This window comes from Crinia signifera, chromosome 6, assembly GCF_055691185.1.
Source record: "Crinia signifera chromosome 6, ASM5569118v1, whole genome shotgun sequence".
Lineage (NCBI taxonomy): Eukaryota > Metazoa > Chordata > Amphibia > Anura > Myobatrachidae > Crinia > Crinia signifera.
The window spans coordinates 117,284,265-117,428,443 of NC_139222.1; the positions used below are offsets into that span (position 1 = coordinate 117,284,265).

General features: G+C 44.8%; 1 protein-coding gene across 2 annotated transcripts; it reads right to left on the reverse strand.

Annotated features, from left to right (window-relative positions):
* Nucleotides 1-1,076: 1,076 nt before the first annotated feature.
* Nucleotides 1,077-105,833, reverse strand: STAT3 (signal transducer and activator of transcription 3). Of its 2 annotated transcripts, none has more exons than XM_083146911.1 (24): nt 105,629-105,833; nt 70,239-70,382; nt 64,891-65,035; nt 54,869-54,967; nt 47,442-47,537; nt 47,277-47,358; nt 43,842-43,936; nt 43,095-43,246; nt 41,051-41,209; nt 38,590-38,682; nt 35,785-35,844; nt 35,420-35,449; nt 35,070-35,163; nt 29,616-29,663; nt 28,187-28,270; nt 26,067-26,165; nt 8,540-8,668; nt 7,251-7,310; nt 7,056-7,150; nt 5,114-5,253; nt 4,812-5,024; nt 2,318-2,360; nt 2,069-2,175; nt 1,077-1,897 (listed from the first exon to the last, which is right to left on the reverse strand). In XM_083146911.1, the coding sequence occupies exons 2-24, from the start codon at nt 70,364-70,366 to the stop codon at nt 1,842-1,844; spliced, it is 2,307 nt and encodes a 768-aa protein (XP_083003037.1). In that variant the 5' UTR covers nt 70,367-70,382; nt 105,629-105,833; the 3' UTR covers nt 1,077-1,841. The 2 variants fall into 2 exon arrangements, with proteins under 2 accessions (XP_083003037.1, XP_083003036.1); XM_083146910.1 differs by having other exon boundaries at nt 4,809-5,024; nt 105,629-105,828.
* Nucleotides 105,834-144,179: the final 38,346 nt, after the last annotated feature.

Below are 144,179 nucleotides of genomic sequence, written 5' to 3' on the forward strand. Positions count from 1 at the left end.
TATTTCATTGCTGCGGATTCTGTGGTATACGCAGATAACCCTACCCCCTAATGCTGGCTGCCTTTTTCATATGCAAGTTTCAGAAGCCAAAGGACCCGGGTGTGACCTTGCTGCCTGCCATGTGCCCCCCCCCCCCCCCATGGACATCTGCATTTAGAGGGAGCCAGGAAGTGGCACCAGCAGTGGCTGCTGGGTGGAACAGGAGAAGCCAAGTACTGGAGGGGGGCAAAGCTTAGATCACTGACAGGCTAGAGAAGTCATAATTCTGACTGTCAGCAAGAGTTGCAGAGATGGTCAGGACCGACAGTTTAAGTACCATGGTTGAAGGTGACCACAGTACAATTTGCTGGATGTAATGAAATTAGCACTCCCGTGCACATCCCATCACACAGCTTAAAAATTATGTGATGCACATTTTTTGTACTAGATTGCATCTCATTGCATTGCAAAACATATGCGATGCAATCTAATCCAACTTGCATACTATAATTGTACTGTATATGGGCACCTTGAGTGTGTATCAGTAAGTATATTTGGAGTCCTACTGTCCTTAGTAGGTTATGGCAGTGAGTGGTGTGTATGAGTGAACAGTATTGAGGGTAATTCAAGCAAATCTTTAACGTGTGGTAGGTAAAATAGTTTCTTGATTTTCTCTTGAAGACGTGCGTCCTTCCTAAACCAAATAAATACTTTGTGCCCTCTAAGATTATTAGGACATAAATCTGAAAAAAAAAAAAGTGGCCTCATATTACCAATGCACCGAATAACTAGTCCTATTTTGTACTTACCAAGTCCTTATATTTTCCAACACATTCTACTGGATGGATGAAACCTCCATGCCACACCCACAATGCTCAGCAAATCAGCATTTACAAGTATATCAGCATTGGTCACGTCACAAATGCATTACTTTAATATTTGTTACGGAACATTAGCAGCAAATATTTAAAAACGTCCACATGTTCTCTTCAGTCGAATTTGAAATGAAGTACCCAAATACACTAGTACAAAGATTACATTGAAATAGTATTCATTCTTTATACCCAACTACAAAAATTGGTCTCTAACAAAACGGCTTGTTTTTAGCAATTTATTTATATATCTTTAAAAATTCAAAAATTGACAAGCATTATACAAGACATGCGTACAAAGATTAACATGACCATAAAAACTTGTTTAAAAACAAAAAACCCCACTGGATTGCACTATTACTAATTCATAAATATTTCTGGTTTGAAAAGAATATACAGATACTATGTGGTCATAGTGAGCATGTGCGATTATGGTAATAACGTACTAGAAGGCTATACTTACAGGTGAAAGAAAGTCTTTTTCTAAAAAAGAAATATTGTAGTTTCATTCAGAAAAGGATTACTACCAATTTGCTCTCCTGAATAATTGTTACTGAAATTCAGCAATAAAATTGTGCACTAGGCCTAAGAAATAAGAACCAATTGCTTTGTATTAGATAATTTTAGCTGTGCATAGCTTGGGAAACACAAGGTAATTAGGAGGTGATGGTGGGTTTCGTGGGTTCTGTGTGTTGAGATGACCCAATATGCAATCAATTCTATTCCATCTATATCGATCACCATTAAAAACTCCTTTGGCAAAATAACAGGGCAGAGTGCACAAGCAAATGAATGACTGTTTGTCAAGTTGTTTCTTAATACTGGTTACACTCATCTCGAGTGTCTGGACTCCAATAGTCAGATCAGACCCCAATAGTGGGCACTTACAGAAAGTAAGAGAGAAGGCCAGAATGGACAAAGTGTGTATATGACAGCTCTGTGTCATATTTATTTGGGCGAAAGCTTGTGGGCACTGGTGATAAAGGTGGGTCACATGGGGGAAGATGCGCATTCAGATGCCAGCTCCATGTCAAACGTTACACTCTCTGTGGATCAAAAGTGAAGATAAATTTAGCAAACATGATAAAATTTAGCAAACATGATAAAAGTTATGCATTCTACCTGTAGTTTCCAAAATTGCTCAAGCCCAATTGTTGAAAATAAGCATGTATTTATATTTACGCTGTTCATGAAACTCTATATAATTTAGCACTTACCAAACGGGTTTCCAGAGCCGGATTCCGCTCCTTCTCCTGGAAATTGCATCAAGGAGTCCAAGGTCCGTGGAGACATGGGCAGATCTATTGTGTTACTACAGGTTGTGCTGTTAACAATGAAGATAAAAAAGGATCACTAAATAATATTGTTGAGACCACTGATCTTCATTTACAGAACTTAATTTTTGTTCTGTGTCTGGAAAGCACCAGAGTCCGATTAGGATGAATAAAGGAAAAAGCAATACTTACGGTGTAACACAAATGAACTTTGTTTTCAGATATGGGGCAGTGCCTGTAAATAAAAAAACGTTTATATATTATGGCTGTAAAAATTAAGTGGGTCTCATTCGCAAAAAGGTTAGCACTTTGTTTACACTATACATAAAGCAGTGCTGTATATAGTCAATGAGATTATATATATGCTTGAATATGGCATCCCTGCGGTTTCCTGTATTCTTTTTTCTGAATGTGGATGATGATCTCCAGCATTGGTAACAACCTGTGAACTGTTTCTGTACTGAAAGTTGGATTTATGCCTTTACCATCATAAAGACTTTTTTTTGCATTTGCTTCAAACTGGTGTGCTTGCCTCTAATTGTCCAGAATATATATATATATATATATATATATATATATATATATATATATATATATATATATATATATATATATATATATCACTACCGTTCAAAAGTTTGGGGTCACCCAGGCAATTTTATGACTTATTTTTAGAACATATAGAGGGGTATTCAATCGTTTTGCTTGACCGCATATCACCAGACAGGATTAAATGTCCCGCTTGGCGATTGGTGAAAAGGGGGCGTGTCCATGTAAACGCCCGTGGATTGTCAATATTCGCCTGTGATCGCAACAATTCACAGCTGTTATTGACAAAACGTGACCGACAGCTTTTAAAGTCGGGCCCGTTCTGTCGATCTGCCTCTTCAATGCGGTCAGGCAAGCATTTAATAGGCGCCCGCCACTATTTCCCCCATCGGAAATAGTGGCGGGGATTGAATATCCCCCTAGTCAAGACTTTGGCAAGGTTCTAAATGATTGTTATTTGAAATAATAATTTTGTCCTTCAAACTTTGCTTTCGTCAAAGAATGCTCCGTTGGCAGCACTTACAGCATTGCAGACCTTTTGCATTGTAGCTGTTAATTTGTTGAGGTAATCTGAAGAAATTTCACCCCACACTTCTGAAGCACTGATGTACTTGGGTACCATACCGCAAGCTGCTACCACAAAAGCTCAATGGGGTTGAGATCTGGTGACTGTGCTGTCCACTCCATTACAGACAGAATACCAGCTGCCTGCTTCTTCCCTTTGTTTGCATAATTTGGAGATGTGCTTTGGGTCATTATCCTGTTGGAGGAAATTGGCTCCAATCAAGCGCTGTCTACAGGGTCTGGCATGGCATTGCAAAATGAAGTGATAACCTTCCTTATTCAAAATCCCTTAAGCAGCCCATACACGTCCCGATGCGGGCGTGCGTTGTGGGCTGCAATAGCAGGGATCACATTGCATTGCATGTGCATGCGTTGTGCATGCAATGCGATGCAATTTGATGAAACCTAAGTACAAAAAGTATGTGCAAGCACATACTTTTTGTACTGTGCGATGAGGTGCGCGAGAGCGTGCACCTCAAAGCACACATCGGCTCAGCACGCTTAGCAGCGTGTATGGGCAGCATTATACAAATCTCTCACTTTACCAGCACCAAAGCAGCCCCAGACCATCACATTACCTCCACCATGCTTGACAGATGGCGTCAGGCACCCTCACAGCATCTTTTCACTTGTTCTGCATCCAACAAATGTTCTTCCAAGTGATTCAAACACCTCAAACTTCCATTCATCTGTCCATAACACTCCCCCCCCCCCCCCCCGTCTTCGGCTGTCCAATGTCTGTTCTTTTGCCCATATTAATATTTTCCTTTTCATGGCCAGTCTTAAATGTGGCTTGTTCTTTGCCACTCTGCCTAGAAGGTCAGTATCCCAGAGTCACCACTACACTGTAGACGCTGTCACTAGCGTTTTGCGGGTTCCATTTAATGAAGCTGCCAGTTGAGGACCTGTGAGGAGTCTATTTCTCAAACTAGAGACTCTAATGTACTTGTCTCCTTGCTCAGTTGCTACTCTGGTTAAAGCCTGTTTGTGCTGTTCTATGAAGAAAGTAGTACACACTGTTATAGGAAAGTTTCAGTTTTTGGGCAATTTCTCTCACATGGAATAGCCTTCATTTCAAAGAACAAGAATAGACTTGAGTTGTACATGTAAGTTCTCTTTTTCTGACCATTTTGGAGAGTAATCAAACCCAAAAATTTGAAGGTCCAGACATTCAACTAGATCAAAGGAAGGCCAGTTTTACAGCTTCTCTTTTCAGCTGTGCTAAAATAATTGCACAATGGTTTTCTAATCATCCACTAGTCTTCTAATGCAATTAGCAAACACAATGTACCATTAGAACACTGGAGTGATGGTTGCTGGAAATGGGCCTCTATACACCTATGCAGATATTCCTTTAAAAACCAGACATTTGCAGCTAGTGTAGTCATTTACCACATTAACAATATATAGAGTGTAATTCTGATTAATTTAATGTTATCTTCATTGAAAAAAAAAGTGCTTTTCTTTAAAAAATAAGGACATTTCTAGGTGAACCCAAACCTTTGAACCTGTATGTAAAGAAGCCAAGGTTCTGGACCGAGATGGAACTTGAGAGCAGAAAATCTACTACTACCTGGGTCAGTGGGTTCAGGATGTTCCTGGCTCTCTGGGCGGCAGTACTTGCTAAAGGCCTCTTCTTTAGGGATGTCAGGATAGAGATAAACAAGAGGAGACACCAAGATGTTTGTTGCATCCATGATTTTATATCCCATGATGATTTCAGCAAAGGACATGTTGTTGAGTTGCTGTTTAGTATACGGCTCTACAGACTGAATCTGTGTCTTACCTGTGTTGGAAACACAGTATGTAAAAACATAATAGACAATTTAAGTATAACAAAATAAAACCCACACAGTTTGAATAAAGCTTCATTACCACTGATGTCTTTCTCCACCCAGGTAAATGTTATGCCACCTTCCTTGCTGCTCTCACTGAATCTCAGCAGGAATGTCCCAGGAGGTTTGGTGCTCAAAATTGCTCGTTCACGCTCTTTACTGATGAAGCCCATAATATACCTATGGAGAACACAGACTATCCAGTACACAAATAGTGTATGATGCTCAGAAGACCTATATACAGATATTGTTTAACGAACAATCAGTTAAATCTGACAGACGTCAACTTATTGATTCTGTGTGAACAAGAGTATTGCTACAGTCGTATAAATCTACTGTATTGGGAATTTCCATATAAACTATAAAAATGATTACACAATAATTAGTCTCACTGCATGCAAAACTGTAATACGTCAAATGGATTAATGTAGAATACACACACATTCATTTAGTTTTACTGCTTTACTTACTAAAATGTACCTGTACAGTATACACATGTGAATTTACAAGGCACTCCGAGCTATGACACCTGTAGACAATGTGCTGCATGCAGTACTAGACTGTGCAGACAGGAATCACACCTTGGTTATGGGTATGAAGATCAGAATTTACAATTCCTGTGACACCCTGCATACATGTGTGGTGTAAACTTGGTTAGAATAAAAAGGGCCTAATTCAGTAAGCTGCACTAAGCAGCGAAGATTCGCAAGCCGGTTAAAGACGCCCGCTGGGCGAGCAAATTTCCCGCCTTCTGTCGCGTGTACATTCCCACTGCAATGCGAATTGATGTTTTGCATACACATCCATTCGCACGGGAGCATATGGGCCAAATATCATTCAATGGTCGCCAAACATTGAATGATTTTTGGCTCATCCGTAAACAGAAGTCAGTCTAGGCTGACTTATTTATAAGAACATGGTGGAGAATGGGGCAGGTGCTGAGATCATGTGATGTCAGGCGTTCGCCCTGTGCAGGCTTCAGCATGCCTGCGTTCGGAAGGTGATGTCCAGCGTTTTGCAGGGCATACCCACTATTTTTAGGGGAAGAACCAGAAAACAATGGGCAACCCCATGCGCCATCCTCCTTACCACCTCCACCCAGAACACCCCCCCCGCCACCCTGTGCGAACGCCTCAGCGACTGTACAAGTTGCTGGAGGGTCCGCACAACGGCCCTGCACATGCATATATTAGCATATACACATGCACAAAGCCAAAACATTGGGCCCCAGAGCGACTACACTGGGAACCGATGAATTAGACCCACAGTATGAATTGCAGGAAGGCTAGGAAATCAAAAATATGCACCAAAGATTTGGGTGTACAATATTTTGGCCATGTGCTAAATAAAACCTTGTGCCATTCAACGGTCAGTGGTCAAAAAAAAAAAAAAAAAAGCATGTCTTAACATCATCTCTCCAGACGTGGACACCTCATTATGTAATATCTGATGACTTCGCACAGCCCCCCTCATCTTGCTGGCTACAGAAGGGTGATCATAGAAGTATAGTGCACCCGCAGATGAAGGAAGACAATCTTCCTGCAGCCTGAGCTTAGGGCAGCCGCAGATTCAATGGTTCCTAAAAACAGTCCTCAAAAGCACATTTAATGATTTGGGCTTTAAGAAGGTCTATAATTGAGCACAGGTAAATCAATTAGCACCTCGGTCATTATTATCTAAGCAAATGTGCTCAGCAAAGGATAGCCTTTAAACATGGACAATAGGGGTGCCTTGAGGAGTGCATTTGGTAACCACTGCTATTATCAGAAATCCTAATGGGATGACTCCTACCCTGAATTCTGCTAAAGCCACTCCCTCATAGTGCTTTTTTATTTAAATTTATATTACAAATGTGACGCTGGCATTTTTAGTGAATATCTCTCTCAGAGAGGTTGGCACTCAAAGTGTGAAGAGAAAAAAAACTAGTGGCACATGAGCAAGACTAGAACTCTCCACTCTTGCTCATCATTACATAACCTCACCCTTCATTCCAAAGTGCAAGAATGTATTTTTTCACAAGGTCAATTATATTGTCCAGCCAGACCCAGAAGGAAAATCCTTTCCCAGCCATATTTTCCTGTTGAAAAACAAACAAAACAAAAAAACGGTTTCTGATTAGGCAGTTCCTCAGTATACAATGTTAGATAAACTAAACTAAGTAAGAAAATAAACATTACTTTGCAGAACTTGGCCCAGGTGATTTGACAGCCTGAGTAGTTGACTCCTGGACCTAAAAGGTAAATAGAGGTATAAACAAAATTAAAAATAATTACGCAATTACTTTCATATTGTGTTAGAGTTTAAAGTAAACTTGCAAAAAAAGGGTGATTAGAGGTCACTGCGCTGCTTATCTTCTCGTATCAGGAAGGTCAAATAATGCTGTCTCTGTCATATAGATCTTGACCAACAAGATGTCACTTTCTTGATTGTGAACTTATACTCCGACATAGGAAACAAGAAAAAGAAACAGCAAAAAAAGGCCCATCAGATACAATTCTTCATGTAAGAAGTGAATGGAATATTATTTCCAAGGGAGGGATCCCCAAAAAAAACCAAAGGATGGATGGCTTACACGTGCTTACAGACCTTGAGAAAGACGCCTGGAGCGTCGAAACATGTTGGAGGAGTGTTTCTAGGAGGCCATCCACGATACCAGGGTCAAGGTTGAGACTACAGCAGGAGCTACCCGGGTTCCATTACATCTCCCTGTTGTTATACCATTGATCCTACGGTACGAGGCTTGGCCTGCCATTTTTTATCCTATTTTATCTCTGTTATTGTCAATAAATAGCTTCTTGTTGTATCTGATCTGCACCATGAGGAGATCTCTTTTTTTGCATATGGTACTTCACCTGTTATGAGCAAAGATAAAGAAAAGATACCTTTACATGATTGGCTCCACTTTCCATCACGTAAGATAGTGTGAGCATTGTGTTTGTTTCTGGAGATAGCAAAGATACCTTTTCATGTGTTTCCACAGTGTCCTACATGTAAGCACATGTAAGATAATATTGTCATAAGCACGAGTTGGTGGTCCCTATAAAAAGATACCCAGATAGGATTTCCACACACTATACAATCTGTAAGCACGTGTAAGCCATCCATCCTTTGGTTTTTTTTGGGGATCCCTCCCTTGGAAATAATATTCCATTCACTTCTTACATGAAGAATTGTATCTGATGGGCCTTTTTTGCGGTTTCTTTTTCTTGTTTCCTATGTCGGAGTATAAGTTCACAATCAAGAAAGTGACATCTTGTTGGTCAAGATCTATATGACAGAGACAGCATTATTTGACCTTCCTGATACGAGAAGATAAGCAGCGCAGTGACCTCTAATCACCCTTTTTTTGCATATGTACTTGTTGTTTTGGCATTTGTAGTTGCTAATTCTAGAGGTTCGTGCAGCAGCTTTGAAGTGAAGCGCCGGTTGTTTTATCATTTTCATTTAAAGTAAACTTGCCTAGAAGTTTTTCAGCCAATGTGGTTAGCTGCTCAATGCTTAAGCCACGTTTTGTTGTAGAGGAGAACTGCCAGCTTAGAACCTCAGCCACCTGATCCCACGTGCCAATGGGAGGCTTGGTGAAAAAGTTGACATTCTGTAGGTAAAACAAAATGAACATTCCTTGTCAATACTACAAAGCAAATGCTACAGCGATACCCCTTTCACACTGGATCCTCAACCCAGGTTATTGCTGGGTTGATGACGTATCAACCTGGGTCAAGGTGCGGTGTGAAAGCACAATAAAAAAAATATATATATAATATCTGGGTCCTGTAACCATCCTACTGCCCACAACAGCCACCTTTGCACTCTGCACTTTAATTGGATCCTACCAGCCGCCACAATCTTGGAGGACTTTCTACCCTTTTGCCCCAAGTTACCTAACTGGACACTTTGTTGTTTTTCATCACCACAAAAAGGAGGATATTGCTGCAATGCATTCCACAATCGGATAAAATCACCATGTGAACTTCATCAGTAAATATACAATTCTGAACTCTGTTGGAAATCGTGTCAAAAGTGACACAAAATGCTTTTTCCTCCATCCTGCATTATTTCAACGGCTGTATACTGCATATAGGAGCGGATCCATAGTTCTTCATTAATGCATATGGAAACCTACTGGACATTATTTATGCTGTTTTATTATATGTTATATATGTGCACTATTAAATATGAATTTTTAAATCATATATTCCTACTCCTCATTGGTTAGCGCTACTTTCTTTCTTCCCCCTTTTTGTTGATCAGGGATCCACTCAATCCATAAAAGTAGCTGCTTGGCAAGCCACCCCCTGTCAGCGCCAATTTGGCTACCCAGGTAGCACCTGTTCTTTCAACCCAGGTTACTGCCGGGTTGAGGACGTATCAACCCGGGTCAAGGTGCGGTGTGAAAGCACCATTTAAAAAAATTTCGGGGTCCAGCGAACCGGCATTCAGACCCTGGGTCAATCCCAGGGCGGACCCGGGTTGCTATGCAGTGTGTACAGGTACCCCAGGTCAAATGACCGGGTTGTTCACACTATGGAGGAGGCAGCGCTTAGAGACCATGTCAGCCCCAAGCACTACCTCTGCCCAGCCCGATGTCAGCGACACAGCCGATTGCCAGGTCGCTCCCGGGACGGACACATGTCCAAAACATTACACCCACCTTGGGAAGGTGGTTTAAAGGTGGAGAAGTTCAGAAACCTTTTAAGAAGGCCCTTTAACCACTTCAGTGGTACTCACATAAAATATTCGGGGCGGATCTGAAATGCTGAACTCGGCAATACTGGAAGTTCTCTGGGATGTACTTTGCACTCATTAACGGACTGAGTTTATTGTCAGGAGACCTCAAATGAGCATATTGTGCCATCTTATGGCTTTTCCACAGTATTGCTTGCACCATTATTTTTGAACATTAAATTTTTATTGCAAGAAATTTCGTCTGAAAGACATTTTGTATGGGGGGGGGGGGGGTACAGAAAGGAAAAAGGGAGGGAAGGGAACATGTACAGGAGAGAGATACAGAGAGCACTTGCATCGAATTGCTTATCTAATAGCAGTCATATTTGTACAAATAGGTTTCTCTGATCTAGGAGAAGGAAAAGGAAGGCATACCAGTATTTCAATCAGTTGATGTACCGTCTGACTCTAGAGGTATATAGGGTAACAATATATAACATAGGTCAAAGGTTAAGACCCAACAGAGGAAGAGGTTAGAGTTGAGGCCTCAGAAGGATCGCTTAAGAGGTTTGTGGCGCCCACCTTATCACAGTAGAGGGACCATCCAAACCATTTCATCAGGATTGAATTTGATGCAGAGGAGTATTTCGCTCCGGTGGTTTCAAAGGTGTAATGTTTGTGGATTTTTTTACGAATGGAGTCTACTGTCGGAATGACCTCTGATTTCCACTGTTTGGCGATCATGGCTTTGGTGGCTATAAGCACATGTCCAACTAAATATCTGTCCGCAGCAGAGAGATAGGGTGGAAAAATGTGAAGCAGTGCAAATGCTGGGTCTGGGGCTATGGGGCGGGTAAGTATAATGCCTATCAGGAGAAATACTTCCGCCCAGAGAGGCCGCAAAGCCGGGCACTCCCAGAAGACATGGATAAGGTCTCCAACCAATCCACATCCCCTCCAACAGAGGTTCGTAGTGGATGGCCAGATCCTATGCAACCTCTCCGGGGTGAAGTAGGCCCTGTGGATGAGTTTAAAAAACATTTCAGAGTGGTGTAGGCAAGGTGAGATCTTGAAGCACGACTTGAAGATATCATCCCAATCCTCCTCAGAGAGGGACATTTTTAGGTCTCTTTCCCACTGTGTTTGGGAAGGTGATTTATGCCCATCCGAGGCTGGGGTGAGCTGGGTATACCATCTAGAGATTCCTCCCTTGTGGGAAGGGGCACTCGCTAAATTTTTTAAATATGTGGGAAGGAAGGGGGACCGGCTTGATGTTGGTAGGTGTGCTTGGAGCCAGCTTCTTAATTGTAAATATATAAAGAAGTCCTGCTTTGGAATATTAAAATTATTCTGTATATCCGTGAACGACCGGAGGTGTCCTATGTAGAGATCGCCCACTGAGGATATGCCCTGAGCAATCCATCTATTCAGCTGAGGTATAGGGATTAGAGACTTAAGGGTCTTAAGTGACAAAGGAGGGGCTGGTAGGGTTGCCCTATCTGTAGATCCTACCACTTTATGCCAAGCGTCAAGTGTCACTTGGATAGATTTACACTGTGCTGCGAGTTTGAGCGATATCGTAGGGGGTAGCCACAACAAGTCTACCAATGGGATGGGGTGGGAGTAGGAGCTTTCCAGGACTACCCAGGGTTTTTGATCAAGAGGTGACATCCAGTCCCTAATTTGATTAAGGATACAGGAAGCAAGGTAACGCTCTAAATCAGGGAATGCCACACCTCCACTTGTTTTGGGTTTTATTAGGGTTTTCTTTGCTATCTTCGGTCTCGCCCCCTTCCAGACATATTTAGTTACTAGTTGGTTGAATCTTTGAATAACGGGCTTAGAGGGAAGTCTAGGGATAGACCTGAAAAGGTACATTAATTTTGGAAGGAGAACCATTTTGGCAGCCGCAATTCTCCCCAGCCATGAAACATCGTGCAGCATCCAATCTCTAGTTAATTCTGAGAATACCTTTAATAGGGGGTTGTAATTACACTCAATGATATGTTTTCCGGGAGCCAATTGAATTCCTAAGTATTTTAAAGAACAGGACTGCCAGGAGTAGTTGTAGCTTTCTTTCAACTGGGTGACCAGGTCTGGCGGGAGGCCTAACGGTAGGGCCTCTGTCTTACTAGTATTGAGTTTATAGTATGAAACTTCGGAATATTCTCGCAATACCTTATGTAGGGCAGGAAGGGAGTTTATGGGATCTAGGATGCATAATAGAACATCGTCGGCGAATAAACTGATCTTATGGGAAAGATTGCCGATCGTCGGACCTAGAATAGAGTCTTCGCATCTAATGCGTTCAGCTAGTGGCTCAATTGCGAGAGCGAATATTAAGGGGGATAGGGGACACCCTTGGCGAGTGCCATTGGTGATTTGGAAGCTTCGTGATGTACAGCCATTGGTGAATACTTTAGCTGAGGGTTGAGAGTAAAGGGCCAATATAGAATCTAATATACGTCCCTGGAAGCCAAACCTCTCTAGAGCTGATTGCATAAAGCCCCAGTGGAGCCTATCAAATGCCTTCTCGGCGTCCAACGACAGGACCAATAGGGGGATCTTTCCTGCCGAGCAGTGTTCAATAACGTCTATTACTCTGCGCGTGTTATCTGGGGCCTGTCTATTTAAGACAAATCCTACCTGGTCATTTTTAATGAGGGAGGGGAGGAGAGGGCTTATTCTATTTGCAACAAGTTTAGCATAGAGCTTCAGGTCCGAATTGAGAAGCGCAATGGGTCTATAATTTTGGACCGATGTAGGAGGTTTACCTGGTTTGGGTATCGTGACTATGCGGGATTCAAGCATTTCTGAGGGGAAACGCTTAGTTTCAGAGGCCTCATTGAAAACTTTGACAAGTAAGGGGGATAGTTGGGATTTAAATGTTTTATAAAAATTTGATGGAAAGCCATCTGGTCCCGGGGCCTTGTCATTTGGAAGGGAGTCAATGGCGCACTGGACCTCCTCCGAAGTCCAGGGGGCATTAAGGGATAAACGGGCCTCCGGGGACAGAGTAGGTAGGGAGATTTTGTCAAAGAAACTCTCCATTCCCCCAGCGTCAGGCTGGGGGGTGGTGGGATCCCCCCGCAGATTATAGAGTTTAGAATAGTATGTCGAGAAAACATTGGCTATCTCGTTTGGATCATATACTTTCGCTCCATGTTCTGAGTATATCAGGTGGATCTTTTCTTTGGCTCTCTTGCCCCTCAACTTCCTAGCCAGCATCCTTCCCGCCCTGTCGCCGAGGAGGTAGTATTTTTGGTTCAGCCTAGCAATATTGCGGTGTATCGTGGCTAGATAGTGACCATTAACCTTGTCTCTGGTTTCGTTTAGGCGCTTAAAGAGGGATTTGTCAGTCGGGTCGGCCTTATGGGCCGCCTCCAGGGAGGCAAGGGCAGCTTCTTCTTGTTCTAAGGCTTTCCTATATTCTTTTTTAAGCTTTGCCGCTATCTGAATCGCGGATCCTCTTACCACCGCCTTAAGGGCACACCAGTGAGTGAATATGGAGGTGTCCCCTGGGGAATTTTCTGAGAGATAGTGCTCTACGGATTCCTGAATCACTTTGTGGGACACTGGCTGGGTGAGGCTTTGAGAGCCTAGCCTCCAAGGACCCGGGGTGATTTTCCTATTGGCTATGTCCCACTTCAGAAACAGCGGAGAGTGGTCCGACCACGTTCTAGGGAGTATTTTGACCTGGTGGAAAGAATTAATAGACCACTTATCCGAGAGAGCAAGATCAATTCTTGAATAAGTACTGTGGGGGTGTGAAAAGAAAGTGTAGTCCTTCACCGTTGGATTTTTAACCCGCCATAAGTCATATAGATCATATTCAATGAGTAGCTGCTTGATGCTCTTCGAGGGGGGGAGGGGATGTCTACGTGGTGAGGAATGGTTACGAGAGCTATCTATTGATGGGTCTGGTACTAAATTAAAGTCTCCTAGTAGTAGTAGGGCTCCTTTAGCTAACTGCTGGATCTTGGTGAAGAGTTTCCTGCAGAATATAATTTGCTTAGTGTTGGGGGCATAGCAAGATGCTATAGTAACTTCCTTATTGTCTAAGAGGCCCGTTAAAATCAAAAATCTGCCTTCAGGGTCAGAGAATTGGGAAGTGAGGGAGAAGGGGCATTGTTGGGAGATCAAAATTGCAACTCCAGCTTTCTTGGCTGGGCCATTGGCTGTATAACAGTGAGGGAAGTGTCTATCATGAAACATCGGAGGGGCGGAGGCCATAAAATGCGTTTCTTGTACAGCCACAACATTGGCTCTCTGTTTGTGGAAGTATTCTAGTGCTAACCTCCTCTTATTTGGTGAATTAAGGCCCTTGGCATTGATAGAGAGACAGTTAACCATAGTCTAAATATGGGTACATAATATACAATACCATAGTCAGATATAGTGGCGAAAATAGCTGGTATGTGGAGAGAATGACAGGGGAGCAAGGTTGAGGGGAAGGAGAGCAAAGGGGTTGGGTGGGATAGAAACCCCCTGCAGGGGGGATGGTAGGATGCCAAACCATGGCAACTCGGCACATCGGTGGGGGGGTAGTGGATGAGCAGGCGGGGAACCACCACACCTGGACATTTTTCAGGGTTTAGAAGATGGATAGAGAAGAAGAGAGAGAGGACATGGAAGAGAAAAAGAAACAAATACAATAACCTGTCTGAATTAAAGACACTTTCAACATTGAAAAAATATGGTAAATAAAGAATCTCTGGGCCACCCAGGTTTCAGCACTAAGTACTGCGAGGTATCGACAGACTGTATATCTGGCGGCGGTGTCTTGTCCTCCAGGGGGGTCAAATCAACATTTTTAATTAAATAGACTAATTAAACTAACTTTACTAGATAAATTCAAGTTTTATAACTAGCGGTAGCATGCCCATGAGGACCTTAGGGGAAAATATAACAAAAAGTACCGCTTCTAGTGATCCGTGCTCGGGGCAGACCAGTCCAGCTGAAGTCCACTCCCAGACGGAAGGCCTGGCGATGATCCAGCAGAGTTCAAGGTTGATAAAAAATGCTTCCCTTCTTCAATAGTTGAGAGGACTACTGTAGATCCGCCTCTATTTATCAGCAATTTGGTAGGGTAGCCCCATCTGTAGAGGATATTTTCCTTTCTGAGAGCAGCAGTGATGGGATAGAAGGAACGTCTTTTGGCCAGCGTTTCTCGGGAGAGATCCCCGAAGATTTGAAGGGGACCTAGGGCTTTGGCTGATTCCTCCGATGGTCTTGCTGCTTTGAGAATTGCCTCCTTAATGTGAAAGAAGTGGATCCTCATGAGGACGTCGCGAGGGGCTTCAGACGGGGCACCCTTGTTTTTGGGCAGTCTATGGATCCGATCAATCAGTAGATCTGAGGATGAGGTATTTGGAAGGAGTTTCCAGAAAATATCCGTGGCGAAATCGCTCAGGCTGCTGTTGGAAATTGTTTCCGGAACCCCTCGGAGTTTGATATTGTTTCGACGAGACCTGTCCTCCAGATCTGAGAGCTTGTCTCGCAGGGAAGCGACCTCGGCCTGCAATGCTTCGTGGGACGAGATCAGAGCATTGTGTGAAGAGGCAAACTCACCCATTTTGGATTCCATATGATCCGTACGGTCCCCCAAGTCATCAATCGATTTCTGGCATTCTTGTAAGGTGATCTTAAATTCCTCCGACACGTCTTTCTTAAATTGAGATTAAAGAAGCTTCATGGTGCCTACTGTAAGGGCTTGGTTGTCATCCAAGGCCTTTGCATCTGAAGGAGGGGGATCCATCGATGACGAGGTGGACTGCGTAGAGGAGGAGGAGTGAGGATCAGGTGAATGTGACCTCGTCTCGCTTCCCTTCTTAGAGCCCAGGGAGGGGGACTTAAAGAAGTCCACCTGTGATACCGGTTTGGGAGTCTTGCTGCGTTTGCCAGGCATTCTTGGGGCCGACAGCGCTTCCCCGGCTGGGTTGGGGGGAGATCAGGATCTAGTAAATAGAGGCGGGTAGATTGGTCGTAACAGGTGTTGGATCACATAGAGGGCTTGTCCAGGTGTGCAGGTATCCGCCTAGGGCATAGCTTCTAGAAAAGCATTCAGATTATAGGATGCAGTTATGACCGGCTCCCCTAGGTGGCGCCCCAGTCCTAGGGATCCCTGGGTCAGTGATATAGTATTAGTAACAGTGCGGGCAGTATGGAGGTTTGCTGAATATAAGAATATTCAATGGGGGTGAGGGACACTGGCCTTGTAGGAGGTAAATACCTCACTAAGTCCAAATGTGTTCTGAATGAAATGAGCCAGCATAAGATACTGGGTTGCTGCAGGGATCAATGGAGAGCCCCAGGGGGGCTGTGAACACAGTCTGGATAGAGGTACCTGAATGCTTGCAGGGTTTTTGGTGGGCTGAGGTCCTGTGTGTCTCCTCAGGGCTTGCGGGGAGCACTTGAGGAGGGTGCTGTACCGGCGCGAGCGGCCGGGTCTAAGATGGCTGCCGCGACTTGGTCTGAGGGAGGGCGCCCCCGCACCTCCCGTCTACGGAGCCCTCACTCTGCGCGGCAGCAAGGACCCTGGGACAGTGTGGCAGCCAGTGTCCAGTAAATGGGATGCTCTATATGAGCTCAGGAGATGTGCTGTATGTGGTCTCTGTTGCCTCAACCAAGATGGCCGTCGCTAGTTCAGAGATGTATGCTGGGCCTGGTGGGGGAATCAGTGCAGGGATACAGCACTTACCGGGGAGCTCCCTGAGCAGAAGGTACCTGGGGGGTGCTTGGGGAAGGCTGGGTGTGTCAGGTGTGCCGCTGGGTGAGTTTTTAGAAGCTCCGGCTGCGTTTTCGCGCTGCGGAGCTCGATTCCCGGCCACAGCTCCAAATTTAGGTCCCGGCTTCGGAGCTGCGGGTAGGCCGCAATCCGCGGAGGCCTATAAATAGGTCTCCCGACTCCGCCGCCGCCCGCAACCCACCACCGGAGGATGTACAGGCTCAGAGGGTCCCACAGCAGATGGCTGTGCAGGATGTGGGCACCAGAAATCCCGTTTTTGTGACGGATTTTGTTGGAGCTCTTGTATAGTGCGACTTCTCTAGATAGCCGCCAGGCCACGCCCCCTGCTTGCACCATTATTATAGCTGAAAGTATCTTTATGAAGTAGCTAAATGTATCATTGCCACAGCCAGCAGTGTGTGCACACTACAAAGTATCCAGCTGAATAATGGCCAGAAAAGCAAATAAAATTTCTTCTGAGGAGATCCGGTCGTATTGTCGACACCACTTAGGTCGACAATCATTAGGTCAACACCGTTGGGTCGACAGGGGACAAGGTCGACAAAAAAAATAAAAATAAAATATCCTTGCAAGTTGTGGCCTTCACTCCACCCAAAGCCACGACCTTGAATTCCACATTGCGTTTGGCCGCCAAGATCTGTGGGCTGGATTGCAGCAGTACGCAGAGACCAGGAAATAGCCCGCCATTTGGAGCTAAACAGTAAGTCGCTCAGCGGTTCGTGCTACCTGATCAGAATGAAAGCTACCTAAATGTGATCCTGGCCTAGCCGTGATGGGGACAGTGACCTTTGACACCTTATCCAGTATGCATATGTTCTTCACCTACACTCGCTAAGTGGCAACGTGTTTGCTATCTGCCTTATGACGAAACGCCGCTCACATAAAACACAGAAGGATACCCTGTAAAAACCTCTTCAACTGCTGCCTTTCATACTCTTTGGAGCCTCCTCCTTGACTCAAGTATCCCACCTAGATCCAGCATCCTCTCCAATGGCCTCCAAGCACTCCAGAGCCACGTTCTCCTTCCCTGCCCTCCCAATCTCAAGCTGGGAACTCCGAAATTACAGAGATCTTGAATTATCTGCGCTCACTTCCCACTAGAGAGGAAATACACCAAGACTTTCAAAGTTTAGAAAAGAAAATACAGGATGCAGTTCAAACTTGAGTGTAAACAATCCCATCTGACCTTAAGCAAGTGGGTGAATGTGTGGTTGCCCTAGAACAGGGGTCCTCAAACTATTTCGCTCTGGGACCCCATAAGACAATAAAAATAATGACCGGACCCCAGCAAGTTACTGCAGAAGGTCATCACATCACATGTGTGGTCAGCAGACAGCACATACATGGCAGCATTGTGGAGGCACAACATGATGGGAGGAGTCTGAAGTAACAGACAATTCAACAGATTGTATACAGTTTTTTGAAAGGTTCCCGCACAGGATTCTCCGCCGTGACTTTCAGAGACAGTCTCAGTCACGATAAGGGGTGGATGCAGATTTCAGAATAATCCAAATCCCAATTAAACAACCTGATATTTCAATCAGTGTCATAAACTTATATAGGGTTGGAGGTGCTCCCCTGAGTCAGAGATAATATAGACAAAACAGGTAGAAAAAGAAGACTCTTTTTTGGGGGCACACTTAAGATAAATGCTGTATGTGTCAAAATTATACTGTGAGAAAGAGGAGTAGTTGGTAAATTTAAAACTTAGCTTTTATTAGGTTTACTTTCTTAAGATAAGTTGATCTCCAGACAAGAGAAGGACACACGAAAAACATAAACACTGGTTAAAAAGCAATCCTCCCGCCACTTGCAGGGATTTTTGCTCACACCCCTGATTACAGTTACTCAATTGTGACCAAGCTGTCGGAAAACACATGTATATGTAAATCAACTTCAATTAATAAGGTACAATACTCAGTTACATACAAACGTCTGTTCAATGATGCGCTTTAAATTGACACAAAATAGAAAAAAGACCAGTTTACACGAACCAATAATTGCTCACAATTATCAAAAGGGATTCTATTCTCCTATTAGTATGAGACATAAATGTTCGAGCTGGTTTAATTGCATGCTAGAGAGTTGAAATGTTCAAAGAAGAAAAACTCTTGCAATACTGTTCAGACTATGTAACATAGTTAAGTACTTTTGTATCAGATTTGAAGCGTATATGAGTACCCTAGTGAACTGTAACAATTTTAGGCCTTAGTATATATGCAGAAAAGAGAAACAAAGAGCGGATACAATATCTGGTTTCTCACCCTGTTTCTGCTGTCTCATCATCTTATATGGATATATAGTGGATGATCGATGAGAGAACAGGGGAGAGATAATGTATTGCCTGAAAATTGGCCAGAGAAAAAGATCTTTCTGCTGTTCCTGTGAACAGTGTCTAGTTTGGGCTGTTGCGTGCTAATAGCAGAGCAGCCGACCACCAAAACTGTACCAGCGAATGAGAGAAGATTAAAGGAGATTTGTAGTTCAGAGAGTATGGAGAAGTAAAGTAAACACACAGAATTTTGTCAGAAAAAACTTCTGGTTTTTAGGGCTACATAGAAAGGTGTCTGGGTAGCCTTCAAATGCTTCTTACACAATACCTAAGCAATCATCCTCTGACTTATGATGATTGCGGTTGTGAGAGCATGCGGGGCATACGAGACAGAGAAATAGTATGGCCACTAGAATCCTTCTGCTGCTCATGTATAACCAGCCTCAAAATCACTGGTGCTTATTTGGCAGTGCAATGAAATCTATAGTTGGCCCCATGAGTGAGAGAGGATTAAAAGGGAAGAAAAGGTTTTAGCTTTAAAGAGTATAAGCAATAAGTATAAATTATAAGTTTCAGATTTCAATAAGGTTTGTTGGCTTTATCTTATCTGTTTTGTAGTCACAGTCAGCGTCAGTTTATGGAAACGTCTGGGCCTGATGAGGTTTCAGATACTCCCGCAGAGAGGTATTGTGGCAGCCGGGCAGCGTGTAGTGGGTAAATTCAATTAGTACTCCCAGCCGGCGTATATTCACGGATCGCCTGGGCTTTGTTTAAATGTCCCAATTTTCTTGCAGTAAGACGCAGCAGCAGCCGGGCAGCGTGTAGCGGGTCTCAGCAGCCGTGGAGCTCACCAGTCATCCAGCAGTCAGGCGGCAGGCGCCGGGTACTCGTAGCGGCTTCTATGTGCTTTAATTAGTCATAAAGCCGGTGTTCAGCTTGGCGCATCGGGGGTGTAGTATAGATTGCCGGGTGGCATGGAAGACGCGTTTCGCCCCTCCCAGGGGCTTGATCACATCAATTCAACAGATTTGTTAGACGCCTTGAATCACTGACTGAAATTAGAAAAGTCATCAGCCTTACGGTCAGCAACATGGAGTCGCGACTCCATGCTGAGAAGGCAGGGACCCACTTTGGGGTCAGGACCCACAGTTTAAGAACCGCTGCCCTAGAAGATCATAAAAATTTGAATGACAACAAGCTCTGGGATATTGAGACAACCCTCCTTCGACAGACCAGACTGATGGCAGATATGCAGCGGAGGCTTGATTATCTGGACAATAGGGGGCGTCGTAATAACCGAAGGATCAGGGGTATCCCAGAAGATGTCCTGCAAGATGGTATAATTGATGCACTCACAAAAATCTTCAATGAACTTTTGGCCTCAGATCCAAACGACCTGATACAATTTGACCAAGCTCATAGGGCTCTAAGGCCCAAAAAGTCTCCCCTCAGAATGTCCTAGAGACATCATATGTCGCCTCCATTATTATACGGTCAAAGAGAAGATTCTACAATGGGAACGACAGGCCTCGGAGATTGAATTCAATGGTGCCCCATGCTAATTCTTCAGGATCTATCGTGGCACGCTCTACACCAATGACATATGTTATGACCACTTACTGAAGAACATCACAAGAAATGCATTAACTTCCATTGGGGATTTCCCTTCAGTATTCAAGTCATTCATGAGGGTCTATCCCTTATGGTCAACAGTTTGGAAGATGTCCCGACCTTTTGTGCCGCATTAAAGTGGTCATCAATTTCCCTTCCCGACTGGCTTGATCCTCTGACCTCCCCACCTACATCAGCTACCCCACTACCTGGATTGGAATATTGGCTGAAATCTCGCATGACCAGATAGAGAAGACGCAACGCTCCTTCTGTAGAAGACAACACAATCACTTGATTCAGGACTGAACGCTGATTGTCCTTTTATCTTGCTATGCTCGCCTTGACCAGACTCTGTAGGTAATATAGATGTTATTGTTTTCATAATATATTTCAGTTTCTTATTTCACTTTTTTAGTTAGTGGAAGATTGTAACACTGGCAATGTTGTGGCGGTAGATAGCTGCCCATAGTTATCGACCAATTTTTCTGAGTCTGTCTATTTTAAGAGTTCTAGTTACTTAACTGTATTCTTTAATGACACAATCGCTTAGTACTGTTATATTTTTATATATCTTTATCCCATGTCTTTAATTACCAATGCTTAGCCACCCTACTTTACAGGGACACTCTATTACTATATTTTGTTAGCTATACTAGTAATTAAGTTAGTCCCCATATTAGCAGGAATTATGCACTGGGTGTCACGGTTTACCTGTACCCCATACAGTACATCCCCCTTCGTTCTGCTGTACATATGTTGACCATGGCCCTTTTCGGGAACCCATGGCTTCTTGAGCAGAATATACTTTATATGTATATGTTTATCAGTTTAAGTATGTTATGTGCTTTTTTCCCCTCTTTTTCCCAGATGTTCTCCCTGATACCTACTTTCTCCCTTTCTTTCTTGTCCTTTTATCCTCTTTCTCTTTTCCTAGGGGTGGATCCGCGGTGTCCTTTTGAGTTTGGTACATATGATTATATTTTTAAAGGGCTAACCTGAGATTATTTTCAAATAACATTAGGGGTCTCAATGTGCCTGAAAAAAAATCTCGCCTGCTTCATTCTTTGCATGTTGACAAGATAGATATAGCCTTCCTACAAGAAACCCATTTTAAACAAGGTGCTTCACCACGACTATCCTCAAGATATTACTCTGTAGGATACTTTAACAACTGTTCAAATACCAAAGCTAGGGGGGTTGCTATATTGTTTTCCAACCGTCTACAACTCACCGACGTGCAGGAGACCCTAATAGGAGACGGTAGAGGTTTACTTGTGAAAGTGACTATAGCCTATCAATGGTACACTTTAGTCAACTTATATTTACCCAACCAGGGTCAATCCTGATTCCTTCGCTCAGCTCTAGAAGTTGTGTAACCGCTTGTTGAAAGGATACTAGTGGTGGGAGGTGATGTCAATTGGGCTTTGGAACCGATTATAGATACATCTACAGGAGCCCCTTGTTCTGCTCTTAAGGAGGCACGCCATTATAGATCAATTCTTCATGACTTTCAGTTAATAGACTCATGGAGACAGCTTCACCCAGCAGAGAGGTACTATACATTTTATTCTCCCCACACAATACGTACTCTCGAATTGATTATTTCTGTTTACATAACTCTCACCTTGAGCTTATGAAGGCGGCCTCTATTGGCCAGATCACCAGCTCAGATCAAGCCCCCATTACATTAACCGTTCGTATTAGCCACCCCCACCTCGGGCATGGCATTGGAGGCTCAACGAACAACTGCTTACGGATTCCAACTGTAAATCTCAGCTTTTGGGATTTATAGATGAATACACTGCCTCCAATGTGACTCCTGAGGTCTCTCCCCTCTCAATTTGGGAAGCCCATAAAGGTGTGATTAGAGGTCGATTTATTCAGTTGGGGTCATTCCTTAAAAAACATAAAACATAATGCAGAGATACTTTGATCTCCAAGATTAGACTCTTGGAAGTGGAACATAAAGCAACCTGGAATTCCGACACCTTAGTACAGCTTCAGGCTGCTAGAACTTCCCTTAACACCCTGCTCGACGACGGCGTTAAAAGAGCATATAGATGTTGTAGACACGCTTATTACCGATGTGGAAATAAACCTGGTAGGATTTTAGCTGGGCTCTTAGAGCCCAGAGATCTCTGACATATATTGAAAAAATTAAAGATCCCTCTAGAATTCTTCACTGCAGAAATCTTCTCTAGATATTATTCAGACTATAAACTCACCCAGACGCGTACGGAATTGGACCGATTAGACAACACTTCAGCAATACACCAATATTTAGAGTCTATCGACTTCCCAGTTCTTCCAGAGGCAGTGACATCGGCATTGCAAAACTCCCTTTACAGAAACTGAATTAGTGGATGCTATCAAGTCATCCCCCAATGGGAAAAGCCCAGGACCTGATGGTCTGCCAAGCTCGTATTATTAAACTTTTCAAGACCGTTTGCTCCCATTACTACTGCGAGCATGCAATGCAGTATCGTCTACGACTCAGTTCTCAAACCAATCCCTTACAGCACATATTACAGTCATCCTTAAAGAGGGGAAAGACCCATGTATGCCAGCTAGTTATAGACCTCTCTACTTAATGTTGACGCTAAACTCATAGCTAACCAGCTTAAACCGCTACTTCCGACTCTGATCCACTCAGATCAGGTGGGTTTTGTCCCGGGCAGGGAAGCCAGAGTCAATACGATAAAGATAGTCGATTTGATCTCTCATGCAGCCTCCACAGGAACCCCCATGGTCCTCCTCTCAACAGAAAAAGCCTCGGGATGGTGGTCATCTTGGTCGTCGGCAGGGGTTACAAGAATATACCATCTGATCTCCTCTGGTACATATATACCCTTTGGAGACACTGGTTGACAGGACAGGCCAGGCCTGGCCAAATCAGACTATTGGTTTACCTACAAATTAGGCACTTTATCAGGTCACTAGGTGGTATGCAGATATCAGGGAGTGTGCATACTCCATTTGAAAAGATGTGCTCCCAACCACAACCACCTACACATGTGATATCTAGTGTATATCAATTACTCTTATCCGCACTTATGCCACCTAAACTGTCATTTCAAGAAGCCTGGGAGAAAGAATTTACTTCCAAACAGATTGAAATTTCTTGGAGGAGATGGCTGGAATTTAAAACTACTCCCTCATATATATCCCTAATACCTACCAGCCCATGGTATTATCACCCCATTGCAGGAACACTAGTCGAGACAGACACCCATAATATTATGAGGTGCCGAGACCTACACTTATGCCATTGTGTTACCTAGACTACGTCTCTACAGCCTTGAACCCCCTCCCCCCACCCCCCTCCACCTTTCTTTCTTTCTTTCCTCCACTTTGTTATTTTATATTACAATTTTCTGCTAAGATTATGGCCCTCGGATATTATGACATTATAGATACTATTATTTGCGATGCAAATATCTCCACCAGTGTTTTGGAATTACTAGCATTCCTCTAATTATGTAACCATGCTTTATCATGATGTTTCCTTGGACTTCGTGTTGTGTGCCGTTTTTGATACTGATTGACAAAAAAACTCTGAAAATAAATAATTTATAAAAAAAAACCCCTGGTAATAAAAACCCACCACTGAAGAAGTTAATCATCTGGTTAAGGGGGACCCATTTTGCAAGGACAGATACAATCTTAAGACTTATTTAAGTGATATTAATGTTCACGCTTCCATTTTCTTTTTGTATAGATTACATATAAAGGCATCTACTTACACAGTAGTAACAGCAGCCTGTTTATCTTTTAGAATAGACTGCTTTTTCACTCTGTTATGTTAGTAATTACAATCAAATATATTCAACCTAAAACCATAACAGCCAAATATGCTTTGCTTAACCCTGGAGAACATTTCTGATATTTATAAAAAAAAAAAAATTAAACAAAAAGCAACCACTTCAAAAGCATAAAAATTAACAGTGGTTCATAAAACTTTAATACCACCCTAGAGTACCAGCATTTGTTTTATGGCACCCCTATGATAAGTTTTTCATTTCTAAATAAAAAAAATAATAATAATAATTAAATAAATTGTGCTTACCAATCATACTCAGGCTTAATTATGCGGTGGTGTACTGTTCTGCTTCTGACTGTCTACAGGTTTTAAAGGTTTTATTATTAGCATGCACCAGCATCCCATGGTACCTAGGCATGCATGCTCTGATGTACTAAGCCGAGTAAAGTAGAAAAATGGAAGGTGATAATGCACCAACCAATAAGCTCGTAACAATAATTTTTAAGACTGATGGGTAGATTTATGAAGCAGTGATAAGGGAGGAGTAGTGATAAAGTGTCCGGTACTTTAACACCGGCCAATCAGCTCCTGACTGTCTCTTTGTAAACCCAGCCTGTAACTTAACAGTCAGGAGCTGATTGGCCGGTGTTAAAGTACCCGACACTTTATCACTTCTCCTCCCTTATCACTGCTTCATAAATCTACCCCTCAGCCTGTAACTTGACAGTTGGGAGCTGATTGCTACATTATCACTTCCACTTTATCACTTCTCTAGGCTAAGGGGGATATTCAATCCAGGGTCACAACTGTTGGGCTGGCCTGACAGCCCTGACCCTGTCCCGTTCTCGGCCGGCTCGATGTGAAATCAGCAGGCGGGATTCAATGTCCCACATGCTGAACTCTGAAAAGGGAGCGCGGTTGTGAGATACGGCCATGGATAGTCAAGCTGCGGCCAGGAGCTCAATAATGCCCGTCCCGAATGCTTCTAAAGTCGTGTCCGTTCTGCCGAGATCCCTGTTCAATGCTGTCTGGGAAGACAGCATTAAATAGGGCCCAGCCGCTATTTCCCCCGTTGGGAATAGCAGTGGGAAATTGAATACCCCCCTTTACACATCAGCGCCACAGCTTGAGAACCACTGCAATACAAATTCTTTAATGCATGCAAGAGGGATATTCCATACAATAATTATCCCATGGAAAGTTAAACTGATAGGCATAGTAGCAGGGGAGTAATATAAGCAACATATATTTATGCAGAAAAGAACAGAGCATAGAGTTGTAATCAGGGGCAGCAACAGGTCGGCTGGGCCATGCCCATTTCAATGGAAAAAAAAAAACCACCACTTTGTTTAGACGGGCACCAGTGGGAGAGCAGGCAGTATTGCACACCCCCGCAAAGAGAGGACATGCTACCGCTGCCTCTCTCCACAGCTTATGATCATTTTAATAGGCAAAACCAATGCTGGTGGCTGCCGATCAATCTACAGGGTATGTGGATGAACAGAAGTGAATTCGGTCTCACTACATAACTGAAACTAAGGATGACAAACACAATTTACCTACTCTAAGATTTTCTAAATTTTTATCCTAGGGGTGCTATGAAAAAAAATTCTGATACTTCAGGGTGCTGAGATTCATAAAGGTTGGAAACACTGAGTTAGATACTTCTTTAATTATACGGGGCACCAAACGGTATCCATACCCTGTACAAGGTAGCCGTACAGTGTAAAAGCAATACAAATTCCATAAGTAAAACAATATTAGGAAAATATAAGCATGAGTTTACAGAATATGTTTGTGTTCAAGTTATGTATGTATGTATGTATGTATGTATGTATGTATGTATGTATGTATGTATGTGTATGTATGTGTATGTATGTATGTTCTTAACTGTAAGAACATTAGAGACGATCAGAAATATGAAAAACTGACTTTACCTTTGGGTTGTTGGTAAGCATGTTATACCACAGTATAGATGCCCAAGCATTTGGCATCTGGCAGATGTTGGATATTACAACAACTGGTAATGAATGAGTCTGTAGGTGAAAGGAAAAAAATAAAAAGATGTTTAGCGACTACAACATAATGTTCTTCTCACCACCCTGCTGGTTGGACATTGGGTTACAGGTAGCCCACTCTCATCCAGGAAACCATTATATTTTAAGTCAGTGTTGCAAAGTCATTACAATTACAATTCATAATAATTACGTACAATGGACCCAAGTATAGAGTTTATACCCAAAAAGAGTTTTGTAGATATTTTATAGCATTGAACACATCCAGATGCTTGGCTATTACATTTCCATTCACATGCTGACACACTTTAAAGGACAGAAGTTTAAATTGAAGTCTTAATAGTGAGAATAGTGGCATATTACTTTAAATACAGAATAATTCGATACATGTACTGTAGTTTCAAGTGCATATTAGATACCCAATATCTAGCCAATCGTCTGCTGACTAACAACTAAAAAAAGATAGAATTACAATCTCTACCCATAATACATGGAATATGCTTGTTCCCTAGTGTGATTTACAGCAGAAATATTGGCAATTATCTAAGGTTGATGTGGCCATTTTAGTCTCCGATTCTAGTGTAATGGTAGGCATGTACAACCTCTGAATGAAAAAGTAGGGAAATGCAACCAAATGAATACAAAAAAAGCCAAGTAATCAGTGTCCACTCGCCACGCTTCGGGCTCGGTGGCTCGCTGCGCTCGCCACACTATATAATAATCAACTCCATGCCGTAGTGGATAGTGGGGGTATGAACAGGTACTAAATCGCATGCGATATCGGGTGGCGCGGTGAAACTACACAAGTACCAAGTCTAATAATGTGGTCACCAGCCAGATCGCACTTGTTACAAAAAATGGGTAAAGAAAATGTTTGACTATGAATTGAAATAAAATGTACCAAGGTGTAACTGGAGGTAGTAGCTACGAGCTGTATTAGCAAGTCAGATGCCTTAGTGAGGGAATGAAAACTCCTCCCACTGGTGACCCTTTCATAACTCCTCCCACTGGTGACCCTTTCATAGCCTATCAGCCTAGAGCATTCTAGTGTGTCGCACCAGCAGCAGGCACCACTGGACATGCGCAAGATCTCCTGTGAAGCCTGGAACTGGTCAGCCGCTACTATAGTATAGTCAACGACACATGCTACTATAGTATAGTCAACGACACACGCAATTTGTAAAGATTAATCATACATCTACACCCGAGTTCTGTCACTTTACCAGTGAAGAATAATATACAATCTGGAAGTTACAATGTGGTGTAGCCGAATGTTTGGAGTAACCATCTAAACTGATCCTACAGAAAAACATCAAACCCTAAGCCAGGCCTGTCCAAACAGTGACTCTTCAGCTTTGCAATTAGGGCAGTGGTTCCCAAACTTTCTTGTGATAAGGCGCCTTAGCGTATCAGTACCCTTTTCACAGGACCCTAGACCAAAAGTTTCTTATTGATAAAATTAAGTAAACTGTGCTTAGGCTCAGTTATGTTGTGGTTGTCCAGATATTTTATATTTGACAGCCACCAGCTGTTTTTTTTAATTCTTTTTTTCCATGAGACATCAAGTCAAGCCAGGGTGCCACGTCACACAGTTTGGAAACCACTGTATTTGGTAATGCTACAACTGTCAGGGCATGTTGGGATGTGTAGTTTCACAACAGCCATAGAGCCACAGATAGGACAGGCCTGCACTAAGATAAGTATATTATTGTACACATTTATCAATAACTTAAGCTGAGCACAAATCAAAATGCGTAAATTTCCTACAAGTTAACTTGTTGACTGTTGGAATAAAAAAAAAAAAAACAAGGACTGGGCTGCGCTAGTCCATAAAATGTCCAATAATGAGTGTCCACTTTATATGGTGCATCCGATTGTGTAGGATAATGATTACAAAAGTAATATTACTCCCTGTCAGTCAGTGATAAAAACCCCCATTTTAGACATGTAGAGGAACTTCCTGCTTGATTGTATAAACCGTGATTTGCCTACAGATTTTCCCTGTATACATAAGTTTTATAATAAATTAGTGAATTTCATACCTCCAGATCAATTTTCAAGCCTTGGTGATAAACTTCAGTTTCAAACGTGATTAGGTGAAGTTCTTCAGTAACGATAAGCGATGCCTAGGGAAAACATTTTTGTTTGAGGTTAACATGCAAGTTCCAACATTTCTTTGCTTAATAGTACCTAGCTCAGGCAATTGTGTTTGTCAGATAACGTGTTCTCTGCATAGAGTAATATCTGCTCAAAAGTCGCTGTATACGATTCATAAATATTTTAGTGAATCCAATAAGCTGCCCAAGATAAGAACAGCAAGTTCCTATCACTTGTTTAGATAAGCATAAATTGGGATAATCAGATCTCTTCTGATGTAACTTTGAAAAGGTTGAAGGTGGCGTTGGGCAAGGAGGATGGCATAGTGCTGACAGATCGGATCTCTTCTGATGTAACTGAAAAAGTTGATGGTGGTGGTGAGCAAGGAGGAAGGCATAGTGTTGACAGATCAGGAAATTATGAAATTAGAGGAGCTGCCCCCATGCATCTATGCTGTAGTCACACCAAAAACCTCCTCATGGTATGAGAGGTTGCGTAAAAATCTTATAGCATTGGGCATCTATTTTGTGTGACCGAGTCTCTGTACCTGTATACAAAGTGTCACAATGTAGCAGCCACAGATTTGGGCCGTTATTCAGGTTGACTCTCAAGGCTGCGGATTCGCAGCCTTGAGTCCCAAAGAACTGGGCGGGCAGCTGACATCCCTTGATGTCAGCTGCCCACCCCCGGCACCCAAGTCACAGGGCGATAACCATGGGAACGACTATCCGCCGCCCAACGCCCCCAGCCTCGGGTGTGTGCGCATGGAGAACAGTCTGTTCGCCATGGCCTTATGAACATGGCATATGCACATGTGCAGAAATGTGCATACGCACAACAGTCCCCCATGCGAACGAACAAGAATGACCCCATTTATCCAGTAACATTTCTGTTTTACACTGTATACAGACTCAGGCCAATATCCAATTACTTGCAATCCTTTCCGGCAGTGACATTTTTGACTGTTGGTCATTATCACACTACAGGTCATTTTTATCTTCTGAAAAAGGATCCAAGATTGTGCAATAATATATGGAATCCAGAATAAGTATCCGATCCTGTGTGTTATAGCTGCGTGGCTTTTTAAGGATAGATTATGGAGGACACATTTGTATTTCCAATTTAAAAAAAATTCTCTAATGCTCTATGAACCTTTTATGGTCGAAGGCTTAAAATCTCAGTCTCATTAATTTGATTTCAAACAAGGAGTATTTGTTAATAAAAACAATATATGTACTCTGTAATAATCTAAATATTAGGATATTGGTATTCAATCGCAAAGTAAATGCAGTGATATCTGCAATTCTGTGAAGTGCACCTGACCAGTACAAAGATTTTTACAGAAAGTGAACACACTCAAGTAGTTCAACTCACATCACAGTTAGCTCTTCCACCATTGCCACAGCGCTGCTCCCTGAGAGTCTGGAAAAACACAAACGTTGAGTTAGAGGTTAAAAAAGGTGCATTTTTTCTTTACTAATAGTTTCTTTAAAAATGGAGGACCCATTTTAAATAAATGGGTTCTCCATTTTAAAGAAACGATTAAAGTGGAGGACACAGTGGTGAAAATGTTTTAAAACACATTAAAGTATGAGAAATATATTTGGCATTGATTTTACACATTATTAGAACGGTATGTGACTCACTAAATTCACTGTATGCCCAGAGAAAGGAATGCAAAAAATAACGTAGCAAGTTAAAAAGGGAATGCATGGTAAATTATGGGTTAGTTAGGAGTGACCACTGGGGAACACTGGAAGCCTGTGGGTATAGATGGGCTCAGCTGGAGTCTAGGCACTTTCAATTTAGCACTGAAAGTCAAAACAACCAATTTCCCCCTCTATTACTTGGAGAACACTAGCATACTAGTTCTAGTCTTAACAGGCTCTAAAGCTCAAGGAGGAACCAAATTATGGGTTAGTTAGGAGTGACCACTGGGGAACACTGGAAGCCTGTGGGTATAGATGGGCTCAGCTGGAGTCTAGGCACTTTCAATTTAGCACTGAAAGTCAAAACAACCAATTTCCCCCTCTATTACTTGGAGAACACTAGCATACTAGTTCTAGTCTTAACAGGCTCTAAAGCTCAAGGAGGAACCAAAAGATCAATCTGGCAAGGGTATCAAATTCTATGATCACCCACATAACCTAAAAGAGCAATTCTACAAATTACATCTCCCCTACACAGTCCATACATAACTTCTGTTCACTTTTCTACATAACACTCACTGATCAATATTGTTATGCGACTAGATTATATACAGTATGTTTGCAACCTGGCTGTACCCTTTTAAAATATATGGCACTTCATAAATGGATTTCTATTACCCTATAGAAGGTAAATTTGCAAACAGGGTTCTCTTACTTCTGAGTGTTCTAACAGCTTTGATCCCAAATGTAAAGCACAACTAAATTTGCTTCCACTATTTAAGTAAAGGTTAATAATAAAAGAACACAGCAATTGGGGACATAACTGAAGTTTCGTAGAAGTTCGGGTTTAACTCTTCCAGAGAGCCAAGTATCTATTGCAAAAACAGTACAAGACTGACAAACTGGGATTAGGAATACTTTTTCTTTCATACCAGAAGAACCGTAATCCAAGTTAGGAATTTGAAGTTTAATTCTTTCATTGGCTCAAACAGGGAATATTGTAGGAACGTTAGAATCAGGTTGCAGTCTTACGGTGGGACATACGGAGGCTTTATCCTGAGGTCTGAATTTCTGGGAACACGGTCACACTGCAATGAAAAACCACTGACTACGCCGACACCTGCATCTTTAGAGATCAGAGGTGTAAAGTTGGCCATACATCAACAAAATCGATTGTCGGATTGGGCTGGTTGGAACAAAATCCTGGTAATGGATGAGAGCAAAATAACAGTTGACCATTTGCTTTGAAATGCTGGAAAACTGCCCAAAACTGTCATTCAGATATTACCAGGTTTTTGTTCTAACCAGCCCAATCTAACAATCGATCTGTAGATGTATGGCCACCTTAACTCTGTCCAGTCTGAATGAAAAAGGAGCAAATGCCTTAACAGCCATGGTAAGTATAGGTAAACAAACAGACCTTTTTGCAAAAGTCAAAGAGGCAGTGACCAAGGAGCAGTTGAAGATCCCAGAACCAGGCCCTGCGTGACAAGCCTGGAGCCACTAGGATCACTGTGGCTACTTAGTGCTTAAGAACTCATGAAAGTATAGAGAAAAGATGGAAACAGGTGCAAGAGATCGCACCTCCATCGAGTTTACCACCTCTACGTCCAGGTCCCACATTCTGCAACAGTACTGGGGCAACGGTTGGTTGTGGTCATAGTTACATAGTAGGTAAGGCTGAAAAAAGACTTGCGTCCATCTAGTTCAACCTGGTATAGATATCCATTGCTGATTTGGTAGGTTCTGGTATTTTACAGTCAAATTATATTTCTTATTTGTACCCATGGATGTCTTTCTCCAGTAAATGTTTGTCCAACTTTGCCTTGAACACATTTAATGGGCCAGCCGTTACCACCTCTCTGGGAAGAGAGTTCCAGAGTTTGACTGTTCTGACCGTAAAGAAATTCTTTCTACTAGCTGAATGAAATCTTTTTTTCTTCTAATCTATACTCATGCCCTCGTGTCCTAGATTCCTTTCTAGTAGAAAAGAAGGTGTGTGACAGTTCCTTATATTGGCCCTTGATATACTTGTACAGGTTGAGCATGTCCCCCCTTAAACGTCTCTTTTCTAATGTAAATAGTCCCAAATTGCTTAATCTCTCCCCGTAACTTAAATTCTCCATTCCCCTAATAAGCTTTGTTGCTCGCCTTTGGACTTTTTCTAATTCTATGATGTCCTTTTTATAGTGTGGGGCCCAGAACTGCACTCCGTACTCGAGGTGAGGTCTCACCAATGCTTTATACAGTGGCATAATTACCCTTGAGTCCCTAGTTTCCATTCCCCTCTTAATACATGCCAGAATTTTGTTGGCCTTTTTTGTAGCTACATTACAGTGGGCACTACATCCCAGTTTGCTGTCTATTTGGACTCCTAGGGCAAAATGTAATAGGGTGCGATTTTTTTCGTAAGAAAAAAATCACACCAAATCGCACCTTTAAAAATCGCATTTTTTGCTGCGAATTCGCATATGTAATGAGATGCGAATTTGCGGCAAAAAAGTGCGATATGGTGCGATTTCGGGCGCTTTTTTAGTCCTGAAAATGTGCGATTTTCAGTCATGAAAATCGGCACATTTTCAGTACAGTGCGCTGTGCCCGGGGTTCCGGGGCTCCTGGGCTGAAGAATCCGGGGTCCAGGATCCGAAGTAGTCCACAGGGGTACCTGAGGAAGGAAATCCTACTCACCTGGTCCCCGGCGACGACCCCGGCATCTTCAGCTCCAGGCGCGCTGCTCCCGGCTGCTGTGGTACCCGCTCTCGGACTGAAGAGGCGCAGAGATGTTTCATCTTCCGCGCCTCTCCTCAGAATGATTTCATTGGCCGCCTAGCGGCCAATCAGGAGCCGAGAAAGTGTCCCCCGGCTGTGGCATTACCCTGCTGGCTGGTTGGGTCTGGTGCTGGTTCTTAAAATACGGGGGACCCCTAGTCATTTTGTCCCCCGTATTTTGGGAACCAGCGCCGGACCTTGAGCCTGGTGCTGGTTTTATAAAATCCAGGGAACCCCAACTTGATTGTTCCTCTGATTTTATGACACCAGCCCCGGCTTTTTGAGCCCGGGGCTGGTTATGCTTAGGAGGGGGACCGCACGCCGTTTTTTCTTTTTATTTTTTGTTTTAACTATTTTTTTTTACAACAGAAGCATGCACAGATCTCAATGATCTGTGCATGTTTCTGTAAAAATCGCCAGCAAGAAGCTGGTCTATTTTTTTTGCGCTTTTTGGTAATGTCCATATGCGACTATAGAACTCGCATCCTATTACATATGCGAGTTCTGTAGTTTCCTATGGGAAAACATCTGGATGCGATTTTCAGTGTGACTGAAAATCCCATCTTTTAAATGTGCGAATTCACGGGAAAAAATGCGATTTTTCCCGCGAATCGCACCCTATTACATGTGCGATTTTTAGAAAAATTGCGATTTTGGCCGATTTTGACCAAAAATCGCAAAATCACCCCTAGATCCTTTTCAAGTATGGAAATACCCAGTTCCTCTCCGCTAAAGTTGTAACTTGCACACTGGTTGTGTCTCCCAAGGTGCATAACCTTACATTTATCTACATTGAACCTCATCTTCTATTTTTTTGCCCACTCATCTAGAATTGCAAGATCATTTTGAAGCATGGTGACATCTTCTGATGATTTGATGACTTTGCTAAGTTTTGTATCGTCCGCAAAGATGGATAAATTGCTGAGTAACCCTATCCCAATATCGTTAATAAAAATGTTAAACAAAATGGGCCCCAAAACCGAACCCTGGGGCACTCCACTTTCACAAACACTCTTTGTTCTCTATTACATAGCCAATTCCCTACCCATCTGCAGATATTTTCACCCAATCCTAGGTTCTCCATTTTATTAATCAATCTCTTGTGTGGGAATATTGGCACTACCTCTGCTATTCTCCAATCTTTTGGTACTATACCTGACGATAGTGACTTGCTAAAGATATAATGTAGGGGGGTAGCTTCATCCCTTAATTCCATTAATACCCTCGGATGAATCTCATCTGGCCCTGGTGATTTATTTGTTTTGAGTTTGCTTAGCCCCAGTATTATTTCCTTCGGCGTGAAATCCACAATGAGATATGGCTTATTTGTCCCGTTTGTGGTAAATGTTCGTTCCACAGTCTGCTCTCCCTTAGTAAATACCGATGAGAAGAACTAATTTAACAGTTTTGCTTTTCCCTTGTCCTCAGTAACACTTTTTCCACTAGTATCAGTTAGTGGGCCTATGTTTTCCTTAATTAAACCTTTACTATTTATGTATTTAAAAAACTTCTTTGGGTTGGTTTTGCTTTCAGTGGCTATGCACTCTTCATATAATATTTTAGCTGCTTTGATTACCCCTTTACAAGTTTTGTTTGATTCTTTGTATTTTGCGAACGCCTCCTCATTCAAGTTCCTCCTCATGGTCGGAGGTCATAAGATCCTTCGGACTAACTCGTGGAAAAAAAATACTGCTGAAAAGCCCATTCTCTGGGCTGAATATCCTTACAACTGTGATAGTAGGCCTTTATTTCAGTTCTTCACATCTGTTATGAACCATAAACCATAGTATGAGAGAGTTATTTGTCATTGGGTCGACCACTGAAGGTCGACATAGGATTTTTCACTTTTTTGACCCAAATGTCTACACAATGTGGCGCCAAGGTTCCAGACACAAGCTCTTCTTTAGCAGGAGGCATCCATGTAGCAGGCTGACAAGCATCAGCTCTCTGCAGCCTTTGCTCAGTGCTTGTAAGAAAATGAGATCAATAATGAGAGAGAGCTGGAGCTTGAACCTTAGTGACCAGCTCCCTCGCACACATTACTAAAATTGGGCCTTTCAGTGGATAGAGGGAGAGGAGTCTATCACACTTTCTAAGTTTCATCTCCTCTCCACCAGTCTATACTGGAAAAACCAAGAGAAAAGCCCAAGGGGCTAAATAGAAGTGCTGGTTCTATGTACTTAAAGATCCCACACTGTGCACTGTTGCTGCCCCTTGTCAGAGTTTATGTACCTCAAGGCAAGACATGGAAGGGAAAAGGACATGCAGTTTACACTGACATTATTGGACTGTGCATCACTGCCCCCTTGAAAATACATACAGTGTAAACTGCATGTCCTTTTCCCTTCCTATACTGGAAAACACTGAAAAAAATACAGTTATGCCATTAAAATAGTCATCACAATCTTACCAAGTGTTTGAATTCAGCAGATAAGCTGCCATTATTTGATTCCTCCATATTCATCACCTTTGTGTTTGTACCAAGGATATTGAACTTGCGTGACCTGGAAGTATAGGATATTATTTGAGAACCAAAGCAATCTCAAACTGCTGTGAAAATGCTTTTTGTGGGCATGGGAAGTTATTATTTATGGAACATGTACAATCTTTACACAATTTGCATATGGTGACTGTGGCAAAAAGGTCGGTGTGGTGCGTGAAATTGAACTTTTTAGCATGAAATGAGGATAGGTGTAAATTACACACACTTTTTCTAGTTGCTATTTATAGGAAACTACAAATAATCCAGACGTTTCTTACCCCCTGAGTGCCGCAACATCACCCGAATCTCTGCAAAATATAAAAGAAAACTATTTAGAAATAGTACTTTATTTCTAGTACTGAAAAAGGACATAAAGCCTACTTGTTTTATATTCTAATCATGTGCCCTATATCAAGATTACCTTGGGCACCTACTGACCAGTCTGATACGAATAAAGTCTACTCCTTACCCAAAGTTAGGAGGGAAGAGCATATTTTTGTGTAGTAAAAATTATTGGTTGGAGATGACCATTTGGATTAATTTGATGGAAGTTGTAGTCCACCTGAAACCTACCCGATATGCACAGAACAATACACATTACATATTTAACCAATTTCCAAGAGTAGTAACTTTTCCCACTTACTTATCAATGCAGACTTTGATTTTCAGCTGGTAGTTCAGTTCAGGAAACTTGACAAGCAGTCTGTTAAGGAAAATGTAATAAATGGGAACGGAGCGATCAGTTAAGCTACGTGAACAAAATAAAAACAAAAGACCTTAACGGTCTCTATACAGTTCCTCATCAGGCAGATATTTTCTGCAAAATATTTCATGTTTTATTTAATTAAGTATGAAGCGGTAATAGGCCCCAAAGGCCTTAACATTGACAATTAAATCAAATCCATAATAACAGGCTAGCAGCAGCAGTCTCAAATATAGATAATTAATACAACAATATATCTAGAACCCATGTTGACTCCCCTCAAACCGTGAACCATAAATGGTTAACCCCATACTACCATTACAGTGTCAATTTCTGCCACTCCTCTGAAAGCTGTATTTGTCCACCCATTGGTTTTACCTCTGCAATTCTCTGTGTATATCTAATCTATATACCCAAATACCAAGAATAGGTGCCAGTTAACACTATGGCACCCTTTAATAAACACGACACTCTGTATCCCCCTGTACCCACAACCAAGATGGTAACTATTGCCCCAGTCCTTATCAACACTACATCGCTTTCCCATAACAAAGATGGCATCCCAACCAGGGCATCTGACTGCCATTTCCCACAACCAAGATGGCGACTACTGCCTCAAACCACCAGTATCACAATCTCAATAAAAAGCCCTGTAACTAGAGGCCCAGCACTCCCTGAAGAAGGCTAGGAAGCCGACACGCGTAGGAGAACTACATTCCACCACAAACTTTTCCTGATCACCACCGCCCCATCCCCCTAAGTCTCCTCGCGGCCGGGAGTAGCGCGCACATGAGCCAGGTAGGACTCTGACGCGGGGTGACTGTATTCTCGCGCTGCCGCAACCAGGAAGTCACGTCCCGCCCAGGACCTGTGGAGCCAGGCTTGCAACTCAGCCACAGCGCTGAACAAGCCGCGGCGTAGAGGACAGCATACCACCACAAGCAGACGGAAGAGCCGGAACCCCAAGGAAGACTACAGCGGTGAACACAGGTGAGCGGTGCACTGCGGAGGGGACGGGACTGCAGCCTCCCCCCACCTCCCCTGTGTACTCACCCACTCCATCTCTCCCACCTTGACTGTGTCTGTCCCCCCCCCCCCCCACCACCATCAGGACCCCTGGACTTAGCCCATTCCCACTGCCCAGCAGCCCTCACTAACCCACCCCAATACCCCACACATCTACTCCTAATCCCTTTGCATGTTTTTGCAGCGTTTATTTGTGCAAGACCACAATAAATGACCTACTGCATAATTACATTTCTCACTTTTGTTGTTATTAGTACATGCACGGTCATCACTCATAGTGCAGCACCTTTTTTGAGCGCAGGTTACAAACCCCCATTCCTACCATTTTATTTGATTAAACATAAAAAGACAAATGTTAAGCATAAATGCAAAACAACTTTTCCTGCTTCAAACAAACTATTCAACTCCTACATACTAATGCATTTCTACATATCCCTGTGCAACAGTATTAACACCTTCTACTGTACTTTGTGTAAAGGTGCCCATACACTGCCTGCGATGTCTCGCAGCAGTGTACGGACACCAGACAGCCTGCGAGTCGCCGGGACACATGCGATCCGTTGTGATGGATCGCATGCGTCCCTGCTTCCCGCCCGCCTCGCCGCCAGGAGGAACGGATGGTCGGACGGCCTGCCGATCCGACCACGTGGTCGGGCCCGATGCGTACGGGACAGTGCATATGACCAGACGGCATGTCAGGGAGGGACGATTTGGTCCGATTTAACGGGCCGATTGGTCGCAATCGGACGAAAACGGACCAAAAAGACTAGATACATTAAGTAGCTGACCAATAAGAATAACCCCTTGACCCACAAGAATAAGCCCATGCCTTACTAACACAGATAGCAAAGCAGGTGCAAGTTCTATTTAAAAAAAAATAATAATAATACAAGTGAAGTGAAAGGTTTCAGACTAGCTGGCTGATTTTGTCAAGCCCTTGTGAACAGTCTAGACCACAGGTTCTCAAACTTGTTCCTCGGGACCCCACACGTGCATGTTTTACAAGTCTCCTCATAGAATTGCAAGTGAAATAATTAGCTCCCCCTGTGGCTCTTTAAAAATGTGTCAGTGAGTAATGAGCTGGGTGACCTGGAAAATATGAACTATTTGGGGTCCTGAGAGTATGAGAACCAGTGGTATAGACCTACACAAGTATGGATAGTCTCATCAATTCCTGCACTTAAAAATCCCTTCAATTTTGGGACATTAAAATAGCCTCAGTTTAGGAATAAACTTTTTCTATGAACAAATGAATTAAAACAAAAATATACAATGAAAAAAATAAAGTAAATGCAAATATTAGAGTGCTATAGATACAATACACACAAAAATCTATATAAACCCAATGAATAAAGCAGTACATAAGTGTTGGGCAGGTGTGGCAAGACTTTGGAGTTGGTGATCTGCTCTCCAAGTTGAAAAAGCTTGATCAGCATGACACTTTATAATTTCACCACTTGTTATGGCAAAAAAAACTTATTTGAATTGTTACAGCATGATAAAATATGTATCGTACTACCTCCAGCAGACCGATACAATAAGATCTCCTCTATGCTATTTTCATATTGACTACATTTAAATACTCTTAATATACAACAAATATATAGTAATTTTGTTATCAGTTTAGAAAGAAGATGACCACATAACAGAATTATGACCATATAAAATTATTTGACATTCCTAAAATTCTCCTTATGCTCACTTTATTGCATTACCAACCTGACTTTGGTAGTGAATTGCACACCCGTCTTGATCACTAGGGGGCGATCTGGGTGCATTGGCATGCATGGTTGTCGCTCCACCTCAAAGGCACTGGGGGGACGACAAAACAATATATTATCAACTCTCTCCCTTCCTTCCTTCAGTTGATGGCTGTAACAAGCATTAGGAAACTTGGAAGCTAGTACGGCAGGTTCTTGCCTTGTCAGTTCACAGATTCATGGAGACCTGTATGGGAGCATTCTGTGTATAGCTTCAAACTACACAGCAGCAATGTGAAACAAGTTACAGGGATGGAGGAAAGTGCTAAAAGAAACTAAGGATGTATCCTATTAGCAGCTGTGCTTCATCACTGCTAACATGTTCCCTGTGGGTGATCCCATAAGCCACAATACCAGTGTTCTTTTCCATGATACTCATGGTTTTCGGGTATTATGCAGCCACTGGGATCTGTGACGACAAATGAGATCTAGGATTTATCCCCGATCCCACAGATTTTTGGAAGATAAATACAGCCACTACCGACTGATTCTCACTATCATGATATCCAATTATGCAGAAGGGATCTGCACTCAGAACTTTTGTACTTTAAGTGCAGCAAAGGTATAGGAGGTGCCTACCCTCCTGAGAATATACAAATATTAAAAAGGATATATACCTTGCACTCTCTGTATGTTAAGGAGGTAAGTAGGTCCGGGCAACGCTGACACTGTTACCCCTCCCCGCACCCACCCAACACCTCACAGGCATTTATCTTCAACCTTACCGGGCCCTCAACATCATCGCTCATAAACATACTACACAGTTGCGGGACGCTGCACTCTGTTAAAGCTCAGACTTTCATCCTCCGGCATTTGTGGCAGCTGCTTTCTCAATCCACCATCATCTCCCATCATACTGGGGAACCACGCCAGTTATCCCCAGCCCTTAGAGGCAACACAGATCCCTTTTTAATCATAATATACTCTTTTTAATCATAATATACTCTTTTTAATCGTAATCCCTTAAGAACTTCCTCAAGTACGCTCAATTTATATTAAATTTGGTTTTATTCTATAAAAACCAATTCATCATTGCATATTTTTAATTATGCAAATATGACATACTTGGACCTAAGCAACCATATTTCTTGTTTGCTTATAACTTTTTAATGGCACAAAATTAAAAAAAAAAATCTATGAAATACATATACAGGTAGACTTCTTTATTACAAGTTCATTGATAATTTGATACACTGCACTTTTCAATTATATACTGAACCTGAATTGTATAGGTTACCATACAGAGAACGCAAGGTATATATCCTTTTTAATGAAATCCTATTAGCACCCGTTTTTATCGATCAAAATGGTATCATGGCTAATAAGATATCACCCTAAGGCTGATGTTTGTAAACTGTGTGTCATGGCTCCCTGGGGTGCCTCGGGACACTTGCAGGGGTGCCACGAGTTGGTGGTCCAGGACCAATATAAATATTTATGATCATTTATTGGTGGCTGCGAATCCTAAAATATGTGTACAATCAAAAAAGCAAATCATGCCCATAACTGAACCTAAGAAGCACATATAAACACAATCTACTTAATTTTATATATATTTTTGGGGGCCTAGGGGTGTCGTGGAAACATTCTGATACTCTAGGGTGCGGTTATTCAAAAAAGATTGGGAACCCCTAATTTAAGGACATGTAGTTCTTAAAATCGAAAAAAAAAAAAAATTAGACAGTTCTGCGTTCATGAAGACCTCTTTTCCACATATTACCACATGACAGATCACATGTAAGCTTATGCAACTATGGTAGGATTTTTTTTTTTTAACATTGGTTTGGTATTAATGAGCATTTTCAGCCATACAGTGTATAGACAAAAACCTTGTTAGCAAACAAATATACTTTTTTCTTGTTGCGTAACCAGCGATCTGATCTAATCTTAAATATCCACTTGATAACACGACACTGAGGAATTATCAACTGCACTTCTGGGGGTTTAGGAAGAACATAGTAAACATAAATATAGACATAAAAGATAAGGGAGTATTGTTAAAGTGCTGAGTAAGAACTGCCCATCCTTGCTGACTACATATGGTATGTGACCAGGAACATAATTACATTTCAATTAGAATTACGAAATAATTGGTACTATAGTATCACTATCAAATCAAAAGACTCCAATCAATAATTGCCACACGCAGTGCTCTACAACCAGCAACCAATGAGTAAAACATGGAAAGTCTAAATATTGTACTAATTAGCCATGTCTTATTTTAATAAAGGTGTGTATAAGGAATTTGTGTCAGGGACCGATGTGAGCGACATGATCTACAGTGTGCATAATTGATGGCATTATATTAATAAATAATTGTCTTACACAAATGTGCAGCACATTCCTCACCATGGCTCAATAATGAATATGGCCATCACTCCTTTTCCATAAACTACCCTGTTCTACCAAATAACACATACCTCTTCATGAGATTCCTAAACAGTTCCACAATTCTCTCTTCTAGCATGGGGCGGTGCTGAATGATGGGGTCTCCTTTGTAAGACACCTTTTGCTGCAATTCCTCAAGCTTCTTTATCTGCTGACGAGTCTGCAGTTGAGACTCAGCCAGAGACGTTATCCTGCAGAAAAAGGGAGTACACTCCATTCAGCAACACATTCAATATTGCAGACTAGGTACATATATTGGACTACTAAGTTAGAACCAAAAAAAACAAAGACATAGAAAATCATATCACAAATCTGCTGAAAGTGTAGTTAATAAATCGGTTAACAATTTATCAAGTTGCAAAAGTGACTGGTTTCAAATACAGGGGGTATCCAATCAGGTAATATACTGACCAGGGGCTATCCAATTAATGCAGATAAGCCAACACATGCTGTGAGACTTATCAGGGATTTTATTTTGCCTGCCTCAGGAAAGCAAAGAAAGATCCTTTAAAAGCAGACTCACTGCTGCAGATTCCAAAAATTACACAGGTGTCACTGAACCTGTGTGTTTTTTTTTTTTATTGGGTAATCTGATTGGGTTAAAAAATAGCGGTGAAACATCACCAAAATTTTTTTAATGTTTTTTGTTCCCAATGTTTTATTGGGGGAAATTTGTTGTTATATCCAACAGTATCTTAAATCAATAAAAAAGAATTCAAAAGTGCAAAAAAAATTATATATTTTTATTTTTCTCAAAAGCGACCCATCAGAAGTTTTAATTTTCATCTAAAATGACAGAGTGAGATTGTGCAGAAAGTAGCCAGCCCCTACGGTTTTAAGAATCCACATTAACTATGAGAAACACAGAGTATGATTTGGTGAAACTAAAGGTGCCAACACACTAGAAAGATCTTTGATCGTAAGATCTGCGCATAAATTAGCCTTGAAATCTTTTTTCCGTCCTGGACAAAAGATTTCAGGCAAGCGCACATCTTTACCAAAGATTTTTCTTAGATCCCGTGTGCGAATCTTTTGTTAAATCTTCTGATCTTTTGTGCAGCACGTAAGATCAGAAGATTCAGCTAAAGATCCACGGGAGCGCGCATCGGACAAAAATCGGCCGATTTTCGACCGATATAAATCGGCCAATCGGCCCAAAAATCGTTCTAGTGTGTGGGCATCTTAATTCTTATGGAGGAATTCAATTGATTGCAAGACTTACCGCAGTTTTAACTCCTGGGTTAAGTGCACAGAGATAATACATTATACGCTATATCATACAGAAAACCCTGTAGCCAAAGCACAGATATCTAATTAAGTGCCCAGGTCTATGCAATGGCCTCCAGTAGTAAGCCGTGCACCTTATGCCAGAGTGAATACTTTACAAGGGATTTTCTGGCTGCACCCTCCCGATGTGCAAACAGAAATCCTTGGGGCTCTCCTGCAGGTAGGAACTGCTTAGCTTAGGACTCTTAACCCAGACGCTAAAAGCTTGTGATAAGTCCAGCAGTTTATGAAATTTCACTTACTAATGTCCATGAGTGGGGTTAAATATGAACCTAAAAGCAGTCTGCCTCGCACATGTCTAAGCCATCCATCACTTTTAAAAGGTGCTTCTGATAAAACGATGATCCTAACTAATGCAACAATATTAGGGAAAAGTATATAAAAAAAAAACTTATATTTTTAATTTGAGGGTGGAATGTGCCAGGATGTACATCTATCCTCCAAGACACAGCTACTTTGGGGAAGCACCAATGGGATGTCATGTACTGCCTCCTAGTGGGCCTAGGATGTTGTGACAAATTGACCGCTTTTTTCGGTGGAGGCACCCATTGGATGGCACATGCTGCTTCTGGTCCTCCTGAGGGATTATATGGACTAATATTGATAAGCACATTGGCTAAAGTTAAGATGTTAACATTAGTTGAAGCACCTTGAATGTGTGAGAAAATATACATAGTCACACACATATATTATGCAACAAAAAGGTCAGTTTTCATTATGGTTTTAAAGGCAGGTTTTAAATTGAGTATTTTGTGTTGTCTAGAAGCAATTGTACATTGTTCTTCTCACCAGTTCTCCAATCGGTCAAGGCAGATGTTCGGTGGTCCCCCAATGCAAGCAATCTGTTGCCTTCTCTTCCAGTCTGCCAGCTCCTCATCTGTTAAAGTCTTTTGGACATATTCCATAGCAGACAGGAGACCAGCCAGATCACCAATTATGGTCTGCAAAAAATACAGCAAATTATCTCTGCAGTAATCATGGCACCAATGCCATCGAATATGGCAATGGCCATTAGTGTTGCTCTTACAAAACTTGGGCACTAAAAAAAAAAAATATTTTAAAGAACAAACGTTTAACCAAAGAGATGGTAAGTAGTACTGGTGTTACACACGGTTTGTAAGCAAGACCGAAATTGCCCTGTATTTCAACAGACCAGTGATATCTTAACTCCAGTTTAATCAAACATGACAATAGTCAGCCAGCAAAAAGAAGGCAATAGTATTTGGACTGTACATATCACACGGATGTGTGGAAATGGACCTGGCACATACGTTTGTCTAAAGCTTGCACAGAATGTTTTTCTAATTAACAACAAACTGTTTAAATGGTCATATATATCTATATGTATTTTTTTTACCTTGCACCAAAAAATTAAATTAAATTGTCCACAAGCTATTAGAAAATTTTATACTGTAAGACAATCATCACAATCACTATGGGTGACAGGATGGCTCTGGTAAAAGGTTAATAGTAAATGGGGATACGTTCTTAATGGAGGCTGGGTTGCTACTAAGCAGGCTGACCAAGTACACTTACTCTTCTCAGCTGGTCCAGGGCAGTGAGCATTTGTTCCAGCTGTTGCATCTTCTGCCGCGTCACGGACTGGTTGTTACCATTCAGATCTGAAAGGTCTGGGATACAAAAAAAATAACATATGTAGAATTATTTTGGACTTGTTATATATTTATAAATGAATGTATTTTTTATGACAACAATAAGATTTTTTTTTTTTTTTTTTAAGTATAAAAAGCATAGTGGCCACTGGGGTATATAGTACATGGAAGCTCAGATGGCAGAACTAGGGAATTGTTTTTGGTTTTAAACTTTATTCTTCTTTTCCCAGACTTTCCTAGGGAACCAAAAAAAAGTTTTAACTGCACAGAGCAGCCTACAGCAGCTCATATCTAGGCAGGAGTACAACCCCAGTCTCTAAAGCCAGATGTTACACCGAGGATTTTCACAATGCCTGCTATCATCCGCTTGTCCGGGGTTGGAATTAAAATGATCAAAATCCTAATAAAAAGACAAAGTATAAGTCCTGTATTTTGCACAGAAATGACAACACATTAATAATCCACTTTCAAGATACAAATAAATATTGTCTGTGTGTGGCAATGTAAAAATTGTCAGGGAGATCCAAAATTTGTTGCAGAAGTACAAAAAGCATCCAAATTAACTTAATTGAAAATAGTTCCCAGATTCATGGTGCCCACATACAATGCAATTTAAACTTACGATTTGGTCTACAGCATATGGTCAAAGTGGGAAGAAAATTTAGCACACATAGCACAGTGTGTATATAGCCTGCAATGCCGACGCGCACCCCTGTGGGATTGGCTTTGTAAGAAAAGAAGAAAAAAAAAAAGACTCTGCAGACAAATTTTGAGTATATTGTAAACACTAGTCTAGTGCTCTGGTATAGTCAATAGTAAATCTAGTGAAAATCACATGAAAATATAGTAAAATTGTATTGTTCTGGGTCAAAATTGCACAACTGCTAAACTCTGATTATGTACCTAGCTTTAAAAATATAGTGGTCTGTTTTATGTTTGTGCTTTCAAATCCTGTGTCCCCATGGCTTGTGTTGTAGAAAAAACTTAAGGTAACAAAATGATTACGAATCCTAAAGTACTTGCAGTGATATTGTAAATTATGTGGAGAATGATTCCTTGGTATACACTAGATCCCTGAATGTTAACTGAACAACAATTAAATGACACAGCCTATTGTTGCGGACCACGTGCACCCATTTTTAGCCACGTGCTACCTATCTTATAATAACTACTGGCAGAAGGAGAACATGTACATGGAACCATTATGAGGTGACCTGCTTTGTGTCATGGCACGAGAATGACCTTTACAGCCAGGTATTATTTGAGCAGAGGGCCAGGATGTGGCGGAATGGAACACTTTCAGCCTACAAAAATATCACTCCTGCATGATGCCATCATAGAAACAACCCTCAGGGATTCTGGTCCATGATAACACCACCTTGTTGTATCCATGCATCCAAAGACTGTCCTTGGGCAGACGGGAAGAGGATGGGGGCTAATCCAATACTAGAAAGGTATATCTAAGAAATAGACCAAAGGGGATTCTTACCCAGAAACCGAAAGATGAACCTAATAAAACAGCAACAGAGGATACTAAATGATTAAATAGAAAAACAGTCATAGAATGTTTATTAAGTAAAACTGCATCCAGCTTAGTCATTTATATTGTAGACTATGAAGACATGACCTGCAATGGAAAGGAAGTGGTAGAACACAAAAGCAAGGGCTGAGGAAGTTTGTGCATAATTGGGTGGAATGGGCAACAAGCAGTTGAAAGGTACACTCATCGCAGTCACGCTACAGAAGAACACGGTTTGTTCCACATAATCTTTTACATTTGTAAATATCCGAGGGTGCATTTGCCAATCCTGCAATGTCACAGAGTTGTTTCTATTGAATAAATATTGTGGTGAAATGAAAGCTGTATGAAATGTCCTACTGCAGCAATTATTACAATTATATTTCACTTTTACAATGCAATAGCGATAAAACGGCAGAGAAGCCGCATCTTCAGGACTGTTTCTAGAGGTAAAGGGAATGGTGTTTAACAAGGACATGAAATGGGCAACAACTTATCTGATGGAGATCTAGCCTTTCTTAAACAGAACCAGTTTTCTTTCTCTATCTATCTAGAGTGCTAGGGCGGCACTCCAAGGATTTTGTAAGAAAGTCAGACACAGTCGTGTACTGTAGCCAACTGTGGTTACAGTACACGACTGTCTGACTTTATACAAAATCCTTGGAGTGCCGCCCTAGCACTCTATATTCTACAGTGATACCAGACAGATTGCTGAGGGAAGGCAACCAGGTCATATTTGTTCTGTTAACGAAGTGCTGATCCGCTGGAGAGATATATATATATATATATATTACTGGGGTAGAATCAAATGATCCACGAAGAGCACTCACCAATCAAATGTAACAATTTTAATGGTACTTTTTTTGCAGGGTATAATAAACCTTCAAGTACTTGAATCTCTTGAGCTGTACGGACGTATCTGCTGACTTATGCTGAATTGTCTTGACAAAAGCCCTCTAGTGGCCGAAACGTCGACTGACTGCCTGCAACAGTAAGGTTTATTATACCCTGCAAAAAAAGTACCATTAAAATTGTTACATTTGATTGGTGAGTGCTCTTCGTGGATCATTTGATTCTACCCCAGTACTATAGTTGGAATATCCTAGCAATATTCTGTAGCTGAGCACCCCACATGCTGACTTGGGCTGGCCGTGAGTGCGGATTCCCCCTGCAATATAAATATATATATATATATATATATATATATATATATATATATATATATATATATATATATATATATATATATATATATATATATATATATTATATTATATAGAGATAGATAGATACACACACACACACACACACACACATACACACACAACAGTCCTCATACTCAAGATTATAAAGTTACATTTGATGCCAAACCAAACAGTACCTCTAGATTTCAAAGTCAAACCATGTTGCTAGCAGCCTGTTCACATATATAAACATTAATGAAAAGTTTACACATTGTAACATTGGGGTTTATTCTAGTTCATTCTTTCTGACAAAATCCTTCTTAGATGGACAAAACCATGTGCACTGCAGGGGGGCAGATGTAACATGTGCAGAGAGAATTAGATTTGGGTGAGTTTTTTTGTTTCTGTGCAGGGAAAATACTGACTGCATGATTTTACACTGCAATATAGATCTCACTTTGAAGAAAAACCCCACCCAAATCTAATTCTCTCTGCACAAGTTACATCTGCCCCACCCGCAGTGCACATGGTTTTGTCCATCTAAGAAGGATTTTGTCAGAAAGAATGAACTAGAATAACCCCCATTGTGTCCTTGCAGCTCTTCCAACAGGTTTACAGGGTAGTAATATTTCAACAGAACTGTAAAGTAACCCACCGCTTTGGCTTTTTAAAGTCTTGTAGTTAAAATCAAAATCATCCTGCAGATTTTCTACAACTTTCATTTTCTGCTCAAGGTCCTATGCAAAAAGATAAAAGTGAGTTAGCAAAATTATTAGTAAGCAGAGCCATGCGACAAAATGCAAAAAGTCATGATCAATACCTGGACTTTCTTCCTCACATCCTGCAGATGCTGCTCCAACATTTGTTGTTTTTCAGTCACCACAGTTGCAGTGGGGTGTGAAGCTGGACCCCCTTGCTAAAAGGTAAAACATTTCTTATAGTTAGATGCAATCAGGATATCAAAAACGTACAACACGATCTTCTATCCACTTATACCAAGAAAAATAAATCAGACACTAGCCTATTAACTCCTGGCAATACAAACTGTCAGTACCTTGAACGTAGGTTGATGAGCGGACAACTTACTAATAACATGCGGGACATTTTAATGAAAATGGCAGATTTCACAGAGCAGAGAAGTAGTAATACTGTAGGAATGTGTTTCGCTCTAAATTATTTGTAATTCTAGTAAAAAACCAACAAAGGGAATTGCAGATGTCATCTTGCAAGGTATTACATGGTGTAGATTTAGCTGGGATCTAGTCAATAGTTCGACAGATAAAAAAGTCAACTACATGAAAAGATACACTTTTTTTGGACTTTTTAATAATTTACCAGCCACGTAAATGCCGATTGGGAATAATAAGGTGAGCCAAGCTCTTCAGTAGCAGAGGGATGCACTTGGTCAAAAGCATTGGAAGTGAAGCAAGGGTTACCCTAATTGAGAGTCAGCAAGCTCAGGTGTCGGCATTGACACAAGAATTAAAAAAAAAAAAAAAAAAAAAAGAGAAGAAAGAGTGGACCTTTTCACAAGAGGACCTTTTCCAAATTGATCTTTTGGTGTCAACAATTAAACCGTAGGCTCTAGATCAGAGGTCCTCAAACTATTTTGTTCTGGGACCCCATCAGACAATAAAATTGATTACAGGACCCCATCAGACAATAAAATCGATTACGGGACCCCAGCAAGTTACTGCAGAAGGTCATACCATCACATATGTAGTCAGCAGACAGCTGGCAGCATTGTGGAGGCACAAAATAATGTGAATCTAAAATAACAGACAATTCAACAGATTTTTCAGACTCCTTGAATCACTGATTGAGATTAGAAAAATCATCAGCCTGATGGTCAGCAACATGGAGTCGAGACCCCATGCTGAGAAGGTCAACACCCACTTTGGGGTCAGGACCCACAGTTTGAGAACCGCTGCTCTAGATGCATGCACATCAAGTTGATCAGGGATCAGTTCTTTTGTCTGCCAACATGCACCACCAATGGTACCAACACTCCACCTAGGGCAGTGATTGAGAACCTTGGCATCCCAGCATGCCCTGCAACAGTTTGAGCATGGCAAAAAAGGGATTTTTGTAAGAACTTTCCGTTCGAATCCCTTTCTCTGATATGGTCCTGCTGACACAGCTTCACATTGGGATGTAGGAGGGTCCGCAGGAGCCAGGCACCTATCCTAAAGCTTTTGGAGGGTAGGCTCCTCCCCTACTGCATCCCAGACTCCTCAGTTCAATCTTTCAAAGCCACTGGAATACATTAACTCAGTACAACGCCTGCACATATTATATGCACAATTTTAAATTTAACTTTTCAACCAATTATAACATGAAACATCATGAACACTGGCATACTTACTGAGCGTAAGGGAGGGATCGCTGTGTCACCAGGACCATATCAGAGAAAGGGATTCGAACGGTAAGTTCTTACAAAAATCCCTTTTTCTCTTTCAATGGTCATGGTGACACAGCTTCACATTGAGACGTTCCAGAGCCGGTCCTTTTGGGTGGGTACGCTCAGGTCTGCAGTTCTCATCACTGTTCGCCCGAATGATGCGTCCACCGACGCGAACTCATGGAAGCTATCGAATTTGGCAAAAGTATGAACAGATGACCAAGTGGCAGCCCTGCAAACCTGCTCAGCTGTTGCCCCATGTCGAACCGCCCAAGAGGTGGCGACTGATCTGGTGGTATGCGCATTAATCCTGGCTGGCACAGGCCTACCAACTTTAGTATATGCAAACTCTATAACAGAGCGCAACCACCTAGCAACGGTCTGCTTAAAAGCAGGCCAACCATTATTATGTACATCACAGAAAACTAGCAAAGTATCAGTCTTCCTGACACTCTTTCCTCTGTCCACATCAATGCGCAAGGCGCGCACAACATCCAAATTCCTCAATTTGCCCCTTTTCCTTGAACCCTATGGGGTTGAAACACAGGCAGAACTATCTCCTGATTTAGATGAAAAGCAGAGACTACTTTTGGTAAAAAAATTTGGGGTACTGTCCGAAAGACAGCCCTATCATCATGACATATAAGGGAGGGAGACTTGAAGGACAAAGCTCCCAACTCCGATACTCTTTTTGCTGACGCCACCGCCAACAAAAAAACCAGCTTCCCTGTAAGGAATCTAAGGTCAGCCGACCTTAACGGCTCAAAAGGCACCTTTTGAAGGTACTCCAGAACCAGAGATAATTCCCCTGGCGCTACTGGTTGCTTGTAGGGAGGTTTCAATCGAGAAACCCCCTGCAGGAAGGTCTGAACTTCCGGTATTAATGCAACCCTTCTTCGGAAAGAAATTGACAAGGCCGAGATATGTACTTTGAGTGACTGAAGGCTTAACACAGAGGAAAGGCCATCCTGTAAAAACTCCAACAATTTTAGCCATTTTAAATCGCGATGTGTGTGACTTCTGTCTTTCACACCATCGAATATAGGTCTTCCAGACCCTATAATAATTTACAGAAGACACCGACTCTCTGGCTTTAATCATTGTGTTAAACACTGCCTCTGAGAATCCTATATTCCTCAAAATGGCGGTTTCAACAGCCAGGCCGTCAAAATTAATCGAGCTGAATCCAGATGGTTAAACGGTCCTTGTTTTAGACGGTCTGACCTCAGAGGTAGACGCCATGAGTCCACAGAGAATCTCTGAAGCCTCGAGTACCAGGACCTCCTTGGCCAATCTGGGGCCACTAAAATTACTGGAATTGTCAGGGCCTGTATCTTTTTCAACACTCTTGCCAGCCTTGGAACTGGCGGAAAAACATAAAGAGGATTCCCCTCCCAGGGGATAGTCATGGCCTCCACTGCTTCTGCCAGTGGATCCCTCGTCCTGGCATAAAACCTGGGTACCTAATGGTTGAATCTGGATGCCATCAGGTCCCCATCCAGGGTTCCCCACCTCAGTGTAATCTGGTGGAATACTTGTGGGTTCAGGCTTCATTTCCCTTCCATCAGCTCCTCCCTGCTCAGGAAGTCGGCCTCTATATTCTCCCCTCCTGGTATGAATATTGCTGATAATGCTGGAACATTCTGTTCCGCCCACAAGAAGATTCGGGACACCTCCCACATAGCCAGCTTGCTGCGTGTGCCTCCCTGGTGGTTCAGATACGCCACAGCTGTGGCGTTGTCTGTCTGAATCCCTAAAGGGAGCCATTGTAATCTTTCTCCCGCCAGAGAAAACATCTTCCACACAGCCCTCCGTTCCACGTGTTGATCGGTAAGGCAGACTCCTCTGAAGTCCACAAGCCTTGCAGACGCAGGTCCACGACTACTGCCCCCCAGCCTCTGAGACTGGCGTCGGTAGTGACTACCAGCCAGCTCCAGGACTGCAGGGACCGACCCCACTGAAGGGAATCCACCTCCATCCATCATTTAAGGAGGGATCGAGTTTCTGAAAACAACACTATTTTTTCTGACATCATGGTCTGAGTATTCCCTGACAAGTCTGCCAAAATGTTCCACTGGAACACTAGAGAGTGGAACCTGGCGAACTGTAACGTCTCGAAAGACGCCACCACCTTCCCCAGCAGTTTGAGGCACCTCCATACTGATGTGCTCTGAGACCCGAGGATCTCCTGCACCAAGGCAGCCAGATCCCTGGCCTTTGCCTCTGGTAGAAACACCCGATGCAACTGGGTATCCAAAACAATCCCCAAGAATTGGAGTCTCTGTGACTGAGACTATTGTAAATTTAAAAGCCAGCCGTGAATCTGCAAAAACCTGATGGTTTCTGCCAAGTGACTCTTCAACTTGTCTGCTGACTCCGTTTTAAACCGCAGGTCGTCCAAAAATGGAATCACCATGATTTCCCTCAGTCGAAGCACAGCCACCATTACTGACATTATTTTGGTGAATACCCTTGACGCTGTGGCCAGACCGAAGGGCAACGCCTGGAATTGCAAGAGTAGGTCTCCTATTGCACACCTCAATAGAGCCTGATGTTCTGGGTGAATAGGAACATGCAAGTATGCGTCCTGGACATCCATGGACGCTAAAAATTCTCCCTGGTCCAGGCTTAGCAGCACAGACCGTAGAGACTCCATTCTGAAATGGTCAACCCACAAATGGATATTAATGCTTTAAGTTTAGGATCAGCTGAAAGACCCGTCTGGTTTGGGCACCAAACACAGAGTGGAATAAAAGCCTTCTTTTTTCCACTCCGCTCTGGGGACCGGGACTACCACACCCTTCTCTAAAAGAGAATGAGCCGCTACCCAAGAGAGCTGTACGGAGCCGAGCCTCCTTTGGAAGTGGTGTAACCCTGGGTTATATTTTCTAACACCCAAGAGTCCCGGTCTAACAGTGCCCATGCGTCTTTGAACAGTGACAGACGTCCCCCCACCTTAATCACCGCCGGGCAAAACCCCTGGCAGTCATGCGGAGGGTTTGTCCTCTCCTTTGGTTTCTTATGAAAGGAACCAAATTTTGACTTTGGGGCCCTGCCCCTGGAGGACTGAGACTATCCCTTAAAAGACTGTCCTCGAATGGACGCACCTCCTCTAGGGGAGGGCCGAAAGGACGGCCTGAAAGCAGAAAACCTTGATGTCTGCTTGGCTGCAGGGGTAGGCAGGAAAGTGCTTTTTTCCACCTGTGGCCTGCTTAATAATCTCTTTCAGTTCTGAACCAAATAACAGCTTTCCTATAGAAGCTAATGCCTCTAAGCCTTCTTAGACTCGTTATCTGCCTCCCAAGCTATAAGCCAGAGCACTCTCCTGGCATTGACAGACACTGAGGAAACTCTGGCAGCCATTTTGAGAGCTTCCTGCTCAGCCCAATCACATACTCTGCAGTAGCTTTAGGCTTCTCCGCAAGTAACAACACACAAGGAACAGTATGTCAACTAGAGCACAGGTCACTGACCCACCAATCCTGGCCTTAGAGACCCAGACTGAAGCAATCAGAGGGCGGAGTGTAGTCCACCCTTTTAACCATTGCCTTGCTTGAAGGCTGTTCCCCCCTGCACTGGTAGCACAGTGGCTTTTGACAAGCATGTCACAGAAGCATCTACCACTGGAACCTTCTCCCAGAGGTCTGCATGATCCTCAGGCATGGGATACAGGCTTAAACATCTTTTAGGCATCTAAAGCCTTTTATCAGGGGTTTTCCAATAAATCTTGTAAACCCTCGTCTGCAGGGAGATATCATTTTCCTCACGCTGTCTCTTAAAAACAACCTTTGCGGGAGTTTTTACTTCAGACAAATTCAATGCCTGTTTAAACAGCAGTAATTTAATCCTCCACCCCTGAGGCTGAGGTCTGTGTACTCTCCTTCCTCATCAGCAGCTAATAATGGCACTGAATAAGACCTTTTAGGGGTCCCCACAGAATAACCATAAAACTTGTCCAACAAGTAATTTAAACCTGCTGATTCCCATAGCAGTATCCTGCATGACCTGTAATAAGTCAGGATCTGTCTGGGTCCGAGGCAAAGAGCTAGAGGACTGCTGAGAGAATGGCAATGGTCTAGGAAAGTTACCAGCCATCACTCTGCCTGTCCAGTAATGCACCAAAGCATTTTCAGACCTGCCCAGGGACTTAGCCCACGCAAGCTCCGATGCACTACCCTCTGGGGTTCACTCCCCATGGGTTTCACAGCAGCGCAATAAATACATAAGCCCCCCTTATCTGCCCAGGGACAAATTTCAGTGTACAACCACTGCAAGCGCTCAATGCATTAAAGGCTCCCTCTCCCAAAACCACAGACTGTTGCTCAGACATGATGTTCTCAATTAACACAGTCACAGCATTAAATGTACAGACATTATATACAGAACCAATATACTCAGTTCACTTAGCTTTCTGTAGTCTTCAGAATGGGGAAAGCGATGCCCAGGAAATCCAATCACTCTGTCAGGATCTGTAAGCCAGCTCAGCTCCGCTGCAAGCGTTCTGAATGGCGCCAAAACAGAGTGAGGGAAGGGACCAAGTCTCTGCTGCTGCGGGGTCTGTGACTTTTGGCGCCAACTACCCCCAGACAGCCGCTCCCATTGTAGGATCTCCTAGTTCCAGTATCTCCCCCTCAGCTGGGGACCACTCGGAACATGCCTGTAACAACACTGCTGTCCTCTCATATCAGGAGCTCAGTGTGTAAGCTCCGCAGAAAATGGCCGCCGCCATCACGGAGCGCCTGTCCCCCATGATCCCCACCTAGCGTGAAGCCGGTTTCAGAGCGCTCCGGAGCCCAGGCAGCTTCTTAAAAGAAGCTGTAAGCGCTGCACAGGGAGGCCAGACAGCGTCTCCCCTGTGCACAGCTGACAGGACGCGCTTCTGTCAGCTCCTGCTGCGCTAGCAGTGTGAGGATTCACTAATGAGAATCCTCACACTGTGCCTACCTAGCTAGTGTAAAATTTAATAAAATAATAAAAACCCTAACTAACTCTACTCCTTCGGCTGCTCCGGCAGCCCTTTAGAATAGCACCCACTCCAGTGGGCACCTAACACGAACTGAGGAGTCTGGGATGCAGTAGGGGAGGAGCCTACCCTCCAAAAGCTTTAGGATAGGTGCCTGGCTCCTGCGGACCCTCCTACATCCCAATGTGAAGCTGTGTCACCAGGACCATTGAAAGAGAAATAGCAAAACTGTTGCAGGGCATGCTGAGATGTGTAGTTCAACAGTTCTTAAGGTGCCCATACACGTTACAATTATTGCATACAATATCGCATCTCATCGATTTTTGGTTTTGCGATGAGATGAGATCTAGTACAAAAAGAATGTGCTGCACATACTTTTTGTACTAGATCTCATCTTATCGCAAAACCGAGATGCGATGAGTTGCGATATTGTATACAATATTGTATGCAATAATTGTAACGTGTATGGGCACCTTAAGTCACTGACCTAGGGTATTATATAATTGGCTGTATGATCACATTAAAATACAACAATAAATAGAGTATATTGCATTGTACCCCACTTAAAATCATAATCAGAAGTTTGTCAGGTTCACTGGTTGTTGTGACCCAACAGAAGGAATTTGTGGGAATTCTGCGCAAAATTAGAGAGTAAACTACTATTTTGTTACACATTTGATCTATAAAAAATAAAAATAAAAAGATTTCCTGGTGGCGGAGTAGACATTCCAGTTCAGCATTAGCATTTGAATGATAAAAAGGTTCAAGCAAGTGTCAAGGAAGTTAAAATACATCAGTCCTACCATCATATGTAGATGCATGTATGTTTTGTGAAAGTCATAGAAATTGCCTGTGGCTACATGCCACACATTACATTACACACCTGGGCAGCGGCAGCAGCAGTTTGGAGAAGCCTCCCCTCTTCCCACAGGCACCTGGCCACAATACGTGCTATCTCCATTGGTTTCTCTAGGTACCTGCTCTGTAATGACAAAATATCCAATTTGGACCACCAAGTACAATACAATTCTTTAGATGATGCACATGTTTTGAGATGAAAACAGGGAAATCTTATATACTATATACATTTAGAGCAAGATTGAGTTCTTTATATCTACACACATAATTTGAGTTTATAAAGTATTATACTACATTGTGAAGATAGATTTATAAAACCAGTACAATAAGTGAAAAAAAATGTAATTATTTATATATACACACACACACACTTCTTTTTTAGCCTGTCCTTTCCACTGTATATTGCTGCTACAAAAAAACATTCTCCATTTCAGCTCACAATAACAAGCACTGATCTCTTTACTATGAAAGTGGATGCAGTGGGAAGTTGTGCTCTCCACCACTGAGGTTAAAACAAAAAAAATTTCACACCCAAACCTCATTTTATGAGAATCTTACACTGAAGTCTTTCATTTTTATTTTAAAGAACTATCCACAGATTACTATCTTACTGCTCATCCGGGCCTTAATATACTGATCATTTGTGGCATGTCGGTATGTCAGAGACACATGTACATGGTTTGGTGTACTGCTAATCTGTGGCTGGGAGATCACACAGGATGGCATGCATACCATAAGCATGACACTGCAGAGAGGCAGAAATGAAACTGAAAGCAGTGCCATGAGCTATAGAAATCTACTAGTTAAAAGTCTGTCAAAATGACGGCTTCTGCAATGTACTTTCACTTTAAGCTGCAACCATTTTAATTTCACTTTGAGAGGTGAGTTTTTTTTTTTTTCATAATAGGTTTTTATTAGGTCAAGTTGTAAATTCTTACACGAATTTGGTATACACAACATAAGCCATTTAACAAATTGTTAACCATAGCAGATCTCCAAACACACATAGCTGATGGCAGTTTGGGAAACAATAAAGTTTAAACCTACGCAGAGGTTTGACCTGAGTTTTATTTAGGAAATTAGGATAGAAAGAGAAAAAGGGCAGGTAGACTGGGAAGTAGGGGGAATAGAAGGGTGGACATGACAGGGACAGGTTTGCAGAGACACATTAGGATGCAGGAGACATGGGGAGAGGGGAGCTGTACATGCGGCGGGATGTAAAAGGTAACTGATAATCAAGTATTGGCCATTAATCTTGCGAATGTGGGGGAGATGTCAAGATGATTCTGTCCCATAGGTCTATTCTGGTTAGGGTGAGGCCCTGTGCTTCTCTGAATTCTGCCCATTTGAGCCATTTCAAGTGAATCGATGCCTTTGATAAGGAGTACTTAGCGTTCGTTGTCTCATATAGAAAGTGGTTATGTACCTTGCTAATTACCTGGCCAACCCGGGGCACCTCCGTCGACTTCCACAGACGACCAATGCCTGCCTTGGCTGCTATTAGGATGTGCCTCAATATATATAGGTCACCCCCTGAAAGTGTTTCGGAATGGTGGAGAAGGGCCAACACTGGGGTCAGGTGGACCTGGCGTCTAAGGACATCGGTGGCCAACGAGGACACCTCTGACCAGAAGGGGGCCAGCAGGGGGCACTGCCAAAATATGTGTAGCAATGTGCCTACATTGCCACACTTCCTCCAGCATAGAGGTGAGACATTTGGCCAAATGGCATGTAGTCTAGACGGAGTGAAATATGATCTATGGCAGATTTTAAGAAACATTTCTGTATGTTGAATGCATTTCGACATTTTAAATCCTGAGTAGAAAATAGTGTCCCAAACTTCCTCATTGAGAGAAATATTGAGATCTGTCTCCCACTTGACCTGAGCCGGTAACTTCCCTTTTTTTGTTACGGAGATGAGATAATTGTACCATCTTGAGATACCCCCTTTTTGCGATTTGCTGTTTAGTCTGAAGATGAGGACTTTGGGGGCACACGCCATTGGTACTGGGCCTTCTCTGTTAGCCGCTAGCCAGTGGCGGATTTGAAGGTACTTGTAGAACTCGCTTTTATGCAGGCCGTATTTCGCTTGGAGGTCGGAAAACTGCTGCAAAGAGTCCCCTTGCATTAGTTGGCCTAAGGTGGTAATCCCTGCGGTGTTCCACGGGTTCAGGTTTAGGTTGGGGATGAGTTTAGAAATGGCTACCAGCGAGATTGCAACGTTTGGCAGGCTTATTCCACCCAAACTGGCGAGTGCCCCATGCCACACCTCCAGAGTGGCCTTTATTGCTGAGCATAGCTCTGACTTTCTCTGGATAGCCCGCAGGGGGACCCAGAGTAAGTCCATCAACGGGATGTTAGAGGCTAACGAGCGTTCCATCACCACCCACGGTTTAGAGGATCCGGAGTCGCACCAGTCCCCGGCTTGGCTCAGTAGACATGCGGTCTGGTACACCTCCACATCCGGGAAACCTCCCCCCCCAAGAACCTTTGGTAGGGCCAAATATTTTTTAGCCACCCGGGGGCGTGATCCTTTCCAAATGTATTTTGTAAAAATGGCATTGATTTTGCACATCAAGGACCTGGGAGGTTTTCTGGGGATTGAACGAAATAAGTAGAGGAGTTTCGGGAGGAGGACCATTTTGGATGCTGCCAGCCTACCCATCCACGAAATTTCATGTATGGACCATTCCGTTATTAGTTTTTGAAATGCAGCAATCAGCGGCAGGTAATTGCACTCCATCAAATGAGGTTCCCGAGATATTAACACTCCCAGGTATTTAATCGCCCTTCCCTGCCACGCGTAGCGATATTGGTCTTTCAGGCGAGCCAGCTCTGTATCAGGTATGTTTAGAGGGAAGGCTTCTGTCTTGGTGGTGTTAAGTTTATAATATGAAATTGCGGAGTACGCATCTAAGATCTCATGCAGCGCGGGCAAAGATGTGTTTAGCTTTTGGAGGCAAAGGAGGACGTCGTCCGCGAATAAGCAGATTTTGTGTAGAATTTCCCCTATGACTGGTCCTACTATTCGGCTGTCCGACCTGATCTTCTCTGCCAGTGGCTCTATAGCTAACACGAAAATTAAAGGGGATAGGGGGCACCCTTGTCTCGTGCCGTTTGTTATCTGGAATCTGCTAGAGGTGGTTCCGTTCACAGACACTCTCGCAGAAGGGTGTGAGTAGAGAGCAAATATCGAGTCTAGCATTCTCCCTTGGATTCCAAAACGAACTAGTACCTCCCTCAGGTAACCCCAATGTAACCTGTCAAAAGCCTTTTCGGCATCTAGAGAAAGCAATAATAACGGGGACTGGGCACGTTCACATACTTCAACAACATTAAGTACTCTCCGGGTGTTGTCCGGAGCCTGCCTGCCCGGAACGAAACCCACCTGGTCACTCTTTACCAGGGAGGGGAGTAGCGGGGCCAACCTGTTAGCGATTAATTTTGCGTATAGTTTCAAATCTGTGTTTAAAAGGGCGATGGGTCTGTAGTTCTGCACCGCCGTAGTGGGCTTCCCGGGTTTGGGGATCGTGATTATCCTAGCCTCGAGCATTTCGTCGGGGAATTCCCCGGAATGGGAAGCTTTGTTAAATACTTGCAATAGGATCGGGCCTAGTTCAGACTTAAAACATTTGTAGAAATTGGAAGGGTACCCATCTGGACCCGGGGCCTTGTTGTTTGGCAGGGCATCTATTGCAGCCTCTACCTCTGACAGGGACCAGGGGGCGTTAAGGGCTTGGCAGGCTCCGGACTGTAACCCAGGGAGGTCAATTTCGTCCAGAAAGGACGTAATGTCAGCTATCGAGGGCTGGGGAGTATGAGGGTCCTCACTTAAGTTGTACAGTTTGGCATAGTATTCTGCGAAAGTGTCTGCTACTTGGAAGGGGTCGGTGACTCTAGCTCCCCTAGCGTTTATCAAAAGGTATATTCTCGTCTTGGTTCTTCTACCTCTCAGTTTCCTGGCGAGCAATCTTCCCGCCTTGTCACCAAAGAGGTAGAAGCTCTGGTTCAGTTTGGAGATATTTTTTTGTACTTCACTAAAAGCTGACGCATTAAGCTTATCTCTAGTTCGCGCGAGTGCAGCATATATTGCCTCATCGGAGGGGTTATTCTTATGGGCTACTTCTAGATTGACCAGTTCTATCTCTGCTGCCAACCTCTCCTTTGCCTCTGCTTTCTTTGCTCTGGCCGCAACCTGAATTGCCGTACCTCTCACTACTGCCTTCAAGGCGCACCAGTATGTGAGTATGCTGGTGTCGGCTGGGTCATTGGTGGTGGTATATAAGGACAGGGCATCTCTAATGGAGTTCCTAGAGTCTAACTGCGATAGGGCAGAACTGCCCAGGCGCCATGGTCCCGGGGTAGACCTGAATGAGGTCAGTTCCCACCTCAGACGTAGGGGGGGAATGGTCGGACCAAGTGATGGGGAGTATGTCAATTTTGCGAATGGAGGCTAAGGTCCATTTGTTGGCCAAGGCGAGATCAATTCTCGAAAATGTCCGGTGGGGGTGAGAGAAAAAGGTGTAATCCCTCACACCCGGATGTCTGGCGCGCCATACATCATACAGGTCGTATTCTTTAATGAGCTGCATAAATCTCTTAGATTGAGCCGGGGGCTTGGCTATTCTGTGTCCTGGGGTATGTGATTTGTCCATGATTGGGTCAGGGACCGTGTTAAAGTCCCCTAGCAGTAGCAATGCGCCCTTGGCGTATTTCTGTATAGTGGCAAAGAGTGTTCTAATGAATGTAGTCTGTCGGGTGTTAGGCGCGTAACATGATACTATGGTGGTTTTGACTCCCTCTAAGTTACCCACTAATATTAGGAATCTACCCTCCGGGTCTATATGCTGGGAGGACACATTAAAGGAGCAACTAGCAGACACAAGTATGGCGACGCCTGCCTTTTTATGGGGGCCATTAGCTGTGTAGCACTGGGGAAATTTGTGGTTAAAAAATCTGGGTGGAGCTGTTTTAAGAAAGTGAGTCTCCTGTATGGCTACGAGATGGGCTTTCTGCTTATGGAAGTAAGCCAGCGCTACCTTCCTTTTTTGGGGCGAATTCAGACCTTTGGCGTTCAAAGATAAGACATTAATCATTTAAAGACATCTAAAACCTGCATATCTACACGACTAACCAGATAAGTGTTAGCATAAGAAGGCACAATTACAATATAAGCTACTCTGTACGAACAAACAGGAGGGGAAGACACATGGGGTGGAGATGGGAAAAAGAAGGGTGAAAAGACAGCAAGAAGGGATAGACAGGCGACCCCAAGTGGGGTCGTAGTGAGGGGCCTGTCCAAGGCCACCTCAACTGGATTGAGTATCTTGGGGGTAGTGGGTATGGGCCCATTCCCCCTTCGCAACAGAATATAAAACAAAAACGAACTTAGATAAGAAGAAGCAACCAGTAGTCCCTGATCTGTATAAATTTTTACTCTAACATAGAGGTGAACTACAACGGGCCTGAGTCACGTGTATTCAAGTGATCCTGGAACTATAACTATAAGGGCCTAGCTTGTGGGGGTCCGACCTCCCTCGAGCCAAAATGCCACCCCAAATGGAGGGGTGCACCCAAGCACGACGGGGCAGCCACAGCAAACTTATGCAGGACCAAAGGGGCCCACAAACAACTTTAAGTAACCAATAAATTTAAACAAACTGTTCAGGATGGACACCTCCCTCCGATATCTTCATCGCTTTTCAGTCAACTAGAGTCTATGACCGATGTGGGTGGCGGGGGTGAAGCATCCAGCGTGGAGGAGTACAGATTCTGCTCTGTTCCGGTGCTACTCAACCAGCGACCAGTCCTGCTGAAGTCGCCGGCCAGAGGATGCATCCGGGGAAGCGTCTCGGGAAGCGTCTCGCAGCCTCCAACTGGACACAAGTTTCAGGCCTTCCTCAACCGAGGAGACTGCGATTGTGGATCCTTCCCTTTGTATTAACAGGCGGGTCGGGAAGCCCCACCTGTAAACTATGTTAGCTTTGCGTAGAGCCGTTGTGACCGGGTGGAAGGAGCGTCTTTTAAGAAGGGTATCTCTAGACAGGTCTCCAAATAACTGATGGGAACCCAGGGCTGCAGCAGATTCCGCGGAGGGTCTAGCAGCTTTGAGGAGGGCTTCCTTTATATGGAAAAAGTGCACTCTCATCAGAACGTCTCTGGGGACCCCCTCAGGAGCAGACCTCGCCTTCGGTAACCTGTGTATGCGGTCCAGCAAGAGGTCAGCAGGAGTCACTAGGGGTAACAGCTTTTTAAAGATGTTAATGACGTAGTCATGGAGGCTACTATTGGAGATGTTCTCCGGAATACCTCGTATTTTAAGGTTGTTCCTCCGAGATCTATCTTCCATGCTGACCAGTTTCTCCCGTAGGGCTGCCACTTCCTCTTCCAGTGCCGAGTGGGAGTCTATAAGGGTGTTGTGGGAGCCAACAATTTCCCCCATTGTAGTTTCTAGCGCATTTGTGCGGTCTCCCAGTTCGTCGATAGAGCGCTGGCAGGTCTGTAGGGATGTTCTAATTTCTGATGACACCTCCTCCTTCATTTGGTTGAGCAGAAGCTTGAGGGTCCCCACTGTTAATGCCGCATCGTCGGGCACTTCTGGTCTACCCGCGGGCTCTTGTTGAGGAGCTGGGGAGCATGGTGTGGCGTCTGGTAATGGTATGTGGTCGGGAGGGGAGGATGACGTGGGAGGGGCCTCCGTTTTGTTGCCCTGACTTCTGGGGGATGGCTTGAAGAACGGGACCTGGGAGACTGGTTTAGGAGTCTTGGGCCTTTTGGGAGGCATTTTCGGTAAACCCGTCTTGGACGACAGCAGCAAATTCAGTAGGGGCAGTCGGGAAGCGCTGTATGCTCTCACTCCGTAGGCTCAGGACACGAATCTCAGACACATAGGGGGGGCTTGGGGCTACTTCTTCATCTGCATCGTGGTGCGAGGGGTAGAGTGGGGGCCTTTAGGGGCCAAACATTATATGATCATCTTGTGAGGCACGCACAGGCGGGCCACCTGTATTTACAGGGGAGATGGCTACGGTTCTCTGCGCAAGGTTAGCTCTAGGTCTGGATCTGGCTGGGAGGCCTGCAGCTTCTAACGTGGGAGTCAGTGCCGGGCGGGGGGCGAAGGAGGGCTTCCCCCGGTCGGCAGAAGTGGTGTGTCTCTATGGTTTCCCCTAGGGGTGGTACGGGGCCTTCCAAGTTAAATTGGGTCCTGGTTGGGCTGAAGTCAGCTCTTTGGGTGTCTAACACTGCAGTCAATCTTGCTGCTTTATGTCCTAACGACACTCCTGTTTTGCAGCACTGGGTGTTAGCAGCTCGACCAAGGGGCCCTGATTATTAGTGCTGGGCCTAGTAATGGAGATCAGTGTAACTGCCTCCCTTTATCTGGTAGGGGGGGTGCCGCTGGGGGACCTCTTCAGCCTGCTTGTCACCTGCTGGGCTGATAATGTCCAATTAATACACGTTTATCAGTCTCCCTGCCACGGGGCGCTCAGCCTCAGTAGGGCTTGTGCAGCAGCTCTCCCCCTTGTGTGTCGCGTGGTCCGGGTCTCTCCGCTGTGATTGCCGTGTGTGTGGGCGGTGCGCCCGGCTCCCGGCTTGTCCCCGGCTTCACTCACCCGCTTTGGCTGCACGCGCGGCGTGACGGTCTCTCCTTACGACGGTGGTGAGTTCTTCCAGGCGGGGAGGCGAGGGATGCGTCGCCCCGTCCTCCGCTATGTCGTCTGCGTCGCTGGGGGGATCACACTCGCCCGCCGCCGGCACCGCTTCTGAAAATTGAGGCCCCGGCTTCTCCTCGCGGACCAGGCCGCAACCCGCGACGGCGCCCGGAGGCACTGCCCGGCTCCGCTGCCTTGGTCCCAGGTGTTGTGGTGATTAGAGAGGGGCTGGGAACCCTTTTGGAGTGTCTCTGGTGTAAGGGTATGGCTTAAATGTCCCCAAAATCAGCGTGGAAACGGGAGCAGATGGAAGGTGCGTCTTCCCTGTTTGCCAGCTAGGCCACGCCCCGAGAGGTGAGTTTTTAGTCCACAGACTATCCACTCCCAGTCCTGATCTGCCCCTACCTCCAATCTGTCTTTCCAGCTCCATCTCTCCATATCCAGCAAGCTTAAACAGGCCAGTGTCCCTGCAAAAATTGCTTTCATTTTGTTAGGTCAACTTTAGTACACAAAGGAGTAATTAGTTATGTTGAGTGGCCTCTAGTGGTACGTCACCTCAGACGTGAAGTGTGTGTATATATAAAGTACTAGTCTCTGCAGAAGATTTTGGCCATGGTTCAAAAACGTAGTAAAGAAATAACAGTGGAATAAGGTGTGGGGAGGGGTAATAGTAAGGGGTAAGTGCATGAACTTTCCTGCAGGGTACAGAATGTAATCAGTCACCTCTCTGGGAAGGATGATCTAGTCTGATTCAGGTTGGTCTATACCAGGGGTGGCCAACCGGTCAGAGGTAAAGAGCCGAAAAATATCGGAAGTCAAGCTAAAGAGCCAACATCATGCGCGCGCCGAAGGCGCATGCGCCAAAAAAGGGGGCGTAGTCTATTTTGACCCCTTGGGTGGGTGTGATACAAATATGCCTTCAATAGTGCCAGATACACATATACCCCCCACGGTGCCAGGTATGCACCACACGGTGCCAGGTATGCCCCCACTGAGCCAAAAAGCTGGTATGCCCCCACAGTGCCACAAACAGCTATGCCCCCACAGTGCCACAAACTGCTATGCCCCCACAGTGCAAATTTCCCAGCAGCAGCACTCACCGTTGTTGCTGCTGCTGCCAGGCGAGGAGAGGACAGTCTGGTGTCCCCCTGCAGTCCTCCTGTCATGTCACCGATGGGAGGAGAGCACAGCACACCACGCGTCTCCTTCCCCCTCACTTCCCTGTGACTGGGCCACCCACCAATCGAAGCTCGCTGGCCGGCTCCTGATTGGCTGCTGGCCCACGGGCTCTGATTGGCGGACGGCCCATTCACAAGGATGCACAGTAAGGGGTAGGAGAGATGCGCGATGCCCGCTCTCCTCCCCTCGGAAGGAGAAGGGATTCAGGGAACCGGCAGCAGGGGGGACTGGGACAGGGACAGACGGTGGGCGGCGGACAGCAGTGGGAGCAGGAGCCGCACTTTACAAGGGGGAGAGCCGCATGAGGCTCAAGAGCCACAGGTTGGCCACCACTGGTCTATACCCATGTAGTGCAATGTTGATAAGCTGCCCTCCTTAACCTCCCCACAAAGAAGTCTAAAGCTTGCACTCCACGCCAGTCCTAACCACAAAAGGCAGAAAGGTGTAATTTGCCGGTCCAAGCTGACAGTGTGTGGTCTGGGGCAAATCAGAGCACCCATTTCTGCCAGTAATGAACGGTTAATCACATACAGAGAGCAGGATATTACAGATGACAGCACCACCATAACACAAGTGTAGCATCAGGCGTTTAGAGAATATCCAAAATAAAGAGTGTACAAAAAAAAAAACACAACACCCTGTGCTTTGAGTAGATGAGAGAAAATAAAAATGATTTGCATAATTAGAAGAGCAGTTATTTTTTATTTTATTTTTTAAGTGCCAAGGATATAAAACTAAGGAAGTTATGTACACCCTCAGATGTACCCCTTGAAAGTTTAAGTGTAACCTATGCCTCTGCAGTCATTACAGCTACACCTTCCAGATAAAGAGCAACACATTCAAGCAATCTTTAGTACATTATCTGGAAACACAATTATAGAAAAAAGGATATAGTTTACTAAAAGGGACATTCCTGTCTGAATGTTGCTTAACAGAGAAAATGTATTTGGTTCTTCTAGGTGGGTATTTCAATGCACGCTATGTCTGGGAAATGCTGTCAGACCACCAACATTAACCATTTTCTCTTATGCCCCATAGGAGGTGTGCGAGAAAATTACCGACATTGGGGTTCCATATTTAACTAGGATATGCATAGTATGGAGAATGGAATTATAGCTCAAAAATAAAAACAGCGGTCGGTAAATGATGTCCTCTATATGCACTGGCTTCGTGCTCCGAATACCCCTTTACAATACACTGGCATACAAGCTGTCAGTACCTGCAGAAACTGCTTTATTCGCCTCAGGTTGTGCTGATAGAGGACATTCGATTCCTGCAGGAACCTACTGTACTGCTGGTCTATCTCCCCGAGAAGGTTGTGGAAGACCAGAGTTGCATGCGACTCCTTACTGGCAGCATAGCCCCTGTAGAACAAAATCAGCGATGGTGTTAGAACATTTAAACGCACATATTTCAGACAATATTCTTTAGTAGTGTTCAAACATTACCAGGTGTGTTTTTAGCAACAAATGTGTTGTGTTTTTAGAACCAAAGCTCAGTAAAGGTGCGTACATGGATAGATTTGGCTAAAGATCTGGGCATTCCCGACCGATTGAAATGACCAATCGCTCAAATCGTTCTGTGTGTGTTAACGATATATTGGACTGTGCGGGTACCCGACTGTCGTTGGTAGAGGATGCTGAGCTTTCCTGCATGCATAAAGATCAGCGACCAATTGTTAGCGATGTGTACCAATTGTTTCATGTGTATGCACGATTTGGTAAAGCTAATTGACTGTCTCCCACTCCCCTCCACCATCGTTAAAGATCAATCGTTCATGTGTAATAAATAGCTTACTCATCATTTTACACCAAATAGTTTGTGCAGGAGTTTAGAGGAAATCGGAAGACATTGAATCGTTTGCCAAATCTATCCGTGTGTACGCACCTTAAGTCCTGTAACACTGAGGAAAGGTGTGCTGCAGTGGACACATGCAAGAAACTGTGATCCTTATGGGGCCTCCACATGTACCAACACTGCTGAGCGATCTGAGCAATGTAGATTGTTCAGCACACAGCGCTGCACATCACTGTGTTCTGAGGGATCGGTCGCAGGTGAACACTGGCCCTGGCCCGTGATATTACTAGATTTATCCAGCATGCCGGATATTAAATCACTAGGCGACAGCAGCGTGCGGGGCTGTGCATCGCTATGGCCCCTACACACGGAGAGATGTAGGGGCATTTCCTAAGCAATCTGGTTAGTTTAGAAAATGCCCTAAAATCGCCCATTACTTAAACTTCTCCATCATAACACGCACATGTCTATGTCTAACATTAGTGCTGTTATTATACAAGTATCAGCCAGGCTCATGTGCCTTTCACTAGACCAGTATAATGGGACTGTAATTCCACAACAGCTGGATTGCTAGGGCTTGCATATTCCCGTATTCAGGGTATATTGGACAAAGACAGATGTCTGGAAATTCTTGAGCAGATACATAAAACATACAACTCTAACAAGCCACTCAAGGTTTTATATTTATTTCACAAAAACTAAACAAACTGAATATAAATGTATTTTTGAGTGATGAATGTGAATATGCATTCAATATTATATCCTTTTTGCAGGATTTATTGTTTTTCGCTAAATATGTACATTTAAAGGTTTTATTAAATTAGTACTTACGTAGGTCTAAATTATATCTATATACACGTCATACTGACTGTCCATATAAAGTTTTAGATTATTAATTTTTTTCAATATTTTGCCTTTGGGATGTCTATCTTAATGGTCCAGCAATAGTCAAAAACAGCATACTGGAACTCCAATTGCCTTGATACCTTTTTCCCTATTGTAGAAATCTGCTAATGGAAGCGCTTACCATGTAGATCACTAACAGCTCCAATAATTAAGGATAGTTCATTGCATATTGTTTTTTATGCAATACCTGTAATGTAAGTAAAGCAGAAATAGGGGGGTATTTAATGTGCAGCCGCTATTTCTAACGGGGGAAATATTGGCGGCTCCCTATTTAATGCTGTCTTTAGCGACAGCATTGATGCGGGATCACGGCAGAACGGGCCCAACTTTAGAAGCTGTCGGGTTCATTGTGGAGATCCCGGCCGCAGATCGCCAATCCACGGCAGTTTTCACGGCCACGCCCCCTTTGAGCCGATCGGCAGGCGTGACATTGAATCCCGTCTGTCGTTTGGCTGTCAGGCTGACCGCAAACAGGCCAGGAACACGGCTGTTGGAAGGGATCGACAGCAGTGATCTTAGATTGAATACCCCCCATTGTCTGTTTAATGGTCTTTCGGCACCCTCTAAACAATAGCAACGGCACATGATATATGCATATGTGGGGCTCAGATCTTGGTAAGATCATATCAATTCCACACCCGTAAAGTTCATAACACATTGAAGGTTACTTCACCACACACAAACTGTCTGGATGATGCAACACTTCCTTCACATTAATGAAAAATAGTCTAACATACAGATGTGTCCAAATAGATCTATCCTTTGTGTGCTACAAATCCTGGGACTCTGTAGCAGAGCACCTTGGCATGTAACTTCTTCTGTTACAATGCATAAAATGGTGCAAAAAGGACACACAAGCTTTAGCTGATTAAAATGAGATGTAGCGTGCCTATTTTCTTTGTGTGACTTCGGGTGTGTTGGCATATGAAATGCTACCTCAGTGGTTTACTGTAAACATTGTACTTTAGCATTCTGTATGCAGATACAACTGCAGTCGCACACAGAACATTGGCAGGCCACATATACCATTTAAATCAGAATCTGCTTGGGAATCTTTATTCACGTTGCTGTGTGAATAAGGTGCATTTAACAGAAAAAGTTGCCTGCAAAGACCCTCTATGCTACCGAGTGATGCCATGGCATGGTGCAACTAGAAACTGTTTATCGCACAAGAGGCTAAATGTATGTGGACACATCGCTACTGTAACAGGCTTCTCAATGGTGAAACAAGCCCGCCCAGGGCCCACGGGGCAATGTGCTGAGAATTGATTGAAGGAGACCAGTACACATGCACCGCTGACCCGAGCAGGGGGTCGGGGTTACACAAGCAGGTCAGAGGAGATGGAGGAGAAGAAGGCCCCATTTAAAGAAGGGACTACTTTTTTTTTTTTTTTATGTATAATAAAAAACGGTACTCTTTACCTAGAACGGCGCCCATCGCGGTGATCGCGACATCGCGGGCAGTACATAAACGGCCGCGACGCGATGCCCGCGATCACCGCGATTTTCCCATAGGGATCAATGTTAAAAAGCCTGATTGACCGCGATTTTGCATTTAATGTCTCAATGCCCGCGATTTTCACATAGGAATCAATGTTAAATGGGCTACAGAGCCCAAATAGGCAGAATTAACCCTTAAATGTCCCCCCAATTTTTTTACGCCACCCCACGATCCACGCCAACCCGAAGCGTGGCGAGCGCAGCGAGCCCGCGAGGGGCGGCGGTACGCGTCCTCCGACCTTTTCATGCCCTACTATCCACGTCGGCGTGGAGTTGAGAATAGAATAGTGTGGCGAGCGCAGCGAGCCACCGAGCCCGAAGCGTGGCGAGCCCCGCGAGGGGACGCGGATACCTTCACAGGTAAACGCGTCCCCTCGCGGGCTTCACAGGTGTCCGCTTTTCGCCACGGATACCTGTGAAGCCCGCGAGGGGACGCGTATAACTGTGAAGGTATCCGCGTCCCCTCGCTGCGCTCGCCACACTATTCTATTCTCAACTCCACGCCGACGTGGATAGTAGGGCATGAAAAGGTCGGAGGACGCGTACCGCCGCCCCTCGCGGGCTCGCTGCGCTCGCCACGCTTCGGGTTGGCGTGGATCGTGGGGTGGCGTAAAAAAATTGGGGGGACATTTAAGGGTTAATTGTGCCGGTACTTATGTAGTATCTGGGCTGCCGATTTTTTGATTGTATGCCTTAAGTTAAGGCATACAATCAGATGCGATGCGATGCGATATCGCATCGCATCGCATGCGACCATCGGATGCGATGACCCGATTTTTCCATAGGAATCAATGTTAAAATGGACTGAGTCCATTTTAACATGGAATTCAATGGGAAAAAGGGGTCCTTTTCATACCCCTACTATCCAAGTGGGCATGGAGTTGGATATAAACCTGTGGCGAGCGCAGCGAGCCACCGAGCCCGAAGCGTGGCGAGCGAAGCGAGCCCCGCGAGGGGACGGTATTCTGTGTCCGCTCGCCACGCTTCGGGCTCGGTGGCTCGCTACGCTCGCCACAGGTTTATATCCAACTCCATGCCCACTTGGATAGTAGGGGTATGAAAAGGACCCCTTTTTCCCATTGAATTCCATGTTAAAATGGACTCAGTCCATTTTAACATTGATTCCTATGGAAAAATCGGGTCATCGCATCGCATCGCATCGCATCCGATGGTCGCATGCGATGCGATGTACCCGATTTAGAAATCGGCAGCCCAGATACTACATAAGTACCATTGTGCCTATTTGGGCTCTGTAGCCCATTTAACATTGATTCCTATGTGAAAATCGCGGGCATTGAGGCATTTTAAAGTAAAATCGCGGTCAATCAGGCTTTTTAACATTGTTCCCTATGGGAAAATCGCGGTGATCGCGGGTACACGATTTTGATGTACCCGCGATTTACCCGCGATTTTTTACCCCCGACGCCCGCGATTCTAATCGCGGGCGCCGTTCTAGGTAAAGAGTACCTAAAAAACACCACACGTGGACTAGTGTACTCCGCATCATAACTAAGAAAGTCAGAAGTATACTACAAAAAGACCAATATTATTAGAACATACAGGTATAGAAAACATTTTATTTATGTTTAGGGCAGATGTATGAACACTGGTTAACACGGGGGTGGGGATTACATTTTCCCCAATGTATTACTAGCGCACCTAACGTGCGCTAGTGACAGCCCATCAAGTTATACTCGGTGGGGCTGTCCCCTGTAATCCCCCCACAGTGATTAGCGGCCGGGGTGATGTATTAACAGCCAGCTCAGGGCTAGTGTTGCCCTATCCCCCACTGTGGGGACAACGCTAGCCCTGCTTCTGGCTCGGGCTGTGCTGGATATCTCCCGGTTTTAGCAAGATCTCGCGCATGCCCAAATAGTCGGCCGGGAGAGGAAAGTGCATTACACATGCGCAGGACGCCAGGGGAGCCGATAAGGAGAGCCGTTAATGCTGGGCATAACGGCTCTCCTTATCGGCTTGCTGGGGGTTAATACATTAGCCAGTAACAGGTGCCGGCTTCTCATGCTTTGTTATGCAGGAGAAGCAGGACCCGTTATTTGAGAAGCGCTAAGGGGGGGTTAGTACATTTGCCTCTTCATCCGCTTTCAATCCTACTGAGTAAACAAACTGCCGTAGTTGTCTACCTTCATCCTCTTTAATGCTTGGAAAAACAAATGTAACCAAATAATCTGGAGAGGTCGCTGACCAGCAGTGGAGGTCCCAAGATCCATGGCACTTTTAGTTAGACAAAGTTTGGTATATGGGTAAAATGACTCAGCTCCAAGAGGTTTAATCTACCAATAAGAATGTTTTTTTTGCTTTCTAATAATTAAATTTAATTTAAAAATTAAGAAAAAAAAAACTCACCAGTCTTGGCTCTCAATCCAGGGTGCAAGGAACTGGCGCAGCTCCATGGGAAAGCTGTCACTGTACAGCTGATGCAATTGTTCCAGGTATCTGGTGTCCAGCTGCTGCAACTGATTCCATTGCGTCATCTTGGGGCACGGAGGACTAAAAGAAGAGACTGGGGATTACATTTTTACAAGGACAGACTCTATTTAAAGAAGAAAAAAAAATCATAAAATGCAGAATGCACTGGGTGCCCATAACACATTATGGGGTTTATTCAGGTTCACTCCTTCTGGCAAATTCCTTCTTAGATGGACAAAACCATGTGCACTGCAGGGGGGCAGATGTAAAATGTGCAGAGAAAATTAGATTTGGGTGAGTTATTTTGTTTATGAGCAGGGAAAATACTGGCGGCTTTATTTTTACACTGCAATATAGATCTCACTGAAGTAAAACCCCACCCAAATCGAACTCTCTCTGCACAAGTAACATCTACCCCACCTGCAGTGCACATGGTTTTGTCCAACTAAGAAGGAATTTGCCAGGAGTGAACCAGAATAACCCCCTATAGCACTTAGAAAATCCTTTAGATCACTGATTACATTTATTATTCACTCAGTAAAAAATAAAAAATTGAAGAGCACTTGTAATTATAATATATGTCATTAATTTTCGATCACTATGCACTAATAAAGTGAACAAGTGTAATTGACTAACAGGAAGTGAGGTCATAGCTGTGTACGATATAACCCAGTAGAAGAGTAAGCCCTTTTGTTCTTGCTGAACCGGACCAGAGAACCCTCCCCCTGGCTGTGAGATAATTGGTAATTTTTTTAAAGAAAAAATATTTTGATGTTTATTATGGTTATTTTTCTTTTTATGACTTTACAACATATTGCTGAAATATCTTGCCTCAGTTATGCTACTTTATACATGGTAAGAATTTATTGTTATTGAAGAAGTTTATATTAATTTAAAATACTATTTATAGGTGATCAGTTGTGCTCCTATAACATTTTTGCATACTATTGAACCACCTGAGCAGGTACAGTATGTGACATATTTTGTCGATATATGATAATTTGGTGAACTCAATATAAAGAATGGTGGTTTCACAAACTTAGTGATTTAGCTTATATTAAAGGTAATTATTATAATATGAGTTGTAGTCTATTGCCTCTGAATAGGATTTAATTTAACCAACTCAACTTAATCCAGTTCATTAATGGACCTATATTTGCGCATAGGGGACTTTATTTGGGCACGTTGAAGCCGGTTTCCTTTTGGACCCTTCTTAAGGGAAATAATTGGCATACTTATTATTTCTAAACTTCCATGAGGTATGTAATGAGAACTACCTGACATTTCAGGTGTTAATATTGAGATACTTGCCCATCCAACAGCAGTAACCACCCTTTGACATTTTTAGGAATCAAGCCCCCACACATCTATACCAGTTGCGGCCATAGAACTACCTTATCCAATAAGGCTAATTGAATCCTTCATTAGCCAGAGTGTAAAAGAATTGCCTATCCAGAACAATTCTAGATCCGTAAATACACATTTACCCTGTCAAGCTTGTCAAACTATTATAGGATTGTGCCCCTAACCAAATACCTTGCCATCTCCTTTGTCAAAATGTCTAAATTGTGTGACATATTTACATCTTGATTTCATCTGTCATTCCATCATTTTTTGTACTTAATGTATCGGTTATACCGATTAGTACAAACGTGAACACAGAAGTCCCATACTGTTTTTATAGAGATATAGGTTTCATGCACATATTAATGTACTCTTTATGTCCTTGTACTCCTTGTAGCTAACCACTGAAAAAGTCCCCTAAGGGACGAAACGTGTTGGTGGATGCGGCGCATTTTATTCCAAATGTACAAAAAAAAAAAAAAAAAGTGTTGTTATTGAATATTGTTGTTCTGTCTGGCCTCCTGTCTAGTGACAGGAGCAGCGGCAAGCATGAGGCGGGAGGGTGATCAGTGAATCCATCCGGCAGTAGCAGGGTAGAGCCGGACCTGGCGCACTACTTGTGAATGCCTGACCGGGGGTGGGTGGGGGCAGGCAGCAGGGACCCGGCACACTACGTGGGGGGGGGGGGGATGTTGAAAATGCTTTCTGGGTGGGGGACCCCCAACCTCAGTGTATATCCAATGTTCGCACTGCATGTTTAATGAGCTAATTGAATATTCACTGCACCGCTCATTAGATATGCACAGAGCGGGGCCACTATTGGCTGGGTCCTAAATACCGTTTCAGACTGCAAAAAAAAAAAAAAAAAACAGGTCTGTAACGGGTAGAACCCTGCTTTTTTACCAGTTATTTTAAAACTGTAAATTCACTCTGGACCTTTCAGACCGCACATATTACCGCTTTGAAACTATAAAAAAAAAAACTGCAAAATACCCGATAGTATGTGTGGTCTGAAAGGGGCATAAGGGTAGTGAGAAACAATTGTGCAGGAATTTAAGAACTTGTGCCATCGTGGAGTTAGTGATCTGTCAGAGGTTTCCCCTCCAAATGATAAATCTTTGCCAGACCTTATAATAATGCAGGAGAATAAAAAAAATAAAAAAAAAATAAATAAATAAATTAATTCCTTGTAATAGAATCTGGATTTGTCTGAACCGGTTTCTGTCAAACTTCAAGCCTTATCTTGCTTCATCTGGATGGTATATCTGACCCTGATGTAGAAAGTCTGATGTGATTGATAAAGTCCAGGGTTCCTGCATTGCCAATTAGTGGTCCTCCCCTTGGCTAAAAGGGGAGGACTGCTATAACGGTCACCTGATCTTATGGTCTTCAGGATACGATTCATTCGAGAAAAAAAAGGAGAAAACATATCCTATTCTCTCCAGAAAGCCTCTGCCTCTCAAGTTTGAGGACATCAGGCTTTCTTTATAAACACAAAAAGGAGACATAGGGGAATCCTTTATACAAACCAATTAAGGTTTGAAGAAAACATCCCCTCTATAGAAAGAGCTGTCTAATCAAGAATGATTGAGAGATTAAGCATATTATGATTTATTTAATCTACCTCTGTTACAAACACAATGAATAATAAATATTATGTTTAAAAACACAATGACAATAAAAAAAATTAAATAAAAATTATATATGATGTTTGCAAAACAATTGCAAATAAAAAAGGAAAAAATTAAAAACGATTTCCTTTTTCTCTCAGTTTAAAAGTCCCGGTTTCCTTGAATTTGATTATAATGGGCTATAATGGGGCTTTTTAGGCTTGCGGTTTAAGCTTATGCCCATTATTGCGAGGCTTAATGGCACAAGAAAATGATTGATATTTCATGAGAGAGAAAAGAGAAAGATTGTCAATGTTGTGGTGCACCTGGAAGATCTCCTACGATAAAATATAACCTTTATTGGTTTATTGAAAACTTGCGAAATATAAACAAACACACACAAAACATAAAATAAATAGAGTGACTGACAAAGAAAGAATACTGGGTTCACATTGCAAACCTGCTTTCAACCAGTTTTTGTAAATGTGTCTTAAAACGTGTCAAAAGCCAGTTAAACCCCTTTCATATTACATGTTGTAAACGGTACATTGCAGTTTCAATACCGTTTTTGTACCTTTCAGATTCAACCCGTTTCACCCATAGTGGGTGGGATCATGCAGGGAGATAACCTATCACCCTTGTGTGGTTATCATTTGTAGCAAATACCGTTTCTGAGCTGTTCAGACTACAGGGGAAACGGCTCAGAAACGTGTAGGATCCTAGTTTTAACACGTTTCAAAATACCGTTATTCTGTAACCAGTAAATTAACAATGGAGCTTTCACATTGCAGCTGCAATATTAACGGCAATATTCCGTGTTAAAGCTGCAATGTGAAAGGGGTTTCAGTGTGTTAAAATTCGGTGGCTTACTGGCAACACACCTCCGAATGATAATAGTATATGTATGTTTATTTCTCAGGTTCTGATTGCTGACGCTTTATTAATAATAATGTGGGGGAGGCTTGCTGGGACTCATAGGGTCACAGTATAGGACAAAAGTTTATTCTATTTTTTTACACCATTTAATCAGCCCGGTGACCACCGCTCCAGTGTAATTGGGGACAGCACCAGGCTTCAGCTTGGCCAGGTAAGTCCTGGAGGGGGGACCCCTTTATTGGGAAGTCCCCACTTCCCCAGGACGACCGGTCACAGGGCTGAATGCTTTGGCCGGGGGGGCTTGTATAAAAAGTCTCCCCCCGGCTGTGGCATTTCCCTGCTGGCTGGCTGGGCCTGGCTCTTAAAATATGAGGGACCCCTAGTCATTTGGTCCCCTGTATTTTGGTAACCAGCCCCGGCACTGGTTTAAAAAAAAAAAAAAAAAAAAAAAAAAAAAAATCAGCGGAGCTCATATTTGCCAGGTTTCCTGATTTTTTAATACCAGCCCCAGCTCGCTCAGCCTGGTGCTGGTTACGGCAGTTACAAGGATGTTACAAGGATGGACTTCGGGCTCCAGAACTTAGGATACATGTCAACAACCACAATTGGAAACAATGTAAAGGGATAGCGAGATATAGTGGAGAGCAAGAAAAAGCACACAATAAACCAGCCTATCTAGTTGGTTAGGAAAGATATGAAGGGATAGCAAGGGATTAGCGGAGAGAAAGAAAAGCACACAGGTAGGTAGATCCCATTGGATCAAGGAGACAGCCTCCTTGATCCAATGGGATCTACCTACACTGAATGTAATATAGCATACCACTTCCATTGTGGCTCAGCAGGAGGTCCAAAGATGCACTCTTACTTTTGTTTGTTTTTTCTGCTCATGGTATTGCAGCCCACATCAGGATGGAGCACTCCACTTCACACCAAGCTCAATTAAGAGCTTGTCCGCCTACTTGTCCGCCTATTTTAATCAGTGGCTTCCTCAGAATGCACTCTGTCTGCGCATGCGTACACCCTGGCGCTGCTTTCTGGACTTGGAGAAGCTAGACATTGTGGGAATGACTCTGATCAGAAGTGCCAGGGACGGGACAGCACTGCTTTAATGGGATCATGCTGCACAGCGGGTACTCTCCGGCCATCCAGCAGGACATGCAGCTTTTAGTGTCTCTTGCCACCCGGTGGGCTGCAGATACATAATTGCCCTTGGCGCCATCGTAGCTTTGTGCTGTCCACAAATCCTCAGAGTACAGCTCCAGTGGTTTTTTTGGCAGCTACAGCTGAATAAATCGGCGGGCAGGACTCTGGAAAGGCCACATTCCTCAAAAGGGGTTGGGATTATTTGGTCTACAGCATGATGGTCGACAGTCATTAGGTCGACGTGGGAAAAGGTCAGCATGGTTCTAGGTCAAAAGGTCATTAGTTTGACAATGTCTAGGTCGAGTGAAAAGGTTGACATGGGTTTTTTTCGCAGTTTTTTTTACCTGAATGTCAACACAGTCGACATGGACACAGTTTAAAGTGCACCGCATCCCCTCACATCGCTCACGGTGCCTCGATACGCTCGGCACACTATTTTATTCTCCCACCACGCCCTAGTGGATGGTAGGGCATGAAATACCGTCTGTCGGCACAAAAAAAGTGAAAAACTTCATGTCGACCTTTTGACTGTCGAACTAGATAATGTCGAAATAATGGCTTGTCGAACTAACGACCTGTCGACCTAGAACCATGTCAACATTTTCCTATGTCGACCTAGACCCGTATCGACATAATGACGGTCTACCATAATGCTGTAGACCAGGCATGTCCAACGTTGGCCCTCCAGATGTTGTGAAACTACACATCCCAGCATGCTTTGCCACAGTTTTGCTATTAGAGAATGCTAAACCTATTGCAAAGCATGCTGGGATGTGTTGTTTCACAACATCTGGAGGGCCAACATTGGACATGCCCGCTGTAGACCAAATGACCGCATCCCCCCAAAAAGGTACCAAGTCCTCATATTACACGGGCAGGAATCGAGACAGGCCACACTCCTGGATACTCTTCTTTCCCCGGGGAAGCCACCCCTTTCAGCTTCGACGCTGAGATAAAGTTAAGCTCTAGCAGGAAATGAAACCAGCGGTGTAGCTAGGTGCCATGGTGCCCGGAACAAGGTCATATTTCGCGCGCACCCCCCCCCCCCCCCAGTAATGAATTGAGGGCGTAGCTAACATGTGTTGGCATGTTACTTTTGAAATATATGACACTGTGGCAGAATCTGCTGTGCAATATAAGACGCTGTAACGGAATCTGCTGAGCTATATAAGACACTGTAACGGAATCTGCTGCGCTATATAAGACACTGTAACGGAATCTGCTGCGCTATATAAGACGCTGTAACGGAATCTGCTGCTATATAAGACACTGTAACGGAATCTGCTACGCTATATAAGAAACTGTAACAGAATCTGCTGCGCTATATAAGACGCTGTAACGGAATCTGCTGCGCTATATAAGACACTAACGGAATCTGCTGCTCTATATAAGACACTGTAACGGAATCTGCTGCGCTGTATAAGACACTGTAACGGAATCTGCTGCGCTATATCAGACACTGTAACGGAATCTGCTGCGCTATATAAGACGCTGTAATGGAATCTGCTGCGCTATATAAGACACTAACGGAATCTGCTGCGCTATATAAGACACTGTAACGGAATCTGCTGAGCTATATAAGACACTGTAACGGAATCTGCTGCGCTATATAAGACAATATAACGGAATCTGCTGCGCTATATAAGACAATGTAACAATCTACTGCGCTATATAAGAAATTGTAACAGAATCTGTTGCGCTATATAAGACACCGTAACGGAATCTGCTGCGCTATATAAGACACTGTAACGGAATCTGCTGCGCTATATAAGACGCTGTAACGGAATCTGCTGCGCTATATAAGACACTGTAACGGAATCTGCTGCGCTATATAAGACCCTGTAACGGAATCTGCTGCGCTATATAAGACACTGTAACGGAATCTGCTGCGCTATATAAGACGCTGTAACGGAATCTGCTGCGCTATATAAGACACTGTAACGGAATCTGCTGCGCTATATAAGACACATAAGAGAGATTCACCTCCCCCACAAATCCCCCAAACCCCATGATTATTCCCATAATTATTTATCTTTAGTAAAAAACTAAAATCCACCTTGAGAAGAGCAGGGTGGCAGCAGAAACCAGAGAGATCCCCCCCCCCCCCCCCTCCCTGGACCCCACCATACCCCATGATTTATTCCCTCAATTCTTTATCTTAAAAAAAAAAAAAAAAAAAAATATGAATCTACCTTGAGGAGTACAGCACAGACATTCTGTGTAGAGGCAGGGGACTGGGAGGAGTCTTCCTTTTTTCTGCTGCTCAGCGCTGCCCGGGAGCCGGCCCGAGCAGCAGCAGCTTGGTTAGGGACTGGACTGGAGCAGTGAGTCACGTGATGTGACCTCATCTTTTCGCGCTGGCAGGCCGGGACCAGGTGAGCAGGGCAGACGGGGGTAGGCGCCGGGCAGGGCAGCCGTGTGTGAAATTAATTATTGCAGGGCAGCAGGTCTCCACCTCATTTCCGGAGGGGGGGCGGCGCCCTGCGCCCGGAGCGTGTGCTCCGGTGGCTCCGCCCTCCCTACGCCTCTGAATGAAACACTCCCTACCTACCCAAACTAGTTAAGAGACAGGAAAAAAACACAAAAGGAGGAATCGGAGGGGTTAAGATTTATACAACCAAGTGGGCAGTCCCTAGAAAAACATCCTGTCTAAACTAGAAAAGAGGGAGGATACCTGTGTTTGGACTGCCATGGGGATCGCACAAGAAACATCACTAGTTTCTTTAGCATTAAGTCTTCTAAAGAAAGGTTTAATTGAGTGGTTGTAGCACAGAAAAATAACTTACATTGATATTTGGAATTTGAGAAATTCTAAATCTTCAAATATAAGCTCAGCACAAGGATATAAATCCTCAACATTGAATCCAAAAAGAATTGGCTGGTAATATTGGACCCAGCAAATCAGGACAATTTTTTATTTTTATTTTATGGGTTTATATGCTTTAATCTGCATGCCTAGGGACAAAACTCAGTCAAAACAACAGAATAACAGTGATGTCAAAGGCGCAAAACCAGTTTTAGGAGAGTACGGCAAACACTTTAGCTCAACACCGTAAAACAGCATAAAATGTGATATTCCTATACACACACCTCCTGCTGATTGATCAATAAGCTGATTCACTCTACAAAAGAGAAAAAAAATATTGCTTTATCTATCCCACACTACAAAACCATGAAAACGGGTCAGCCCACAAAATGGCTGCACAGTGTGTTTAAATAATGGTATACCAAGTGCTCACCGTCTATATAAATATATCTATACCAATTAGTGATTACAGATATTAATATCTAGTGTTCATTCTAGCACCTGCTATCTTTGAAAACCAATGCAGTTCCTCTTCCCTCCCTGGTGTCGCTGTCTGCTGTAGTGCTTCTAGCACAGTGTGGTCTGTATATCAGCACTGATATGCAAACCAGACCTGTGCTAGAAACACCACAGCAGACAGTGACATCCCAGGCAGGAAACATGAACTGCATGGGTTTTCAAAGATAGCGGGTGCTAGAATGAACACTAAATATCTGAAGTCACCAATTGATATAGAAGGTGAGCGCTTGTTATATACCATTATTTAACACATACATAGAGCCTAGACCAGGGGTGTCAAACTCAAATTCATCGGGGGCCGCATCAGCAATTTGGTCACCCTCAAAGGGAAGGTTGTATCTGCGGTTGTTGTCGGCAGCCAGGAGTGGGGGGGGGGGGTGCGTGGTGGTGGCTGTGTCAGTGCCTCTCTGTTCACAGCACACCACTGAGAGAGATAGATAGAGATATATATATATATATATATATATATATATATATATATATATATATATATATATATATATATATAATATACACACAAACACACTTAGAAAGCAAGTCCCTAACACTTGTACTGTATTCACACAGAGGTGACAGTGGCACTCACAGAATGAAGCGTATGAACAAACGCTTACAGACACTTCTGAATCTCAACTAATTCTAATTAATCCTGTGAGTGCCACTGCCACCTCTGTGTTAATGCACTCTGTCATAGTGGCCCACCGTTCTGCACCATTGATAATTGCCCCTGTAACACACCTTTGTGGCCTCCGTGACTGTGCCCTGGCCCGCGCAGTGTGTCCCGCACCGTACCGTCAACCTGCTCCAGAGTCCAGCCAATAAAACCACCAGGCCGCCCTCCAGCTCGGGTCTAGTTCCTCTGTACACGCATCATGTGATGACGTCGGCGGGAGGAGGGCAGCGTCATTCAGTAGCGCGGGGCGGAGTGAGTTGTTTGGCGGCCAGCGGGTGTCCAAGAATACTGCAGCAGCAGTATTCAATGTCTCCCAGCCACGTCCATCACCCAGGTCTGCGCTGCTGCCGGCAACGCTCCTGTCAGACAGTCCTGTCCTGTCACTTTCACATGCACAGGCTGCGGTAGCCGGCAGCCAGCAGCTACAGTATCGGCTCAGAGGAGACGAAGCGCCTTCAAAGGGCCGGCGGGGGGTGGGTGGCGGCGGCGGTTGCGGGGGCCACATAGACAGGTCTGGCGGGCCGGATTTGGCCCGCGGGCCTTGGGTTTGACACCCCTGGCCTAGACCAATCTACCCAGCAGCATCTTCGCACACCATCACTTCCAACTACTACCGTCTCCTATCACACAGTTGGGGTTTTTCGGATTCACTCAGAAAGGCACAATCACTCTCTAATGGACAAAAACCATATGCACTGCAGGTGGGGCTGATTTAACATGTGCAGAGTGAGATTTGGGTGTTTTATTGTTTCTGTGCAGGGTAAATACTAGCTGCTTTATTTTTACACTGCAATTTAGAGATCAGTTTGAAGTACACCCCCCACCCAAATTTCACTCTCTCAGCACATGTTACATATGCCCCACCTGCAGTGCACATGGTTTTGTCCATTAGAGAGTGATTGTGCCTTTCCGAGTGAATCAGAATAAGCCCCAGTGTTTGGACAGTAAATGGACTAAAGAAAAAACATATAGCATTAACCAATCTGAAACAACCAAATGGTATCTGTAAATATTAAATGGTACTTACATATTAGTTGGGCGCCCACTATATTAATTGAATCGGTACTCGTTTCCTAGCAGGGCGCCCACTAAGCTATTTGCTTAGTGGGCTATTCTGCGTAGTGAAATCGCATCGCACATCGCATCGCATGGCCCTTTTTTGTGGTGCGAGATGTGATCTCAGTTGTTCATATGGTAAAACACCACCACTCTCCACGTCACCCCGAAGTGTGGAGAGCGCAGCGGAACGTGTCCTCCGACCTTTTCATACCCCCACTATTCACGTCAGCGTGCAGTTCATTCTATATAGTGTGGCGAGCGCAACAAGCCCGAAGCCACGCGGATTACTTTACATGTATTCCACGTCCGCTCGCCACACTTCAGGCTCGGTGGCTCGCCACACTATACGATAACAACTCCACGCCGACGTGGATAGTGGGGGTATGAAAAGTTCGGAGGACGCGTTCCGCTGCGCTCGCCACGGGGTGACATGGAGAGTGGTGTTTTTTTACCATATTAACTATGGAGATCGCAGCTCACGCCACAAAAAGCCATGCCATGCGATGTGCAATGCGATTTCACTACGTTAGCGTATGTAGGAAATCTGGGCGCCCTGCTAGGAAACAATTACTATTGATTTACTTTGCTGTGAAATATATACTACTTGCTGGACAAAGTAAAACAAAGAATAAACCACAAGTTTCAATAAAAAGTACTGACAATAAACATGGAACTATATACTCACACAAGACCATAGTAATTTGCAGTATATATTTAAACATTCATTTTCACATAAACAGAACATACCAGATAAAAGTGCTCACAGCCTTACCAACAAGCTGTAAATTAGAAAGAGAACTACAAAAGAGAACAACTTATTCTTCCCAGTCTCCTGGTTTCCTTCCGATCAGTGGTTACTATCCATATGTACCTAGAACTCGGTATATGTGGCCTGACAAGATTTCTGCATTGTGCAGAGTATAATGAGTGTAGAAGAGAATAAATCACATTTGGAAGCAGTGCAGAATACTGCTTGTACAGTATGTATACAGAACAGAAAGCAAAGAGACGCATGTTCCTTGTTCCAGATTCAGTGTGAAAGACTTCCAGTAAGAGGGGAGGAGGAGTCTTCCAGGAATCCATGTAGAAAACACAGGATGATAATACAGACAGGTCAGCTGGAAAATACACATTGCTGGTAGGTTCAAACAAATATGTATTGGGGTTTTTTGTTGAGTCTTTAATGCCCCTTTCCCACTGCAGGCTTTACACGGTAAAATGCCGTTTTTTTAGCCTTTTTAAACGGCTAGAGCTGCAGTGGGAAAGCTCCAAGTTGCTTTACACGGGTAACAAATACCGGTATTTGTTACCCGTGTAAAAAGCAGTGTTTTTACCGTGTAAGAGCCGTTTTTTTGGCAATGGGAAAGGGTTTTAAACGGTATTTAGAAATAATAATAAAGGTTAAGAACCTGATTGGTGCATGTGATGTTTTTAATGACAGGCAAGGTTTACTAGAGAGTTTAAACGTGTTGCTTTGTGGTTTACATGGGTAAGTGTGAATGGGACATTTACTGCTTTTAAACGGTAATTTACTGTTTAAAAGCTGCAGTGGGAAAGGGTCTTTGTGGCTCTTACCCGGGTAAAGACCCGTTTAAAAAAAACGGGTCTTTACCAGGGTAGGCAGTGGGAAAGCAGCATAAATCTAAAAATGTTAGGGCTCCACAATGCAATTTAGCTGTTCTGGTCTAAATCAATCTAAAAGATACCAAACAGTAAAGTAAAACAAAATACAGAAAAAACACTCACAACTCCAAAAAGTACACACACACACACACACACACACACACACACACACACACACAAACAAACTACAGCAATTTTTGGGCTGATTTTTACTGCAAATCGTTCACAATAGCGATCAGATGCACACTCCTGCGGATCTACATCTTCTGATCTTCCCCGCTGCATGGAAGTCCTGCTAACTACGGATGCCAATCTCAGGATTAAGCATTTTTCAATCCCATATCCCGGGATTGAAAAAAATGCCCCAGGATTGTCATATCTACATCCTGCCCAAAGCATGGAAAGCAAAGCGAGCCAACAAAGGTAAAGGTTTGTACGGACGATTGTTACATACTACCAAACATACAAAAGTTAACCCCCCACAAAAAAAATTTTTTTTAAATATGTGGGTCCGACCTTTTCACCTAGTCAATCTATTTATTGTAGATCTTCTATACCAGTGGTTTTTAATCTCGGTCCTCAAGTACCCCCAACAGTACATGTTTTCCATGTCTCCACACAGAAGCACAAGTGAAATAATTAGCTCCACCTACGGATCTTTACAATGTGTCAGTGAGTAAAGGCCCCCTTACACTTGTCCAATTTATTGTCCAACAAGTTGGACCTGATTGACTCGAGATTTATCCTATGTGCAGGAGGATCAATCTCTTGCAATCTCTTTGTTATTCCCAATGGCACGGGATTGTGCATTGGGTCCTACACATCAGGCACCTAAGATTTTGTCAGACAAGCACTTTAGATTGGGTCAAATATGACAAAATCTCACAAGTATAAGGGGCCCTTAATGAGCGAACCTGCTGAGTGACCTTGAAAACATGAACTGTGGGGTACTTGAGGACCAAGTTGAGAACCACTGTTCTATACCACGCACAGCTAATTAAGGGGGGAGAAAAATAAAAAGGCACAGAAGTACAATAAAAAAATTAAAAAAAAAAAAAAAGTAGAATGAAAACAAAAAGGTATATAAAAGTTAGGATTTCGGTGTCAGTTTTGCAGAAAAAAGAGGAATTTGGTACCTACCGGTAATTCCGTTTCTCTGAATCCGCAGGGGACACTGGCGTTCACGCTGGGTAATAGAGGTGGATGGCTGGGAACTGGCACACTGTAACTTTAAACAGCTGGCTCCTCCCCTCTAGTACCCACAATCCCCAGTTAGGAAAATTGGAACGAGAGGAAGGACACCAGACTACTACTGACAAATAACCACATATTTACAACATATATGCATATATACAGACAACAACAACTGTACACACAAGACAACAATGACCGGCAGGCGACCAGAGTAGGGAGGGAGGCCAGTGTCCCCTGCGGATTCAGAGAAACGGAATTACCGGTAGGTACCAAATTCCTCTTTTCTCTATCATCCGGCAGGGGACACTGGCGTTCACGCTGGGGAGGTTCCAAAGATTCCCCCTTGGGCGGGAGAACTCGGAGGAGCCTGCAAGACCAATCGACCAAAATCCGCCGCTGACGAGGCGAACGTGTCGAATCTATAGAACCTAATGAAGGTGTGAGAGGACGACCAAGTAGCCGCTCTACATAACTGAACTGAAGACGCGCCTCGTCGCGCCGCCCACGACGTGCCCACCGACCGGGTGGAGTGAGCTGTGATAGAGGAAGGCGGAGCCCTACCTTCAGCCAAATAGGCCTGCCTAATAGTGAGCTTGATCCAGCGAGCTATGGTCTGCTTAGAGGCCGGCCAACCCCGTTTAAGGGCGTCATACAGGACAAATAGGCCGTCTGATTTCCTCAAGGACGCAGTTCTGGACACATAAACTCGCAAAGCTCGGACCACATCCAGGGAGACCGATTGCGGGTCGGAGTCCGTAAAGGCAGGGATGACAATCGGTTGATTCACATGAAAAGAAGTAACCACTTTAGGCAGGAAGGAGGCCCTCGTACGAAGCTCCGCCCTGTCCGAATGAAAAACAAGAAAAGGTGCCCGGCAAGACAGAGCACCCAACTCTGAGACTCTCCTTGCCGAAGCCAGAGCCAACAGCGTAACTGTCTTCCATGTCAGGAATTTTAAATCTACCTGCTCCAAGGGTTCAAAAGTATCGGACTGCAGGAAGCGCAAAACCAAAGGCAGATCCCACGGCGGCGTAGGAGGAACGAAGGGGGGCTGGACTCTGGCCACCCCTTGCAAAAACGTCTTGATTTCTGGCAGCGAAGCCAACTTCTTCTGAAACAGAATGGACAGTGAAGAAACCTGGACCTTCAGGGAAGCTAGACGAAGCCCTGAATCCAACCCCGACTGCAGAAAACGAAGAAGCCTAGGCAGATGGAAACTCCTGAACGGGTAACCCCGAGCGGAACACCAAGTGGAATATGCTCGCCATATCCGGTGGTAATGTCTTGCGGAAACCGGTTTACGGGCCGCCAACATCGTGGGGATTACTGAGGCCGGTATCCCCTTCTTCCTTAAGATGTCTTCTTCAATAGCCACGCCGTTAAACGGAGTGGCTTCAGTGCCGGGTGCAGAAATGGTCCCTGCTGTAGGAGATCCGGCCTGTCCGGGAGTGTCCAAGGCTGGTCTATGAGCAGGGACTGAATCTCGGCAAACCAAGTGCGTCTGGGCCAGAATGGAGCTATCAACACGGCTCGGACCCCCTCTCTTCTTATCTTTTTGAGAATCCTTCCTAGAAGAGGAATCGGAGGAAATAGGTAGACGAAGTGGAAGGGCCACCGAACCTCCAGAGCGTCCACTGCCCAAGCTGCGGCGTCCCTTGTTCGTGATACGTAACGGGGAAGCTGATGGTTCTGCCTGGAGGCCATGAGGTCTACCTGAGGCAGACCCCATCTCCTGACTAGCTCCTGAAACACATCGGGATGCAGAGACCATTCCCCCGGATGGAACTTCTGCCTGCTCAGAAAGTCGGCCTCCCAATTGTCGACTCCTGGCAGGTATACTGCCGACAGAATGACTTCGTGTCTCTCCGCCCAGTGTAGGATCCTTGCGGCCTCCTTCATGGCGCCCCTGCTCTTGGTGCCTCCTTGTCTGTTGAGGTACGCGACAGCCGTCGCGTTGTCCGACTGGACCTTGACAGTCTTCCCCCGAACCATGTCTGGAACGGCCAGTAGAGCATTGAGAATTGCCCTGAGCTCCAGGACGTTTATGGGCAGACTTGCTTCCCACTGACTCCAGAGACCCTGTAGACGACGATCTAGAATGACCGCGCCCCAACCTGTGAGACTGGCGTCTGTTGTCAGAACTATCCAATCCCATATGGCGAACCGTCGGCCCTGAGTCAAATTCTGTCTGTGTAGCCACCACAGCAGTGACGACCTTGCTCGACTGGATAGCTGTACCCTCCGGTGGATGAACAGGTGAGAGCCTGACCATTGACGAAGCAAGTCCAACTGAAGGGTTCGAGAGTGGAGCCTCCCGAACTGAAGCGCCGGGAAAGCTGCCACCATCTTTCCTATCAGTCGAATGCAAAGCAGGATCTGAACTCTCTTGTGGAGTAGAATCTGACGCACCAACAACCGGATGGAGTTGAGCTTGTCCTATGGCAGGAATATTCTCTGTGCGCTGGTATCCAGCAACAGGCCCAGGAATTGCAGGCGCTGGGACGGTACCAGCGAGGACTTTGGATAATTCATTATCCACCCGTGCTGCGTCAGGAACAGAATCGTTCTGTGAGCATGCTCCTGCAGAATCGAAGGGGATGATGCTTTTATCAGGAGATCGTCCAAGTACGGCACGATATTGATGCCCTGAAGCCTCAGACAAGCTAGCAGGACTGACAACAGCTTCGTAAAAACGCGAGGGGCTGAGGACAGCCCGAACGGAAGAGCTCGGAATTGGAAATGCTCCTGTCCAACAGCGAACCTGAGAAAAGATTGATGGTGGATCCATATAGGGACGTGGAGGTACGCATCCTTTATGTCTAAAGAAAGCAAGAACTCCTGGGGCTCCAGAGAGGCTATGACAGAATGTATTGACTCCATCTTGAACGGATGGTACTGAACGTACAAATTGAGTGCCTTGAGGTTTAAAATGGGTCTGGCGGATCCATCTGGCTTGGGAACCGTGAAAAGATTTGAGTAAAATCCTCTTTCCCTCTCCCTGAAAGGCACCGGCATGATCACTCTGGATTTCAAAAGCTTCTCTATAGCCCCTTGCAGCTGTACTCTCTTCTCCTGCTCGCGTGGCAGAGCAGTTGTGAAAAATCTTGAAGGTGGGGGACCCGCAAACTGAATCTTGTATCCGTCTGAAATAAGCAGACGGACCCAAGGATCCGACGTGGTGGCAAGCCACTGCTGTCGAAACTCCAGAAGACGGGCCCCGACCTGAGAATCCCCCAGCATGGCTGGAGGATAGTCACGCTGCAGGCTTCTCCTGGGGCTTGGGCAGCTGGGCCCTGGCCGCAGGTTGTCCTCTTGTCTTTCCACGGGACCCACGAAAGGAAGAGGAAGAACCTCTTCCCCTGCCGCGAAAGGACTGCTGTGGGCGAAAGGAATTGAACGATGGCCCCGTGTACTGCCGTCTCGCCGGTGGAGGAGCAGATGGCAGAAAAGCCGACTTACCTCCCGTGGCCTGGGAGATCCACTTATCCAGCTCAGGGCCGAACAGCATGTCTCCAGTAAACGGTAAGGCTTCTACAGCCTTCTTCGACTCCATGTCCGCTTGCCAAGACCGCAACCACAAGGCTCTCCTGGCGGCGATAGAGTTAGCCGACACCCTGGTAGCAACCGTCGTGATATCCTTGGACGCGTCCGTAAGGAAATCAGCCGATTCTCGGATATGCTCTGCCAGGACCCTTAAATCCTGGCGGGGAACCCCATCTTCCAGGCCCTGGATTAACTGTTCCGCCCATTTAGAAACAGCCTTACTTACCCAGGCTGAAACCACTGCTGGACGCAGCTGCGTCCCAGACGCCACATAGATAGCCTTGAGTGTATTCTCCAGCTTCCTATCTGCAGGGTCCTTTAAGGTGGTAGCCCCCGGGACCGGCAGGGCAGTCTTCTTGGATAGGCGCGAGAATGAAGCATCCACAGGCGGAGGCGTCACCCACTGCGCAAGTGCAGACGGCTGAAAAGGATATAATGAAAGAAACTTCTTTGGAACCTGGAACCTTTTATCCGGGTTCAACCATGCGGAATTCAGCTGCTCCTGCTTTGGAAAAGGAAAGACAACCAGCTGTTTAGGACGTACCTCAAAGAGCTCTAAATCCTGGGACACAGGCTCAGGCTCCTCCGGGAAGTTAAGGACCCGCTTCACAGCAACTATCAGAGCCTCCACCCCAGCCGGGGCTGGTTCTGGATCCGTTGCCTGCGGAACCCCCTGGTCGTCATCCAAATCCGGGTCCAGGTCGTCAGCCAAATACCCCGGATCATCTCCCGACTCGTCAGAGTCCTGGCATTGTAACAACGGCCGTTTTGGACGCCTTTGCTGAATGGCAGGGGCAGACATCGAGGAAACAAACGAATCCATGGATCTAGTTAAAGAAGAGACCCACGCTGGCTGAGCCACCCTGGACTCCGCCAGTTCAGAGGACAATTGAGACATAGCGCCCACCAATGAGGAAGCCCACGCAGGGGGCGCGCTAGAAGACTCATGCTGAGGGCCAGCTATACCCCGGCATGCCTCACATTTAGTAGCCTTGCCCTCCGCAGATGTCTGAGAGAATTTTGCACCGCAGGAGATGCAGCAAAAAGCCTTTTGAGAGGCTTTTGTGGAAGCCTTGCCAGTCATTTTGTAACAAATGAACCCACACACACACACACAGAGATAACACAGAGGAGGTGTAGGGGCAAAGGGACTGTGGGCACCAGAGGGAAGCACTGCCTCCTTGTAAGCAAACCACCCTCCCCCTTACTCAAAGCTATACAGCTATATCAAGGGGAACCAAGGGTTAACAGTCCCACTGCTGTGTGCACCTAAGGGAAAAAGGTGACAAGCAGAAACAGCGCTTTAGAATAAAGCTGTAAACAGCAGTATTCAGCACAGCATAAAGCATTACAGCCTTAAAGCATATTCCACTGCCCCAAAGCCCCCCTCACCCGCGGCATTGATTTTTAAAAATGGCGCCCGCCGCGTGCGGTACCGCGCCTGAGCTGCTTCTGGCAGCGCTATTCAGCGTGTCTCCCCACGGCCGCCTCCCGCCCAGAGAGGGTTAAAACCCCCAGCACTCGGCGGTAGCAGCGCTACAGGTCCACACGCGCGCACTGACTAAGCCACACAGAACGCCCCGCTGAAGGGGTACTTACAATTAGGAGTCTTCACCGCCGGAACGCAGGACAGACAGGCAGGCAGGCAGTTCGTGTCTGACGGTCCCTTTGGAGGGGGACCGCAGGAACACAGGAGTCTGGCAGGTGTCTTTGACGAGACCCTGACAGAGCGCTGGACTAGCCAGCGGCGCCAAAGCTCCCTTGCAGGGAGAATAAAAGTATCTCAAAGCTGCAGCAGCAGAAACTTTGAGAAAAGGCTAGAAAAAACAACACTAAAGGAGATGCTAGAACGGAGACAAACTCCTGCGTGGCCAGCTCCCAGTGCACAATTTTTCTAACTGGGGATTGTGGGTACTAGAGGGGAGGAGCCAGCTGTTTAAAGTTACAGTGTGCCAGTTCCCAGCCATCCACCTCTATTACCCAGCGTGAACGCCAGTGTCCCCTGCCGGATGATAGAGAAATGAAGGTTACTGGTAAAGAAAGATGTTACATTGACAAACTAGAGCATACCGTAAGTTCAAACACATACTTCAGTTAAACATAATTCAAAGAATGTCCAATAACACTATGTTCTATCCCTGTGATTTATGGTCACTCACACCTCTCACAAGATGTGTATATTAATGCAGGAAACACCCTTCTACCCACCTACATTTTCAGTAGCAATCAGCGTTCCTATGGTTATAAATGAACAGTGGCATCCCTGCAGAATAATAGTTTTACTGATAGTAGTAAGGGCATAAAACCTTAAAAAACAGTTAAGGAAATACTGAAAACAACCGTTTGCCCATTTGAACAATTTACTTGTAAATGTAGCTTAGAAATTGTATAAGAACTGCTGATCACAACAAAGCACTTAATGCTTAAAGAGCTATGGTCCCATGAATGAACTTGCCCTGATGGCAAGCAGTGCTGATAGCTCAGAGTCAGTATTCCACTCACCCCCCTTCACTCGCTGTTTCCACCTCGCCGGTTCTTTTCAGCGAGGTGGAAACAGTGAGTGTACCCACAAAGTGCAACAGGTTCACTGCATTTGCGGCAAACCTCGTCGATTTTCCCGGAATGTTGAATATGGCAAGTGGCCAGCGAGGGTATTTGACAGAGAGGTTGGCTTGTTTTTGGTGATCCTCACAGAAAACAAGCCATCCTCTCTGCACAAACCTCTCGCCGGTGGCACTGAATACCGCCCTAAAACGGGGCATTAAGTGTCAAGACTTGGCAAAAATATAGCTTTTTTTTTTTATTGCGTATTGAAATCGTTTCCCCCCCCCCCCCCTGACTTTAAAGCACCTTCACTTTGCTGACAACTATTTTCACCAACAGTGAAATTGCAAAGGTCACATTACCATGCTTGAAGTCGCTGAGATCTTTAGAACAACCCATTTTGTATCACAAGTGTTGATATAATGCAGGGGTGGCCAAACCGGTCCTCAAGATCTACCAACGGTGCATGTTTTCCAGGCAACCTGTGGATCTATAGTAGGAATGAATGCAGCATGTTTGAAAATGTGACATTCCTACTATAGATCCACAGGTTGCCTGGAAAACATGCACCGTTGGTAGATCTTGAGGACCGGTTTGGCCACCCCTGATATAGTGCATATACTTACATAAGGCCTAATTCTAGTTCACTTTTAGAGGCATATTCCTTCTCAAAACCATGTGCACTGCAGGGGGGCAGATAGAACAGGTGCAAATAGAATTAGATTTGGGTGAGTTATTTTGTTTCTGTGCAGGGAAAATACTGACTGCTTAATTTCTACATTGCAATATAGATCTCATTTTGAAGAAAAACCCCACCCAAATTTAATTCTATCTGCACATGTTATTTCTGCCCCACCTGCAGTGCACATGGTTTTGTCCATTTGAGAAGGATTTTGCCTCTAAGAGTGAACTAGAATAAGGTCCATAGTGCAGTGTGTGGTACTGCAGCAATTATTTTGTGCCATACTTCATCACAAGGCCATGTGCTCTGGGCATGGGGAGCGGTCCCGGCGCAGCGCTATGGAAAGCTGTTCACAAAGCCACTCCTCTGCTGGTAATACCAGCAGATGAATGGCTTTCCTGGTGATGATGCGGGAGCACACATCACCGCTCATCGCCGGGCCATACACAACGGGCGGCTTTCATGCTGAAAGCCGCTCAAACTAGGAAACTGAGCTTCTTTCACATGAAAGTCACCCAGTGTGTATGGGCTGAGCCAGCCTGTCATACAGCACAGGACCCATTGCAGCCAGGAAAAAGAAAAACCGAAGGCAAAGTCAGTGGCTAATGGGGTGAGGGGAGAAGATGGGAGCTAAGAAAAACAGATTTGGTGGGGGTGCGCATTGTTACCCTGGGTATTTCCCTGTGTCATGAGACAGGTCGTGAAACCATGTCAATTTTCTGGTACCTGCTACTATTAACCTCCCTCCTTTTGCTATCATGTCCCTGCCGTCTCTGGGTGGTATAATATGAAAGCACTATTACCATGGGCAGTGTGCACACATGGGAGCAATACTACAGTGGGAATTAGGTGAATACAGGGCACTACTCCTGTGGGCACTATGCAAATAATATGGCTAATATGGTCGGAAAAGTATATAAAAGGGACACTGCTGTGTGGTGTAACATAAGGATACTACTGTGTAGTGTAACAAGAATAATGCTGGATACACAACAAAAGGATTTGGATTGAATGCAAATTGTGCAATCTGATTAGCATACGATTTAAATATGATCCAATCCCATCTGTATTCAGATGAATGGATCTTTTACAGATCCTACCTGCAGCAGGTGGGATCGGAATCGGCTCCAACCAAACGATTTTGACCCAATCTGCATCCAATCGGTCTGAATCGGATCCAGATTGATGGGATTGCGCCCAAATTGTTTTGGTGTGTGCCCAGCATAAGAGGCACCACTATGTGGTGTAATATGAAGCAGGGGCACCAAGTGCACTGTAATATGAATAAGATTATGCTGCTGTGTAGTGTAATTTGAAGTCTAAGTCCGATGGTGTAGATACAACCCTTCCTTTTGATGATACCATACACTTTATCTGGTGCATGTCTTCAGTGCATGCTTTCCATTTGTGAAGAATGGGAGGGCACAAATCTATAGTTTGAAGGGCACCGATCACCCTAGCACCGGCCCACACAACATACACCAATGTATGTAACTATGTCATGTTTGAAATAAGAGATACAAGCCACAACAGCTCAAGTAGCTAAAGTCTCCCATATTGAAAAGGTCTACATTATACTGTGGTTGTTGGGAAATTTCCTGCAAAGCATCAGAAAAGTATGAAACGTAGCATATAACTTAATGTAAAGTCTATTGAAAGCCACAGACATAAATAATTATGAGCTTCATATGGCTTACAAGATGATTATCTGAATGCAAAAGGGGGAGAGAAAAAAAACTGCACTTTATTAACAGATATTTATATAATACAGGTATTTTTGAAGAAAAAAAGTTTACACTATGGGGCAATTCAATAATTAATGGGTGTCCACTGGTGCAATTCAGTTGTCCTTAAGATTTGGCCAGGTAAAGTATCAAAAACTATACTAAAATAATGGGCGTGGGAAAAGTGCTGTTTGGGCTCCAACAGGCGCTTACAAAACTAAGACGTAGTAAAAACAATTAAAATGCCCCATATGCTTCTAACCAAGTGGTAAAGTAAGTGAGGAAAATACATTTGTGGGTGTGATTTCCTGTAATGTTTTTATTTAATTATTTATTTTTGATATTTGACCTGACATGTAGCCAAACAAAACATTGCAATTTAAATACAGAGAAACGAAAATTAGTATTATATTTTTGCAACCACAAGTAATGGGTGCCTGATGAGAGCTATTCAATTGTTTTGCCATTGGGTCAGATTGCAATGTTATTTCTGCTTACAACCTCCTGTGGTTGCAAACAGAAATCCATTAAAAGTTGGGCTTTTGGGTGTCCAGATCGCAATTTTGTGAAATAATCTGTCTGCAGTTTAGCCTCTTTACTCATGTTAACATTTTTAATTTGGGCTCAAAAATAGAATTGTTTATATGCAACAGTGAATCCTCAAGTTTTAAGTTGTGTTTTCAAAAAAAAAAAAATAAAGTAGGATAGTCGGGCAATTGAATTGTTGCATCGCACATGTGAGAACTTCTAGCACCAGCATTTCAGCTTGCAGCTCCTGGCGGTGTCTAGTTACCTGTTTGGGTGCCCAAACCGCTAAACCCAACTATTAATTTAGTCAAGTTTAGCAGTTTTACGAGAGAAGTGAAAATATATATATATATATATATACGAAGAAACAGGAGACAAGCACACATTGTGCGCTTGTCTCCTGTTTCTTCGCATGTACCTTGGGACCGTGGAATCAGTCATTTCGGAGGAGAGCTGCACTGTACTAAAAACTTGAAAGAAGTGATTTACTAAGGATTAGCGCAGCCTGCTTGTAGAAGAAAAAAAAAAAATATATATATATATAAAAATCTTTTTTTTATTTTTATTTTTTATTTTTTTTTATTAATAAGCAAGCATAATATAATAATGTAGTCTAACTATAGCTACACAATCAGTATTTTTTTTTATATTATTCATTGCCAACATAAAAACCTTGGAAGGCATAATGCTTTAAAAATAAGATAACAAATTAAAATCCAAATTAACACCTAAATATCATTTCATTTAAGAAAACATTACTTCATAGTTGAAAGGCATCCAACATCAGAGCGATGGAACACCAGATATGTAATCAGCCAATAGAGTATAAATATGTACAGCATCTCCCCATCCTCATTTACAGAGGAAGCCATCCTCTAGCAGCACAACACACTCCCTTCCTGTATGCAAACTATTCCAAATGATGAATGTAAACTTGGATGATACAGTACTTGAAAGAAAAAAAAGGGGGCGTGTTATACATCACAGGAAACCACTTACTGTATGAATTTTCTACTTGGAGAAAGAAGTTCTTCCCCGCCACACGGCATGTGATCCCTTGGTTGACAGTCACTAGGTCGACATACCATAGGTTGTCATTGACAGGCAGACACAAGCATGGTAGACATGAGGTTTTTCTTTTTTTTGGTGTAGAACAGCTTGGTTCATACTTTACTGTCCAAGTGGGCATAGTGTGAGAATATAATAGCGCAGCGAGGCACTGCGTCAGAAGCATGGCGAGCACAGCAAGCTATGTGAGGGGACGCGGTACACTAATTCGATGTCAATGTCGACATTTACAACAAAAAAAACTTTAAAGGATTTGTCCTGTCCATTTCGACCAATGGTATGTCGACCATTTCAAGGTGATCACTATTAGTGGTTGACCTAGTGACTGTCAACCTAGGAATTTTCTCTTATAGCATAATCTCTTCACACAGGGTAGTACACACAAAGGCCCTAATTCAGGTTGGCTCAGTAAGCTGTAAACATAAAATGTTGTTTGCAATAAAGTTGTTTGATAAAAACAATGTACTGACATCATGATATGGCAGGATGCCACTAATGTATACCAGGTACAATGCAGATGACATGACTGATGGAGTCAGTGGGACTGGCGGAGCCTGAAAAACATAGGGAGCAATTAAACATTTCTGTGGCCCCATGCTTTATCAGAGAAATTCAATTGTTGTCCGATCAGATGCCCATTAGCAGCCAATGGGCCATATGTAAATGTTTGAATGGCCAGCAGCCACTACAGGGCACCCAACGGAGCTATATAAATGTAGCTCTGTTCAGGCGCATCCGGCTGCAGACACTTCATTAAACTGGGACTTTTTGCAGAACATCTATTAAGATAGACCTTAATGCTGGGGGGGGGGGGGATCTGTGGTCGAATCTGGTCTTGGCCGCATGGGGGTGCGGTCATCAACCTCCCCCACAATGAGCATGTTAACCCCTGGCATCAAGAATGAAACCCATAGCAACAACCATGTAGGTAAGCGGAACTTATGTGGCATAATATGTAATTTCAGCATGTGGTTTTATATGTAATTAGCATTACGATGTTTGGTATAATGTGTAATGGACATTACGGCGTGTGGTATATGTAATGGGCACTATGGCGTGTGTACATTTTTGATGCGTGCACTGTCCCTATTAATTTGTCTGGCTCCTAGATTTTAAATAAATTTGTTGAGCCCTGCCTTAATGAGTGCGGGGAAAAAAAGGTAATCAACTGCATATCGCCCCACAATTTCATGTTGCTTTGGACGGGAGATCGGGCACAATATAACAATTGATATGACACCATGCATCTGAAAGCTCTGTAAAGCCATTACACCTGTATAAAGTTATTCACTGAGTATCTGAAGTCCTAGTTTGGGCACCCAAGGTACAGACATTAGGTTAAAAAATTTTAAAAAATTGTTGCACCTCCTGCGTGTATGGCACAGCTAATGGGCATCTGACCAAAGCAACAAATTTAGTTTCCAACAGATTCCCAGCAGGGGGGCACCAAACATTTGAATCGTCCCATGGGGAGGGATTCAATTATTCCCTGTGGCTAACAGTAGGGGGCCCCAAAAATAGATGTGCATTATCTGAGGGTGTAACATTTCTGCTCGCAGTCACTTGAGGCACAAGAAAAAGGTGTGCAAAGTCCGTTGATATAACAGAGTTTAGCTGCTATTCGCAGATGAATCTCTAATTGTGATCAGTCGAACGAAAAAAACAACACTCATTTGAACTTCAACCCCCTATAATAAATTAGAATGGGAGATTGGGTGCACAGCTCGTGTGATCAACAACATAATTCTCCCCATAGCCTCTGTGTCCATGCAGGTATCGGCTACTTACAGTTACGGAACCAGTGATCACTAATACCCACCAGTGTTCGTTCTAGCACCTGCCAACTTTGAAAACCCATGCAGTTCCTCTTCCCTGACTGGGGTGTCGCTGTCTGCTGTAGTGCTTCTAGCACAGTGTGGTCTGTATATCAGCACTGATATGCAAACCAGACCTGTGCTAGAAGCACCAAAGCAGACAGCTACACCCCAGTCAGGGAAGAGGAACTGCATGGGTTTTCAAAGTTGGCGGGTGCTAGAATGAACACTACCCACTGGATCTCCAGAGACATGCTGTGCTGAACCAGACAGGCAGCACAGAGATGGATGATGGATGGCACTGGGAGATTTTGAGCAACAGCTGGTGCTGGGAGATTGAGACCACATTGCAGGGGAGCAAGAGAGCCCGGCGCTGGTGTACAGGAGGCCTGACGATGCTAGTAAGAATGAGACCTGCCGCCTCTCTTCACTCTCCTCTTCCTCCCACCATCACCTCACCTCCTGTCATTTCAACCCTTCTCCCCCCCCCCCCCCATCATTTTACTCGGTCGCTACAACCCGTCACCTTACCATCCCATTCCTGACACTCACTCTCTTGCTCCTGTCCTCTTCTCTGACATTCTTATTACTGCTCGCACCGCCTTTCTTCGACACCATCTCTTTGTTCTCTCATTCCCTCTTTGGAAAACCTATCCCCGACTACCCTCTTCTCCCTTTTTCCAACTCCCTTTTCGCTCTCTCTTTCCCCAACACCCTCTTTGTCTCTCACTCTTTCTTCTGCCCTTTTTTAAGCTAAATATGTGAAGGGACCCAGAAACAGTGTAGTAGGACCCCAACTTTTCACTGTGTAACATCTGGTATGGGAGTTTAATTTCTTAGTAGTCTGTTCACCCTTTAACCCTAACAGACTGCAGCGGAGGTCAAAACGAGAGTTCCTGAAGGGCATTTATCTGGCTGGCAGCATGCTGAACAGACCTCAACATGTATTGATACATAATACATGCATTCTGTGTATGGTACTCAGTTTCTTTTAGTGTCCTTGGTGGCATTAGGGTGAATATCTTCAATTGGTTCTCATGAAGTGGAAGAATGTTAGCCATAAAGAAATCTTTATATGCACCAGTTATCAAATGTCATTGTTTGTAGGACACACAGTTTTCTATGAACTTGAAGGAGAGACAGATATCCTATCTTCATCTACTATCACCCTTCCAAAGTATATTGCTATTTAACAAGGGTGTCTGGATGTTATAAGATGTCCTGAAGAATGCCACTTATACCCCTTTTACACCAAGGCATTACATATAAATTTTGCCCTTCAAATCTATAATCTGCCATTCTCTCTCTAATTAGGCGCAGGGTACTTGAATGAACACTTATATTGACAACATTCACATTACAATTCAACCATTTGTAAATTGGGCAGTAATGAATGGGGCTTTGTCTCTTGGCACATGGAGTTTCTACAGCTACGTGTGATTACATTAAAGCTTCATCCAGACTACACAAAGCCACTCCTAAGCCTTAGCTCAGCAATTCTTAGACACATGGTTGTAAAGATGATGTACTGGGTCAGTTCAATCTAGAAAGCAATGCTGCCTGCAGGGAATAGGAACATCCACATGTCCTTGTAACTCAAGCAGTGTGCACAACTGAAAACGCTCCATTTATTTTGCTTTACAAATACTTTAAATAACATCAGTTATGGTCCTTTACCAGATCACTTAGCTGTGGTTTACAAAAACTGATGTCTACTAAAAGAAAGCAGTTGGTCTAGACAGAACAAAATAGCAAGGGATAATTGTGATTGCGATTTAGCATTATTATAAATTAAAGCATAAAGCGTTTGGCTTTATAAAAAGAACAGCAGCTTAGTCCCATCCACTGCAGGTTATTAAATCTCAACAAAATGGCAATCACAGATCACATAGCAATGAAGGAGTCAGCTTACAAAACATCTGCCTCCACTATGGGGCTGATCCCAGTCCTGCAGGCTGTTAAGTCCTGAGATTTTCCACGCATATTTTTGCAAAAAAACCACATAGAAACAAGTTGCGCAATTCAATCAGAAACAGTAAAACCCCTTTCTCACCACCCACCCAACATTTACCCGGAACTTTTGAGTGCCGGCTCATTTTACTGGGTGCAGTCTGAACCCAATTCACACCATAAGCAAATTACTGGGTTGCTTTTGAATCAGGAAATATGCTGAAAAACCCGGGTTTTACTGTGGTGTGAAAGGGTCAACCTGGGTCTTAAATCCCAGCTCACCTATCTAGCTCTTGACCAGGGTCGGTGAGACAGAATTTAACACCCGGGTTAACCCTGTCACCCCTCAGAAAAAAAACCGGGTTGAAAAGCTTTAACCCAGCAATTTCCTTCTTGGTGTGAAAGGGGTATAAGTTGCTGTCACTGAAGATCCAAGCACCCTAAGCCCTTACAATCAATATTGATGCAGCTATGTGAAACTGGGTTGCTGAAACACACAAAAAAAAAAAAACACATTATAGCTGTAACTTAATATGGGAGAAATTTTGTTGTGCTGCTACCACTAGTTAGCGCCTAACGGAACATTCAATTGTTGGTCTGTAGAGACAGGAGCAGCATTTTAGCTCACAGCCCCCTAGGGCGATGAGCGAAAATGTGTGATAACTCGGAACTTTAGCATGGCTAAGCCCTCTCTTAAGAGTGGACGTAAATAAATGTACAGGGAGGTATTTAATTGTTTTCGCCAATGGCTGACCGTGACAGTCTGTCCGCCCAACTCATTTGAATTGTGCCTCTGATCTCCCAGTCACTTCTGACAGGAGATTAGGTGCGCCAAAAAAAAAAATAATTTTTTTTTATTACAGACAGAATTTATTTAAATACCGGTTTAAAATTTTTTTTTTAAAAAGTAATATACGTCACGAATATTTAAACCCCTATTTAGTATGAAAAGAAATTAAATAAAAATCATATCTAAAACAGCGCCCAAGATTTGGATCTTGGGCATCGCAAGGTAAAAAAATCGCGTCGGTCACATCACATGCGACCAAACAAATCGCATGCGATGTGACCGACGCGATTACCGCGATTTTACATAGGGAACAATGTTAAATGGGCCAATTGACCCGATTTTACATAGGGAACAATGTTAAATGGCCCACAGAGCCCAAATAGGCACCCTGAAGTGTGAAATGGCCCCCCCAATTGTTAACGCCACCCCACGATCAACGTGAACCCGAAGCGTGGCGAGCGCAGCGGTACGCGTCCTCCGACCTTTTCATACCCCCACTATCCACGTCGGCGTGGAGTTGAGAATAGAAAGTGTGGCGAGCGCAACGAGCCACCGAGCCCGAAGCATGGCGAGCCCTGCGAGGGGACGCGGATACCTTCACAGGTATCCGCGTCCGCTCGCCACAATTCGGGCTCGGTCACACTTTCACACTTTCTATTCTCAACTCCACGCCGACGTGGATAGTGGGGGTATGAAAAGGTCAGAGGACGCGTACCGCTGCGCTCGCCACGCTTCGGGTTCACGTTGATCGTGGGGTGGCGTTAACAATTGGGGGGGCAATTTCACACATGAGGGTGGCTATTTGGGCTCTGTGGGCCATTTAACATTGTTCCCTAAGTAAAATCGGGTCAATTGGGCCATTTAACATTGTTCCCCATGTAAAATCGCGGTAATCGCATCGCATGTGATTTTTGGTAGCATGCGATGCGACCGACGCGATTTACATTTTAACATGCATTTCTATGTAAAATCGCGGGCATCGCATCGGTCGCATGCCATTATAATGTATTCAACTGACCTCCTGCACATGCCATTTCCCCCTCGCTAGGTTTTCGTAGCAAGGGGAAACTGGGGTGTGCAGCCGCTAAAACAGCGAGGCTATCTGAAGCAGGCTCCCTGCATTAGCTGCGAGCCTCATTGTTTGGGTGAACATTCTGCGACAGTAGAATAGGGTGAGTGGCCGACGCGGGGGTTAAATGGCGAGGATCGCTGGTTTTCGGTGATCCCCACCATGTAACCCCCTCTCCAGCCACATTGAATACGGCCCAAAACGTGCAATTCAGTTTCAGATTTGTGGGCTCCCACCCAGAGCTATACAATTTTCTAGCCCATTGGACACGCAAACCCATTGACGCTACTAAACCCATCTAAAGTTATAGATTTATTAACAATTTTGGATACTTTGCTGCTGCCTTAGTCAACAATTATTAACCTTAGATTCTCTTTGGTGGCCTGTACACAATCCCCTTGGCGATAAAAATTCTCTCAAGATGACTTTGAAGACAGAATATATATTCACTCTGCTCACTGACTACCGGCAAGGAGAGCATCAGTCTACTCACCACAATAGGCTAATTGCTAATACTACCAGTGTTAATAGCAGTGGTTGTACACAGATCATCATTAGCTGGTCTGTTCTCTGCCCACAAGAAGATAGGGTGATGCCAAACAACAGCGTAGGGGTCAGGTGGCTGCACACAAAACACTGGAAATTCAGCAATGAAAAAGCTGTTGTTCCCGCAGTATGTAAGTTCCAACCACTGTAGGTGGCTGTAAGCGGTAGTAATAAATCCAATGTCTTTCACAGGATTAACACTGTAGATAAATTGTTAAATTTCTTCGTCTAGGTATACTGCCCATTTCTTCAGAGGCATTTAAGTGTAAACAATTAATAAATCAATGCATAACAGTGCATCCAGAAAGTATTCAAAGCACTTTACTTTTTCCAGTGAAAAAGTGAATTGCATGTACATAAGTATTCACCACCTTTGCTTTATACATTGTTGGTGCACCTTTGGCAGCAGTCTTTTTGAATATGATGCCACAAGGTTAGCACACCTATCTTTGGGCAGTTTTGTAGTTTCCTCTTTCCAGCACCTCCAAGCTCCATTAGGTTGGAGGGGGAATTTTAACTGCACAGCCCTTTTCAGATCTCTCCAGAGATGTTCAAATCAGATTCAAGTCTGGACTTTGGTTTTGCCACTTAAGGACATTCACAGAGTTGTCCCGAAACCACTCATTTGATATCTTTGCTATGTGTGCTTAGGGTCGTTGTCCTGCTGAAAGATGAACAGTCGTCCCAGTCTGAGGTCAAGAGCGCTCTGGGGCAGGTTTTCATCCAGGAGGTCTCTGTACTTTGCAGCATTCATCTTTTCCTCTATTGTGACCGTTCTCCAAGTTCCTGCTGCTGAAAAAAACATCCTCACAGCATGATGCTGCCACCACCACCATGCTTCACTGTTGGGATGGTATTGGCCTGGTAATTGACAGTGCCTGGTTTCCTCCAAACAGGACACCTGGCATTCACGCCAAAGAGTTAAATCTTTTGTCTCCACACAAGAGAATTTTATCATGATCGGAGAGTCCTTCAGGTGCATTTTGGAAAACTCCAGGTGGGGTGCCATGTGCTTTTTAGAAGGAATGACTTCTGTCTGGGCACTAAACCATACAGGCCTGATTGCTGCATAGATGGCTGAGCCGATTGGAAGGTTCTCCCCTCTTCACAAAGGATTACTGTAGCTATGACAGAGTTACCATCGGTTTTCTTGGTCACCTCTCTGATTAGGTCCCTTCTCCCCACTGTGGCCAATGTGCTCATTGGAACCTTCAAAAGGAGCAGATACTTTTCTGTACACTTCCCCACATTTGTGCCCCAAGACAATACCGTCTTGGAAGTCTACAGACAAGTCCTTTGACTTAATGGTTGGTTTGTGCTGACATGCACCGTGATTTCTAAAGATCCCTCCCGACAGCCAATGTCCTGCCTGCCGATCAGTGAAAAGTGGGTGTGTCTGTGTAAATGGCCGTGGATTGTCGATCTGCGGCCAGGATCACGACAATCGACGGCCGATATCGGCAGAACGGGCCTGACAGCTTCTAAAGTCGGACTCGTTCTTGGTAAAGACAGCATTGAATAGGGACCCGCCGCTATTTCCCCAAGCAGAAATAGCGGCGGAGCATTGGATATCCCCATTGTATGCGTTCCTTTTGCATGCACTGTATCTCATGCGATCCTATTAGGGCTGAAAGGCCGAGACAAATCTTTGTGGCAGCCAGTGAGATCTGCAATTGAGATGTGAGGCACATGGGAGCACCCATCACAAGCGTGCCAAAACCACCTGCAATGTGCCCATTTTCTAGAGATCCGTAGCAATCTCATGAAAAAAAAGGCCATATTGCACCAGTGTATGGGCAACTTTAATTTTTTAATTTTAAATAAGCTTGCAAAAACAAAAATGATCATTAAGGATTATTGTGTGTAGAATTTTTTTTTTATCCATTTTGGTATAAGGCTGTACCAGAACATATGTAAAAAGTGAAGCACTGAATATTTTTCGGATGCACGGTAGGTTTATTGCCCATCCTATTAGTATCCATAGCATGAACAGGTGTGTTTGTAGTAATAAGAAAATCAAGTAACTGGCCACACATCACATTCATTCTCTTTATTAAAACCATTGCAAACTGGGAAGGGATCACAAGCAGACAATAATGTAACAGATGTAGAAACTATACCAGAAAAAGTAATAACTTTCTATTAATTACGGCATAGACATTTACATATAAATTTGTGATCATTTAACAAAATATATATATATATATATATATATATATATATATATATATATATATATATATATATATATATATATATATATATATATATATATATATATATATATATATATATATATATATATATATACACATACACACACCATGAGGCCAAAACTGCACACACTAACTAAAATAAGTTCAGAGTGCCAAGGCTCATATATGTAATAATGCATCCATGCATTAGGAAGCCAGCAACATCTTAGTGCAAAAATATCAAAAGAGTTTTATTTATATTGAAAAAAGGCATAAGTGCAATCAAACAAATATTAAAAACATGAAGGGGCATATACTTAGCATGTCGATATCAGTAACAGACAGCATAGTGCAAGTACAGCCAGTACCCCTCCGGGCAAACATTCATGGCGCCGACAGCTGTTTCGGTGCGTGTCCCGCACCTTCGTCATGGGCCCATGACGAAGGTGCGGGACACGCACCGAAACAGCTGTCGGCGCCATGAATGTTTGCCCGGAGGGGTACTGGCTGTACTTGCACTATGCTGTCTGTTACTGATATCGACATGCTAAGTATATGCCCCTTCATGTTTTTAATATTTGTTTGATTGCACTTATGCCTTTTTTCAATATAAATAAAACTTTTGATATTTTTGCACTAAGATGTTGCTGGCTTCCTAATGCATGGATAGATATATATATATAATATTTATTTATTTTTCTTTACAACTTTCTGGGGGGTGCTTAATTTTTGGACAATTGCTCAAGAGAACAAGTCTCTAATATTAAGCTTTTTTCCTACGACCATGCTATATAACAACTGCAGTGGTGGTTCCTCTCAGTTTTAGGTAGGGGGGCAGCCACTACCCATACCAAGAGAAGAGAAAGCCAGATCCAGCACCTGTGCAATGGATCCTGCAGATGCTTGGACCAGCACATGATCACAGACGTTGGCTTGATTTCAAATCGAATGTGATCATTAAAAAGGACTTCCCATCCTTAAATACATGGTACTTAAAGTAAGAGATTTGTAACTTTAGTCTCCAAGGCTCTTGTTTATCAATCAGCATTCAGAACACAGATTTCCAGAATACCTTAACTATTTGCCAAAAGGCCTCTCGAATGCTTTCTCTGTCCATAGTGATTCCAGACAGAAGAAAACGTTGTGTGGATTTATATGATTATTTACTATAGTAGCTGCGAGACACAATCCCATGTTCTATTACATTAGCCACTAGCCTCCACTGTTATTGATAAGTCATTACATGATGCTGCGTTACTGAATGTATTTGTTGTCTGCATTTCTTATTATTATTAAGACATATGTTTTCTATTTATCATCTACAGCACTGCAGACCAAATAATATAAAATAATTCCTAGCATGTTGACAAAGTGACCCTTACCAATTGTGGACCGATGTGACCTGGCACCCAATGGGTTGGCAAATGACTGCACAAACATGCAAACTGCAGTCACCATTACATGTCTTCTCCACTATAGACAATAGGCCACAAAAGCTTCCAAATTATCTGCAAAATTGGCTGTAATCACAGACAGACAGTCACTCAGTAAATTGTCATACCACATTCTAGATGTAATATAGTAAGTCTGTAATAGGTACTTACTAGGGAACATTCGCAAATAAAAGTTTGAGGAACTTGCATTACTAAAATGAGATTAGCGCACAGAATTAAGAGCCGATATGATGTGTGAACGCAAAAATGGTGTGCCCTAACTGGTACAAGGCAGAGTCCCATTTTTCGTACAAGTGCCAACACAAACACTAAAACAAGCCAAATCCACATAAAATACATTTAAGACCGATTCACATAAAACATTTTTTGAAATCTAGAACCACATAAAGGGGCAGATTTATTAAGCTTGGAGAAGAGATAAACTGGAGATAAAGCGGAGAAAAGGTAAAAGGAGATAAAGCACCAGCCAATCAACTCCCAACTGTCTTTTTCAAACACAGCTGATTGGCTGGTGCTTTATCTCCTTTTACCTTTTCTCCGCTTTATCTCCAGTTTATCTCTTCTCCTAGCTTAATAAATCTGCCCCAAAGGGCGTTATTCAGACCTAATCACTGCTATGCGAATTTACACAGTGGCCGATTATCGAACAACTGTGCGCGCATATGGATCATAGGCATTCAGCCTAAAAATGCAGCGTCTATTCCGATTTCTAGCCTTCCGCAAGTTGATTGACAGAAAGCTGACATTTGTAGGTGTCACCCAGCCATTTTCTGGGAGTGTCAGGGAAATTCCGATGTGCCAGAGATTTTCAGGAAGGGTCTGACATCAGTTCCGGCCTCCATCAGCCTAATTCTATCACACTGGCAGATAAGGTTCTGGGATACGTACAGACTGCACACACTGGGAAAATCATTCGATGGCGAGTGAGTTGTTAATGGATTTGCAGCAAGACACCAGCCGGTGTGATTTCGCAAGCAGCTGGCAGGCATGCATAGGGTGGGATTTCACATTGTCTGGATGGCTACTATCTGATCACAGTACACAATACATCGAAAAAGCCAGAATCACAAATATACTACAGCTACTTCATGTGTCATTCCAGCTGTGTAGGTAGCCACCTGCCCCCACACAGTTCTCACCTTGAGACTGCATTTACAACGAAATCCTCCATGTGGACGCCTTGAGCTCCAACTCTCGTCATGCAATATGACAACATGATATGACTTTGCGCATGGAGCAGAGTGGATCATGCTCCTCCCAGATATTGAAGCATCCTCTGAACAGCTGTGTGCCCGTCAGAGGAGGCAGGCCGACAGTGCCATAGCACCCAGAGTCCCACTGTTTGTGGGAGCCATGGACTTACTTTACCTGGACACAACAGTCACAATCTGGTGAGGTCCTGGCCTTGGTAATACCATCCAATTGGACTCCACCGCATGGGACTACTACGCTGGTTCAGTGCAGGTCACCGGTCTACCTAACTGGTTGTATGCACATACACATAGTCATCATTCATCTTGATTTCTGCTGTTGCATTTTTATTGTGCTATTAAATATAACTTTTTAATTGATTCACTCATGTAGATATACAATGTTCAGTGCTGCCATTTTCTGTATCTTGTATTTCTGGTATTAAAGGAGCAGACTACGCCTTTTCAGCAGCATCTCATGAGTAGCGGTCTATAATTAAACGGGTGTTTATTTATTTTTTATAATATATACTCAATCGGATAGTAAAGTATGAACGAAGTCAGTTAAACAAAAGAAACAAAGAACTAGTTGACCTTTTGAGTGTCAACCATGTCGCTTGTGACAACATTCTGTCTAGTATGTCAAACATTGTAGGTGTCAACCTAGTCACTGACCTAGACATTGTTGACAGAGGACTCAGATACCCTTCCCGGTGCTACATACATTGCTTCAATGAGGCAGATATAACAAATTTTATTCTTGTTATCACTCAATACATACGTTAAATGCTGGGCAAGCCAGTTAGCTCCTTTCATTTATCAAACACAACTGTTAGGAGCCGACAGTCTAGACTCTAATAAAGATGGGCAATACGTGGGTCTACACATCCCAGCATGACCTGTCAGAGGGTAGGGCATAATTTAACATACTGAGGAGTGATAACAAGAATATCATTCACTTCTTAATATGCCCCATAATGATTAGGTCATATAAAACAGTGTAACAACAATACATTAGCATTCCTAGCATCTCTTGCAATACACTGCAGATAGTGATTTGTGAATATTCTAAACCTAAAAATACAGAGCCTAGGAAATTGTTTGCGTTGTCACAGGGTTTCCCAAGGCAGTAGTAGTGCACTACATTGCACTACTACTGTTTCGATCACACAAACTACACGGATTGTAGTACAAATGTAGGGAAAATAACAGCAAGATGCAAGTGTGGCTCCTAGACTTTAGTGAGTGGGGACAGGAGCATCACAACACAGTCGCACATGCCCTATGTTCAGCACATATGTGCCTCTCGACAAACAAACACAGCCCATAGGTGGCCGGAGAGGATGCTCCTGGTAAGACATGTAATAAAGCAGGTGATCTCACCTATCTCCGCCTCCACCAACTTCCACTTGTTATCTCGCACCAGCCTGACGCAGCCTTGCCGTCTCTACGCTGTTGCTACTGCCACCAAGGCCGGAAGCGTACTTGACCCACCTCACTCAGCACCCGCCCACACCTGCCAATCACCGCCGGGCTTCGGCAATATCCGCCCAAAGTTCCACTCGCTATGGCCTCTCTGCCAATCAGCGACCGTGAATCGCCTAGCGTCCATCTGTAAGCAAATGTTACGCAGCGCTTCTCTCTAAAAAGACAGCTCTCAATTTGACTGTTAACTATGTATGAATATTACTCCCCACCTACTTGGCTGCTTGATACGTTTTTAGAGGTAAAGCCCGGCCCACTTAAATTTACTATTCATGAGCCCTCCCACTTGTTGGCCGTAGGCCGCCCCTTGCAGTTTGGCTGTTCCAAAAGTATAGTTACCCTCCCTCCTTCTCATGAGCAGAATGAGGAAGGAACATGATCCGCATAGGGCGGGGCGTCACAGAAAGGAACAGCCTGCTGGAAATCAGGAGGATTCCTGGCAGCGTGACGTGAAAGTTAAATACGCCATTATGTAAAAGAAGGTGACGTAAGCAGTAGGTGACGCTCTGGATTGACAGATTTTTATGTTATTACACTAATGAGCAACACAATTATTTGGAATGATTTCCAAACACAAAGTATGACTAAAGTTAAAAGGATGGCACTATGCTGTAATGTCCTTTCTGTGTGACTAATGCTGGGTACACACACTGATGTATATATTGTTAACGATAAGAACAATACCAATATCAACAAAATATATTGCAAACATCGGCCAGTGTGTATGCTCAATATTGCTAACTGGAGCGCGCATCATTGACGACATCGACTATACTGTGTATGGTCAATGTCGTTAACAGTTCTGAGCAATACCTTTTAAATTCTAATGTGTATGGGGATTTAGATATTTTTACCAGCTGAAAGTAATTATGCTATTGATAATGAGCAACTTCTGGCTATAAAACTTGATTTTGTGGAATGGATTTATTTTCTGCAGAGGTAATGTTTTCATACCCTCCAACTGTACCAATTTAGCCGGTAAAGCAGTGTTTTTCAACCACTGTGCCGTGGCACACTAGTAGGGTTACCACCTTTTTGTTGAAAGATTCCCGGACAGTGGCCCGTCCCTTGACACACCCACTGCCCCGCCCATGCCCCACCCCAGCTCCGCCCTTTGACCCGCCTTATGATGATTTTTTTTTTAATCTTTGCTTCAATTTCATTCTTGATTTTGCATACCATAATGCCAATTACATGTTACATCATACACAGTAATACCCATTACACGTTATGCCCCACACCATGATGTCATAACATGTTACAACGTACACTGCAATGCCCATTACACAATATGCTAGGACTGAAAAAGTTTTTTGTAAAGAAGGAATAACACAGACAGTGTGCGCCATAGGCGCGCGTCAAAAATTTTCAACATAATGCCGACTACACGTCACACACCCATTACATAGTGTACAAAATGCCATAGTATATCACATGCCATAATGCCCATTACATATTATGCCACACAGCTTCAGGTGATAAACTATTGTATTTATCATATATGAAGGAGTCTATTTGTTGTTTTTAAATAAATGATGTAAGTACATACTTTATATTTCTTCTAAGAGGCCCAGGGTCGGTGGTGGACTGGTGATGGAGCCTGGAGGCTGGGTGGCTGACCTGAGCGCTCTATACTCTCTGGCAGCTGATGGATGGTAAAGCCAGGACTCTGAGCCTAGGAGGGTGGGTGGCTGAGGGTGAAGGAGGCTGGCTGATTGGAGGAGCCGCTGCTGACTGAGCTCCTGACTGTCCTAACCTCACCTTGGCCTGCCTGCCTTGCCTTGGTCATTGACAGTCAGAGAGAGAGCGACGAGGCTGGCTGTGTCACCCTGAGGCAGCGCGCCAAATGCAGAGGAGGAGCCGGGAGATTAAAAGAGTTGAAGTCAGACAGTGACACACACACACTATCTGTGTGTGTGTCCATTCAGTGTCCGCCTCCCTCCTCCCAGCGAGCGCCCCCCGCCTGCCCTGCATCGTTCCCGCCTCCTTGCTGCCTTCAGCAATCATGGCAACCCACACCCGCCCGGCGCCGCTGCACAGCGTAGCGCTGCAGCGCACCTCAACCATGCTCTCATTTTAAAAACTAGCGGATGGAGCCGGGCGGCCGGGGCGGGCAGAGAGGGGGACTCATTCCCGGACTATGTATAGTCCGGGAACGGCACCCGTCCGGACTCCGGACACCTGGTCTAATTACCAGACTGTCCGGAGTAATCCCGGACGGGTGGTAACCCTACACACTAGTGTGCCTTGAGCTGTTCTCAAGTGTGCCTTCAGATCTAGAGATGCACAAACCAGTTTACAGCCACCAGTTCAACTGTTATTTATTGGTCTCTTCTTTTCATGTAAAGGGCCAATGTATTTAATTTTTGTTACCTGTGGGGACCAGTGTGATTGTTTTTTATATGGGGGCCAATAGCATTGTTTTTTTTCCCTGTGGGGGCCAATGTGTTTTACCCTGTGGGGATCTCATGGTGTGCCTTGGCAATTTTAAAATCTTATTAAGTGTGCCGCAAGGTGAAAAGGTTGAAAATCATTGCGGTACAGTACTGTTTTTAGCGGTCTCTACTGGCTAAATAAGAGTGTACCTATAGTACCAGCATTCTGAAGGGTTCAGGCGGCTCCTCCTTCTCTCCTTGATTAGCCCAGGCGGGGATTCTGCCGATTCTGGCCCCTCTCCGTCAAACTCCATTCCCAGTAGTGCATTGAGACGAGTCCTGGCAGCGTGTGCTCATGACATTACGCGGCCCGTCCCGCACTTAGGGGCTGGAGATGCTGAAGACAGATGCAGACAGAGTTGAATTTTCGTGATGCACTGTGCAGCATCCATGGTGGGAGGTGAGTGGAGCAATCATTTGTAAATATGTAAGGGAAGTGTTAATTTAAATATATATATGCCCAGTAGAGAACACATTGGGAAAGGGGTGTGTGGACACACCCGTTTACCCATGGACATGTCCCTTTAACACATGGACATGCCCCATTTACCATTGGACACGCCCCTTTGCTAATGTGTACCGATTTCTACCTTTTATATGTTGGAGGGTATTTTTTTTCAGCTTGTCTAGTTCACTGACCTGAAATAATTATGGTATCTCAGGAAGTAGAAACATAGAATTTGATGGTAGATAACTACTTTTCCCACCTATTCTGCCTTCAATGTCAGCTGCCCATACACGGTGCGACAGCGCAGTACGATGAGATGTGTGCTCCCAAGCACATTTGGGGCAGGATGTAGTAAGCGAAAAATGTGTGGTTTTTCAAATGTACTAACACCGACCGCCCCATTTTCGCCAGGCAGGGTATTTCCTTTGGGTGGCAACACCCTATAGAAGCCTATGGGCTTCTATTGCCGCCCGCCGCAACCTGCCACCTCCGCCAACCCCCTCTGCAGATACTGACCCCGCTCCCCCTGGCTTACCTACCTCCTTAACCCGGAAGGTAAACACCTCCTTTCGGCTGCAGGGGGCAGGAGGATGCGTCGGGGACAGCTTTCTTAGGTTTCCCAGTGTGAGGGGAGGAGGAGGCGCCCAGGGAGGTGACGGAGACCCACCGCACACCATATCACAGGTTAATACATATGCGCTAGCATCACTGCGGTCCGGCGGCGAGGGGTGGCAATGTATTTTAATACATCCCGCCCCAAAGACTGTGCAGCCCGTGCTTTTAGTAATAGAGGTTTAAAACTTTTTTTTTTGAGAAAATTTTTTATTGAGTTTTTCAAAACAAATTTTCAATAAACATTACAAACCATTAAAGCAGAAGTATTGCTAAGTAAAGTTGAGTGTGGTTTGTTATTTGAGAGAGGTCTGAGGAGTAATATTTCTATAAAAAGCTAGATAGACCTCTTTGTGTATAGTGACCAAAAGGTTGTTCAGGGGAGGCAAGGAAAGGGAATAGGATGTGGTGATGAGGGAGAATAGGAGCAGAAGCATGAAAAGGGGACAGGGGGAACAGATACAGGAGCAATAAGAGGGGAAATGAGTGAAGCGAGGAAAGCAACAAACAGACCTCAGAGGTGAGGAGGAAAATAAAGGGAGAGGGACGCCGGCAATCTCCATCTATGCTTCAGGGGAAAATAAAACGGTATATTAATCAAATGTCAACGGGGCCTCAGTTTGAAAGTAGGTTGACCATGGGGACCAGGTTTTAATAAAAGAAGGAGTGGAATCATGTAGAAATGCGGTAATTTTCTCCACCTTGTAGGTGGACCATATGGCATTAATTAGAGCAGGTTTGGATGGAGGTGTAGGGCTCTTCCAGTTTTTAGCAATCAAGCACTTGGATGCATTGAGGATATGGTTAATCAATTTTTGTGGCGCAGATCGGGAGCGAGGGATTGGTCTAAATAAAAGGGAGAAAGAGGGAGAGGTGGGCATTTGTATATTCAGCACCGATCTAATTAGCTCATGGACCTCCGTCCAAAAGGATTGAATAGTTGGGCAACTCCACCAAATGTGAAGGAAAGAGCCTATTTGGCCACATGATCTCCAACATTGGGGAGAGGAGGTAGGGTAGATAGAGTGTAGTCTGGTTGGTACCATGTACCAACGATAGTAGATCTTATATGCATTTTCTTTAATTCGCGTTGAGATAGAGCTTTTTGCTATCGCCATTCTGATATTAGACCATGTGCTTAGGCTGAGCTCTTCCCCCAGGTCAGCCTCCCAGTCAGATTCGTGTTTTTCTTTTTGGGGTTGGTTAAGAGAAACAAGTATCTGATAGATGGTCGAGATGAGTTTTTTTGTGTTTGTGGTTGTCTGCATAAGGATTCTAAGGGCGTTCTTTTCAGGGAAGGCCGAACCCGGGGAAGAGAGTTACAGAAATGGTGTATCTGTAAATATTGGTAAAAAATGGAGTGGGGAAACGAGTACTTGGAACGGAGGAATTCAAAGTCAGGAAAGAGCAGTGTAGGGGTGATATCTGCAGGGAAAAGGATGTTATGTTTCGTCCAATGTTTGAATGCATTTATAGTCATTGGTGGGAAAGCTGAGTTAATCCATAGTTGGGTTAACGATGGGTGATGAGAGCGTAGTTTGTAAAGTTTAGTGGAGAGATCCCAAACACTAATTGTGTGGCGTGTAGAAGGTAGAAGGGCGGTGAGGGCGGGTGGGAGGAGGGCGGTATCCATAGGAGGGAGGATAGCGAGTAGTGTGCGATGAAGGAGGCTTCAATATGTGTCCAGATTCTTTGAGAGGGCGGGGCATGCCATAGGATTGTGGGAGCGATGTGGACCGCTCTGTAATATTTAAGAATGTCTGGTAGACCGAGCCCTCCCGTTGCGTAGGGTTTTTGTAAGAGGCGTAGTTTAACTCTGTTTTTTTTCCCAGCCCAGATGAAGGTGCTGATATCTCTTTGTAGGTGTTTAAGAATCCTGACTGGGATGTGTATGGGGAGAGTTTGCCATAGATATAGTAAACGGGGTAAAATCATCATTTTAATCGCTGCCATCCGACCCGTCCAAGAGATAAATTGTGAATTCCAGGCAGAAAGATCTGACCTAATAGTCTGGGGAAATTAACCGAGTAGAGGTCATTGTAAGACCTGGACAAATAAATCCCAAGGTACTTGATTTTATCAGGCTGCCAATGGAGAGGGAATTTTTCTTGAAGGGTGGAAAGGTCGACAGGAGCGATGTTAATAGCTAAGGCTTCTGATTTAGAAGTATTTAATTTATAATTGGAGAATGTGTTATATATTTTGGTTTCTTGAAAAATGGAGGACAGCGAGGTCAGAGGGTTGGTCAGAGTTAATATGACATCGTCGGCGTATAGAGCGATTTTATGGTGTTTTTGGCCTATATTGATACCGTGGATATTTGGGTTAGTGCGGATCCGGGTGGCGAGGGGTTCCATGATTAGAGCGAATAAGAGGGGTGAGAGTGGGCACCCTTGGCGTGTGCCGTTTTTTATATTAAACTGGGCTGATTTAAGTCCATTTACCAGCACCGAGGCCGAGGGATTGTTATAAAGGGCTAATATACCTTCTAGGAACGGACCTGTAAAGCCCATATGAGACAAGGTGCCGCGGATGAAAGGCCAGGCTACCCTGTCAAAGGCCTTTTCTGCATCAAGAACCACCACCAGGGCTGACAATGCTCTTTCGTTGGCAACATGAATGAGATCAATTAGGCGTCTGGTGTTATCTGATGCTTGCCGAGGTTTAAAACTTTTGTCAAAGTTGAGTTGCATATACACAACAATAGAATGGTCTGGCCACCATCTTGGTTCGCAGAGTTACGTAAATGGAGTATAGGAATCATGTGAAATAATAATGCGAACCCCATGCACAGCCATACTATTACACATAAATTCATATTCCACACTTACATACTAATAAAATATAGATAAAGGGTTTTAATCCGCAACACATAGCTTAAATGGTAAAACACGATCTTTCTTGTACATATTTCGCATCTGTGTGTTCCGTCTCCGGTTCTGGTATAAAGTTTGCAACTTGTAACAGCCAAAAGTTATGGAACAATTACATATTTAATGGTCATTTTACCACGAGGACAGTGTAACTGGAAGATCCGATGTAACAGGTTTCACAGCTTGAGTTATGACCCCTATGACGATGCCTTAAGACAAAGAGACCGAGGTGCATTCCCCTGCACCAATCCAAGAGAAGCGACATCTGATCCTTTGACCAATGAAGACCCTAACTGCCCCCTCTACCTGGACACTATAAGAGGTTAAGCACAACCTAAACTCACTCTCACTGTGCTTCTTCTTCTTCCTGGAGTATATTCTGGACAGAATATAGGGAGCTCGGACCGGGTTTGCGCCAGGGCTATTGATGAGACGGTAACTGTTGCCTTCCTGTATGTGAATACTGTATTGTGGCTGATTGTATTTATATCTGTTGTTTTTCCCGTTAGTTTAGAACCTATTTTTTATTGTATATTAGTCTGTATATCTTGTTATCTGCTTCTATATCTCTGTAACCTCCTGTTGTCTGTTAGGGACAGAAATATATGGTACAGGGACTTTATCCCCTTGTTCCGGAATTTATACAGAGTCTTGGCTTTTATTTGCAATAAGCGGAAAGGTTTAAAAGGAAATAATACCTGATTTTGTACTTACATTTGAGTACTAAGTACTGCGAAGAGATACCGCTTGAACGGTATTGGTATAGCGTGTTTTATACATGCTTTGTTCGCCCGTAGCTAGGAATAAAAGGTTATAGGTTTATGGACACAGTATGTAAACTGTGCACTTCACTTATTATCCATCGTTTTAATCTTATATAGACATTAACAATTGAGGGCTCCTCCGGGTTTGTTACACTTCTGGCTGCCACAAGTAGTTTAACGGGGTATAGTGTTTGAATTGCTTGTAGTCACGATACATGCGCATGTGTGATATTTTCACACAAGTGGAGGCAAAGGTCTGTGTTTGTTATAGTGCATAGAGGATTCTTTCTGTGTAAAACTATAAACTGTTGTTATTAGTTACTGCAAGGCTAAGGACTCCGCCATGTGGCGGCAGGCTTTAGGCCCATACAGTAACATGAAGTGTCTGCAGTGTATTACGTAAAGGAACGCACACACGTGCTTATGTTGTGCATTTGGGCCTTTGTACGTAAGTTACGGAATAAGTATGGGATTAATTTTGCATTTGCGCAATTGCCGCTTTTGCAAAATAAGGTCACAAAACTTGCAATACACTGTAGAACACGTGTGTGGCCGATCAATTGGTTGCTTGTGAACAGGATTAAGTAACAAAGACACGTACATACGTGGCTGTTCGCGGGCACTGATTTTTAACTGCCCCTACTATAGGTATGCCTATTTGAATCTATAGGAAGGGAAAATAAGCTAAGAGCAGAACCAAAGGAACTGCCTGGCATCTCATTTAAATACCGATTTTGTAGAATACAGGAAAAACAAATTTTCTTGTGTTCTGTGAAGTTGGCTGCACGGTTGTGGAACGTGACTAATGAACGCCAACATACAGGCAGGGATCAGACACAATACGTGATTGAGTAAAAAAGGATCCCCGCAGGTTGTGCTTCACGCTTAATTGCGGAAAAGTTTCACCCTGTTCAGGGAAGGAGTGTTTTGGGTGCTTCTCACAGACAAACCACCCACCAGCCTTTTCTAGCTGTGAACTACTAATTCTCATAAACCAAAGGTTACCTAGAGAGGTATTGGAACAATGGGAAATAGTGGCTCACACAGAGAGGTTGTGCTACGTAGGGAAGAACAAAACCGGCCCAAAGGATCGGCGGCGTTCATAATGAAAATGAAATATGGAGAGTTTGTAGTAGCTCATATTGAAAAATGGATTAAAATGACAAGGGGCAGTAAAATAGAATTTCCCGGTGTTTTGATCCAGAAGTCTTATCCGCAGTTAGAGATAAGATATGTTTACTCTCATCGCTCAAAACGAGGGTGAAGCAAAATTAAGTTTTAAACTTGTGGCAAAAGGAAGGACAAACGCAAATGAGAAGTGGGTGTTTAGCGGATGTAAATGCAATCAGACCCAGGAATGCAACTGCACCTCCCCCTCCATATGTACCAGAGGGGGCAGTTACCGTCAAAAGGGAAATAAACAAAAACGCACATGTGACTAACTTGTACCCTGGTTTATCCCCTTATAAGGAAAATGCAGATGAAAATGAGGTGTTCTTGACATCAGCCACCTCTTATGCAATTAATATGAATGAGGGAAAAGCTGAGCCAGCAAAAACTGCTGCTGCTCTAGCTGAGGAGACTGCTGATGTCAACAACGCAATCAGGGACACAGGTAAGAATGCACAACACAGTATAGAGACAATTGTCCCCAAGTCATTTTCCAGCGGTACAGAAGTGGTACAAACCTACCCTCTGCACACACTGGAGGTTCCTTATGGAAATGTGGACAGAGAAGGGGGATACCTACAAGGACCATAAATATTCAAAATCCTTGGACACGGTTGGAACTGCAGTCAATCATCTCAGATTTCCCAGATCCCAGAAAAGATCTGACACTCTGTCAGAAATTTTTCTGAGATTTGGGAAACTCAGACAAACCCACCAATAAAGATTGGCGGATCCTCCTGAGATCTTGTCTTCCTGCGTACATAGACATCCTGAAATTCATTCAGGATAGTGATGTGAAGGATGATGAGCCTTTGATGGATAAAGTCGACCAGGAAAATATGTGCCAAATCAATCTACAATTTGGTGTATATTTGCCTGCAACGGTTGAGTATAATAAGATATTCACTATCAAACAAAAAGATGGTGAATCTGCAGCCATATATTTCAACCGTGCCTTACAGGCAGTATCCAAACACTGGTATCCCTGACCCTAAGGACAACACACACCTTAGGGGAATAATTGTCTCTGTACTGATAGAAGGTCTTAAGGACAGCTTGAAGACTAGAGTGCAAACTTCGTTCCCCAACTGGAGAGGAAGGGGAGACACATAGGTATCCACCACAAAAACAATGGGAAGAAGCAGGTAGATCACAAAACTTGCCTCCACCCCATCTTCTAGCTGTCACCGTCCTAAGGGCGACACAGATGCAACAATAGGAAACAAGTCATACCTCTATCCTACAGCCGGTTAGATTGACACAACACCTGAGAGAAGAGCCTCAGGTGAAGGTAAATGTAGCCGGTATGAAACAAACTTTTTTGGTAGATACAGGGGCGGCCAGGTCTGTTCTCAACACTCCTCTTAATTTGGGTTGCACCAATCAAACAGTATCAGCAATTGGGGTAACAGGGAAAGTGCAGCATTTCCCAATGACGAGACCAGCGGAGGTTACAGTCGGGCCATTGCATACCAAACATTCCTTTCTGTTGGCTGCAGCTGCTCCGACTAACCTTCTAGGTAGAGACTTACTCTGTATAATGGGATGTGTCATCTACTGTACTCCAGATGGAGTATTCTTAGAAACTCCAGGGAACCTTGCACAAGAGGCAAGATTGGCTGGACATTCCTCAAAGATTAATGCTGCACTCAACTGTCATAGATTCTAATCCATCTAAGGTAGCTGGAATTACAGCTCAAATACCGAGTTCCTGTCAGGACTGCCATTTATGTCATTGTTTGGTCTGCAGTGCTTCTGTCATTTCTTGGTCTGCAGTAACTGTGGGTGGCCAGATGTGCTGCTGTTGGGTTCTGCCTGCAGAACTGTGGTTTCTGAGAGCAGTTCCAGCTTGTGTAATCAGCTGGGCTGGGCTGTTCTCAGAATGCCATTCCCAGCTGCAGCACATATTGATAATTGAGGGGCCTGTCTCTGTGTGCTGCAGCAATTGGTCTGTGCTGGTTTTAAAAAGCTGCATTTGCCCTGAGCTCAGGGCCAGTTATACATGAAGTTTTCCCAGCCTTGTCTGAACATCTGAGTCCTGTTACCTGGTTCCTGTACCTGAGTCCTTTTACCTGGTTCCTGTACCTGAGTCCTGTTACCTGATTCCTAAAACCTGTTCCTGTTCCAATACTTGTATCTGTACCTGATTCTTTATCCTGATAAAGCAGCGAGTTACATCCATCCTGCCTCCGTTTGTCTGTTCCTCCAGCAAGTATATCTCAATCAGTCTTGCAGTCCACTGGGACTCCTAACAGTTCCCTTTGGACTAAAGATGGACAGGATGCTGGGTTAATGGCGAACGTAGCCCTAGTAGAAATTTGTTTAAAAGAAGGCAGGATAGCGCCCAAAATACCGCAATACCCTTTAAAACCTGAGGTCGAGCTAGGAGTATACCCAGTGATACAGCGATTACTACAACAGGAAATCCTAGTTCGCACCTCTAGCAAGGCCAATAGCCCCATCTTCTCAGTGAAGAAGAGTGGAGGGAGGGGCTACAGATTAGTGCTGGATTTAAGAGGGGTAAACAAAGTAATTGAGAGCCAATTCCCGGTAGTGCCAAACCCAGCTGTCATCCTGGTGCAAATTCCGCCTCACTGTACTCATTTCACTGTTATCGACCTTTGTTCTGCTTTCTTTTCTGTCCCTTTACACCCCGACAGCCAATACCTCTATGCATTTACCTACAGAGGTGTACAATACACCTGGACCCACATCCCTCAGGGATTCATAGACAGCCCTAGCATCTCCCAGGCCTTGCATGATTGTTTACAATCCTTCCAGCCCATGAGTCGCTCGATACTAATACAATATGTTGATGACCTATTGTTGTGTTTTGACTCACTAGAGTCATCAGTGGATGACACTTGACAGCTGCTGATGCATCTCTCAGAGACAGGACATTAGAAGTGACATTTAATAGAATGCGACTTTTTTGCAATTTTTTAAATCGCACCATATCGCCGCACATCGCACTTTTTTTTCGCATCTTTCCTGTGTAATTCGCATATTTAATGGGATGTGAATAAGCATCAAAAAAGTGCAATAAAGTGCGAAGAGATGCAATGTTGTGCGATATTATGACACATAAAAGTGCGATTTATTCCGCCGGTCATGTGCGAGTTTTGGACCAACCGGAATGCGAATTACAACACTGCCTCCGCATGCCAAAGAACTCCCTGACCTATTGGCCCACCTAAGTCCCCTACATTATGCATCACACCCCTTATATAAAGGGGCACAGATGCCATTTTGACCTTTGAAAGGGAGTAAGGAGAATGGAGAGGAGAGGGGGTATTGCAGTTAGCAGAGTGAAGTGTGGAAGGGGAGTTGGGAGAGGCAGCAGGGGGCCAGTCACACCCAGCAATACCAGAGGAGCCAGGGGGAGAGGCAGGAGAGGTATGATAAGAGGCAGCAGTGTGGCAGGCAGCATGGCCAGCACAGGCCCCAGAGGAGCAGGCCCAGCAGGAGGAGATGGAGGAACCTCTGGCATCCCCATCCCATTCTCTCACCCAGGATGTGTTCATCACCCAGACAGAGGAGGAGGGCCTCATCTCAGATGTCGACTGGGGTGAGGTGGAGGAAGATGGAGGTGAGGAGGAGGGGGAGACTGGCCTGGAGTAGGCGGACATGGCCATAGAAAAGCTGGAGGAGGAGGGAGATACTGTGCGCTCCTAAAGTGGCCGGCTGCTGGGGAAACACCATAATAAGTCCACTGCACAGCAGGGCTATGTGGCACTTAAACGACATTAAGAGGCACCTGAAGGCCAAAATGGCCACTGAGGTAAAAGAGGCTACCCGCACTGGGGGAGGAACTTTAAAACCCATCTCATATACCACGTATGAGAAAAAGCTGAAGAGGGTTATTCCACCAGAGGTCCTTCCTGGCCTCCATGTGGTGGATACCGATAGGCCACCAACGCCACCCAGAGCTGGTAAGTGTCCCAAATTTACAACTGACCCATACATTGCAATGTTTTTTTACATCTAATGCTCTCTTCTAATGTTAGCATAACAATAGTGCTGCTGTGGAACTACATATCCCAGCAATGTCAATATAAATACATGTAATGCTCATACATACAATGTGTTCATTATGCTGGGCCATTTAGTTCCACACCTGCTTCTTTTGCACAAATGTATACCAGTTTCTTTAGCAGCTTAACATGGATGTGACCCCCAAACTTAGGTGTCCTGGTGGTATACCATAAACGCCTATATACAGAACATATCATGCCAGTCAACAGTCAAAATCAATATTTATAATGGCACTAAATCAGTTATTGCAATGTAAATGCCCAAATAAGTAGGTAACATTTAGTTGGACATCACCCATGTGAGTATTGGTGTGTTTTTTAAATTTGTAAAGAAAGCATGCTGGTCATAAATGGTGCCCATGCAAGGTCCATAACATTTGTCCATCATTTCATTTGCAGATCATCCATCCCGAAGTGCTCACGCACCACAGCGCTCCAGAAACAGTGGCACAGATGCAGAGGCTGCAGGTAAGGAGAAGCAAAAAAGCACCATTACACATACAGTACACACACCCATGTCACATACACAATTGGCAACATTACATTCATATCCTGTTGCTACATGGCTACGGAAATTAATGTACAACCAGCCATCACTGTTCTTACCAATGCTAGCATTACATGAAGTCATGGGGTACATGTGTACGTACATAATACCCATTGGTATGTGACATAACCCTCAATATACCTTAGTGACATCTAACTACACAGACACTGCACTAGTATGCTTCAATACTTACCAATTTGGTACTTATGTAATATCTGGGCTCCCATTTTTCTTAAGAGACCGCGTCCCCTCGCGGGGCTCGCTGCTCTCGCCACGCTTCGGGCACGGTGGCTCGCTGCGCTCGCCACACTATGGCCCTTATTCTGGTTGGTGCGGCCAGAGCCGCACACGGGGCTCCGGCCGCACAAACCAATCCCCGCCCACCCTACGGATCGCCACGGCCGTCCGTACACGGACGGCTGGCGATCCGCATAAAAATGGTGGAGGCGTACGCCTCCACCATGGTGGGAGCTGCCCCCTGCATTCGATGGTCGTCGACCATCGAAGGCAGGTCCGCACGCCCCGGCAGCTCCCGCAAGCTGAGACCACACGGACAATCGTCCGTGTGGTAGCTTGTATGGGGGCTGAAAGCTGACATCCGGCGACGTCAGCTTTCCGCCCCCATGAGTTGCGTCATGCCCTCATTACCATGCATACGCCCCGCGTTTGCATGGGAACGCCCATGAAACGCGGGGCGTACACATAGGGAAATGAGGGCATGAAGCCTCTCACGCCCCTATACGCCCCCTTTGCGGCGGACGAAATACGTCTGCGGCGAAGGGGGCTGCACATGCGCAGATTGACCTCTGCGCATGTGCAGAGTAAAAACATCGGCGGTACGGCCGCACGCGGGCCGTACCGCACGAAGCAGAATAAGGGCCTATATAATATCAACTCCATGCATAGTTGGATAGTAGGGGTATGAAAAAATGGGGTGCATTTAACATGGGAGACCAGATAATACATAAGTACCACCAATTTCTTGTATCCACAGGACCAACCCAACTAGGAGAACATTCCACAACATCATCAGAAATGATTGAGGAAGATATGGAAATACTTCTTCAGCCTGTGGACTCCTGGGCACCTGAAGAAGAAAGCATGCCAACATCAGACACTCAGAATGCAGCAAGTGTGGTGACACCAAACCAACACCCACCCACCCCATCAACCCACACACCAATGACACCAACAGAAATTGCAAACTCATTGCATAATTTCAAACTTGAGTTTATGGAGATGCAAAGTCATCAAATAGGCAACATACAAGGGTACATTCGTAACTTGTTTCAACAAGTTAAAAAAATAAGGCAGCAGTGTCCGTGTTGCTGTGGGCACACAAGTGCGGATGGCTACTACCCTCGACACCCGTTTGTCCGAAATAAGTAACGGGCTATGGGAACACAATACTCATATTGCCACCCTTACAGAAACCATTATTGGGCAAAATCAAGCTCTAACTGCTCAAACAAATGCTCTAATTCAGCGGTTCTCAAACTGAGGGTCCTGACCCCATAGTGGGTCCCGACTTTCTCAGCATGGGGTCATGACTCCATGTTGATGACCATCAGGCTGATGACTTTTCTAATCTCAGTCAGTGATTCAAAGAGTCTGAAAAATCAGTTGAATTGTCTGTTATGTCAGACTCCTCACATCATTTTGTGCCTCCACAATGCTGCCTACACATGTGTTGTGATTACCTTCTGCAGTAACCTGCTGGGGTCCTGCCATTATTTTTATTGTCTGATGGGGTCCCAGAGCAAAATAGTTTGAGGACCCCTGCTCTAATTGCTATGCAGGCTCAAATGAACCATATGGAACTAAATTTGTTAGGGGCACCAACCTCTACTGTTAGTAGTGTGTCCAGCACACCAGTGAGTGGCTCACCCACTTCACTCCTACATCGGAGTGTTAGGACCATGGGCGGCCTGGGGTCAGGTGCCAAGGGAGGGTGTGCGCTTGCTCAGGCATCCCAAAAATAATGCATTTGCCCACACATTTCCAAACACATTTCTGCCAAATTTTGTTAATGTATATTTATGTATATTTAGCTTATGTATATTTGAACACATTTGTACACATTGTACATGTTTGGGCCTAAAAATAGAGGCTTTTTTGCAAAGTCAACAGTAAAAAGGACATGCAACAAACGGAAGTTTCTGTGGTCTATTTACTAAAAATGTATTTGTGCTATTTCAGAAATGGTTTCATGCTATAGAAATGGTAAAAATGTGTAGGTATGTTAGAAAATGTCGGCAGTCCCTTACCTTTTAACTGTACTAGTTATACAACTATGGGCGGTATTCAATGAGCCTGATTCGCCATGTTTTTATGGCGAATTTGTGCTGTTTGGCGAATTTCTGACTAAAACGGTGAATCACCCTATTCAATGACCACATGGCGAATACATTTGAAGGTTTTTTTCGCCATGATTCACCGAGTAGCAATCGCTATCTTTTTATTGAGAAGTGGAATGTGAACTTTTAAAATAAAGTGTTTTGTTTTTTACATTTGGTATCAAAAAATCAGGAATTTTATTCTGAGGAGGGGCATGCTATTTTTATTCATGTGCTGTTAGCACATGAATATATATTTAATAAAAAAAAAATATTTTTATTTTTATTTTTTATTTTTTACACAGCAGCCAGCAGGGGGCGCCGGAGCCGAGCCGCTTATTACATATTCATATATTCACTGCACCCGATCGTTACGATCGGGTATAGTGAATATACGCTCCCCTGCTGGCACCCCCGGGGGGCAGCCTGTGCTGCCTGGCACCCGGGGAGCCCACCTAACCCCCACAAACGCTCTGGGCCAGGCAGAGAGACTTCCATCTCTCTGCCTGCCACCGTCCTCAGGCTCCCTGCGGCAATCGCCGCAGGAGCTCATATTCGCCAGTCAGGGGCAGCGAGCCCCTGACACGTTGAATACCGGAGCCCGCCGGCTCCGGAACGTGGCGAATGTGCAGCGAATCCTAAAAAGGATTCGCTGCACCTCGCAGGTATTCACATTGAATACCGCCCTATGGAGTTAAAGTCATGGCCCTTCAGTTGCTGTGGAAGTACACATTCCAGCATGAATTGTTGAATAACAGTGGGATCACACTCATGGTTCTGCAGCTGTTGTTCAACTACACATCCCAGCATGCCCTGGCACAGTTTAAGCAATCCATTGTATGAAATGTGTGCCAAGGGTGTAAGGGTGGCAATATGAGTATTGTGTTCCCGCACACATTTCATACAATGGATTGCTTAAACTGTGCCAGGGCATGCTGGGATGTGTAGTTGGACAACAGCTTCAGACCCATGATTGTGATCCCACTGGTATTCAACAATTCAATAATGTACTTACCAGCATGCCGTGACCAAGGGATACGTCAGGATCAATCAACGTCATCAACAGGCCTCTGACTACTCCCCTATATATTGATGAGAAAGTATGGTATTTGGTTCAGTTTATGCTTGCACACTTACAGGCAAGGTACAGGGTAGGTTAAAAGATACATTTACACATGGGGGACCTGGTGCTGGTTTTATAAAATCCAGGGAACCCCTATTTGTTTGTTCCTGTGATTTTATGAAACCAGGACCGGCCCTTTCAGCCCGGGGCTGGTTATGCTCAGGAAGGGGAACCCCACGCTGTTTTTTTCCCGTGTTTTTTTTTTACACAAAATCGCATGTTTTAAAATGTGCACATTTTCATATCTGAAAATGCGCACATTTTCATGACTGAAAATCGCCTGAAATCGCACCATATCGCACTTTTTTGCCGCGAATTAGCATCTCATTACATATGCAAATTCGCGGCAAAACATTTTTAATCGATTTTTAAAGGTGCGATTTGGTGCGATTTTTTTGCAAGCAAAAAAATCGCACCCTATTACATTTCGCCCTATATTTCTAGAAAAGCTTTATGTAGTTTGTGCAGTATTTTAACTGAAACATTAATCAGAAGAAGAAAACACTGGAAAGCTTTTTATATTATGAGAATCTTATAAAGATACCCTCCCCCTAACAGCCAGAGATCAAATTCACCACGGTCTTCATAATTCCAAACAATGGGCCTGATTCAGACCTGACTGCTAATTAGTGAATTCACAAATCGAGGGATGATTGAACTACCGCATATGCGTACCATTCACATCATGCATGCGTGAGGGTGAATAGTGACCTCGCAATTTAACTGACAGGAAGTTGGCATTTGGTGGTGGAAACCTTCCATTTTCTTGGTGTGGTGGAAAAAACACAGGTGTGTCCAGGCTTTTTTGAGGAGGATCTGTGACACCAGGGAAGACTAACACCCCCCCCCCCCCACCCCTCCATTAGCGATCCATGCAAAATTCTCTCGCAGTGTAGCAAGGGACTTTTTCTCTTTTTTGGGCCAGATGTTCTAAGCTTCGAAAGTGATAAAATAGAGAGATAAACAGCCAGCCAATCAGTCAACTGCAAATTCTCACATTAGCAATCATGTCTGAATCAGGTTCTGTATCTTTATAGGATGGCTGCACAGTACCCACCTATCTCCTTGATATAAAAGGCATTATACTGACCGGCACCTCCCTCCCAGCATCTTATACACTAACATCCAGCAGAGAATACAGGTATTGTTCAGCGCTTGCTGCTATGTGGCTGAACATTTAGAACATAATGTGCTTGACGTTACACACACTGTTCAGCAAAACACTGCCTGTAAAATGTGCTCACATCTATAAAATGGAACAATGCTTTTGTTTAACTGAGTTTCTGGTATCAGAGCAACCACACTTATCTTTATATATTTTATTTGGACAATTGCTGGCAATTAATATGAAAATTGGTGCTTCTAAAAAAAAAAATTGATTAGTAGTCGCACTAATCTATCCAAAAAAGTGACTTTTTAAGTCAGTCAGTACATTTTAGAAACATACCATGGGCCTGATTCAGACCTGTTCGCTAGGCTGTGTATACTCGCAGCCTAGAAAACAGGTAAGCGGCCACCTGCTGCCCCGCCGAGCGATAACCCCCCCCCCCCCTAGAATGCAAGGGGATGTGTATGTGAACATACCCCCTTGCATGCTGCCGTCCAGCTGTCAGTCTAAAAAGTAAGTCAATAAAAGTCAACACTTACTTTTCAGATGGGTGCTGCAGTCCAAATTCAGGGGTGGGCACTGACGTCATGTCATACATACCTCATGTTGGGAGGTATGTATTTGCACATGCGCCATACCTCCCAACATGACCCTCTCCGGGAGGGACACATTGCTCTGTGTCTGTGGTGAAACACCTTTCTTGTCCATTAACCTGTTTAAAACAGGTAATAGCAATCATTAATTAAGAGGAAAGACCAGAAATAGAGCATTCTGTCCCTCCTGGAGAAGGTCATGTTGGGAGTTATGCATGCGCAGACCCTAGGAGGTAATTATTTTAGTGGAATGAAATGGTAACAACTACAAAGATAATGATGAAATCTATTGATTTGTGTGTCTGAGGCTTTGTCCTGAAGCTTTAGCTGGAAGTTTTGCTTTGTGCACAAGAAGGGCATATGGATACATACTCTTTCACATCACTGAGTAACATAGGCCACCAGTAAGTACATTGGAACAATTCTTGTACTTTCTGTACTATAGCAAGTCAAGAAAGCAAGAGGCATAAACTCGTTGAGTAGCATTGAAGCGATGAGCCATGTTGTCTGGGCAGAAGTCAGTGGGGTGCATGTACGATGTGCAGCTGAATTCAGGCTCTGCCATTTTAGTTATGGGCAAATACTGATTCGCCAGATTGCGTTAGGATGGCCTTCCAATCCACTGTAACCAATCACAGCTTACCTCCAGGTATATAAAAGGTTTTCTCCTGTCGATGGCTGCTCGTGGTACTGTGGTCCACTCTCTGGGTTTCCCAGCCATCATGTCTGTACCTTCGGTTCACTGCTACTGGATACTACTATCTGCGCTATCTAGTCAGGGCAAGGTCCAGACATCCCCTTTGCCAGAGGTATGGCTGCTGATTCATCTTAAGAACTATTGTATATTCCTTGGATCATTTATTGTTTCCTCTTCTTCGCATCTTTCAAATTAATATCAGTGTCCTTCATTGTCAGTCCGAATTCCCAACACTAGCCTCAAATTTGAGTATTACTCTGTGACCTCATTTAACCTTTCCAATAGTCTCAAAGGGGTTATTCAATGTCATCTGCTACTGCTGTCAGACTCACCCAAGCCTGGTGAGTCACTCCACGGGGGACAGCAATGGGGGATGCGGTAGCGACAGGTGGGGAGGAGAGAGTTAACGCTCATCTCCATCCCATCTGGGGGGGGGCAGTTGCTCCAACTTCCGCCCTCCAGTGGCCGGCGCTCTAGGCAAATGCCTAAAGCTGCTTAGTGGCCCTGTATGTGTTTTAAAAGCACATATACGATCTGCTTACAATCGCAATGCAAGCCGACATCATACATGCAGCATGTGTAATGCAGCATACCTCTCGACCTGCGGGACAGTGCTTTGTACCGATATTCCTGATTATGTGCACACAATCCATTGCATGACCTGTCGAGCTTGTTCAGGCCTGATAACGTTCAGGTGTATGGCCAGCTTAAACCCTACTAATTACAAGTTGACTGAGGGATGGCTGCAATTTAGAGGCTGGAGCAGACAGCAGAATCTCTCTCTAGGGGTGTCTCTATCTATCTATCCTCCATTACTTAGCTGGGTATATTAGAAACCCTTACATAGGGTTTCTAATATACTGTAGGTCACTGCTAACTCTCCCAACAGCCTAACCAACCTACCCTGCAGCCTAAACCTAACCCCCCACAGCTTATCCCTAACCTACCTACCTTGCAGACTAGGAGGGGGGATGGTCTTACATCCGCTCCCCCTTAACGTCGCCCATCACCGGCTACCGCAAACATAATTATCGCATATGATCTAACATATGCAATAATTATCAAAAAAGACAGCTCTTGCGTTAAGAGCTGTCTTTTGCGTTGACCCGGCGATAAGCAACGGGTCCCAGCGGCTCCCTCCTCCCTCTCTTACCCGGCCTGGATGCTGCTGCTTCAGGGGGGGTGGGCTCTCCTCCTCCCTGCACCCGGAAGAGGATGTACAGTGCAGGGAGGAGGAGGTCACAGGTCCGGGCTGCACAGCTCTGTGCTGCCTGGACACAGGTGAGGGGGGGTCGGTGCGGGTCGGCGAGGGTCGCGTTAGAAGCCCATAGGCTTCTATGAGGATGCTCCCTGTCGCGGTAACCCGGCGGGGGATCCTTAAAGCATCCCAAAATGCGCTAAAAGCCCAGATAACGGGTTTTTACCGCATTTTTAGTTTAGAGAATCTCCCCCTAAACCTAATTCTCCCCTACAGCCTAAGACTAACCTACAGTACCAACCCTGCAGCCTAAACCTACCCCCCCTACAGCCAAACCCTAGCCTACCCTGCAGCCTATATCTAACTCTCCCATGCAGCAATGCATTAATCCTAAGCCTTTCGCTAGTGCCTAACCCCCTGTTCCCGATGCCTAAACCTACATTAGACAAGATGGCTGCACTTATGCCATGGTAGACCACTGCTACAGGCATAGGTGCCGATTTACAGTATGTTTTTGCTGGTGGGTGCTCAAGCCAAAGATATAGGGGAGTGGCTTAATGGGAAAGGAGCGTGACCACAAAATAATACTGATTTATATTACGCAGCACAGTTATCTCCAATATTCAAATTATGGCAACAGTGTCAAATACATAAATGCCCCCACAGTGTCAAATACATAAATGCCCCCACAGTGCCAAATACATAAATGCCCCCACAGTGCAGGTACATAAATGCCCACACAGTACCTGTTCCAGCGACGAGGGAGGGGGAGTGCAGTGGGACACTGGCGGGTGGGCAGCTGCTGAGCGGGTGGGTGCTCATCAATTTCCGTGGGTGCTCGGGCCCTCAAGCACCCACAAAATCGGAACCTATGGCTACAGGAGAATCCTGACAGGGCTAATTTCACCTGCTATGAGGACTACTTATATATGGCTGTAATACCCAGTGATGAAGGCCACCTATGATTAAACTCGTTTGAGATAACAGAGATGCAGACGTGATGTCATCATAGTCCACAATAAGATATGGGATGCAAAAAGATGCCTTGGGCTCCTGTGGCTGCTACAATGCTAGTTGTATTTTTCAACAATATCACATATACATGTTAGTTCTTTATTCCGCTGAGTAAAACATTTTACCTTTTAATTACACTACACTATGGCAGCCTAGAAAACAGGTAAGCGGCCACCTGCTGCCCCGCCGAGCGATAACCCCCCCCCCCCTAGAATGCAAGGGGATGTGTATGTGAACATACCCCCTTGCATGCTGCCGTCCAGCTGTCAGTCTAAAAAGTAAGTCAATAAAAGTCAACACTTACTTTTCAGATGGGTGCTGCAGTCCAAATTCAGGGGTGGGCACTGACGTCATGTCATACATACCTCATGTTGGGAGGTATGTATTTGCACATGCGCCATACCTCCCAACATGACCCTCTCCGGGAGGGACACATTGCTCTGTGTCTGTGGTGAAACACCTTTCTTGTCCATTAACCTGTTTAAAACAGGTAATAGCAATCATTAATTAAGAATAAAAACCAGAAATAGAGCATTCTGTCCCTCCTGGAGAAGGTCATGTTGGGAGTTATGCATGCGCAGACCCTAGGAGGTAATTATTTTAGTGGAATGAAATGGTAACAACTACACAGATAATGATGAAATCTATTGATTTGTGTGTCTGAGGCTTTGTCCTGAAGCTTTAGCTGGAAGTTTTGCTTTGTGCACAAGAAGGGCATATGGATACATACTCTTTCACATCACTGAGTAACATAGGCCACCAGTAAGTACATTGGAACAATTCTTGTACTTTCTGTACTATAGCAAGTCAAGAAAGCAAGAGGCATAAACTCGTTGAGTAGCATTGAAGCGATGAGCCATGTTGTCTGGGCAGAAGTCAGTGGGGTGCATGTACGATGTGCAGCTGAATTCAGGCTCTGCCATTTTAGTTATGGGCAAATACTGATTCGCCAGATTGCGTTAGGATGGCCTTCCAATCCACTGTAACCAATCACAGCTTACCTCCAGGTATATAAAAGGTTTTCTCCTGTCGATGGCTGCTCGTGGTACTGTGGTCCACTCTCTGGGTTTCCCAGCCATCATGTCTGTACCTTCGGTTCACTGCTACTGGATACTACTATCTGCGCTATCTAGTCAGGGCAAGGTCCAGACATCCCCTTTGCCAGAGGTATGGCTGCTGATTCATCTTAAGAACTATTGTATATTCCTTGGATCATTTATTGTTTCCTCTTCTTCGCATCTTTCAAATTAATATCAGTGTCCTTCATTGTCAGTCCGAATTCCCAACACTAGCCTCAAATTTGAGTATTACTCTGTGACCTCATTTAACCTTTCCAATAGTCTCAAAGGGGTTATTCAATGTCATCTGCTACTGCTGTCAGACTCACCCAAGCCTGGTGAGTCACTCCACGGGGGACAGCAATGGGGGATGCGGTAGCGACAGGTGGGGAGGAGAGAGTTAACGCTCATCTCCATCCCATCTGGGGGGGGGCAGTTGCTCCAACTTCCGCCCTCCAGTGGCCGGCGCTCTAGGCAAATGCCTAAAGCTGCTTAGTGGCCCTGTATGTGTTTTAAAAGCACATATACGATCTGCTTACAATCGCAATGCAAGCCGACATCATACATGCAGCATGTGTAATGCAGCATACCTCTCGACCTGCGGGACAGTGCTTTGTACCGATATTCCTGATTATGTGCACACAATCCATTGCATGACCTGTCGAGCTTGTTCAGGCCTGATAACGTTCAGGTGTATGGCCAGCTTAAACCCTACTAATTACAAGTTGACTGAGGGATGGCTGCAATTTAGAGGCTGGAGCAGACAGCAGAATCTCTCTCTAGGGGTGTCTCTATCTATCTATCCTCCATTACTTAGCTGGGTATATTAGAAACCCTTACATAGGGTTTCTAATATACTGTAGGTCACTGCTAACTCTCCCAACAGCCTAACCAACCTACCCTGCAGCCTAAACCTAACCCCCCACAGCTTATCCCTAACCTACCTACCTTGCAGACTAGGAGGGGGGATGGTCTTACATCCGCTCCCCCTTAACGTCGCCCATCACCGGCTACCGCAAACATAATTATCGCATATGATCTAACATATGCAATAATTATCACAAAAGACAGCTCTTGCGTTAAGAGCTGTCTTTTGCGTTGACCCGGCGATAAGCAACGGGTCCCAGCGGCTCCCTCCTCCCTCTCTTACCCGGCCTGGATGCTGCTGCTTCAGGGGGGGTGGGCTCTCCTCCTCCCTGCACCCGGAAGAGGATGTACAGTGCAGGGAGGAGGAGGTCACAGGTCCGGGCTGCACAGCTCTGTGCTGCCCGGACACAGGTGAGGGGGGGTCGGTGCGGGTCGGCGAGGGTCGCGTTAGAAGCCCATAGGCTTCTATGAGGATGCTCCCTGTCGCGGTAACCCGGCGGGGGATCCTTAAAGCATCCCAAAATGCGCTAAAAGCCCAGATAACGGGTTTTTACCGCATTTTTAGTTTAGAGAATCTCCCCCTAAACCTAATTCTCCCCTACAGCCTAAGACTAACCTACAGTACCAACCCTGCAGCCTAAACCTACCCCCCCTACAGCCAAACCCTAGCCTACCCTGCAGCCTATATCTAACTCTCCCATGCAGCAATGCATTAATCCTAAGCCTTTCGCTAGTGCCTAACCCCCTGTTCCCGATGCCTAAACCTACATTAGACAAGATGGCTGCACTTATGCCATGGTAGACCACTGCTACAGGCATAGGTGCCGATTTACAGTATGTTTTTGCTGGTGGGTGCTCAAGCCAAAGATATAGGGGAGTGGCTTAATGGGAAAGGGGCGTGACCACAAAATAATACTGATTTATATTACGCAGCACAGTTATCTCCAATATTCAAATTATGGCAACAGTGTCAAATACATAAATGCCCCCACAGTGTCAAATACATAAATGCCCCCACAGTGCCAAATACATAAATGCCCCCACAGTGCAGGTACATAAATGCCCACACAGTACCTGTTCCAGCGACGAGGGAGGGGGAGTGCAGTGGGACACTGGCGGGTGGGCAGCTGCTGAGCGGGTGGGTGCTCATCAATTTCCGTGGGTGCTCGGGCCCTCAAGCACCCACAAAATCGGAACCTATGGCTACAGGAGAATCCTGACAGGGCTAATTTCACCTGCTATGAGGACTACTTATATATGGCTGTAATACCCAGTGATGAAGGCCACCTATGATTAAACTCGTTTGAGATAACAGAGATGCAGACGTGATGTCATCATAGTCCACAATAAGATATGGGATGCAAAAAGATGCCTTGGGCTCCTGTGGCTGCTACAATGCTAGTTGTATTTTTCAACAATATCACATATACATGTTAGTTCTTTATTCCGCTGAGTAAAACATTTTACCTTTTAATTACACTACACTATGGTACGCCACCTTGTTTTCTCTCCTGAATAAATAGATTTAACTTTGTAGGAAAGGTTAGTAAGGGAGCAGAAATGAAATATTTTAGAAATACGATTAGGAACCTATCCTTTTATTTATATATATATATATATATATATATATATATATGTATATATATATTTATTATATAGATACACATACACACACACACACACACACACACACCCAACAGTACAAAACACACCGACTGACCCACCAAAAGTAAATAGATCTCTTTAAATTACCCTGGATGAAGGAGTGTTTCTTTTTGACTGCCACTGTACACACAAAGTTGTGAATTGTAAGATTTTGTGAAAAGGACAGTGATATTGCCTGTGGTCACAAGTGTTGAGAACATGTCCTGTAACAGAGGATACTGTATAGCAATTCCTGTAAATCGGTCACATGATCTTCACATTGGAACTAAATGATGTCGTACAATTGGAGTCTGGCCTGGAAGATCTTTAAGTGTGTTATTTTCCCTGTGAAATTTAGTATATTTAACAATGTGCACTAACAAATAGGCAATTTTGGGGTATTCTGAGTGCCAGGTTATTTTAAATAGTTATCACTGACATAAAGTAAGGTCAGCCTTTAAATATCTTTGTTGTTGAAGTAGTTTCTGGATTTTTGACTTAGTTAACAAATTTGATGGATAAAAATATCAATGTGAACATGATAAACAACAAGATAGGGGACATTTGATTAATTAGAAATATTCAGTCCCTGTTTTGTATCCACTTCCAAAGGTAAGGACTCTATTAAACCATATTACCATCTTATTATAGCTAGTACTATTTACATAACAGCTAATAATATTGATTCTTGTCACTGGGCCAGGGCCAGATTAAGCCTTTGGGGTGTTCAGGTCACTTTAGACAGGGGGGGGGGCCCTCCTACTTTTCATTACTGGCCGCAGACTGCTCGGGAAAATATTACACTGTCAAAACACAGTAAAGGCAGTATAAACTTGGTCAATGGGTAACTTCGGGGGGGGGGGGGGGAGGGCAATATATATATATATATATATATATATATATATATATATATACTGTCAGGAACCAGTCTGTTTTGTTCTCTGTCAGTTTCTGTTTGGCATTTTGACTCACTAGTGGCCTCCAGTGGCAGGTCTGTTGCCATTACAGCTTTGTGTTCTGGGAGCTTAATTTATTCACTAGGCTGTGAGATAATTAAGCTAATCAAGCACTAGCCTGGGAGCTCCCTGAATCTTCAGGTGTAATTAATTACCTGAGCCCTTTATAGGGCAGGCTCACCTGCAGTACTCTGCCAGTGATAGCTTCCTGTTAACCTATGTTTAGTTCCTGCTTCCTGTGGAGAGAACTCTCTGTCAGCTCTCAGCTTCGCTACCTGGTTCCCTGTTCCGTCTGCTGTTTGGATCTCAGGATTTATCCTCTGCAGCTCATTGCTCACTGTAGCATCAGCCTGTATACCCGGACCCCGGAGCTTTCTGGTTCCTGCTGTTCTCCTTTGGAAATTCCAGTGCTCTCCTGGTTTCCTGCTTCCGAGTCTGTTTGGTGTGTCATCCAGTCCTGGGCCAGAGCCTGCGCCTGATCCACTTCCCTCTTCTCCCTGTGGGTCACGTAAGTGCTCCTTTGGAGCCCGGTGGTTCTATCTTTTATTATTCATTTGCCCGCCGTGGCTGTTCCCCGCTGTGGGTCCGTCGTTATTCCTTTGTGTCATTTTTCCAGCTGTTCCTCCTGTTTTGTTATTGTCTGTCGCCCTAGCTTCCATCAGGCAGGGGTGTTTCCCTTTCCATCTGCAACCGGTTTTGGGGAATCACTTGCCTTGGTGTGCCCCTGTTCCGAGATTCCCTATTGTATCTCTTGTGTCTGCGACTTGGTCGCAACTCCCGTCCTTGGCCTGGTGCCGGTAGTCAGGGGTCTTTTTCCAGCTAGGTCCTTTAGCCAGATCATCCTTTTGAGCTAGCCCCTGGCGATTGCTCACCCCTTGTCATTACCTAACACCTGGCTGCATCGGGGTCAGAGCCGGCCTAACTGGCTCTGTCGAACGCAGCGGCTACAGGCGAAGCCTAGCACTTGCAGGGGTATTCCATCTGCCCGGGGGACTCAACAGAGTCAGTGTAGGTTTCGCTGTGGCCGTTCTAAACAGCGGTCCCAGCTGCGGGCTCACGCCTGACCTTTTCTCTCCTGCCAGCTGTCGTATCACCCAGAGCCCAGGCGAAAACCCTAACATTATCACTGGCCATACCGATATATGCATGTGTTCACAGTAGTCATAGGTATACATGCATATATAAAATTTTGTTTCAAGATGATTTGGGTGTTTTTGATTGGTTGCGGGACTTATAGATTTGTCCATATTAAGATTTTTTTTTCTTCCCGCATTTTGCCCGTTACAGGGTTTTGCTTTATTCAGCTTGCCCAGTTGGTCTGGTCTGTTTGTTTCATTGCTGTACTTAATCATGCAGGCCTTGCAAGCTTCCTTGATGGCCTTAAATACGGCCTTTACAGAATTAAAACCTGAGCGGGTTAAGGGTCTGCAGCAGTCATTTCTGCAATTGCAAGATCTGTTAACCCAAATTTTCCTGGATCTGTCTGAGGTTTTTGGGGCTCAACCAGCTCCTAGGGAGACCCTGGCTAAGGGGGTAGTCAGTCAAACTTCAGATCAGGAGATTCAAAAGGGACATAGAAGTTTTTTACGGCCAAGGCTCACACCAGAAGAGCGGCGACGGCGTAAAGACTTTAACCTATGTGTGTATTGTGGGGAATCAGGCCACTTTCTCCAGTATTGCGAATTGCGCAGACCTGGTGGTGGTACCAGGAAGGATTTTCCTCAATCCAAGTGGTATCAGGAGGTTACATCTATACCTGTCTCCTCTAAGCAGGAGGAACCTGACCACACCCCCCACATACGTAGCGCTCCGACTTACAACTGGGGTCCTAGGACTAGAGCGCCCTGTCACAAACCGTGGGTCTCAGCCCCGTCTGAGACCACGTCCATTACCTTCCCGGTGGTCAGCGGTGAGAGTAAGGCCTCTGGTAGCTGTCAGCGCCTGGCGAGATGTCCCATGTTTGGCTGGTGTTGACCCGTGCAATCGACATGCCGGCACGCTGGAGCCCGCGCGTCATGGGCGCCGCCATGACACATGCGCTCAGCTGACCAGAGGGTCCAATCCCGCGGTCCAGCCAGGGTGACCTCTGACCCGCACACCTGCACACCTCTCAGGTGTACTCACTCTTTCCCTGGACTGATTGGTGCTGCTGACGCTAACCAATCAGTACGCAGCAAGGGGAATATATTCCGGCTTCTAACTCACAGTCATCGCCTTGAATATGTGTTCATCTGACCTCAGTCCCTCCTGTGTTCAGCTGTTTCCAAAGGCTCCTGGTTATCCGGTCTCCCCGTGTACCTCTCGCAGTTTCCTGCATACTACCTGGTTTGTCATCTCCAGAAGACTCCTGCCATTCCACTCTGCAGTCGAGTATTACTCCTGTTACCATCTTTACCTGGCATACCATCTCCAGAAGCCTCCTGCAAAATAACCATCGTGCAGTTGAGTGATCTCATCGACCCTGCTGTCGACATCAGTGTTGACACTTTCACACTGTGCCCTCCAGAGACTATTCCAATCCCCAGTGTCTTCAATATCACTACCACCCTCCGCCTACGTCCAGAGGACCAGGGCAGAGGGCCGCGACCTGCCTGTCAGACGCAGCGAAGTCCATATCCCCTTGCGGGGGTCTCTGGTGAATACCGCTGGCAGGTTAGACTCCGCGCCTCTGTTTCTGGTTTCAGCCAACACTCTGGTACGCAAGGCAGTGCCTCTGTGCATGTCATTCATCAGGCCTCCGGCCTTCCGCTACACAGCGCCCTCCACTGGTCCACCACGGTCAGGGTCGGGAACACAACAGACCCAGAACCTGACAGTATATTCAAGGCCGATGGACTCGGCCCAAGACCCAAGTGTGGGACCAGCGGTTCTTCAAAATGTTGCTGCCAGAATGGAGACCCAAGAAGCTACTCAGCAGCAGGTGATTAAATTCTTACAAGATGTATCCAGTCGGTTGGACACCCTGCAACAGTCCCTGTCGACTTCTGTGTCAACCACTATCGTAAAATCAGCAACACCAGCTTTATCATCCCGTCTCCACCTGCCAGCACCCACCAAATACGATGGTGACCCCAAGACCTGCAGAGGGTTTATCAACCAGTGCCAAATTCAGTTCGAATTGGTTCCTCATAATTTTCCTACGGCCAGAATTAAAATCGCATACATGGTGTCATTATTAACTGGCTCGGCCCTGAAGTGGGTATCACCCTTATGGGAAAAAGCAGATCCTCTGCTGACAGACTATGACCAATTCCTCCTGACCTTCCGCCGCATATTCGACTTGCCAGGTCGACCCGTGTCAGCAGCTACTGACATCCTCCAGGTCAAGCAAGGGTCCCGCCCCATGGGGCAGTATGTAATCCACTTTCAAACTCTCGCGTCTGAATTACAGTGGAACAATGAAGCCCTGACAGCTGCCTTCTGGTTAGGAGTTTCTGACCGGATCAAAGATGAGCTGGCATCTCGCGACCTTCCTACCCCCTTGGAAGATCTCATATCTCTATGTGTCAAGATTGATCTACGTCTTCGTGAGAGAGGACTAGAAAAACACAAGAAGTTAATTCCCAAAGTTTCTCCCAAGATTCGTTCTGAGTCTCCTACGCGTGAAGAACCAATGCAAGTGGGTAGATCACGACTGACTCCCGAAGAACGCACCCGTAGGCAGCGCAATCGCCTGTGCATATATTGTGCTGCTCCTAGCCATTTCATTAACAATTGTCCCGAGCGTTCGGGAAACGACCGGGCCTAACCTGCAAGGGAGGAGTCAGGTTGGGTCAAGTGGCAAAATCTCCTCCAGAATATGACTTTGTCTTACCCGTATCTTTGAATACCCCTACTGGTACCCATTCCAGTACCGCCCTGGCAGACTCCGGCTCGGCCGGGAACTTTATTTCTCAGGACCTGGTTACTAAACTGAAGATTCCAATGGAACCATTAGTTCCACACCTAGCTGTGACAGCAGTTGACGGCAGCAGAATCCCAGGCAGTGAGGTTCGCTTCTGTACCAGTCTCCTCACCCTCAGAGTCGGCATGCTGCACCAGGAACAGATCAAATTTCTCGTTATTCCCAAATCTTCTTATGAAATCGTCCTTGGTCTTCCCTGGTTTCGTCTTCATAACCCAAACATCAATTGGAAGACGCTACAAATCGAGCAATGGAGTTCTCATTGCCAACAGCAGTGTATCAAGTCAGTGGTGCCCACTCGTTCAGCCAATGTAAAAATTCTTCCTGGCCTCCCTGAAGTCTATAGTGAATTCGCTGATGTGTTCTGCGAGCAGTCCGCTGATATTCTTCCTCCTCATCGTGATTGGGACTGTAAAATTGACCTTCTCTCAGAGAAATTCCCCCCTAAAGGTCGAACTTACCCATTGTCCGTTCCTGAGACACAAGCCATGTCGGCATACATACAAGAGAATCTTCAGAAAGGCTTCATCCGGCGCTCAAGTTCACCAGCAGGTGCAGGTTTCTTTTTTGTAAAGAAAAAAGATGGAGGCCTCCGCCCGTACATCGATTACCGGGGTTTAAACAGTATCACAGTCAAGAACAGTTACCCGCTTCCTCTTATTACAGAACTTTTTGACCGAGTGCGAGGTGCCCAGGTCTTCACCAAGTTGGATCTCCGTGGGGCATACAACTTAATAAGAATCCGTGAAGGTGACGAGTGGAAGACCGCATTTAACACCCGGGATGGTCATTACGAGTACCTGGTAATGCCTTTCGGTCTTTGTTATGCCCCAGCAGTATTCCAGCAATTTGTAAACGAGGTCTTTAGGGACATGCTCTACGTTTGCCTTGTGGTATACCTCGATGACATCCTCATTTTTTCAAAAGACTTATCCTCTCATCGAACTCAGGTCAAGGAAGTATTGTCTCGCCTTCGCAGAAACAAACTGTATGGCAAAATCTCCAAATGTACTTTCGAAGTCCCTTCTGTGCCCTTCCTCGGATACATCATTTCTGGCTTCGACCTACGTATGGATCCAGAGAAGTTAGAGGCTATTAATGGGTGGTCACAACCCACTTCCCTCAAAGCAGTCCAACGCTTCATAGGGTTTTCCAACTACTACAGGAAATTCATTCGAGGCTTCTCCACGCTGATTGCACCCATCACCGCACTCACAAAAAAAGGGGCTAATCCAGCCAACTGGCCCTCAGAAGCCATCGCAGCCTTCCAGTTTTTAAAACAAGCTTTTGTCACTGCTCCTATCCTGTCCCAGCCTGATGTCGACAAACCATTTTTTCTTGAGGTAGATGCCTCTCACATAGGAGTCGGTGCTGTACTCTCTCAAAAGAACAGTGATGAAAAACTCCACCCCTGTGGGTTCTTCTCTCGCAAGTTTCTTCCAGCAGAAAGAAATTACTCTATTGGAGACCAAGAATTACTGGCCATCAAATTAGCTCTCGAAGAATGGAGATATCTTTTAGAAGGTGCCAAGTTTCCCGTGACGATCTTCACAGATCATAAAAACCTCCTGTACCTCCAGTCTGCCCAGTGTATGAACCCTCGACAGGCTCGTTGGTCCTTGTTTTTCTCTCGTTTTTCTTTCAAGTTGTTATATCGTCCTGGCACTCAGAATGTGAAAGCGGATGCCTTATCACGTTCCATGCAAGAAGATTCTGACCTACAGGAAAATCGGCCCATTCTGGACCCCATCGCCTTTGCTCCCACTCAGGTGTCGCCTGTGCCTCCTCCTGGTAAAATCTTCGTTCCCACTGAATTACGTCAGAAGCTTCTTTCCTGGGCTCACAAGTCATTATTCTCTGGGCATCCTGGCGCTCAAGGGACATTAAAAATGCTTCAGAGATCCTATTGGTGGCCGCAGATTGGCAAAGAAGTAAAAGAGTTTGTGGCATCATGTCCAGAATGTGCACAGCACAAAGTATCCCGACAAGCCCCAGCCGGCCAGCTCCATCCTCTGTCCGTTCCATCTCGTCCCTGGACTCACATCTCAATGGACTTTATCTGTGACTTACCCAAATCCCAAGAGTACAACACCATATGGGTAATAGTTGACAGGTTTTCCAAGATGGCCCGATTCATCCCATTACCCGGCCTACCGTCCGCTCCCACTCTGGCTCAGCTGTTTGTTCAGCACATCTTTAGAAGTCATGGCTTGCCTAGCGAAATTGTGTCCGATCGGGGGGTACAATTTGTGGCAAGGTTCTGGAGAGCTCTGTCTAATGCATTCCAAATCAAATTAAAGTTTTCTTCAGGCTATCATCCCCAGTCCAACGGTCAGACAGAAAGGGTGAACCAAGATCTGGAGACCTTCCTTCGTCTTTATATATCATCCTCGCAAGATGACTGGTCGAGACTCCTCCCGTGGGCAGAATTTGCTCATAATTTCAGGTACCATACAACCACTGGTCATTCCCCTTTCTTTATAGTCTATGGACAAAACCCCCGGGCCCCCAATTTTGAAATGTTACCAGCGATAGAGGTACCTGCAGCCGCAGCAGCCATTAACCATTTCTCTCAAATCTGGCGAGAGGTTCATTCCAACATCACGAAAGCCTCAACAAGGTATAAATTCTTTGCAGATCGCAAGAGAAGAGCTGTTCCGGAGTTGCACCCAGGAGATAGAGTGTGGCTTTCCACACGGAATCTCAGACTGAGAGTTCCCTCTATGAAATTTGCTCCCAGATTCATCGGTCCCTATACGGTTCTACAAAGGATCAATCCTGTCGCATACAAACTGAAGTTGCCCAAGTCTTTACGCATCCCCAACTCATTTCACATCTCGTTGTTACGTCCTCTCATCCTGAATCGCTTCCATACTTCCTCACCCTCACTACCCAAAGTTCAAACCAGCAGGGGAGTAGAATTCGAGATTAACAAAATTGTTGATTCTCGTCGGAGGTATGGGCATCTCCAATATCTCGTTGATTGGAGAGGATATGGTCCTGAGGAGAGGAGTTGGGCAGACGCAGAAGATGTACATGCCCCCCGACTAATCAAAGTATTTCACGAAGAGAACCCGTCCAAGCCTAAAGGGTGTTCGGTGCCCACCCTAAAAGGGGGGGGTACTGTCACAAACCGTGGGTCTCAGCCCCGTCTGAGACCACGTCCATTACCTTCCCGGTGGTCAGCGGTGAGAGTAAGGCCTCTGGTAGCTGTCAGCGCCTGGCGAGATGTCCCATGTTTGGCTGGTGTTGACCCGTGCAATCGACATGCCGGCACGCTGGAGCCCGCGCGTCATGGGCGCCGCCATGACACATGCGCTCAGCTGACCAGAGGGTCCAATCCCGCGGTCCAGCCAGGGTGACCTCTGACCCGCACACCTGCACACCTCTCAGGTGTACTCACTCTTTCCCTGGACTGATTGGTGCTGCTGACGCTAACCAATCAGTGCGCAGCAAGGGGGATATATTCCGGCTTCTAACTCACAGTCATCGCCTTGAATATGTGTTCATCTGACCTCAGTCCCTCCTGTGTTCAGCTGTTTCCAAAGGCTCCTGGTTATCCGGTCTCCCCGTGTACCTCTCGCAGTTTCCTGCATACTACCTGGTTTGTCATCTCCAGAAGACTCCTGCCATTCCACTCTGCAGTCGAGTATTACTCCTGTTACCATCTTTACCTGGCATACCATCTCCAGAAGCCTCCTGCAAAATAACCATCGTGCAGTTGAGTGATCTCATCGACCCTGCTGTCGACATCAGTGTTGACACTTTCACACTGTGCCCTCCAGAGACTATTCCAATCCCCAGTGTCTTCAATATCACTACCACCCTCCGCCTACGTCCAGAGGACCAGGGCAGAGGGCCGCGACCTGCCTGTCAGACGCAGCGAAGTCCATATCCCCTTGCGGGGGTCTCTGGTGAATACCGCTGGCAGGTTAGACTCCGCGCCTCTGTTTCTGGTTTCAGCCAACACTCTGGTACGCAAGGCAGTGCCTCTGTGCATGTCATTCATCAGGCCTCCGGCCTTCCGCTACACAGCGCCCTCCACTGGTCCACCACGGTCAGGGTCGGGAACACAACAGACCCAGAACCTGACACGCCCCATGTTGTGGTACGGAATCAGACGGGAATGTGGAATTCATCCACAAAGATTCCAGACAGAAAGACGTTGGATGCTAGTCTTCCAGTCAGGGAGCCCAACGTTTTTTCAATGTTGGAGTTGCTAAGTCCTGTAGAGGAGTCTCAGGTTTTTCCCTCAAAAGGGGCTTCAAGTGGCATAATCCCAGAGGGGGTCCTTGAAACAGTCGCCCCTAAGAGGGTCTTGGGGAACTTAACCCCACATGGAGTTGTGGAGGTCATTGCTCCTGATGAGACCTCGGGAGGCATAACTCCCAAGAAAAAATCCCTGACATCAGTCTCAGCCGGGATTTCTAGTGACATCTTCCCCGATCTTGGAGTTGCCTCTGATGTTGTAGATCCAGGAATGGTACTCAAATTCCCGGTCTCCATAGGCGAGTCCGATGCCATGGGCTCATCTAGCGGCAAGGGCGCTTGGAGTTCATTGAACATTTGTGGTGCTCGAGGTCAGTCGAGCCAATTTGATGCCCAAGGCCCGCCGGGTGAGTCTGATGATACTCCTAACACTCCATACTTCGATGGAGATTTGGCCCAGCTCCGACCAATTGCTCAACAATTCCTCTCAAAAATGGACTTCACACCTGATATGAAGATAACCCCTACTTCTGCTGTCCATTATCTCCTGTCACGCTTTAGAGGAAGAGCTTTGGAGTGGGTTAAACCTCTCATAGAGGCTGACGATCCCATCCTAAGGGATCTTCCGGTTTTTCTAAAAACCGTGCGGAAAATGTTCGGCCCAAAGGCCATAGCCCCAAGGAGGGCCTTGAAGGCCGTAGCTCGAGTGGGGGCCCAAAGGCCGTAGCCCCAAGTGGGGGCCCAAAGGCCGTAGCCCCGAGTGGGGGCCCAAAGGCCGTAGCCCCGAGTGGGGGCCCAAAAGTCTGTTTCGCCCCAGAAGGTGGGCAAGTCTGTTTCGCCCCAGAAGGTGGGCAAGTCTGTTTCGCCCCAGAAGGTGGGCAAGTCTGTTTCGCCCCGGAAGGTGGGCAAGTCTGTTTCGCCCCGGAAGGTGGGCAAGTCTGTTTCGCCCCGGAAGGTGGGCAAGTCTGTCTCGCCCTGGAAGGTGGGCAAGTCTGTTTCGCCCCAGAAGGGGGGCAAGTCAGTCCGGTCCCTGAGGGGGACTCTGCCAGTCCGGTCCCTGAGGGGGACTCTGCCAGTCCGGTCCCTGAGGGGGACTCTGCCAGTCCGGTCCCTGAGGGGGACTCTGCCAGTCCGGTCCCGGAAGGGGACTCTGTCTTTCCGGTCCCGGAAGGGGACTCTGTCTGTCCGGGCCCTGAGGGGGGCTCAGTCCATCTAGCCTCAAGTGGTATTATAGAAGCTGTGTCCCCGGAAGGGGTGGCCATATCCTTGTCTGAGGTCCCAAAGACCACAGCCTCAGCAAGGGTCTTGAGGGCCGCAAACCCAGTGAGCATTTCTGTCTTGCCAGCTTCTCGGGAGGCTTCAGAAATCTTAGATTCAAAGGTTGTTGTTCCCATAGAGAATTCCAGTTCTGAGGTCCCAGAGGTGGATGTCCCTACGTCCATCATTTTTGATGGAGATCTTGCCCATTTTATTGCCCTGGTTAAACACTATACTTCCCTTTTTGAATCAGGACCAGCTTCAGGGGTCACTTGGACTAATATTATATACCTCCTCATTTCGGCCTTTAGGGGTAGACCTCAGACATGGGCCTACGAGCGGATCAATTCTGGTGACCCTTGTATTCGAGATCTATCTTCTTTCTGTGATGCAGTTATTAAGAAGTTCAGTCCCAAAAAGAAGGATGGGGTTCCACCAGCTCCTGGAAATGTGGTGCCCAGCATAAGCCAGGGGCTTAAGGACCTGGCTTCTGGAGACTCACAGTCTCTGTTTGTTCATTCTTCTGCCTCATCGCTTGGTCCGGAATCCAGGAGTTTAGCTATTGGTTTTGTCTCACTGACTCCTGACAAAATTTTTTTAGACACATCTGGTACCTGTAATTCTGGGTCTGGGGAATCCAATAAGAGTTCTGCCTATGGCCAATTAAGACATTCTTCCCTTTCTGAGATTCCATCTGTTAAAAAGACTCTCATGATCTCCTCAGATCGAGACTTCAACTCTGTTTCTGATTTGGTAACCCATAGCTGTGATTTGATAGAAGGTACCATCAGATCTGATAATGTGTGGGGCCTTAAACTGCTGATTCCATCTAAATCTAGGAAAAAGAAAAAGAAGAAGCATTAATTTTTTTCCGCTTTCCTGGATCATCTTGTTTGTCTTTTTTGGTTGTGCCCTGTGGTCACCCTCTAGGGGGGGGGACTGAGACAAGCCGTGGTTTTAGCTTGTGTTCACCTTTCTGTTGCCTTTGCCCCGTTATCCAGAATCCAGATACATTTAATTTTTGGAGGTCTGGATTTTGGGGTCTGTTGACCCCTCCTCAAGGGGGGGGGGTACTGTCAGGAACCAGTCTGTTTTGTTCTCTGTCAGTTTCTGTTTGGCATTTTGACTCACTGGTGGCCTCCAGTGGCAGGTCTGTTGCCATTACAGCTTTGTGTTCTGGGAGCTTAATTTATTCACTAGGCTGTGAGATAATTAAGCTAATCAAGCACTAGCCTGGGAGCTCCCTGAATCTTCAGGTGTAATTAATCACCTGAGCCCTTTATAGGGCAGGCTCACCTGCAGTACTCTGCCAGTGATAGCTTCCTGTTAACCTATGTTTAGTTCCTGCTTCCTGTGGAGAGAACTCTCTGTCAGCTCTCAGCTTCGCTACCTGGTTCCCTGTTCCGTCTGCTGTTTGGATCTCAGGATTTATCCTCTGCAGCTCATTGCTCACTGTAGCATCAGCCTGTATACCCGGACCCCGGAGCTTTCTGGTTCCTGCTGTTCTCCTTTGGAAATTCCAGTGCTCTCCTGGTTTCCTGCTTCCGAGTCTGTTTGGTGTGTCATCCAGTCCTGGGCCAGAGCCTGCGCCTGATCCACTTCCCTCTTCTCCCTGTGGGTCACGTAAGTGCTCCTTTGGAGCCCGGTGGTTCTATCTTTTATTATTCATTTGCCCGTCGTGGCTGTTCCCCGCTGTGGGTCCGTCGTTATTCCTTTGTGTCATTTTTCCAGCTGTTCCTCCTGTTTTGTTATTGTCTGTCGCCCTAGCTTCCATCAGGCAGGGGTGTTTCCCTTTCCATCTGCAACCGGTTTTGGGGAATCACTTGCCTTGGTGTGCCCCTGTTCCGAGATTCCCTATTGTATCTCTTGTGTCTGCGACTGGGTCGCAACTCCCGTCCTTGGCCTGGTGCCGGTAGTCAGGGGTCTTTTTCCAGCTAGGTCCTTTAGCCAGATCATCCTTTTGAGCTACCCCCTGGCGATTGCTCACCCCTTGTCATTACCTAACACCTGGCTGCATCGGGGTCAGAGCCGGCCTAACTGGCTCTGTCGAACGCGGCGGCTACAGGCGAAGCCTAGCACTTGCAGGGGTATTCCATCTGCCCGGGGGACTCAACAGAGTCAGTGTAGGTTACGCTGTGGCCGTTCTAAACAGCGGTCCCAGCTGCGGGCTCAGGCCTGACCTTTTCTCTCCTGCCAGCTGTCGTATCACCCAGAGCCCAGGCGAAAACCCTAACATATACCTCATGGAAAGCCTGTGTTTGTCCCTCTGTATTTTACTCTGTAGGAGACCACACAGGCTCAGCGCTGCCTCTGCTTAAAAACCCTCCCATGACTGACGAGGCCGCTGTTGCTGCTGTCGTGCATCGGCCTGTGATTAGCTCCACTAATCAGAGCTCAACACAAGCCTCCCAGCCTCTGACCTCTTGTGCAGTCTCATGGGACTTAGTCAACTCCCAGTAATGCACTGCACACTTGTGCAGTTGGTGTGCCTTGGCTCCTAATGCTCAGCACCATTAATCATTGTCACATTGGCAGATAGGTGAGGCGGCAGCACTACCCCACTCCTGTGCACAAAACCTTTAGCTAAAAAAAAATCCAAGCCAACTACAGGGGGGGCCAGGGGTACTGACACCCCTGAGCCCCCCTTAATCCGGCCCTGCACCGAGCCTATTGCTAAGAGTTGATCAGTATACAGATGATTCTATGTCTAGGGCAGATGGCCACTGGTTGCACTATTGCCATCGATAGCAACCCTTGATGGCAATGGCAACTATGGCAATCCCTAGATTATGTGCCATTGCAAAACATAATTTTGGAGCAGGGCTATATTGGTGGCTCGAACAGATCATATGTACTTAACAGACAGCTGCGCTGCCATTACAACCATCAATTGTTTATGAGTCTATGACATAATTTTCTGGCACTCAGGAACTTTCCTTTCTCTCCCCTGCAGTGGGTTTACATACATGTGTTCCTGTATCTGGCGTCACTGTCGGTCCGCTGGGGGTCTGGTGCTGGGGGCGAGCAGGACTGCAGAGTGGAGTAGATGATAAAAAAAATAGCATTGCACATAAGAGAGTTAATTGGTACTCATACAGATTTGTTTGTGCAGCTCAGTTAACTACCCTTTTGGAAAAGGTGCGCAGGCCGTAATGTAATTCTATGTTTATGCCTGAAGGGTGTGGGGTGTAAATTTCCCCTATAATGCTGCTTATCGTTCATTGCACTGCATGATGAGCTGGAACTTTTTCTTGATATTAAATGTTCACTGCACTAGCAATATATTGTCCTGTGTTTGTCTGCCTCTTCATATTCATGGATCTGTCAAAGGATTGTGCTTATATATACATATATATGTCATGTAGGACCCTTAAAATGAGCTGGTCAGAGTATCTGTAGAATATCAAGAAAGGGAATGAAAATCCATTAACCGGCTCTCTCCGCATAGCCATAAATAATTTTGTCCGGTGCATGTCCTCCAAGCAGGTGCCAGATACATATAAGACCAATCCGACTGCACACTAGGGCGATAATCACGATAAACAGCTTTGTCTGTCCGCTTTGTCTGTCCTCTCTCTCTGCCTGCTTCCTCACGTCCTGCC

Coding starts and splice junctions, on each gene's coding strand:
- STAT3 (XM_083146910.1), bottom strand. CDS start 70,366: ATGACGCAATGGAATCAGTTGCAGCAGCTGGACACCAGATACCTGGAA. Junction 2,361..4,808: donor TGAACCCACTGACCCAGGTA/GTAGTAGATTTT, acceptor TTTTATTTACAG/GCACTGCCCCATATCTGAAA. Junction 2,176..2,317: donor AAGTTCATTTGTGTTACACC/GTAAGTATTGCT, acceptor CATTGTTAACAG/CACAACCTGTAGTAACACAA.